This window comes from Gadus macrocephalus, chromosome 6, assembly GCF_031168955.1.
Source record: "Gadus macrocephalus chromosome 6, ASM3116895v1".
NCBI classification, from domain to species: domain Eukaryota; kingdom Metazoa; phylum Chordata; class Actinopteri; order Gadiformes; family Gadidae; genus Gadus; species Gadus macrocephalus.
Window position 1 is genome coordinate 4,734,099 of NC_082387.1, and position 141,395 is coordinate 4,875,493.

General features: G+C 43.0%; 8 protein-coding genes across 27 annotated transcripts in view; 4 read left to right on the plus strand and 4 right to left on the minus strand.

The window, feature by feature from the left end:
* nkd2b (NKD inhibitor of WNT signaling pathway 2b) overlaps positions 1–6,997 on the minus strand; it is a 31,130-nt gene extending 24,133 nt beyond the window's left edge. The window contains exons 1-3 of one of the 2 annotated variants that reach the window (XM_060053009.1): positions 6,683–6,997; positions 6,536–6,562; positions 6,335–6,426 (exon numbers count right to left, since the gene is read on the minus strand). In XM_060053009.1, coding sequence (XP_059908992.1) covers positions 6,335–6,426; positions 6,536–6,562; positions 6,683–6,707 — 144 coding nt within the window. In that variant the 5' untranslated portion in view covers positions 6,708–6,997. The remainder of the gene's footprint in view (positions 1–6,334; positions 6,427–6,535; positions 6,563–6,682) is intronic. The other variant, XM_060053010.1, reaches the window with a different exon arrangement.
* Positions 6,998–15,531: 8,534 nt separating this feature from the next.
* On the minus strand, positions 15,532–19,904 carry trip13 (thyroid hormone receptor interactor 13). Of its 4 annotated transcripts, none has more exons than XM_060053640.1 (14): positions 19,786–19,904; positions 19,416–19,494; positions 19,147–19,297; positions 18,931–19,057; positions 18,685–18,740; positions 18,507–18,597; positions 18,331–18,403; positions 18,176–18,239; positions 17,978–18,064; positions 17,639–17,745; positions 17,259–17,412; positions 17,003–17,115; positions 16,844–16,913; positions 15,532–16,755 (listed from the first exon to the last, which is right to left on the minus strand). In XM_060053640.1, exons 2-14 carry the CDS (start codon positions 19,490–19,492, stop codon positions 16,660–16,662), a joined length of 1,266 nt encoding a protein of 421 aa, XP_059909623.1. In that variant the 5' UTR covers positions 19,493–19,494; positions 19,786–19,904; the 3' UTR covers positions 15,532–16,659. The 4 variants fall into 4 exon arrangements, with proteins under 4 accessions (XP_059909623.1, XP_059909625.1, XP_059909626.1 ...); XM_060053642.1 differs by having other exon boundaries at positions 15,532–16,767; XM_060053643.1 differs by having other exon boundaries at positions 15,532–16,767; positions 19,722–19,886.
* Positions 19,888–24,989, plus strand: brd9 (bromodomain containing 9). Of its 2 annotated transcripts, XM_060053638.1 has the most exons (17): positions 19,888–20,030; positions 20,571–20,791; positions 20,888–21,019; positions 21,105–21,234; positions 21,319–21,376; positions 21,494–21,638; positions 21,739–21,849; positions 22,089–22,276; positions 22,384–22,516; positions 22,843–22,918; positions 23,022–23,117; positions 23,235–23,367; positions 23,526–23,637; positions 23,830–23,886; positions 23,971–24,076; positions 24,226–24,396; positions 24,714–24,989. In XM_060053638.1, exons 1-17 carry the CDS (start codon positions 19,982–19,984, stop codon positions 24,806–24,808), a joined length of 2,013 nt encoding a protein of 670 aa, XP_059909621.1. In that variant the 5' UTR covers positions 19,888–19,981; the 3' UTR covers positions 24,809–24,989. The 2 variants fall into 2 exon arrangements, with proteins under 2 accessions (XP_059909621.1, XP_059909622.1); XM_060053639.1 differs by lacking the exons at positions 23,971–24,076; positions 24,714–24,989 and having other exon boundaries at positions 24,226–24,388.
* Positions 24,990–50,803: 25,814 nt separating this feature from the next.
* On the plus strand, positions 50,804–61,077 carry LOC132458743 (tubulin polymerization-promoting protein). 3 transcript variants are annotated; one of them, XM_060053027.1, is made up of 5 exons: positions 50,804–50,958; positions 55,160–55,243; positions 55,969–56,304; positions 58,971–59,124; positions 59,226–61,077. In XM_060053027.1, exons 2-5 carry the CDS (start codon positions 55,230–55,232, stop codon positions 59,418–59,420), a joined length of 699 nt encoding a protein of 232 aa, XP_059909010.1. In that variant the 5' UTR covers positions 50,804–50,958; positions 55,160–55,229; the 3' UTR covers positions 59,421–61,077. The 3 variants fall into 3 exon arrangements, with proteins under 3 accessions (XP_059909010.1, XP_059909011.1, XP_059909009.1); XM_060053026.1 differs by lacking the exon at positions 50,804–50,958 and adding an exon at positions 53,714–54,605; XM_060053028.1 differs by lacking the exon at positions 55,160–55,243 and having other exon boundaries at positions 50,814–50,958.
* A 729-nt stretch (positions 61,078–61,806) lies between these two features.
* On the minus strand, positions 61,807–68,863 carry cep72 (centrosomal protein 72). 3 transcript variants are annotated; one of them, XM_060052990.1, is made up of 14 exons: positions 68,124–68,863; positions 67,785–67,912; positions 67,344–67,536; positions 67,134–67,254; positions 66,141–66,313; positions 65,947–66,002; positions 65,789–65,831; positions 65,309–65,452; positions 65,033–65,211; positions 64,795–64,888; positions 62,848–63,026; positions 62,628–62,754; positions 62,282–62,393; positions 61,807–62,057 (listed from the first exon to the last, which is right to left on the minus strand). In XM_060052990.1, the coding sequence occupies exons 1-14, from the start codon at positions 68,218–68,220 to the stop codon at positions 61,994–61,996; spliced, it is 1,710 nt and encodes a 569-aa protein (XP_059908973.1). In that variant the 5' UTR covers positions 68,221–68,863; the 3' UTR covers positions 61,807–61,993. The 3 variants fall into 3 exon arrangements, with proteins under 3 accessions (XP_059908973.1, XP_059908975.1, XP_059908974.1); XM_060052992.1 differs by lacking the exon at positions 68,124–68,863 and having other exon boundaries at positions 67,733–67,872; XM_060052991.1 differs by lacking the exon at positions 68,124–68,863 and having other exon boundaries at positions 67,679–67,804.
* An 8,127-nt stretch (positions 68,864–76,990) lies between these two features.
* Positions 76,991–99,579, plus strand: si:ch211-257p13.3 (kinesin-like protein KIFC3). 2 transcript variants are annotated; one of them, XM_060052986.1, is made up of 20 exons: positions 76,991–78,175; positions 78,285–78,450; positions 78,716–78,812; positions 78,941–79,092; positions 79,244–79,502; positions 81,331–81,503; positions 87,998–88,063; positions 88,302–88,439; positions 88,626–88,823; positions 89,100–89,273; positions 89,718–89,865; positions 95,902–96,032; positions 96,131–96,242; positions 96,351–96,529; positions 96,839–96,943; positions 97,046–97,176; positions 97,262–97,382; positions 97,708–97,837; positions 97,969–98,198; positions 98,311–99,579. In XM_060052986.1, the coding sequence occupies exons 2-20, from the start codon at positions 78,364–78,366 to the stop codon at positions 98,434–98,436; spliced, it is 2,757 nt and encodes a 918-aa protein (XP_059908969.1). In that variant the 5' UTR covers positions 76,991–78,175; positions 78,285–78,363; the 3' UTR covers positions 98,437–99,579. The 2 variants fall into 2 exon arrangements, with proteins under 2 accessions (XP_059908969.1, XP_059908970.1); XM_060052987.1 differs by having other exon boundaries at positions 78,290–78,450.
* A 1-nt stretch (position 99,580) lies between these two features.
* On the minus strand, positions 99,581–119,281 carry ccdc12 (coiled-coil domain containing 12). Its single transcript, XM_060053046.1, has 7 exons — positions 119,086–119,281; positions 113,832–113,902; positions 100,745–100,824; positions 100,572–100,633; positions 100,454–100,488; positions 100,192–100,268; positions 99,581–99,922 (listed from the first exon to the last, which is right to left on the minus strand). Exons 1-7 carry the CDS (start codon positions 119,242–119,244, stop codon positions 99,843–99,845), a joined length of 564 nt encoding a protein of 187 aa, XP_059909029.1. The 5' UTR covers positions 119,245–119,281; the 3' UTR covers positions 99,581–99,842.
* A 1,132-nt stretch (positions 119,282–120,413) lies between these two features.
* nbeal2 (neurobeachin-like 2) overlaps positions 120,414–141,395 on the plus strand; it is a 41,258-nt gene continuing 20,276 nt past the window's right edge. For 2 of the 10 annotated variants that reach the window (XM_060052955.1, XM_060052958.1), the window contains exons 1-25: positions 120,414–120,841; positions 124,292–124,416; positions 128,494–128,582; positions 128,787–128,948; positions 129,068–129,149; positions 129,606–129,718; positions 130,005–130,087; positions 130,461–130,546; positions 130,672–130,969; positions 131,140–131,246; positions 131,760–131,840; positions 133,015–133,101; positions 133,317–133,415; positions 133,681–134,318; positions 134,433–134,565; positions 134,947–135,066; positions 135,208–135,547; positions 137,660–137,742; positions 137,834–137,926; positions 138,332–138,503; positions 138,841–138,974; positions 139,337–139,496; positions 140,455–140,557; positions 140,948–141,113; positions 141,236–141,391. In XM_060052955.1, the coding sequence (XP_059908938.1) occupies positions 120,820–120,841; positions 124,292–124,416; positions 128,494–128,582; positions 128,787–128,948; positions 129,068–129,149; positions 129,606–129,718; positions 130,005–130,087; positions 130,461–130,546; positions 130,672–130,969; positions 131,140–131,246; positions 131,760–131,840; positions 133,015–133,101; positions 133,317–133,415; positions 133,681–134,318; positions 134,433–134,565; positions 134,947–135,066; positions 135,208–135,547; positions 137,660–137,742; positions 137,834–137,926; positions 138,332–138,503; positions 138,841–138,974; positions 139,337–139,496; positions 140,455–140,557; positions 140,948–141,113; positions 141,236–141,391 (3,732 nt within the window). In that variant the 5' untranslated portion in view covers positions 120,414–120,819. Of the gene's footprint in view, positions 120,842–124,291; positions 124,417–126,942; positions 127,694–128,493; positions 128,583–128,786; positions 128,949–129,067; positions 129,150–129,605; positions 129,719–130,004; positions 130,088–130,460; positions 130,547–130,671; positions 130,970–131,139; positions 131,247–131,759; positions 131,841–133,014; positions 133,102–133,316; positions 133,416–133,680; positions 134,319–134,432; positions 134,566–134,946; positions 135,067–135,207; positions 135,548–135,961; positions 135,978–137,659; positions 137,743–137,833; positions 137,927–138,331; positions 138,504–138,840; positions 138,975–139,336; positions 139,497–140,454; positions 140,558–140,947; positions 141,114–141,235; positions 141,392–141,395 lie in introns of those variants that run through there. The other 8 variants (XM_060052962.1, XM_060052965.1, XM_060052956.1 and 5 more) reach the window with 7 other exon arrangements.

The window sequence follows — 141,395 nt, forward strand, 5'->3', positions numbered from 1 at the left end:
GTGGCCTCTTTGAGAACTCCTCAAACATCTCTCCCACCCGTCTTGTCACATACAAAGAAAGCATAAAAGACATCGGGGCCAAGTATGTCCGTACGAGACCAGCGAGGACCTGACAGCCAATTCAGCAACCGCCACAACGGGAAGTATACATACGGGCTGAGACCAAGACTCCCACCGAGACATGAACAATCTGCACATCACAATCAACACACCACGACAATGAACTGATTAAACAGAGCTGTTTGCTGTTGTAATGAGGGGAGCAGGTCTGTGAACAGAGCTGGCAGCCATCTCCTGTCTGAGAGTAATGTGATGTGAAGAAAAAGAAGGCCAGTCCTAAACTGTCTGCAGAGCCCCAGCTCCAAGCTTTGAAGCTGCTAGTGTGTTTCAACAGCTAACCACTTTCAGATGGGACCGGGGCGTTTTATGAGCTGAATAACAGCGATACCTTCACATGTGCAGGCTAGGGGTCTAAAAGTGGGGGAGTCTATACCAAAGGCAGAGGGAGACGATGGCTGGGGGGTGGGGGGAGGGCACTGCTCTGAAAGTGCCCTCTATTTGTAACAGCGGTTTAGAGACTACTCAGACGAGTCAACGTGAAATGTCCTCCAGGGCGAGCCCTTCCACCATTAAGAGGACCAGACCTCAAGGCTGTCATGATTGGTCCATTTTTTTTCCTTTCATTAAGGATTCGTTACCAGAGTTTGCTGAATAAAAGTATAACATGAGTGTGGAAATGAGCTAATAAGGTAATAAAAAAGGGCAAATCCATTTCATGTTGTCTTTCAGCAGCATGCTAAATGTAACAAAAACGTCCAGTAGTTTTCTGTCTCCCTCACTTGGCTATTGGAGATGTGGTTTCTTCTGTGAGAACACAGGAAACCAGAGTTTGGTGTGTGTGTGTGTGTGTGTGTGTGTGTGTGTGTGTGTGTGTGTGTGTGTGTGTGTGTGTGTGTGTGTGTGTGTGTGTGTGTGTGTGTGTGTGTGTGTGCGTGCGTGCGTGCGTGCGTGCGTGCGTGCGTGCGTGCGTGCGTGCGTGTGTGTGTGTGTGTGCATGCGTGCAGGTGTGCATGTGTGTGTGTGTGTGTGTGTGTGTGTATGGCTCGACTTCAAACCTAGCAGGGCACCAGGGTTTGGAATGTGGAGCACGGATGAAGTTTCTGCAGCCTCCATGCTGAAGGCTGCAGACAAGACCAGCAGCATGGGGGAACCTTGCATAATGAGAGATGGACAATACTGTAGCCCAGGATATGCTGCAGTAACACTGCAACATTTACATTGAGGGGATTTTGCAGACGCTTTTATCCAAAGCGACTTACAACCAATCATGCACACATTCACCGCGATGTCAACCATGCAAGGCAACAGCCAGCTCGTCAGAAGCAGTCAGGGTGAGTCGTCTTGCTCAGGGACACCACGACACTCAAGGGGATCGAACTAGCAAAATTCTGGTTACTAATCAACTCAACCCGCCCTACCTCCTGAGCTACTGGCTTGTGTTTCAAGGGTACCACAAACCAACGAGGAGTTGTCCACACCAGTGTCAGATGAGTCGGTTTAACCTCTGACCTGCAGGAAGACAGTCTCTAGTTTCCCAAGCATTGTTATGGAAGGCAAACAAACTATTCAATAGAGTCCAAAGACAACTCCTCTGATAAACAGAATACTCCATACACTACCTAACCCTCATTTTCTTTTGAGAACAAAAATCCCATGAGTCAAGTGTGTTGTCCTTAGTTTATCGCCTGAAATCATAACAAACATTAGACACCATTTCCAATCGAACAGGGTCCTCGTCAAACATAGCTACAAAGACCCCCTTAAAATAACAATAATACCAATAACAAACCCATCATATAATATTCCCCCCTAGTTGCTATATGGCTAGCAAAATGAAGTCCACTTGGAGAGAAGAACTAAAGCCTTCTGCGAGAGAACAGGGATTTATGTGGAAACATACCTTACACTAAAATGTAATAACCTTTGAGTCTCCCAGTGTTTTACTTGGCTGAGAGAAGCATAAGATCAAACAGAGACTTGGATCCAGCATGCTTAGCCAAAAATGTCAGAGCTTAGCACTGGGCTCCAACCCCAGGTATTTTCCTTCGTCCTGCAGAGAGAGAGAGAGAGAGAAAAAGTGCGAGAGAGAGAGAGCGCTGGGAGACAGGGACGTGAACCCTCCCCAGGGTAGCCCCTTTTGTCTCTCAGCCACGAGAACCAATGCAGGCTCCAGGGTTTCTTCACAGGACCCTGCAACGAGGAAGTAAGGTCCGTCTGCTTGGAGAAGAGCGGGTCTCATGTGGGCCAGCGACAAAGAGAGAGCGAGAGAGGACAGTTTCACTTGTAAGATTGTAGCACCCGGTTTGGCGGTGCAATGGCGGCCATGCAGCCTGTCATACATCCAATGAAGCCAGTCTACATGTGAAATCTTGTATACAGAAATGACATATAGGTGTCTTTATGCAGCAGTGAGAAGTGTTACTTAAAAGAGCTGATGATAAAAGACAAATAAATCCAAAGGCAACAAAGCCTTTCTCCAAGATAAAGCCATTCAGGGTTTGATTTTCATGCCTGCGTCTCAACTCATACAAGTCTCTCCCTGGGTGCATACGCACACCGAAATAAATAGTAGAGAGACAGACGGACGGACGGATAGAGAAGTGACCTCCATAGTTGACTTCTGGGTTACACTTGGTGAAGTCTTGTAGCCACCCTGGAGCCTCCATTGGTTCTGGCAGCTGAGAGACAGTAAGGGTGTACCCTGGGGAGGGTTCACATCCGTTTCTCCCAGCAGGATGAGGAGAGAGTCGCCGGCCTTTCCCTCTCTGACAAGACTCGCACCGAAGACATTCACACTTTGAGAGGCTTTTTAGAGCCAGCATCGAGAGAGAGAGAGAGAGAGAGAGAGAGAGAGAGAGAGAGAGAGAGAGAGAGAGAGAGAGAGAGAGGGTTGGGGAGAGAGAGAGAGAGAGAGAGAGAGAGAGAGAGAGAGAGAGAGAGAGAGAGAGAGAGAGAGAGAGAGAGAGAGAGAGAGAGGAGGAGAGAGAGAGCATTACTGGCTTAATCAACCATATTGCAGAGGCTCTCCTGTGACCCATTCTACCACCTTTCCAGGATCCTCTCCTCTCCAACGCAACCTCCAGAGGAGAAGAAACACCAGCAACCCTTGTCCATCTTCCCCACCCCCTTCCTTTCCCCCCTCAGCCCCTCTCCCCTGCTCCCCTTGCTCCAGGACTCTGTTTTACAAACCAGGAACAGATGTGAGCCGGGGCCGTGCTGAAAGACCCCGCTGTTCTGGACACCAGCCACATAATTCAGAGATGAAGGCCCACAGCTCGCCTTCTTGTGAAGCCAATTTAAAGGGGGAAAAATGAAGGAAGGAGAAGGAGAAATGGCAAGGATAAAAATAAACAAACTCTCCCAATGCCTTTAAATCTGTTCAGAACCCAATCCATACAAAGCCCACCTTTTAGCAGCCACACTCTGGGCACTCAAACTACTGTGCACAAAGGTTCTCTGAGAGTTGGATGTGAGGGAAGGTCACTGTGGACTAGACAAGGAAACTACAAGGTTCTGAAACAACCTTCTGACACTTTGAGAGAAACACTTCACACACTGACCAATCCAGACTCCAAGTGGGTCTTCCTGCTGGGCTCTTCATGTAATCACAATTTTAACAATCCGAGACACAACCTCATTTACACACGAAGAGCCGAAGCGGTTCTATCTCACAAACAAATCAACATATATATTGTTAGAGAAAACAGACTACAGATGAAGAGAAGAGTCCAATTGAGTTAGTTATCTAAAAAAAATAAGATAGAGTGTATGAACCTTCACAAAGCACCTCTGAGCAGTGAAACACAAAAATGGAATTAACCTACAGGACTACACCTTTCTGTTTCAATTGATGTATTCATCATCCAAAGTAAAGCTCAACTTTTCTATTCTTACCTCCCTACTTTTCTATCGTGGTGTTTGGCAGAGAAAGTGATCTAAAGTGATCAGTGAAAGCCTCTAGTGATTCCGCAGCAGGACACCAGGTGCATGGATAGGTAATGCTTGTTCTCGCGAACGCCTGCGATTAAGTGTCAGAATCTTGCAGACTTTTGAAGTGAGGCCTGGGCATCTTTCTCCAAGACTGCAGAAGCACAGGAAAGGAATATCAACTAACAAACTGGGGGGTTTTAGGAACAGCATTTATTGAATCACGTTAAGATGTTGAATTCTAAATCTTTTACCAAGACTGTAACATTCACTAAACTATAAAATAGTCCTGTGAGCATTGGATCCATTTCCTCCTCCTCCTCTTCTTTTTCTCTTGTCAACCCATCCCCCAGGATACAGGGATGGAAGGCCGAGGGGAGGAGGGGGGTTTGGTTGTGGAGGGGTGGGAGGCTCCTCTGTTATCAGGGGCCTTTTATAACTCCCAGCTCGACTCTTTGAAGTCCCCACCAGACAGCTCAGGAATCCCACTCCCCCATTTGACAATGAGGAGGGGGTGGCTCGAGCAAAACAAAGTTTGTATGTATGTGTTAGTGTGTGTGTTTGCCAGCCCCCCCCCCCGAACCGCCAAGCCCAATATGAGATCAGTTATAAGCACATTTAAGTTCCATGGCTGAGGGGTTGGAAGAGTCTATAGGAGTCTATAGGAGAGCCACCACCAAAGTAAAGCTAAATGTCTCATTGGGTTCCCCTGTAACCTGATAGCTTCCTCTCATGTGGCCTCTTGATCGAGAGACTCTCATCATGTTGTTTAATACTTTCTCTTTGCTTTGTTCTTATCTGCCCAGCTTGGTCACATTACTTGGAAAAAACAAGCTATTATGTTTACAGCCACAGGTCTGCAGTCCTGTAGTACTTTACTCAGACCTGTCCTTCGAATTGACTAATTCTGTCAACGTTGTTATTGCAGCTGGATTAGTCAGAAACCCAACACCCAGGCTGTAGTAAAGAGATTGAATATGATTTAAAACAAATTAAGTGTCTGATTATTGCAAATTATATGGTCGTAAAACAAAGAAAGGAATCTGTTTTGGAAGTGATTATAACTCCTTTGTATCTGAGGTGCTCTGAGCTGCCAACAGACCATACCATTTATATGCCAGAGAACAACTATGACTTGTTTGTAAATCAAAAAGATAAAAACCTACGCAAATAAAACCATAATATAATGCATTTCATTACAATTTTTCCCAGCTCTAATTCAAGTAAATATAGTGTTTTTTAATTCATAGGCAGACATTACTTTCAGATTGAACAGAAAGGCGATCTTCTCCATGGTGTGACTCTGAATAGGAAGCAGACTGTAAGACTATTCCCAGTGCTCTGGTTGATACGACCAGAGAGACACACACAGTAAGCCAAGGGTTGGTGTTTGATAACTCTGAGAGAGTAAGGGACCAACACACTTGTAAAACCCCTGCTAACAACTCAGCATCAGCCCCTGGGGAGGGAACTCACCAACACCTCACAAGTAAAGGGGGGTTCTCCTTTCATTTACCACAAATTGATCATTAAAGACGAAAGGGGGCTGTGGCTCTTTGATAACCCCCCCCCACACACACACACACACACACCTCCTCATCACAACCGTGTATATGTGGCCTCAGTGTGTGAACAGGGGATGCTCTACTGTCGCCCTCTGCAGAACGACAGGCTTGGGTAGGTTGCATGCTTGGAGCAGCACTGAGAACACAATTCATTGAAAATCAGTCTGAGCCTTTAGTCAGGGCGCCAGCAGCCACAAGACCAACGTTATATCCCACAGTCTGAGACTCTCCATCAAGCCTCAAGATTTAATAAAACTTTGTGCATGTGTGTGTGTGCTTTTTGATGTTTATATACTATTCTTTAAAGAAAATAAGCCACACACTGTTGTGCTGGTGCCAGATGAGCAGACAGAACAGCAACCAACGATTTGAGACAGCAGCAGGTCATTTTACAAGCTTGTTAGAATACAATGTATTCCTGTAAGTCAAAGGCTATATCACACACACACACACACACACACACACACACACACACACACACACACACACACACACACACACACACACACACACACACACACACACACACACACACACACACACACACACACGCAGTATTTTACTATATGGTCCCAAATTAGTAGTCGTCGTTTGTAACTCGTTTGAAAACACAAACAAGTGCATAAAAGCATTGCAAATCCAAGTCGATTTGAGCAAAGATGTTTGGCAAATGTCTACTTAAAATAACCTTGCATAAAAGCAGGTTTAGTTTGATGACAGCAGTGATATTATAACGATATTTTTGCATTTTGAAAAGGGTATTGAGCGTCTTAAATAAATACCTGAATGTTTTTCAGCTTGTGATCCGATGGACTATAACTTCCACATTCCTCCATCCCTCTCCTGAGGAAAGCATTGACAACAAAACTGTCTCCTAAAAATGAAAAAAAATAATTGTGTAGATTTGAAACATCCAAATAGTACGCGGTTTTTGCCAGTCGTTGTAACAGTCTAATGTTTTTTATAGATGTGACAGATCTCACCTTCAGGATTCTCCCTCCTCTTAGACACTGTAGGTCCAGTTCCATTGACCGTCGTAGACAGAGGCCAGTCGTTAGTTTTTGATATAATTAAAACTACTTCAAATCACTGGTATCCAAAACGCTCAATCCATACTTCGCACTACTTACCATGTTTAGAATGAAGTTTCCCCATCCTTAAATCCCTTACTCAAACGAAGGTTCTTCGGCTAATCCGATCGAACAATTACTGCCTCAACATTGTCACATTGTGTTTAATTGGCAAAAACTAAATCCAACTTCAACTTAATTCAGCCAACAAAACCGGAGAATCATTCAAAAGGATCCGTTGTCATTTGCAGAGGGCAGGATACGATCCTAAACCGGGGAGACATGAGACCGGCGAAGGTTGGTGTTGCCGCTGCTTCCCCAGCTCCTCCAGCAGCCAACTGAGGGCGGAGAGCAGCGAGCAGCCTCCTCTTGAGCAGGATGCTGTTGAGATGTAGACCGCCTGATGGCGCTGTTACTCATTGGACGCCCCTGGGTGCTCGACACGGGGGCGTCCCGTCCAGACATGGGGGCGGATGGGGGCAGCCCAACAGCGCCGGCTGGCGGTCTACATCTCAAAAGGATACTTTTTGAAAATGGCTGAAACTGAATTTAACACATGATTAATGAGGTTAGAAAACTCGATTCTGTATTAACAGCCCTGGATTCATTGCACAAATTCAGTTAATATAAGGCCCAGTTTGTATACATCATGAAATTTCCCTTATCCCAATGAAGTGAATGCAAGGGGCCTAGTACTATCCCTTATGGTACTACTGTCTTTAAGTTGGTTCGAAATTGTAATAGACAATACATTGCTATCCGAAAATCAAAAAGAACATACCGACCTTTAAGCAGACAAAGAGCAACTCTTTGATGCTTAACTGTTGGTTATTTTGGCAAGGTTTTTAAGGACTAGGTGTTAGCCAAATAACTGACCAACATATTGTTCAGTGATAGAAAAGAATGGTGCCGTTTTGCTTATGGAAATATTTGAGCTTTTGTTTTGCCATAGGCCTACATGAAACATGCTTTGTTGTTTCATTGCTGGATAAAACAAGTTCTCCATTAGTAGTTTGTAACAATGTGTATGTCATGTTATATGTTCTCTACAGTGGCGGCTGGTAGTTTGTAAAGTGAGGGAGGAAGGACTGCGCGCTTGGTTGCCATTAGCCTGCTTACACTGTTAGTGGCCTATTGTGGCATAAGTATGTGACACAAAAGTTGTTTTAGGCTGTTTTGGTGAACTACAAAATAGCAGGATGGAATAATTATGTGTATTGATACAAATCCACCAGTGGCAGCATTGGACTTTGAAAGCTGGTGGGCAGCATGTCTTGGACTACAAGCGCAGAAGGAAAGGATGCAAAGCCAATTAGTCAAACTCAGGCCTATACTCTTGTTTTGTAAAACTGAATTAAAAAAATCCGGGCCTATCATTGGGCATAGTTTTGCCCTCAATGACTGAAGCTATTGGTTGTAATTTGGCTATGTTTATTTTCAGCTACAATTTTTTTGAGAAAAATAAAGAAACAATACCATAAGTGATGCCATTTAAAATGCATCATGCTCTGAACCATTCACTAACATCCTTTCCACGATATCAAACAGAACGGTCAGAGTAAGAAACAATTAAAAGAACAACAAGAACATAATTTCACAACTATTTACATGGGCTGTAAGCCTAACATTGTTTGAGGCAAATGTGGATAATGATGGATGTTTCAGAATGTTGGTCACATGGTGTTAAGCCAATTAAGATTGAGGGACTTCATTTATAGATCAAGTCAACCCTCCTCGCGGGCAGCCCGGCCGCAGGCTCCGCAGCCGGGCCGTGGGTAGCCCTGCCCGGCCGCAGGCTCCGCCGACCGGCCGCGGGCTACGGAAACGTCAATATAAGCGAACAGAGCCGCACTGTACCGCAACGAACAATAGAGCACCGCTCGGTGGAAAGATCCATTCGACAGCGCGGGTTTGTTGGTTCTCGTAACAAAGACTTGAGGGGATAAACCCTCCCTCCGGGCTGCCTGCTCCACAGCCAGGACTCCTGCTTATTGGTTTATAGCGAAACCAGGGGCCTATTCGTGAATAAACGTAGGTGGGATCCAGATACCTCAGCTTGTCACACGGTCACACCCACTCAGAGGAGGACTTTCCTCCTCTCTCCCATTGAACCCCATGTTATTCACCGGCCGCCAAAACTTTCGGGAAATGAATGCGAGTCAATCAGTGATGTGTCGGTCGCGAACGATCCGGCTCAAAGAGCCGGCTCTTTGACGTGAACGATTGGAACCGGCTCTACGATGGGAGCCGTTTTAAGATCCTATTTGGGAGCCGTTTTTTTGTTTTTCGCTCTCTCCGCCTCCCTGTCGCTGTGCTTGTGCTCTGCTTTTCGTTTTTTTTCTCCTGCGGTGCCTCGCTGTCTCCCCCCCTGCCCTCCCCCTCCCCCTCTCACTCTCACTCTCTCTTCCCCCCCCCCCCCCCCTCTCACTCTCTCTCCTTGCGCGTTCTGCCTGTGGTAAAGCAGAGTTTTTTCCTCAGTCGGTGCCTTAATGTCTCCACTGCCCTCGTGTCAAGCGTGTGCTCCACACATCTGACCAATCACACGCAACTTTTCTTTTGGAAACCGCAGGCAATTGGCCAAGCTGTATAGCGTTCGTGGGCAGGTGTCAATGCACAGTCACGCACGCAGCAGTCAAGAAGCACACAAGGCATAAAGAAGGGGAGTCAGTGTGACAATTGAATAGGCCTGTGTGATAATGAGTGGTGACAGAAAACGGAGCAAAATCTGGACTCATTTTAATGCTACGTCAGACTCCACCAGGGCAGAGTGTAGACTCTGCAAAACCAGAATATCCTATCGTGCAGGCTCCACTAACAACCTGCACAGACACATGCGGACATCGCATGCAGTGGTTTTTTGGAAGTGGTGCTATTTTGTAATAAAGGTTTTATTCATAAAGCATTGTTATGCTGCATTTTTACTCATAAGTGCTTAACAATGTCAATAATGAAACAAAATGTTATAAAATTAGGTTTAAGCTATTAATTAATTAATAATGTAAAACATGTGTATGGGGAGCCGTTTGGGAGCCGAAAGAGCCGGCTCTCCACAGTAAGAAGAGCCATTAGAGCCGCATCTCGCAAAGGAGCCGAAAATCCTAATGGGGGATTTTCACGCTGATACGTAGTACTTCCGCATTCGGTGTTCATTGTGCACTGTGACATCCGGTGAATCACTCATCACTCTGGCGAACTGATGATGGAGGACCGGCAGTTCACTTTCACGACATCCCTGGTAAATGTACCCAAAGTCACGTTTTCTGAAGTTCACAGACTTACCGAACAACACTCCATAACAGCCCGCTCCAAACTGGACAAGGGATTGTTTATTTTTCGAGAAATATATCGACTACGAATGTGAGTGTCTGCTAGCTAGCTTACGCTTGGTAGGTTGGCTTATGCTAACGTCAGTTTGGCGTCAGCTCAGTCTGGAGGGATGAGATGATAAGAGATGAAAAATAAGGTAGACTTGTACTTCTTTGGTACATATATGAATGTGTATCTTCAGCAGAAAGTGAAATGAATGTGAAATGAACTGAATGAATGAAGGAACTGAAAGAATAAAAGGATTTAATTCATTCCCTTTTTCTGAGTACATCATTTACTACATTATATATTAACATTATTTTGAATACTTTCAGGATGGACTGACTGGACTTTAAAATTTATTATAGATGAAAGACTTCTCATTCAATTACATACATGTCATTCAATATATACAATGTTTTCAGTGTACAAAATTACAGCTCCGGAAAAAATGAAGGGACCACTCCAAATGTTCAGTGCCTCTCGTTTTAAAGGCACCCAGTGCAACTTTCGAGGCTTAAAAATAAACATTCAATTTCTAGTCTTTTTTACACGTAGTAAGTTTCAATAACTCCATACCATTACATACCGACATTTAAGCAGCAAAGATGAGACGTCGTTGTGTGGTGAGAACTGATACAAAATCGATAACAACAACAATGCCGCCATTTTCTTTATTTTTTGTAACCTACAATAAATTAAGCAGGCTTCCAGTCAATGGAAAAATGGCTTCTCCCCACCGGCGATTGTTGTTGTTTACGATTTTCTATCAGTTCTCACCACACAACGACGTCTCATCTTGGCTCCTTGAATGTCGATATGTAATGGTATGGAGTTATTGAAACTTACTACGTGTAAAAAAGACTAGAAATTGAATGTTTATTTTTCATTGAATGTTTACATAAAGTTGCACTGGGTGCCTTTAATATTTATATATTATATTTAATATTTATAGGTACATGTTTGAGTAGAAACACTATTCAACAGGGATGTAGCCTTTTAAATCAAGTGGTCCCTGGAAGTTGGTCATCACACAGCAGACGGTCCACAGCTGGTTGACTGTCGCAGACAAGGTGAAAGGACAGTGCGTTCCCAGATGCGGTATTCCTTGACTCTGCCTATTGCTCTTTCTACGAGGATTCGAAGTCGAGCGATTGCTTGTGTTTTCAGAGCATCCTCTTCAGTGAACTGCGCAGTGGTTAGAGATAAATTAATTAGTAATATTATTGTGAGTGCTTCAGTCCATCTTAAACATTTTTCTACATATCTTAATGGTCACATTTGGGTCAAAGTTTTCATTTGAAATGTTCATACCTTTCATGCCTACCTGTCATCTTGAAGGGTGGTATAATCAGCGTTGCCCCACGATCAGCTAGTGGCTTCTCGATGGTAAAACCCTTGTCTGCCATGCAGCCATCTCCTGGCTCCAGTAAATCCAGCAGTCCACTTCGTTCAGTCAGCTCTGGGTCGGAGATGGAGCCGGTGAAGAGACTTGACACAAAAGTCACAGCACTACAAGGGGCAATCCCAATCAAGGCCTTAAAGGTTGTTGTGTTCTTGTAAGATGATGTTCGGGTAATCATCGACTGCACCTCGGTGCAGTCGATGATTACCCGAACATCTGGACTGTACTGCACAAATTAGCTTGGCATGGTGTTCTTGACTTGCTGTTTACTCATCCAGATTGGGAGGGAGCCAAGGAGCAGGGGAGGGAGCCAAGGAGCAGGTAACGGTAGTTGGCCCACGGTATAACAACATGGGAGACAGTGGACACAATGACCTGAAACATGTCAGCCAGCACCTTCTCTTGCAGGCCTGCAGCAGGCAGTTTTGGTAATATGGTTAACATGGGGGAGGAAGGAGAGAGTGGGGTCCAGGATAACTCCAAGGTTATGGATTTTGGTGGAGGGGGTGATGGTAGTCTGATGATGCAGCATAATGGCGGCGCTTGGCAGCTATGGCGGCGGTGACGGCGATGTCGGGCGACAGAGCGTGAAGCGAGAGTGGCGTCCACCTCACTGAGGAAGGCGTCAGTGTGTTTCCACCCCCCCCGTTGAGACTTTGTTTGTTCTACTCTTTATTGATTTATCTTTTATGTTAATAGTTTACAATCTATTTTTTGTAGTTATTTTTTAATTGTTTTGTTGAATAAAAAGACTGTTGTTAGTGCTCCTGTGATTGGTGTAACTTAATGTGCTTCACACATGTAGCTTTTCATTATGTCTATTGAGGTACATTTTTTGCCCTTAGATGTGGTCACTTCGTTATTCCTCACATTACATCTGTTAAGGTCATACCTTTGGGTCCCAGTCTTCATAGTTCCCCCAATCTTATTTTGGCTCTTACTGGGCCTGTAACTCCCACAGACAGACGGGTACAGGAGTTCGCACACGTTGCATTGTTTACAGGCAAGGGTGGATTACCGCACGGGCACACCGGGCACATGCCCAGGGGCCCAAGGGCGGTGGGGGGCCCTAAGCCAGAGCTTCTGTGTGAAGTTGCTGTTAGTAACTTTTAATGTTGCATTGTCGAAGCAATCAGTAGAGAAATACAAAAATTCAAGCGAAAACAGCAATAGTAGGCCTATTAATACTGAGTAAAAAAAATAAAAGATCACTAGGGGGCACTATTTCAGTTAGTGAATTTGAGACTGGTCACGAACAAGGGACTGTGATTTTATGGAGTCAGTTTCCTGCCATAATTCAAACCTGAAAAAAAAAGTTTCAAAGGCTTGTAAGTCTGGGTTTGAAAACTCAACACCTTGTAAAAAAGGTTTTGCAACACTGAAAAAAGAGATTATAACCTGAAAAAAAATAAAAATAAAATTCAAACATCTGTAAACATGATTTTGTGTTCTATTTTATCTTCTTCATCATTTTCACCAACACATTTTCAAAGTTCAAACAATTTCACCAGCGCATTTGCAGAGTTTCAAATCTGGCACTGTTCTAACGGTGTATTTCATTGTTGCCCGGTTTTGAAACCTTGTAAATGGGATTCTGCAAGGTGTTCATACATTGAGAAATACGTTTTGAAAGGTTGAATATTTAGTTTTAAAAACTTGTAAAGGTGTATGTTTACGACATTGCAACGTATTTTTTCAGAACTGACTTTTCAGCACTGACTGTTCAGAGATTTGAGCGCAAGCTTTGAGTCACGTGAATATTGGCAGTGTTCTGACGCCACTCGTTTTGAAACTCCTGACAGTCGAATCTGAAAACGTTCCTGGGGGCGGGACCATTTAGCTCTAAACCTATTGGTTGCTCTCGGCTGACGTACATTCCAATCACATGTGCCGTTCACCGGGCTGTTCGTGATTGACAGTGCTCTGCCGATGACACGAATAACAACGGGTTGATTTCGCGGTTGATTTTGATTTCCATTTTCTGGAACCAGAGTCTCATCTCCATAGGACGCGACTAGCAAGGACGCGTCCTAGTAAGGCTGCAGCCTTCACTTTGGGAAACAGCCATGGTTCCAGAAAATGGAAATCAAAATCAACCGTGAAAGTCGCTTGTTATTTGTGTCATCGGCAGAGCACTGTCAATCACGCACAGCCCAGTGAACGGCACATGTGATGGGAATGTACGTCAGCCGAGAGCAACCAATAGGTTTAGAGCTAAATGGTCCCGCCCCCAGGAACGTTTTCAGATTCGACTGTCAGGAGTTTCAAAACGAGTGGCGTCAGAACACTGCCAATATTCACGTGACTCAAAGCTTGCGCCTGTGTGGTCAAATCTCTGAAAAGTCAGTTCTGAAAAAATACGTTGTAATGTCGTAAACGTACACCTTTACAAGTTTTTAAAACTAAATATTCAACCTTTCAAAACGTATTTCTCAATGTATGAACACCTGTTTGCAGAATCCCATTTACAAGGTTTCAAAACCGGGCAACAATGAAATACACTGTTAGAACAGTGCCAGATTTGAAACTCTGCAAATGCGCTGGTGAAATTGTTTGAACTTTGAAAATGTGTTGGTGAAAATGATGAAGATAAAATAGAACACAAAATCATGTTTACAGATGTTTGAATTTTAGTTATATTTTTTTTCAGGTTATAATCTCTTTTTTCAGTGTTGCAAAACCTTTATTACAAGGTGTTGAGTTTTCAAACCCAGACTTACAAGCCTTTGAAACTTTTTTTTTCAAGTTTGAATTATGGCAGGAAACTGACTCCATATGATTTCAACATGGAGCAACGGCGAACGGTTGTAACGTGAACTCTTAAGTGGAACCTAAATAGGTCCATGAGTGGAACAGCTAAGCGAAAAAAAAATAAACAAGAGTAAATGTATTTGCAAGTCGTTTAGGCTATGCTTAACTTTATAATAGTTCCATGGTATGCAGCAAGAAAGATACCCAGTCACAATACTCCCGTACCATCTGTTTGTATAATTTAATTAACAGCATGGGCTCCCGCTAGCTTAACATAGTATTACCGTTTACTCTTGCATTAACAAGAGCAGCGGAAATCTGCTCAATCGTCAATGTGGTCGGAGTGCCCGCCCCCTCCATGTGGGCGGAGTGCCAGCCCCCTCCATGTGGACTGAGTGCCCGCCCCCTCCATGTGGGCTCCATCTGCGGTCTGCAGTCAGGGGCTTCTCCCTCCATGTGGACTGAGTGCCCGCCCCCTCCATGTGGGCTCCGTCTGCGGGCTGCAGTCAGGGGTACTTGATGGAGGCTGAGGGAGGGACGTCCTCCCTGAAGTAATTGTCAATAGGCAATAGGGGGTGCTAATGTCCCTTTACCCAGGGAAACGAACATAACATATACAAAGGCACTAATGTCCTATTTAAGGACATTAATTCATTAAAGTAGTCCGGACAATCTACATTTTTTATTCTCAACAATGTTAAGAAGGATCTTCCTCCCTCTCCTCACTGGAGAAGCCTCCACTGGTTCTGTAAACAGTTGTAGACCTGAAGCTCAGTTCCTGTGTCAACACAAGTCTATATTGCTGTCCCCTATTTAGCATACATAAACATACAAACTCCAAAAACACACAATCCACATAAACACAAATACACAATCCAACATATACAATACCACAGACACACACAAAAACACACTTACTGTGATTTTGATCCCTGTCTGGTTGATAGGATGAGCAGGCATTGGCATAGCTCATTGATGGATCTTCTTTGATCCTACTTGCTATGCCTGATTATCTCCATTTCACTTTGTCGTCTCTCTCCTTTCTTCAGGTTTCTGTGCCGCTACGTCTCTATCCCACACAGCTCAAACATGTCCAAACAGCCACACGTTTAGAACGGATTAACACCCATGTAGGACTCAAACATGGACAGTGAGATTCACTCAACGTTGTTAAAAAAGAGTGAAAGTAGGCAGTAGACTTTACACAAGGCTACGCCAAGATGTCCATCTCATCAATGAAAATGTATAACTTTAGACATTTGGCTTGTCATTTTTCCCAACTTGTGTTCTTTGGAAAGATGTTTTAATATGGTTTAATAATTGAATGGTACTGCAGAGGGGAATCATGTTTTCATTCTTTACATTTTCTCTTTGAACCAAATTCAATAAATCATTTTCTATTAAAAATACATCTTATTGTAATAGTGATTAATAATCAATGCTCGTCTTGATCCAAAAAACATTAATCTTCTTTACCAGACAACAATAAAAGCATTGTCAAATGTGTATAGTCATAGTCAGACATGGCCAATAGGTGACACTGATGATTCAAACAAAGCAAGCAAAAACCAAGACAAACACAGGGAAAGCTTGTAAAGTAGAGTTAACAAAGCTGTTCAAGTCAAGTTCAAACAAAGGCCACATTCTCTGAGGCCACAAGCTGACATGCAATGTGGCACACGACTTGGGGAATGCACACGACTTGGGGAATGCCAAACACCATCATACATATAGGCTGATCCGCCACGCTGGCTTTTGTTAGGCCAGATATGTCATGCCTTTTTTACATCAAAACGGATCAATCATGTTGCAAAAACAAATCATTGCGGGAGAGGAAACCCTAATTAAGTCAGAATTAAGGGTTACCATCAGAAGCACCATGAGATTTCTCCATTTGGAAATCCAACCAATTTATCAGGATGCTCCAGGACTAGTGTTTCTAGTTTCACCGTCTTGCAAGCTATCTTTCAACAGCTTCTTCAAACTTGGTCAAATCGATATAATCTATTACACAAGACTATGTACCGGCTGCTATATAATTTCCAGCATAAAAGAGATATTATATTTTCTTCAAAAAGCCAATAAATGACCAGTGTTATACAATTCTTTACAGAAAAGTGCTGTGAAAATGAACTGGTGAAGATATAATTAAGTTTATAAAATGTTGTATACACAATAACATGAGTACATGGATAAACGTTGAACAAGAGTTGAAACATACAAAAACTTGTATACGATTTTTTTGTTTTTTACAGATGTTGACATTTTGGTTAATTGAGAAAACTATGATGAACAAATTTTTATAGTAGAAATATACAACCTTGGATTTAACAAAACATCTCAATAGTGATTTAACATTGAACCAAACCTTTAATGCACAGAAGCTACTGAGAAAGTTTCATCTTCAAAGTTCATAAACCAAAAGCCATATCATCAGATTTGTAATGAACTTGTGTCATGTTCCAAACACAACATTGATTGAAATAAACAACAAATCCTGGTAAACAACAAACCAACAGAAAGCATTGGTAAAACAGCCCTAAATGGCATTAGCCTAATACAATAGTGCTACCCCTCAGACACTGTTGGCTAAGTGTGCTTTCTCCACCTTTTGTTTGGTGACGGCCTGGTCCAAAGCCTCCAGGAAGCGCTCCAAAGTTACCATCGGCGTCTACGCACAACACTGATCAATGAGTGGTGTGAATCGTGCACAATATTTATAAAAAATCATAGCTTATTATGGCCTTTAAATTACTTACCTTTACAAAGAGGGCATGGGCCAAGAAAGGCAACTTTCTGAGTGTTCTTCCACTCAGACCTTTGCTCTTTCTGACAAGGAAGGTCGCAATTATCAATCAAGGCTTGTATTGAATTGCTGACGATTATTCTGAGAGACTATGGTGGATCACAATACTTACAGAGCAATGTTTCTCAGGATCAGACTGTGATCCGACACCTCACTCTCCACAAAGCCCATGGTCTGAAGCTCAGACATGGTAAACAGCTGACGTCGAGGGTAGATTATCTGGCACTGTATAGATACATGCACACAGGGACAAAAATAAAGCAATATGAAACCAATCAGAAAAAGTGTGTGTCCAGCATAGAGTCCATTAGGACACATAGCTTCACAAAAATGCAATTGATCCATTTGTGGACGGTCGTGTGTCTGACCTTCATGAGCTCTTCAAGGCAGGACAGGTAGATGTTGTAGATGCCCTTCTCCGACGGGGGGCCGATGTACTGCTTGATGTCTGCCCGGTCCACAAACGCCAGGTCGATCTTGTCCGTCACGTTGGAGGTCGTCAGGATCACCACGTTGGGGTGTCTTCAAATGAACAGCGGAAAAGTAAGGAAGATGGACTGTATTCTTTCCCGATGGGACAGCCGAAGCTCACATCAGATATAAATAGGGTGCAGGAGCAGTGGCTCAAATAATGCGGTGAGGCATAGAAAATTAGAAAGGAGTTTTGTGATTGTGAACATTTGGCTTATGATTCATTAGGTATTAGGAATATAGATATATCTATATTACATATAGAATATATTCCAACCGCTTTATTTGGTCTAGTTGCGTAAGAACAGAGTTGACCACTCGGATGGCGTCAGAAGGCTCCGTTCCCGCTTGGCTTGCGTTCCTCGATGCAGTGAGGCTCTCCACCTGAGGGAGTTTCAAAGAGGCAGTCGGAGGAATGTATACGCTACATTGAATGACCCCGCTCTCATATGGGAGCCTAACAGATGTAACATGGCCCACACTCTGATTTATTAAATCTCATTATTAGAATAGAGAAATCTGTGAACATCTGAGGACTTTCTACAAGAAACTAAAGAAAAGTAAAGTAAAAAGAACAAAGCAATGTCATTGGATTAATAAAGGCAGATTTATTTACCTCATCAATCAGAACAAACACAAGAGCGTCTTTGTCATCGATAAGCTGCTGGATCTTCTGGAACATCTTAGTCACCAGTTTACCACTCTGCGTATTCACAAGAAACACTGTTAGCCATGACTGCCTCTTCAGCTCTAACAAGAACATGCAATTTTAGAAAACATACTTGAACTACTCAAGAGACCATTTCAGTTTTACCTCTGAGAACCACTTTGAGAAGAGGCTGTGGCTGTTTATCTCAACAAACTGCCCGTAGGAATACCTGCAGGGGAGGAGCATGTGGATGGCTTCAAAAAGCAGGGATAGAGATGGAAGCGCCTTAGAAACTTCATCTGAAAAGAGGCTTTGTTTACCGGTTTGAAAGTCTAATGGACAACTTCTGTGCAAGTGCTTTGCATAAGGATGTCTTCCCTGTGCCTGGGGGACCTGAACACGGATCATAATTATAATTTAATTATCGAACATTAATGTGACAATTATTGACATGGTAATGAGGAGTCCAAATATATTTACTGTCTATATATATTACCATGAAGCAGCACAACACGGTTCCACGATATAAGGTTGCTGTCAACATTTTTGTCTGAGAAGAAAATTGTCGTCGAGACATAATCCAAAAGCTAAAGGAAAAGAGAAAACACTTGGGAAAATTGAAGCCCATCCAATATTATCAGCTACCAATTGCATTAGGGATCAAGTTATCATACCTGTGTTTTAACTCCATCTTCATATACCAGGCTCTCCCAAATTCCATTAAATTCAGCTGTTAAAGAAATAAAACAATAAATAAAAATTGTCGGACCGCTTTATTCAAGGTTCCCTGAAATAATCTTGCCTTTACATGTCATAAAATGAAAAGATATAACGGTTTACTTTTAATGTTTAGCCTCCCATTTGGTTAAATCATTGTGTTACATTATTGATTATTACTGGTTAATATGTAATGTTCTTACCTGCCGGCAGTAGCCAGTGATTGGCTGCCGAGAGCTCCTCGTCCTCCTCCAGGTTGAGCGTGCTAGGGCCATCATCATTAAGAGTGAAGATGTGCAGGGAAACATCAGAGCTCTTCAGATCCACAGGCTTCAAGAGAGACGGGAATAACGGTATAGTAATTACTGATGTCAATAGCAGACTTGCCGTTGTGGTCTGTGAAGTGTAGACTATCTCACCATGTCCTCCTCATCTACAACAGCAACAGATTCCACATTCTTCTTTAGGAACTCTTCGTCAAAATCTCTCCACTTCTGATTTCCAAAAACAGTGCAATGACGACCCAGTAAAGCCAGGACATGTGTCTGCACATCTGACCGCTTGGCTGTGCTGAGAATATGATGACCATGGATATTACAAAGGCATCCTACATCGAAATTATCAACAGTTGTTGATAGCTTTCTACTCCAGACTTTATGCTTTGCTTACACACACAAAAACGCCCTACCTGTGAGATTTAACATGAACCTCCACATGAACACTCCGATGGCTCCGATGACTGACATCCATATTGTCACCTTCCATATCTGTAAAACGATTAGAACATACACACATTTGTCTAGACGGGGGTTGGCAATGTTCAGAATGGATCAAGAACTATCATCTCTATAATCCTAATACAGGAATATGTAGTAGGTATATGAATATATAGGAATGGTCATTCAGCCTCCACATGATGACAGCTGAGAGCTAGCAGCATCGTGTTAGCATGCCAGACTACAACCCTGTTCTACATGAAGACACATGTTCATACCATTAACGGAGTGCTAGTAGGTATATGTACACGGTCGACTCGATGAGGGAGATCGCGCTTCTACCTGGGAGTGGCTGGTGTGCAGACGGCGATTCAACCGCTACATGAAGCGTTTAAACCCGGGGTTTGATCTGCGCGCTGCTTTATCTAACAGGAACTCTGTAGCCCGTCACTTCCGGCCGTGGACCTATGTTGTAGTTAGCTCATCTGTTAGCTCATACCAAGAAAGCTACCCAATTGGATATTTATAAGTCGAAAAAATGGGAAAGAAACATAAGAAACACAAACCGGAGTGGAGAACAGTAGATGGTAACGTTACACTATTGTACCTCGATGTGTAACGTTTTTGTCCTGGTTCATGTGTTGGTTCACGGAGCTGTTCAGTGGTCCTGCCAGTATAGATATCCATATATAGATATAGATATCTATATATATGGTTAAAGCACATTATCGAGTTAGATTCGGGCTTAGATCAGTGTTGTGTATTTTATTCTGCAGGAATAGCCAGCTAAGCGTAGTCTTTGTAGTCCAATTAAAAGCTATAGCTAATAGGTTGCATTGTTAGATTGAGCAGATACTTCATCATGCCTGCGAGCTCTGGGGTTCATCCCTTCACATTTATCTGCTATGGGGTTCATACATTCACATTTAACCTGCTCTGGGGTTCGTACATTCACATTTAACCAGATGAATATATCCACTGCATTTTACTCCGAATATGCATGAGTGGGTATATATGGGATATATATATATATGTGATATATATATATATATATATATATATATATATATATATATGTATAGTTTGTATATAAAGGTATTCTTATCATCAACTGTTTTTTTTGTTAGACTACGAGGACAAGCCTCACGAAAAACCTCTGAAGCTCGTCCTCAAAGTGGGTGGCAGCGAGGTGACAGAACTCTCTGGGTCAGGACATGACTCCAGCTATTACGACGACAGGTCCGACCACGACCGAGAACGACATAAGGAGAAGAAGAAGAAGAAGAAGAAGAAATCTGACAAGGACAAAGACAAACATGTCAATGATGAGGAGAGGAGACGACGCAAGGTGGGCTTTTTAAAACATTACATAGTGCTCAACTTGTATAGACTTGAGTTGTCCCTATACCTGTGTTAGGAGTCACAACTTTAATTTCCCTCCCAGGAGGAAAAGAGGAAGAAGAGGGAGCGTGAACAGAATGAATCTCAGGCAGCAGCCTCAGCATCCTCTGCTCCTAATGTTGGCGTGGCTGTTGAACCCTTCACTTTGCCAAAGAGTATAAGCATTTCAATAGAGGTGAGCAATACTTCCTGTAACAAGCCTAAATCCTTTCTCACGGTCACTAATATGACTAATAGTATTGCACTATATTTTACAACAGCCGGAAGAGAAAAAAAGGAAGAAGTTTGATCTTGAGCCTGAGTTGGAAGACTTTCACCCCAATATCAGCATCAAGATGGAGATGGATCCATTGGGGGACAGGCCGGTCCGGGCCTGCAGGACACAGCAAGGTAACAAGGACTCTGTACTCTGGACTGACTCACAAACAGACCTCTCCATGCCTCTGACTGTATTTCTAATATTTAATATTTCAGAGAATGAGTGTACTCCTCGTCAACAACTCCTGGAGCACTTCCAGCGCCAGCTCCAGAGGTTAGGAACGCTTTATTCACACATTAATTCTATAACAGTTATTTTAGTATTGGTCTTATGTTGTGCGCAAAATTATCGGGGTCTTCATAGAGATCTTGTTATGGTTCTGTTTCACAGAAAAGACCAGCACGGGTTCTTCGCCTTTCCAGTGACTGATGCCATTGCCCCAGGCTACTCGACAATCATCAAACATCCCATGGACTTCAGCACCATGAAAGACAAGATTTTTGCCAATGAATACACTACTATGACAGAATTCAAGGTCAGGCAACTATTTTGCCTATTTTGTTATTATTTAGGGTTTGGTAGATGGTGATCAATACATGGACATATTCAATTATTTTTCTTCGTCTCCCCAATAGGCTGACTTTAAGCTGATGTGTGACAACGCCATGGTGTACAATAGACCAGAGACTGTCTATTACAAAGCTGCCAAGAAGCTGCTCCACACAGGCTTCAAGATGATGAGCAAGGTAAAGTCATTAATAAAGACCCTCGGCATCTAGAAGACTGCTGTGAATCGGATCATTATTCTAAGTTTGCTGTTAAAACTGACTTTGGCTTTTTGTATGGAACTTCCTATTATTATATTGACATCATATACAGCACTGTTATACACGATAATGCTATGCTAATATTCGCTACATTTTATATATTTCAAGTGTGGTTATTATACACAAAGTGAAATGTCTTATATGTGATGTGTCCCTAGGAGCGTCTGTTGGCGCTGAAGCGCAGCATGTCTTTTATGCAGGACATGGACTACTCCCAACAAGCCGCCATCCTGGGAGACGAAGACCTGGTGGAGGAAACCCCTCCCCTGGAGATAATCCCCCTCCCTGTGGAGTTCGCCAAGAAGTCTAAAAAGCAGCCAGTCAAAGACCTGAAAGAGGCTATAAAGTACGCAAAGTAACCGTTTTAGTTTCTACGCTATGTTAAAAAGATGAGGTGTGATTAATCAATAAATCCTCTATAATTGTGCAAAAATGATCACCTTTGGACTACAGCTACCTGTTCGAGCCAGAAGGAAACGCCTGCAGTCTAACTGACAGCACAGCGGAGGAGCATGTGCTGGCCTTGGTGGAGCACGCTGCAGATGAGGCCCGGGACCGCATCAACCGCTACATGCCCAACTCTAAGGTGCTCCACTATGAGGGGGACCCATGAGGGGGACCAAAGTTAGAACATTGACCACTGCTGACTGTGGCCTTGTTTCAGTGTGGTGATCCGCTAGTGCAATGAATGTAGGTAGTTGCCTAGTAGAAGGGCAGTATTAAGACAGCACATCAAATGTTACATTTGAGATCTAATCCATCTGGCCTAACAACATTTAATCAATACTAATTTGAGGACATGTTAGTGGTGTGCATCATTTCTAAGATTAAGCAAAAAACTGTAAACGTAGTGATCCTTTCTGTTCTATAATTTGCTGATGTTTGTAACGTACCATCCGTCTTTCTTTTTAGATGGGCTACTTGCGTAAAGAAGCAGAGAGCGCTATCGTTTATGCTGTCGTGAATAAGCTTGACCCTGATAAAGGAGGTTTGCCATCACAATTCCAACTCTCTATTCTACTATGCAATACATATAAAATTGATTGGGTTGGTTCCACCACATTTCCTAAATGATGTGTCCTATTTCTCAGATGAGGAGACCCACCCGGTGGACTTAAATTCCCTATCGAATAAACTGTTGCCTGGATTAACGACCCTGGGATTTAAAGACGACCGGAGACACAAAGGTATGGCATTGTATTTTCACATTGTCGTTGCTGTTGTGATTTTTTTTTAACATATTTATTTAAATAAACAATAATCACTGCATGTTGCTTGATATGTTTTGTCGAACCCCAATACAGTGACCTTCCTCAGTAGTGCCTACAACACACAGAGCCTGCAGAAGAACTCCATCTACCCAGACCTGCTCCCAGATGAGATGGACATGCTCTACTCAGCCTATGGCGATGACACCGGGGTACAGTGTGCTCTGAGGTAAGGTCTTCATGGTTGGATGTTACATGGTAGAGGATTGGTCTCAGCCTGTTTGCTTATAGCTTTGATGTCCTTACTGCAACCCATCCCTGTTTTATAGTGAGGTATATCCACTGTCCTTCATGCATTCACTAACTCCTTGTGAACCTTGGTCTCAGTGTCCAGGAGTTTGTCAAAGGCTGTGGAAGTGTCACAAAGCGCTTGGTGGATGGCCTCCTGGATAAGATGACTGCAGGGGATCACACAAAAGCTGTCCATCAAATCAGACAGGTACCGTAACCACTTTCTCTCCTCTTACGCAGTGGTTCCCAATGTTTGTTTATATGCATACGTATCTGACCTTTCTATTTGTATTGTGTTGGATGATAACTAATAACTTTTTTCCTTCTCTTGGGTCTGTTCCCATGCTCCTTGATTTATCAGCTAACCTACCGTAATCTTGTACTGATTTTTATTCCACAGAAAAGAAACATGAGCCCGAAATCTGACGAGACCAAAGCAGATATTTGTGCTATGCAGGTATTTAAAAAGAACAGAATATTGAATACTTTTAATTGTTTTTACCATCCAGAGTGATGTTATTGACGCTTTGCATATGCTCAGATCACAGATGGAGGTGGTCTGGGAGAGAGCAGCTCAGTGCTGGAATTCATGTCGCTGAAGGGCTACCCTGACATGTCTCTAGATATTTCCATGCTCAATTCCTTAGGTAATCTTTTTTGTTCTGTTTGCTTCAACTCAATAAATCGGAATGATTTATTGGCACGTTGTTCTTTGGTGTGAAAAAAGATATTTAAATGTCAGGTTAAATAACGTTTTTTTTTATATATATGGTGTTACCTGATTCTCCCTTATCAGGTAAAAGTGTGAAGAAGGAGGCGGGACATGAGGAGGGCCAGCAGCACTTTGAGGAGGCAGACAAACTGCTGCAGGAGTTCCAGGAGGGCCAGGGGGAGCGGGTGGGCTCCAGGCCCTCCTCCAACCTGTCCTCACTGTCCAATGCCTCCGAAAGGGACCAGCAGCACCTGGGTACCACGTCCCAACATACATTTGATATTAGAAGGATGGAAACAAAGATGTATCCATGATGTTTGCATGTTGATGTATGTTTTGCACCGCCATGCTTGTTCAGGCTATACTAGATATTCTTAGTTAAGACGCACACTATTTACCAGTTGTAACTATTCTGTGTACTTTATGAAAGTTGAGTTGAAAGGACCCTACAAGAATATTTATGACCTATACTCCATTATCAATTTACTGCAAACCTATTAAGTACTGGATCAATTAAAAGCATTTTATATCTAAGAGTTGTGGCTCAAACGTATATATTTTCTTGTCCTAAGGGAGTCCGTCCCACCTGGGGGGCGCTTCGGAGATGGTGCATGACCCCTACGAGTTTCTGCAGTCACCAGAGCACGGGTCAACAGCCAACAGCTAATTACACGCACACTGCTTTAGAACAGTGTTGTTGGCCATAGGTGCATCAAGGAAAACCCTAGAGCTGTTATGACAGCTAATAGTAATTGTACAAACTGTATTTCATGTTTTTTTAATGTTTTTTTTATTGATTGTAACTTCGGAAAAATAAATAATTATATTCCTTGTGTGTAAAAACTGAACCCTTGCATTCCCGGTACTGCCCATCAAGCAATGTAGGCTAATGATGAATCGATCAGTCAGTATGTTGTCTGTGTATGGTATGGATCTTTGCATAAAGGCCAGTCCTTGGTTATTTTTCAATAAATGCTTGGATGTATCATTTGATAATCGAGAAGAATCCAGGCGCTGTAAAACAGTAGCTATCAGGCTCCACCAGTAAGGCTTCAACCCCACATAAGAGGCTTAAGACCTGCAGTGAATTTCACTCAATTTGGACCCTTACTGAATCATGCATTGACTCGTATTATGCATTGACTCATGCATTACTCTAATATAAATATATTCATTAATATTTGTGTATGTACATTTATATACATTGATAGTTTTTTATAAACCTTTACATATTCAGATGTATTGACAGAGTGGACATATTTGACTCATCCCTCAGAGATCCAGTGTGCAGATATCTATTGCCAGCTCTTGGTTTTGAAAAAAAAAATCGTATCTGCGCAGATGGTTCTGTAGGCTACTCAATCTAAGACCTCTCCTGTTTTCCATTGTCCTTGCTGTACAATGGCACCTGCCTTTTTCTCTGTGCAGATTGTTCTTATCTTATTACATACAGCCTGTGTTTATGTGTGTGCTTGTAAAAGCAAAGCACACTTTAAATTTTTTTTAAACTCGGGTTGATTTGAGATCCGTTTGGACAAGTTTGGTACGGTGGCGCGTCTGGAGACAATCGGAGTTGAGCCTATCAGGGGGCACGTTTTGTCCTATTATAGGAAGGCTACCAGGCATGTGCCTGGTTGTCCGTATTGCGTTGCCTAGTTTCCATAGCTCTGATGGTGACAGGGTCTGGCTTCTGGTTTCCTCTCTTATCTGGTGGGATTATGGTTCCATTCTGGTGGGCAGTTTCTCTACCAAGCAGTGGCGGACTCAGGGGGGGGGGCAGGCTTAATGGTTGAAAAAGCGCGCTAAAGTGCCCTTCAAGAGTGTTGAAAACGAGAGGAAATGCCTTGTTGGCTGCCCTTTTCACGTGCAAAACATGATTAGGTGCCCTCTAGGGTGCTCCTTCATACAATCAATTATGATGATGTGCCCTCTAGAACAAGAAAATTCAATGACGTGTAGTCCCCTTATAGTCCCCTTCTGCCCGTCTGGTGCCCTTTTAGTGCCCCCTTTAATAATAATAAACGAAATTTATATAGCGCTTAATATGGTACTCTAAGACGCTTTACATATTGCCCTATCAAAACTATGTAAAACAGACTAGGAATAAAAGAAAAACAGAGGTTAAACATGAAGAATAAGGTGGGAGTTAGGTAGGGAAGGCTAGTGTGAAAAGGTGTGTTTTGAGGGCAGATTTGAAAGAAGAGAGGGTTGGAGAGACTTTGATGTGGGAGGGGAGTGAATTCCAAAGGGTTGGGGCAGCAACTGAGAAGGCCCGATCACCCCAAGTCCGTCGCTCAGTCCGTGGAACTTGTAGCAGGTTGGCAGAGATGGACCTGAGGAATCGGGAGGGGGCTTGGTGATGGAGGAGGTCGGCAAGGTAGGGGGGGGGCTAGGCTGTTGAGGGCCTTGTAGGTGGTGAGTAAGATTTTGTATTTGATTCTGTGTTTAATTGGAAGCCAATGGAGTTCACGGAGGACAGGTGTGATGTGTTCTCTGGAGCGGGTACCAGTGAGGAGGCGTGCAGCTGAGTTCTGGACATATTGAAGTTTTTTGAGGACTTTGTCGGTGGTGCCGTAGAGAAGACCATTGCAGTAGTCAAGCCTGGATGAAATGAAAGCGTGGATGAGTGTCGCAGCAGCGGTAGTTGACAGGTTGGGGCAGAGGCGGGCGATGTTTCGGAGGTGGAAAAAGGCAGTTTTGGTAATATGGTTAACATGGGGGAGGAAGGAGAGAGTGGGGTCCAGGATAACTCCAAGGTTACGGATTTTGGTGGAGGGGGTGATGGTGGAGCCGTCAATGTTAAGGGTGAAGTTCAGAGTGGAGTGAGTGAGGGTGTCAGGACCAATGATGAGGATTTCGGATTTGTTGGAGTTGAGTTTGAGAAAGATGTTTTGCATCCAGGTCTTGATGTCAGTCAAACAGTTGGAGAGGGTTGAGAGGGTGGAAGGACTGATGGTTTTGGAGGGGAGGTAAAGCTGTGTGTCATCGGCGTAACAATGGAACCGGAGTCCATGGTGACGGAGGATCTGACCCAGAGGAAGCATGTACAGAATGAAGAGGAGTGGACCAAGCACAGAACCCTGGGGGACACCGTGGATGAGAGGAGTAGTGGCTGATTGACAGTTGTTGATGTTGATGAATTGATGTCTGTCGGAGAGATAGAATCCGAGCCAGGAGAGGGCGGTGCCAGTGATGCCAAGGGTGGATTGGAGACGGGAGAGGAGAATGGAGTGATTGATCGTGTCAAAGGCAGCACTGAGGTCAAGGAGGATGAGGATATTTAGGGAGCCAGTGTCAGAGGATAGCAGAAGGTCATTGGTCACTTTGAGGAGGGCAGTTTCTGTACTGTGTTTGGAGCGGAAACCGGATTGGAAGAGTTGAAAGAGGTCGTTGGTGTCAAGGTAGGTGATGAGTTGTTTGGCAACAACACGTTCCAGGATTTTAGACAGAAAAGGTAGATTGGAGATGGGGCAGTAGTTGTTAGGGGAATCAGGATCCAGGCCGGGTTTCTTTAGTACGGGGGTGAATGATGCAAGCTTTAGGGAGGAGGGGACATGGCCGGAGGATAGAGAGGAGTTTACAGTGTTAGTGATGAGGGTGGAGAGAATGGGGAGACAGGCCTTTAGAAGTGTGGTGGGGAGCGGGTCCAGGTTGCAGGTTGTTGATTTCATGGTTGAGACTATGGAGGAAAGATCAGAGGAGGTGATGGTAGCAAATGTGGAGAAGGATTGACCGGTGGTTAGGGGGGGATCCGGTTTGGGACGTAGGGCGGGGTCGATGGTCAACTGGCTGTGGATTGTGCTGATTTTATCATTGAAGAAGGATAGGAAGTTATTGCATTTTTCAACTGAGAAGGAGTGAGAGATGGTATCCAATGGCTTGAGGAGTGTGGTAATGGTGTTAGTACCCTGATAGTGCCCTTCTGCCCGTCTGGTGCCCTTCTAGTGCCCTGATAGTCCCCTTCTGCCCGTCTGGTCCTTCTAGTGCCCTGATAGTCCTCTTCTGCCCGTCTGGTCCTTCAAGTGCCCTTCTGCCCATCTGGTGCCGTTCTAGTACCCTGATAGTGCCCTTCTGGTCCTTCTAGTGCCCTTCCAGTGCCCTTCTAGTGCCCTTCTAGTACCCTGATGGTGCCCTTCTGCCCGTCTGGTCCTTCTAGTGCCTTTCTAGTGCCCTTCTAGTACCCTGATAGTGCCCTTCTGGTCCTTCTAGTGCCCTTCCAGTGCCCTTCCAGTGCCCTTCCAGTGCCCTTCTAGTGCCCTGATAGTGCCCTTCTGCTCGTCTCGTCCTTATAGTGCCCTTCTGCCCGTCTGGTGCCCCCATGGTTGAAAAAGTGTGCTAAAGTGCCCTCTATGGTAGTGAAAATGAGAGAAAGTGCCTTATTGGCTGCCCTTTACACGTGAACAAAAATTAATGAGTGCCCTAGGTTGCCCCTGATGATGATGATGATGTGCCCTCTGGAGCAAGAATATGGCAAACCGAAAAAAACATGTTGTGGTTAGCTATAGAGGTGCAGACGTTCCTCTCTTTGGTAGCTGACGAACGGGGAATGCGAGGCGTTGCTTTCATGTGGCGTCGCCTGACAAACAGCTACATCGAGTGGTACCTAAATCTCCACTGGATAACGAAGCAAAAAGCAGATTAAGAGTATGTCAGTACCCATAGTGGAAAAGCGCAATTAGATGCCAAGTTAGAAAAACTTAATATTTTCAGTTTGCATAATCCGTTTAAAATGTATATACATTTTTTGAGCGTTCAAGATCATTCAAGTGTAGGTCATTTCATGCAAGAGAGACGATAATGGTCAGCTATCACCTCAACATGAAGGAAAACTTCCTTAAATGTTTCCGTAGCTGGCTGTCAGCGGTCAAAGACTGTATGGTAGCGGCACATTACATTTTCTCCAGTCAAATGTTTACTTAAAGGTCCCATGACATGCTATTTTATGTATTCTTTAATATAGGTATTAGTGGGCAACACAGTATTCAAAGACGTTCCCGAAATTCAGCCGTGGTGCAGAGTTACAGCCACTCCGAGCCAGTCGCACATTGAGCTTCCCCCAAATGCGCTGTTTTGGTGTCTCTAGCTATAATGCAAATGAGGAGGAGCGAGGCGGGTCAAGGAGGAGGGTGGGGGTGTGGCCCTGAGCAGCTTGCAGCCACGGTACCATGCGCTCTGTTTACAGTGGATGTATCGCAATGGCGAGGCGCACATAGCCTTTAGCCGTGTTCTGTAAATATTCTAGAACACACGGGAGTCCTGGAGCTCTATATCTAAATATTATCATATAGCCTACACAGATATCTATATCATATAATATATATATATATAATATATTATCACGGCCAAAAGCTGTGTGAGCCGATATTATGAATCTCAAACGACCGCGTTGGGTTCTCCGACGTTCCTGGTTCTTCAACGTCCACATCATTGTGAACTAGACACTGTAACGCAAGTGTTTCTTGTCGGTTCTTTGACGTGTCTTGTATTTCCACAACGAGACTGTTGTGGGGGTTATCTGAGCCATGGTTGAGAAGGAATTGGGGGAAAGGAACTTTGGCATTGACTCGCTGAAGTACATGAACTGCGACATGCCGCCGGTTGCCGCGAGGCACCATCGCCCGGCAGCGGGCAGCCGGCAGCGTGCTGTTCAGTCGACTTCAGGTTGATGTGAAAGTGGAAGAACCAGAGACGTCGCAGAACCCGACAAAGTCGTTTGTGATTCATAATATCGTCTGGAGGCGCACACAGCTTTTGGCCGTGATAATATGTATTATATGATATAGATATCTATGTATTATATGATATTATTTAGATAGGCCTATAGAGCTCCAGGACTGTAATGCAAGTGTTGTACACTTCCTTGTTATTTGGATAACCGTTCTGCTTTTGGTGTTATGGCGCATAACACGTCGGACTCTCGTCTCTGGTATTTCTACAACGAGACTCGTATTGGGGGTTATCTCAGCCAAGGTTGAGAATGAATTGGGGGGAAGGAACTTTGGCTTTGACTCCCTCAAGAACATTAACCACGACATGGAGGAGAAAGGGATTGTTGGCGGCGAATGTCTCCCGCTTGAGCCCCGCTGAGGGACCACCGCCGGAGGCGGAGGTGCCTAAGCGCTGCCCGGCAACGATCCCTTTCTCCTCCTTGTCGTGGTTCATGTTCTTGAGGGAGTCAAAGCCAAAGTTCCTTTCCCCCAATTCCTTCTCAACCATGGCTCAGATAACCCCCACAACAGTCTCGTTGTGGAAATACAAGACACGTCAAAGAACCGACAAGAAACACTTGCGTTACAGTGTGTGTATTCACACACACACATGTGGCGCTCGCACGGTCGAGTCTCATTGGCGGGCCAACGTCTCTGGGCGGGCCAGGCAGAGTAAGGGGAGGAGCTGAGATTCTTGGTGACGTCCTAAATACAGACATTCCTTATCAGCGCACTTTACGCCTCGTTTCCACATACGTACATTCTCGTATGCGATCCAACCGTCTGCGACCGAAAGTCCATTCATTCCTATGTGATTCTCCGTAATGTCCGTTTTTCCTCCGAGACTCCTCCCCTCCGTAAAATTTCTGTCCGGTATGTCCGTAATATACGTTCAAAAAATTTAACTTTCGCCGTCGTTTTACGGAGATACCGTATGAAAGTTTTTATGTTTTTCACAAAACATGTAAGTACCTGGCAGGCCAAACTCCTCGCAGATCTCTTTCCAAGCCTGGTTGGTTTTGTTTTTATCTCTATGTCGATCCTCATGTTCGAAAGTACCGGTCTCCTAAAAACGGCCGGGACAACGTCGCGTCTGAGTCCGAAATGGGTCCCGTAATCGGACTGAGCGGTGAGGTTGGTTGCCAACGGTCTGGAGGTCCTGAGAATCATCCAGGGGAGCGGGACCACTTTGCTTCCGAGTCCGAGATGAGTCCCCAAATCGGACTGAATGGTGCAGTTGGTGGCCCCAGGTCTGGAGGTCTTCCTGAGGCTCCAGAGGAGGGTAACTCTGTGAGTCTGAGTCCGAGATGAGTCCCCAAATCGGACATCTTTTGTCCGTAAATAAATTCATGTCCGTACGTAAAACACTAGCGACTCCTTCCGTAAAGTTACGGAAGCACGGATACGAAAAACATACGTATGTGGAAACGAGGCGTTAGCCTCCGTTTTTTCAAAGGCGAGCAGAACAGCTAGTGCTCGTTTTACACCAAACGCAAGTTTTAGCCACTGGGGGACCATAGGCAGGCTAGGGGAACTCATATTTATGTTAAAAAAAAACTCATAAAGTGAGATTTTCTTGTCATGGGACCTTTAAATGTTAGTAAAGATGAAAGCAGTAAGGCATCCTCCTTTCTTTGGCTAAAATGTGCAAGTGCACAATGATGTGAACAACTCATTTTGGTGTTTATAAAGTCGCTAGAATAAGGGGAAACAGTGTCTTTGAAGCAAAATAAATTCTGGGGGATGACCCCCAGATCCCCCGTTTAAATAATGAGCCCAACTATTCTTTTAGGTGATACATGGAGATGTAACAAGTGCCCCGAATGGGACCTTCAAGGCAGCGCTTGCTAAGGTTAGGGGATAGGACCTTCCAGGCAGCGCTGCCTTTAAGGCTCCGTTGGGGGAACAAAACACCATCAAGTTAGAAAAGCCACTGTGTCCGCTGGTGGGGCCCCATGTTGTCCAGAATGTGCCCTTTTAATTTTTTCGCCCCTGCCCTTCAAACAGTCTGAGTCCGCCACTGCTACCAAGCAACTATTGAGGGATTTCGATTTGAAACCCAATCTGTTTTTGAGGAAGCTGCAAGAGATAGAATGCAAGCAAGTGGATTTAACTTTATTGTGAAATTCAACGGCAACGCTCCTCTGGGGCTCCTCCTGGGATCTCGCTCCTCTGGGGCTCCTGGGATCCCACTCCCCTGGGACCACGCTCCTCTTGGGCTCCTGGGACCCCAAGAGTATAAGTGTATATGCTATATTACAGCATATACAGCTCAACATATAGGCCTATTTCTCGAATCACAATGGAGACAATTCACCGTATATATTTTTTATATTCAAGAAAGCTGAGGACTCATAAGAATACCATTCCCATTTGACTTTTTTCCTTTTTTTCTAGTTTCTAGCTTATCCCTACTCATTGGTTTCCTAAGCAAAGTAGGGCTTTAACAGTCTCGTGCAGGCCGCCTATCACTATCTTTAAGTATGACTGTTTGTGAATATATGGCTTTTTACAATCCTCATTTCAGATGATCAGCTGTGACAACGGGGCGAGTCGCATCGCTCCTATGGTCAGCAGCCACGAACTCGCTCCCCACAAAGCCACTCGTGTAACAGATGGACGTGCCCCCCTCACGTCAACCAGGTGATAGGCTGGCTGCTGCTCAGCTACCTGGCCTCCGTCTATGGCAAGCCAACCCCGCCATAAAACGCCACCATTTAGTATCACCTTCATTACGCCGTAAAAAACGCCGTAAAATTGAGAAAAACAGCGTATTTTACGCCGTCATGCGCAAAAAAGCGTCGCTTTTTACGTCGCAATTAAGCCTTTCAAGAGCGCGCGTAAAAAGCACAGTTTTGAACATCAAAACGCGCGTAAAATACGCCGCGTTATATAAAGACGTTATTGTGGCATCCAACGCGATTTCGCATGGATCCACTTTGACGAGGGTAGATAGACGTTCAGTACGCGAGTTCAGTATTTCGAGTTTCAGCTTTTATTGTACACAACTTAGGGTTTGCAACAAACACGATATAGACCACGGTCAAAAACTGTGTCCTTCTACACCCGCCAACTCATTCAAACAACCCACCACCTGTTACCTGCAAGTAAAGGTGAATCACAAAAAGGGCGGGGCTTAGACACCCAAACGGTGCCCAACACTAAGCACCCTGTGACACAGGCTACACCAAACATCACATCAGAGTCTAGATCGCGATACTTACAATATTCCAAAATAACAGAAATTACCAAACAATATAAATATCACAAATAAATCATAAACAGCAGAAATGGCTCCAACATCCCGGCCCCTAATTGTCCATAATATCCAATTGACAATTATACAATAATAAACATGGAGCATTTTGCAATTCTTAAATGTTAAGAGTCCACACATTTTGCATAATAAAGTCCAATGAAAAATGATTAATTCTTCTTCGAAAAAAGGCTTTCAAAATCCAAAAATAATGTTCATTTCCTGTAAAGTGCAAAGAAAAGATTAATTAAGTGTCTGTGTCTACGTAAGGGTCAGTCAGAGTCAAATCAACTCAGGCCTCCAGGAGAAGGCATAGTTTAGTGATGGGCCTCTCCAAGATGTTGCTCTTTGTTTTGACCTTCACTCGTCTGACATGTCCTCTGCTGTCCGGGATTGTCTCTGTCACTCTCCCCATAGGCCATGAATTGCGTGGTGATGTTTCATCCACAATCAGGACCAAATCATCTGGCTTGAGATTCTTTCTGGCTACGTTCCACTTCTGTCTTTCCTGCATGAGAGGGAGGTACTCTTTGACAAAGCGTTTCCAGAACAGATCAGCGATGTACTGTCTCCATCTCCGTCTGGAATAGCAGTCATCCTTCTGAGACACTCTGGGAGGCAGCAGGGGTTTTCCTTTCAGCAGGAGCAGATGATTGGGTGTGAGGGCCTCTGGATCACGTGCACAATCATAAACCGCAGTGAGAGGTCTATCGTTTAGGATGGTTTCTACCTCACACAGAACAGTATGCAGGCTCTCGTCATCCAACGTCTGCTGTCTGACGACAGAGTAGAGGACCTTTTTGACAGTACGGATGAGTCTCTCCCATGCGCCTCCATGGTGTGGGCCGAAAGGCGGATTGAAACTCCACTTTATTCCTCTTGCTGACAAGCGCTGCTGGATCGTGTCATTATTCAAAAGAGCAAGTGACTCTCTCAGCTCACGTTCTGCTCCTACAAAGTTTGTGCCATTGTCAGAGAACATTTCTTTGACCTGACCCCTTCTGCACGTGAATCTTCGGAGAGCACAGATACAAGAGTCAGTGTCCAAAGAATGTGCCAGCTCTAGATGGACGGCTCTACTGACAAGGCAGGTGAATATGACGCCGTACCTTTTCACCACACTCCGGCCCCTCTTTGCTTCTATTGGGCCAAAGTAATCAACGCCCACGTAGGTGAAGGGAGGGTGGTCCGGCTGTGTGCGGCTGAGAGGCAAGTCTGACATTTTCTGCACACTAGGGGGAGTGTGCCAACGTCTGCAGAATATGCAGTTTTTCATGATTGTTCTGGTGGCAGAATTGGCTTTTATGACCCAGTATTTCTGGCGAAGTTTTGAAAGCATCTGGTTTCTGCCACCATGGCCTACCGAAATATGGATGTGATGGAGGAGCAGTCTGGTCAGATGGCTGTCTTTGGGTAGAATGGCCGGATGCTTGAACTCTTCCGGCATTGCCATCCTACTCAGTCTTCCGCCTACTCTCAGTACTCCATCACAGAGGTAAGGGTCAAGTTTGAAAAGCTTGCTGCTAGCTTTAACAGTAATCTTTCCTGCTTCCAGTGCTGAGATCTCCTCCCGGAAGTGTAGTTGTTGAACACGGCACAAGAGAGTCTCTTCAGCACGTGCAAGATCTTCAACAGACAGATGTTCCTGTGTCTGTACCTTTGGATCTTTTCCAGATACCTCAGACTGTTGGTGAGCGAGTGCTGCAGCCTTTCTCTTTCTGCTCAAATGCATGAGCAGATCCCTGAATTGCAGGAGCCTTGCTGTTGCTCTTTTGAGGTGATCCCATGAAGAGAAGTGCTGTATGAATTCAATGACCGGATCTCGTGTTTCTGTTGCAGCTGTGCCAAAGACTGCAACAGTCTTTTTGATCTCCGGGTCATCAGCAGCAAGAGAGATGGAATTCTCTGGGTATTTGGGCCAGGTTTCCTCTGGCTGTTTCAGAAAGGCTGGACCATGTAGCCATTGTTCAGACTTCAGAAATGTTTCAGCCGTCAGGCCCCGAGAGGCGTCATCCGCCGGGTTGAGGACACTGCTCACGTATCGCCACTGAGACTTCTCTGACAGATCCCTGATGGTGGATACTCTGTTCGCCACATATGTCTGAAAGCGGATGGTGTCGCTGAAGATGTATTTCATGACAGTGGTGCTGTCAGTCCAGTAGACTGGTGGCTGAAGAGAGTATTCAAGCTCCTTTTCCAGCATTCTGTTAATTCGAACGGCCAGGACTGCGGCTGCTAGTTCCAGTCTGGGAATGGTGATCGGTTTCAGCGGGGCTACTCTTCCTTTGCCCATCACAAAGGCAATGTGAATGAGACCTCTGGTGTTGGTGAGTCTCAAGTAGCTCGCTGTGCCATATCCCACCTCACTGGCATCACAGAAATGATGTAGCTGGGCATCAGAAACTTCTCCGAAGTCCTGTGGCCGGTAACATCTTCTGATGTTATGAGTTGTCAACTGGCTCAGACCACCGATCCATGTCTCCCATCTCTTGGCAACGGCGGGCGGAATCTCTGAGTCCCATCAATAGCTTCCTCTGCAGAGTTCTTGCATTATCCTCTTTGCTGGAAGGACCATAGGTGCAAGAAATCCAAGAGGATCGAAAACAGAGTTGGCCACTGAGAGAATGCCCCGCCGTGTGTAAGGCTGTTGTTTTAGAGAGAGATTAAAGCCAAGGGTGTCTGACGCAACGTTCCACTGCACACCAAGAGCGCGCTCTAATGGTAGCTCACTCTTCTCCAGGTTGACATCTGCAATTTCCTTCAAAGCTCGGTCTTCTTCTGGGATTGAGGCTAACACATGTCTGCTGTTGCTCACCCACTTAGTTAGTTTAAAGCCTCCTGTTGCACATGCCGCTCTGAGTTCACTGACCATACGTATGGCTTGTCGGTCAGAGGAAACAGATTTAAGACATCGTTAAGTCGTCGACATAAAAGTTGTTTCTGATGGTATTTAGAACGTCTCTGTCCACCTGGCCCTCATTATCAATGGCAGTTCTCTTCAAGGCGTAGTTGGCGCAGCTTGGTGAGGAGACAGCACCAAAAAGATGTACTACCATTCTGTACTCAACTAGGGGTTGGTCGACATTGCCGTGAGGCCACCATAGGAACCTCAAGAAGTCAGCATCATTTTCAGGGACTCGGACTTGATGAAACATCCCCTCAATATCTGCCATAATGGCCACTGGTTCCTGTCTGAATCTGAGTATGCCGCCCAGGAGTGTGTTTGTCAGATCAGGTCCTTGCAGTAACTGAAGATTGAGTGAGGTGCCCTGAAATGATGCAGCGCAGTCGAATACTACACCGATTTTGTTTTTCTTCTTGTGGTATACTCCATGGTGGGGTATGTACCACACCCTACCATTGCTTCTTGACAATTGGTCATCTGGTACCTGCTCAGCATGGCCTTTGTCAAACATTGCATTCATGAACTTATTGTAGTCTGAACGAAATGACTCATTCTTCATGAGCTTCCTCCGCAGCGCCAGGGCTCTGAGCTCTGCTACAGTCTTGTTGTTTGGCATGGTCAAGTTCTCATCCCGGAAGGGCAGTCGCATCATATAATGGCCATCTTTCTTCACAGTTGACTCATCAGCAATTTTCAAGAATTTCTTGTCTTCAAAAGACAGTTCAGGTTGCTCCTCACAAGCCCTTTCCGGGAAGTCCAGGTTGTACTGCTTGACCAGCAGTTCCTCTAATCTTGTCACAGAGATTCTGTTGGAAGAGACACACGGTCGGCCACGTTCATCAGTAAGTGCACCACCACTCAATGGTCCATTGATGATCCATCCTAAGTGGGTCTTGACAGCATAATGCCCGTCTCCTTGGCTGTGAATGATTCTCCAAGGCTCCAGTGCCCATGGGGCATTGGCACCGATAAGCAGACCTATATCTGCTTTAATGGCTGCAAGTTGAACGTCTTTTAAGTACGGCCACTTCTGCAAGTCCTTCTGTGCAACAATGTTCTCATGGCTCACTGGGATTCTGGATTGCGTGAATACTTCAGGTAAGTGCATAAAGTCTGTTCCATCAATGCTGCTCACCTCTAATCCATTCACATGTTAAGTATTCACGACTCTTTCTTGTCCCATTGTTCGTAGTAGGATTTCAGTTCTTCTGCCCTCAACATGCAGATCTTCCATCAGCTTCTCTGTGCAGAAACATGCATTGCTTCCAGGATCGAGGAATGCGTAGGTTTGTATGAATTGGTTGCTTTTCACACTCTTTACCTTCACAGGCACAATGGCAAGCTTACAGTCAGACACACCGGCCCCAGTATGCTTCGTAGCCAATGCAACAGCAACTGAATTACTTCTGGTTTTGGTGATGGTGGACTGCTCCACTTGGCCACTATGGCTAGTGTGGCCCTGATATGCAGAAGGCCTTTGGATTGAGGCTTGTTGTATATGGATATTCAGAATCGTCGGGTGTTTTTTCTGACATGTTTGGCAGGTCAGACGTTTCTTGCATGCGCTACTTGTGTGACCTTTAATAAGACAAGCGAAGCACATTCCATTTTCTTTTAAGAACTGAACCTTTTCTGTATGTTGCTTTGCTGCCATCTGGTGGCAGGATTCCATGAAGTGGTTTCCTTTGCAGAAGATGCATGGCTTTGTGAACGCCACTCTTGAGAGGTTCTCTGGTTCTCTGGTTCCCTCCTCGCTCAGCGGTGCATGAGTTACTACTGGAGTGATTGTGGTAGCAAAACTTTTCCTGCTCACAGTCCTCTGTTCAGGTGTTTTTATGCTTCTAGCAGGTGACTGTTGGAGAGAGCCGAACACTGGGTCTAACAACATTCTTGACTGCCTTTCAACAAATTCCACAACAAGATAAAATCTTGCTCTTCTCTGCGTGTCTTCCTGTATGTTCCATGCTTTGACTCTCCATCTTTCCTGTAGCTTGAATGGTAATTTTGACAGGATCAGCTTTAAGTTGGATGGGGTGTCAAGCTCAGACATCTCCGACAAGTCTCTGGCTACGTTACAACAGCTTCTTAAATACAGGGCATAGCTGTGCAGCTCTTTTCCGTCCTCAGCTCTAATGACATTCCATGCCAGGGCCTTCTCAATGTAGGCATTTGTGAGGCGATACGGATCTCCAAAGTGAGCATTCAGCATACGCTTAGCTTCTACGTACCCATAATTTGCATCCATATGTAGACAGCTACGAACAAGCTCTCTTGGCTGACCAGATGTGTATTGCTCCAGGAAATAAAGACGGTCGAGGTCACTGTCTGTCTTTCTTTCCACACAATGTTCAAAAGCCTGAATAAATGGACGGTAGCTTAAAAGATCACCATTAAAAACAGGTATTTCTCTTGTTGGCAGAGAGGCTTGTCTTTGTTGTTGAATGATTAAATTTGCAAGATAATTCTGTGTGTTTAGTGGACTGTGTGGCAGTCCAGGTTGCAGATCGAGAGGGGGGGTCACATGTTCATGTTCTATCCGATTACGAATCCTTGCTGGCTGGTCCACATTAACGGTGGTTGAAGTCTGTGCTTGTGCTTCTGTTTGAACCGTTAATCCAGTATTGAGATACATTGTTTTTGGTGCCTCTTCAATCATTCTCTGGAGAGGTGTTTTAGGAACAGCACCCAGTCCTGTGAATTCAGCTGGAGATTTCTCCTCATAGCTTTCCAAATATGCATTCATTCCGTCACCTGGAATGTGTGATGTAAAGTTACTAGTGGATTGAAGGTGAACACTTGAATCGTAACTTTCTAAAGCTTTCAATTTGGCATCAGCTGCAGCCATTTTAGTTTGAATATCGATCATCTCCATTCTGGTTTGGAGTTGTGCTTGCTCAAGTTCGAGAGCGTGCTTTTGCTGCAGCCCTGCTGCAGTGGCCGCAAGGGCTGCTTTCTCCGCAGCTGCTTGTGCGCGCATGGATGAGAGAGAGGAGGAGGAGGCCTTTGATCCAATCCTAGACGCACTGTCTCCGGGAGTAATTTCACTCTGTAGAGCGGTTTCTGTTTGTAAATCCAATCGTTGTGGTTCTACTTTAGAATGTGTCCACTCATCCATATGATTTAGGTAGCTTTCAAAGTCATTTCTCTTAGGTTCATACCATTCAGTATGATCCGTCTCCTTCTCTTCCTCGGACATCAAAGCTTGAACGGATGCGTGCGCCTCCTTAAATCCACTCATTGCACATTTTAACGCAGCAATGCTCTCGCTTATTATTTCAACACCTGAGTGTCCATCAAAAAGAACCTTAGTTTCCTTCATTTTTCTCGTGCATATTCCCAGTTTTGCACGTCGGGACGCAATTAAATCCTTTAGTTGCTTCATTTTTCAATCCACGTCTTTTTCCAGGTTAAAGTTCCACAGTTAGATTTAACTCCGTTTTAGTTATTATTTGTCGCTACTTTCAGCGATCTCCATTTGCAGTCAGTTTGTTAGGACAATATTTACAATCTCCTTCGGAATAGTTGGTTTGAATAAGGTATTTCATTTCTCTGTAACAAACGTTTTACTCACGGACTGCTGTAGGATGCGTCAAACAATCCTTCTAATGCGTTGTCTTTGTATCGGCAATCCAAAACAGGCAAAGTCCTTTGTTTGCGAAAGTTTGTTTCCTTGGCTCAAATCCACAGACTGACACGGAGGCTTGTTGATTGATTCTGAGAGTTTTTGACTTATATTGTGGCATCCAACGCGATTTCGCATGGATCCACTTTGACGAGGGTAGATAGATGTTCAGTACGCGAGTTCAGTATTTCGAGTTTCAGCTTTTATTGTACACAACTTAGGGTTTGCAACAAACACGATATAGACCACGGTCAAAAACTGTGTCCTTCTACACCCGCCAACTCATTCAAACAACCCACCACCTGTTACCTGCAAGTAAAGGTGAATCACAAAAAGGGCGGGGCTTAGACACCCAAACGGTGCCCAACACTAAGCACCCTGTGACACAGGCTACACCAAACATCACATCAGAGTCTAGATCGCGATACTTACAATATTCCAAAATAACAGAAATTACCAAACAATATAAATATCACAAATAAATCATAAACAGCAGAAATGGCTCCAACATCCCGGCCCCTAATTGTCCATAATATCCAATTGACAATTATACAATAATAAACATGGAGCATTTCGCAATTCTTAAATGTTAAGAGTCCACACATTTTGCATAATAAAGTCCAATGAAAAATGATTAATTCTTCTTCGAAAAAAGGCTTTCAAAATCCAAAAATAATGTTCATTTCCTGTAAAGTGCAAAGAAAAGATTAATTAAGTGTCGGTGTCTACGTAAGGGTCAGTCAGAGTCAAATCAACTCAGGCCTCCAGGAGAAGGCATAGTTTAGTGATGGGCCTCTCCAAGATGTTGCTCTTTGTTTTGACCTTCACTCGTCTGACATGTCCTCTGCTGTCCGGGATTGTCTCTGTCACTCTCCCCATAGGCCATGAATTGCGTGGTGATGTTTCATCCACAATCACAAATAAATCATAAACAGCAGAAATGGCTCCAACAGACGTTTCAAACGTTCCATCGAGTCTCTCGCATTCTACAATGGCCAGCTTTATTGTTTCCCATGGGAGACGGCGACTTAGTCTGCGAATGGACGATCTGAAACTAAATCGGACACTCGATTTCTTCCTTGAAGAAACAGAACCTCCTCCCCGTCATAACGGAGCACTTCGGGGCACCAGATTGCTTTAGAGCGGTACTGATCGCGTCGTGTGTCTTTCCAGTGTCAAATAGTTCACGAATAAAATCACCATAAGGTTCAAGTGCGGCCATACCTAAGGCTAAATATAATTAGACAGTCTATTGCTGGTTTAGGTGGTTGGCTCTTTTTTCTTCGCTGCGTTCTGCCTTCTGGTGTAGCCTATAACTATAGGCCTACATAATCCGTGTATGGTTCGTTCTTTGAATATTCAGATTTAAAACAAAATCAGAAAAAACAATTAACAGAGTCGTTTTTTGGTTTTTCTGATTTGGTTTTGAAGCCGAAAAAGGGCAAAAGGAATATACAAATAAACGGTATTTTTCTGTTTTTTAAATCAAAACAGGAAAACTGAATAATCCAGTTGCTTGTTTTGTTTGCGTGATAATTAGATAAAACCGCAATGAATGCCGGGAAAAGGACACGCGGATTTAAAGAAAATACATATAAAGACGTTTCAAACGTTCCATCGAGTCTCTCGCATTCTACAATGGCCAGCTTTATTGTTTTCCGTGGGAGCCGGCGACTTAGTCTGCGAGTGGACGATCTGAAACTAAATCGGAAACTAGATTTCTTCTTCGAAGGTTGTGCTCCACACAGAACCTCCACACCGTCATAACGAAGCACCAGATTGCTTTAGAGCGGTCTGATCGCGTCGTGTGTCTTTCCAGTGTCAAATAGTTCACGAATAAAATCACGCACTTGATAAGGTTCAAGTGCGGCCATAACTAAGGCTAAATATAATTAGACAGTCTATTGCTGGTTTAGGTGGTTGGCTCTTTTTTCTTCGCTGCGTTCTGCCTTCTGGTGTGTAGCCTATAACTATAAATGTATCTATTTTTGTTTTTCTGTTTCGGGTTTAAAAAACCAACACACAAATCAAATGCCGTTTATTTGTTTATTCCTTTTGCCCTTTTTCAGTTTCAAAACCAAATCAGAAAAACCAAAAAACAATCCTGTTAATTGTTTTTTCTGATTTTGTTTTAAATTGGAATATTCAAAGAACGAACCCTACGCGGATTCTCCTACCTTCTCTATTCCATCACTTTACTGACACACACAATGTGTGGCAGTAAAGTGACAGGATCATTCCATAGACAAAAATCTTTCCATATAACTAATTTAATTTAGGATAGTCATTGCACAGCTGTAACCAAGTATTCTCATTATACCCTAGTTATATCCTAGTTTTGTGTTTGTGTAAGAGTTATTTGTATTGTGTAACCTGCTGGATTATGAAAGTTAGTTTGGGGCAAATAAAGTGTCTGTCTGTCTGTCTGGGGGAAAATGCCGTGAAAAATGTACGCACGGTGCGTTCAGGATTAGGACTGATATATGTCGGCCTATAGGCCTAATCAATCGTGTTTTAATATTTGAAGCATTCATATTAGTCTATTCTTTTCGTAGGATACTCTGCTGTTGGCCTTGATGGGGAGATATTTTTTTGCTGCCATGCACAAATAGTTGAATCCAACAACATTCCTGCGACTCCCCCTCCTACAGAGCCCATTTAAGCACCGTGTCAGTAGACACGGTGCTTAACGTTGTTAGAGCAGTGCACGCGCGTTCATGTTAAAAGGAGTTTTGGGAAAAACTGACATTTTTTTACGAAGGTCCAAAAGAATGATGGGCTGATGGGCCTCTTAAGCCTATCAGTTAGGCTACTTGCCCCCCCCCCCCCCCCCCCCCGGGTAATGTAGTTCATAAAGTTATCCACACGTTTTACCATTTAAAGATGAAACATGAGGAGGAAGTCAGGAACCGAGCACAGCAAAAATCACAGTGTATATTGTACTCTATGGGTGTACATTTAACACCCATTTCGGGGTATATATAGGTCCAAGAGTTCAGTGTTCACTGAACACTGCACTAATAGAAATGTACTCTATTAGTGGTACTTTTGGGCACTCATTCAGTGCTTCCTTACACCTGCAGTGTAAACCTAGAACCCCAGAGAGAAAAAAGATGTACTCCAAGTCAGTGCTTTGTAGCACTTCGCAGAGCTGATTATTTAATACTTCTAGAGTGAGAATGTACTCTGACTGGTGTACAACCAACACCTTTGAGGTGAATTATCAACACTTCATGAATGAATAGTCTACACATTAGATTCTTGAAAACATTATATTTTTATTGATGCTGCTGTTGTTACAGTGCATACATATATAATATAGTTAACATTATAATTAAACTTAAATTATTTTACATCAAGAACCATATTTAGTTTTACATTTATATGATGTAACCAACAACTTGAAAATAAATAAATAAATGTGTCCCTGTCAACCAATTAAAGGGGAATTCCGGTGTATGTTTTGTATGATAACGAGTTGAAACGTTTGTTTTGGAGCACAAAAAACGCATATAGACGCTTTCTTCAGTTGGCTGTTATTAGCCGATTCTATCAAAACGCTATAAACTTGGAACAATGGGGGCAGTGGTTATGGTAAAAACTAAATCGCTATTTTAAACCATTTAAAAGGCTAGAAGTAGCCCGACACTTCTATGGTAGTACAATAAGGGTATAAACATATAAAACGAGGCATTGAGAACTTTGTAAGTGTACAGATTGTTTATTAAAAAGTACATTTTATACACACAATACCATCAGTAGATCACCCGTCGACTCCATTTTGTTTTCAAGACTCGATAAGTAGATTGACAAACACAGAGATTGTGACATCCATCAGCAACACACAAGCTCTGGCGGCATGCCATGGGACCTTTAAAAAAAAAAAAACAATTATCAGGATACAATTACCTTGTGAAACTTCACTACAAGATCCACAGCTTCCCGGATACTGATTTTGACAGCTCCCTTCTTTCCACTTGGAGGTGGTGGCAGGAGGTAGACCAGCAGGAGAAGTGAGGCCATGTCACTATCCCAACCTGAAAAGGGAGAGCACATACTTTGAGCATGAAATACACCTGATGAAAGCACATGACACAACATAAAAGGTTCAAAAAGTTCTTGTCAATAAATAGTCAGCATCTAAAAAGGTGGCCAAATACAAACAGGTTATTATCATAGGACCTTTTTTTTTTTTAAAAAAAAAGGGTCCTATGTTCCCCAGTCTCATACAAAGAGGGGAACATAGGACCCAGGGAACATAGGACCCGGGGAACATAGGACCCGGGGAACATAGGACCCGGGGGAACATAGACACGCTCCCACTAAATTGAAGCCACGTGCCTCGTTAGCATTAGCTAAAAAATGGTAAAGAGGCGTTAGCTAAATTGAAGACATGTGCCTCATTAGCATTGGCCATTAAGTTTGACATTAGCTAAAATCGCTAGCATTTATAAGTTGGTTATCAGATCTAAAAGACGAAGAAATGCTGAATATTCTGCATTCAGGGTTTCTGCAGGTTTGAACAAGTAAAATGTAAGACTTTAATACCTTCTTAAGACCCATTATGAATACAATTTCTGACCTATATGAAGTACACACGCACAACTAACTATGAAACATAGGAACCCTGTGCATTATTCACTTGGTACTTTTCTTACCTGTTTACATTCCCGTGAAGTTCAAAAATGTCTTCGCTCACTCGGAGCGGCGATATTGATTCGATCCTCTCTAGTCAACCGTCTCTGCCGAAACAGTTTGCCGCGTAGTGTGGAAGAGAACAAACGGTCACATGTCTCTAGATTCAACCAATGAGAAGGCGCAGCGACCCAATGACGAATCGAAACCTAAACCGACGTGCGACCGGGAAAGTTTCAATCAACCGTTGGACGCTCAGGGAGTCCATCATCCTAAAATAAACACTTAAATTACTCTACACCAGCATTATACTTAGAGACAACACCCAAGAGTGTTTCTGGTACACCCCAAAAAATGTACTTAGCGCCTATTCAACACCAAAGTGTATAAAATCTACTCTGGTCATGAATACTCTGGGATTTTAACACTTTGGCATTTGCTGTGAGACATCGAAGCAGGAAGCGCCCAAACAAACGACACACAGGTGAGGTCGACTGATTAAATTCCCATGAGTGTAGTGTAGGCCTACCCGTACAATATTGTACTCATCAATTAAGATTTTAATTCAATTTGTAAGTTAACAGACTCAAGGTCTGCTGCCTGCGACACACTGGTCATGGTAAGGTAGACCAGATTCAAAAAATGTATAGATATCATTTGCATTGGTCTGAGATAAGTGAATGGCACCCTCTGTTGATTTGACAGTTCTTGCAAATGTCGACAACGTTCTGTCTCTCTTTCAGAGTTTATCTGCAAAAAAGTTGGGAATTCTTATTTCATCACATGTATTTTCCTTATCCTTTACCAAAACAATTTATCTTGGATATATAAAAAATGTGATCCAGCAGAGCCCTTCAAAAAAGCCTGGTGGTTCACACAATGAAATGGAAATGGCCCAAAAGATAGATATAGGTATGTTGGTGATGTTTATTTAAATTAATAAATCCTGTGTGACTTGATGTAGGAGAAAAACTTGCTGCAAACATTCGATAATTCTGTGGTGTTCAGTTGATAAGTATGGAAGTAAATCTGTGCCATCGGGTTTTGAAAATAAAAACACATTGAATTATAAGCACTGAATATATATGCATTGAAATAACCTATCTGAATTTTTTGCCTATGAATTTAACTCTTTACATTTTCAATATATCATGTTCACCTTTATTTTTCAATGTTAAAAAATTCAACGTTAAAAAATTCAACGTTAAAATATTAAACTCAAATATTTTCAACGTCCAAAAATTCAGTCCGCCAAAGTCACCATCAAAATTCAGTGTACGAAATTCAGTGTTAACATCCGGGGACCCAAGAAAGAGCAATCGATCCTAGATGCTAGATCGCGGTCAAATGAGTGTGCACTGCGCGTCGTTGGATACCTGACTCTCTCACGCGGGAAGGCAAAACAGATTTTTGCCATGTCCAACGGCAACAGCAGCAGTAATAGTGCTTCGGTGAGTACATTTTTCTATATATATATGCCATTCGTATGGGTTGTTTCTGTAAGATTCAGCAATGGACAATACTAACGGACACTTATACATAAGAAGGACGTCGAATTGAAAAATAGGGGTAGTTCGGAATTTTGGACATAGAGCCTGATTCCCAAGTTAGCCTTGGTGTTCTTTATCATTGGAGACTAGGCTAGCTAGGCTAGCCACAAGTCAACGGGCATATTTTGATGCTGGTTTATAACGTCTTTATTGAAGATTTCAGGGGTACAGTTGTAACAGTCAGGTTTATAATATGTAGCGCCACTAGGTGGCGCCTCCCTCTTCTTCACGTACAGTAAAGAAGTGCGTGCTCTTTCGCTCGGCTAGAATAAACAGCTGTATACGATCGAAGTCTCCCTTTCTAATATGAGTTATTTAGTTACTGATTTGTTGTAGGCAGGAATCCCGGACTTTCCATCTGTGTGTTAAATATAGTGCCGTGGAGACCTGGTGTGGTATGGTCAAAAGCTTATAGTATACTAAAAGTACCGTGAGGAGAATCTCGCATGTTGTCTCCTTCATGCTAACCCTGACCTACTGTACCATCGCACGTTACACAGTATGTGGATAGACCAATTGGCTCTATCAAATAATGCTCCCACTGCAGAATCACGTTATTTTACACCACTACTCACCCCATGTACATTGTTTTATAACGTATATATTGAATATTTCAGGGGTGCAGTATGTGCAATGTATGTAATGAAAAAAAATAGCACTTCAAGAAAAAACATAAATAATCAATTAAACTAAATAAATAACATCAACTACAAAAGTGTAGCAAGTATTGTTAAAACTTGTATATATTTGTGAATGGGATTATGCATGGGTTTATATATGCAATAGCTAATAATTATTCAAAATATCCAATAATACAAACATTTTATTTTGAGTTACGTTATTTCAATGCATAGATATTCAGTGCTTAGAATTCAATGGGTTTTTATTTTCAAAATCCGATGGCACAGATTTACTTCCATAAGTGATGCACAACACTGCTTAGAGGGCTCAAAATTAACACTCGCCAAACTGGGTAAAATTAAGTTATTGAGTCCACCCACCACTTTGGCTGGACACATCTTGTCCTTCAGCTGCAGAGAGCTGAGAGCAGTCAACAGTAGCCTATATAGACACATTTTGAAATAAGCCATGGAAGAACTACTCCAAAAACATTCACAACAATCTATTTAATTTATCCTAGATTGTAGAAATATGTATAGTAATTAATTGAATAGGCTGTGTTCAATGTATAAAGTTTGGTTTTAATTAATAGGAAATGTTCTAAAATTTTTTATCATTATTATGATAATTATGTGTATAGATAAACAATATACAGATATAGATATTAATATTATTGTTCTATGGGCCAATGGACCAAGATGACATGCTCAAAGGTAATTAGAGTGAAATGCAAGGGTTATGGTTATGCAAGTTCACACTGTGCTACAAAATTTATTTTTATGCTACTGAATTTTTGTGCTTGCTGGCACCAGTGCTACCACTTAAAAAAAATAAGCGAACAGCCCTGGATATGCATTTATAGTTCTTCCTTAATGTATTTACTGTTTTTATATTCTTGCTTTTAACAGGATGAGTTGGATGACACTGCACAGGTCTGGAACACACACACCATCAGGCCATCGAAAAACCTTAACGTCCCCAGCGGTCGGCCGAACGTGATGTTTGCATTACCTGAACTCTATGGGACAAGAGACTTCCTTTCCCCAATTGAAGATTATGATTTTCAACTGTGCAAAAATGAATGTATCTTTCGCCAGACCAAACCGTGTGATCCAGATCTATATGAACTATGCAACATCTTTATGGCTGAGTCCAATCTCACTCTAGCAACAGATTCATATCAGGCAGTGAATTTGTACATGCACCTCAGAGAGGCCATCAGGGCATGAGTGTAGGTCAGACGTGTTTAGTTGTGTCGAGCTTGGAAGTGGCAGGATTTTTTGGTCACATAAGTAATTCACCTTGCTGTCCTTTTCCTTTATAAGTTTCCTTTAAAGTCATAGCTCAACATCTCTAGCTTTTGGCAAATGTTATATTCCTTTAAACGATAGTTTAGAAACACAGAAATGAGGGGGGGCTTTATAGACAAAGCCTGTAAAAAGTAAATCAAATGTGTATCAATTTCAGAACTTTACTTTAACAAATGTATCACTTTTTTCAGTTAGAATTGTATTTAACAAAAAAGGGAACTGGCTTCAGTAACTAAATGTGAATACTTATTCTGAGACTTTCATGATAGAATATCATTGGATTTCAAATGATGGGACCAAAAAAATGTATGTATCTATCAAACTCTGAACTTCTGATGGCCAATCAGTACAAATATTGACATGTTACCGACAGAAAAGCATTTTGAAATTATCTGCATTTACAACCTGTCGTTTCAAATACTGAGAGAACGACAACACACGCTATTCATGTTTTTGTTGAGAATGGAAGATTTTTTATTACTGTAACTATATTGCTATCCCGTATGTGGAACTCTGAATAAACAAAAAATTGCCAAACAAGTTTAGTGCTGTTTCCTGATTTTTTTCTCCATATTTTTCACTGGCCACATGAGCTAGATGAAAAACGTAATGAATTAATAATTGTACTTGTTCAAGAACAATTGACTTAATTATTCTTGTAATCAAACTAGTATTACTTTTCATACCATGACAAGTTCCTGCAGTCTTCTTAATGTCACATGATGTTGCTGTGGTGTCAAGACAGCTGATTGTATACAGCAGGGGGTGCGGTCGTCCTGCCGGTTCAAGTAGGATAACCTGAAACCTGTATAAAATCAGCTGTCTTGACACCACAGCAACATCATGTGACATTTAGAAGAAGACTGCAGGAACATTTACAATCAAAACATGTCAGGGTATGAAAAGTAATACTAGTTGTATTATTATGTACACTATATTATTATCTACACTAGTAGTTAGTTTCGTCGTCTGAGACGTCTCGCCCTTCGTGACACTCCTCTGGGATCGAGCTCTTTCAACAACAACCGCACATCCTCTTTCCTCACACGCAGTCGATGCTCCCTGCATTTAGCGTACATCCATCGGTATCCGTGAAGCTGTCCAGAGTAGGCTACTGCAGTTGGTCGCTAATAAAATCCACCAGGACCGACAGGTCAGAGTAGCCTACGCCTTGCGGCGAGAGTGTCCCCTATCTCACAGTATCCTCTTCAGATGTCTCTCACTTATGTGGAAGGCGTGCCTACTGGCAAGTATTGATTTGATGTCCGAATATTTGAGGCCAAGCTCAAAATAAACATTGATAAATCCCCCAAACTCCATCGTTGTGGTTGTTAGTTTTTTCCTCTGACCCGAATGACGCGACCACTCGTTTGACCGCGATCTAGCATCTAGGATCGATTGCTCTTTCTTGGGTCCCCGGATGTTAACACTGAATTTCGTACATTGAATTTTGATAGTGACTTTGGCGGACTGAATTTTTGGACACTGAAAATATTTGAGTTCAATATTTTAACGTTGAATTTTTTAACGTTGAATTTTTTAACATTGAAAAATGAAGGTGAATATGATATATTGAAAATGTAAAGAGTTAAATTCAGAGGCAAAAAATTCAGATCGGTTATTTCAATGCATAAATATTCAGTGCTTATAATTCAATGTGTTTTTATTTTCAAAACCCGATGGCACAGATTTACTTCCATAGATAAGTCATTTAATTTTTTTTAATAATTAATGTTTTTCCGATTTTTTTTTAAAGACTGACTCAGAATTGTCTTACGCCGATACTATAATGAAACTCCTGATATTTATTGTGTTAAAGCACATACCTAAATGATATGCACTAGCATAATAGGGATTTCATTAGCACTCAGTAAAAGTGCCCCCTGTGCCTTCTTTTCTCTATATTTTTCTTTTAGCCACTGACTTTCGGACTGAAGGTGGAACCTCTCTGAGCCACTCCGAGGACTACAGCTTTGAACTCCATGGAGACGACCAGACTGTGGGAAGGGCGAGCAGCGAGTCCGTCGTCGGCAGCCCGGGGTTACAGAACCCCCTGGGGAGCTCCAGTTTGAGGACCACATCCCCACAGCAGGGCCCTCCACCATGCCCAACCTGAGGCCAGTGGATGGCCATGAACTCTGTAGTCATCCACACTTGAGGGCCCAACCTGAGCCCAGTGGATGGCCATGAACTCTGTTATCATCCCCACTGGAGGGCCCAACCTGAGCCCAGTGGACAGCCATGATCTCTGCAGTCATTCTCATTATTCAATTGTTCCTTTCTTTAGAGTTCGCTGGTGTATGTAATACGTCATGAAGCGATGCATTCAAAATGTATTAAAATCTTGTACATACACATTTTGATTGCACTATTGAAGTATTTGAATTTCTTGTTTCATAATCATGGAGTGATTATGCTACCATTTCAATATGTATGTTTTTTTCCCCAGAGGCTATGCATGACCACACGGTGGCACTATTGTGGAAAAGTAGTTAAACCTACATGGTTTGGTGACATCCCCTTTTAAGGATAAGGTAATAGGTTATTTCCTAAACATACAATGAAGGCATAAACTCTCTTTTGGTGTCTACCAGGCCCTTATGAACTCAAGGGCTACATCATTGGTTCTAAGTTTTGTCGACAGCCTACCTTCGGATGTTTAATGGACATACACTGATCATCAAAATACTCAACAACCACTTGGAAAAATAACTCTGCAAAGATTCAACATAGCCTTAAAGATCTGACAATAAGATATTGTATGTCTGAAACTGCCCGGATGAACTTCCTGAAAAATATTTAAATCATTAATTAGATAACAATATATTATGAACATGCACGGACACCTCATAAATCGTTATCTTTATTGGCAATTATTCTACGTAATAGTGGGGACCTGAAAAGTCTTCAACTCTGATACAACCCGTTTTATTTTGAATATCTTTTGGTTGGGTTTGTATACTGTATAGACATTGTAGGCAGCAGGACAAATGATCCACGGTCCAAAAGAGGGAATATATTTCAGAAGCTTTTTCTCTGCCATGGACATCAGACCTCAGATGGCAGCCAATCAGCGCTCTAGTTTTGCTTCAGCATCTCCCCCTCTCTCCGTTCCGAGGCAGATGGAGCAAAGAGCTGGAGAACAGAGAACTGATGGCTCTGTAGAACCGACAACCCTCACCTAGAGAAGGTGGATCATTAACCTGACAGGTAAATGCATTTCATTTTACATTTTATATCAGGGGATCCTTGTATAACGAGAAGCAATTTTGTTTTGAAAACAACCCCCTTAAATGACAGGATACATAAGACAACAAACTATGTAAACACGTTGCGCTAAGATAGGTACTCCTAACATCATCATTGCAAACTCACATTCGTCCAGTAGGCCTATCAACAATCCTTTATGTAGGCCAATGTCAATTTTAGGCTTTGCTGTAGGTTAAATTGCACCGATTGATATTATACATACTCCATGCAGAAATGTTAGTAACAAATGAATAAATAATATATATTCCATATATATATTCCACCGCTTTTTTCGGTTTTTGCATGAGACAATGTGCGGTTAAACGTGGGTAGTGTGCTTGTTGGAGAGCGCTTATGGAGGCGCGCCTGTAAGCTGAATTCTGAACAATAACAATGATCACGTGTATTCCTCTGCCACTGCTCCTGCTGTATGAATCTCGCATTTGCAAGTTTATGTAACATGATCCATCACGCCACAAAAACATGCTCCCACTGGCCATTGCTATTACTTGTTCATTTCCCATTCCATTAAGGTCAATGTTTTTTTATGTAGTTAAAAAACGACAATGATTAACCTCACTAGTAACATAATTATATATGACTTAGCGTTGCTTTGTAGTAGGCCCTTATTAGCCCCTGAAACAAATAGATTAGTAGCCTCAATTGCAGAGGCATCTTAATGCAGTATAACACCCTTGGACTAAATGTACTCGTGTATGCCACTCTTTCGACATCCAGTTACGACAATGAATACTTTGCATGAGCTATTCGGCCCATATGTAGGGTTAGTCATGCATGAGGAGAAAACAGATTCATCTTTCCCTTTGTCCCAGATTCCTCTGCTCCTGCGCTTGAGCCTCATAGCTTCTGTCCTCCAGAGTTAACCTCAATGTGTAAACCAGTGGACCTAATTAGTCAAAACATAATTCATATTCATGTGTGGTTGGAAAACTGAAAGGTTGGAAATGCATCCATGTACAAACTAGTTTTTAATAGAATAATTGCACTGGCATATTTTGCGATATTTAATTATTCGACCATCTTGGTTATGGGATGGGATTTTGTAAATTAATGTCTCAAGACACTAAGCTTCCACTGACTTATGTGGGTGATTTGATTACCGCAGTTAACCTAGGCATAGCCTCACGTTATACGTTGTCTAATGCTCCCAAAAGTATGGACTGGGAGAGAAGAAGGTGGGGAAGCTAGAGGACCAACATCATCAGAATGCCAGGATGTTTACTAATGTAATAATGAGGGTCTTTAACCGGCTCTCATTATTTTCTTATCCTCCATCTTTGTTTCTTTGTCTCTGTATGTCAGGGTCATTCTGGTAATGGATGATGGACAGTTGGGTTGCTGTTAGGTCCTTTTGGATCATCTGGTTGCACAGTTGTGAAATGCTTTGAGTGGAAGTGCTGCGATGTGACCAATGCCTTTCTGTGGATTCCATCTGCCTCCCTCTCAGTGAGACAAAGTCTTCTATTAGCAGAAAGGGGTTGATTGTCAGATTGAAGACAGTTGTAAGTAAACAGAGGTGGTTGTGGAGCGTGGATCTGATTGGCTGTTGGTGCAAGAGTATATGGGCCTACTTGCCTAGGGCAGTGATCCAGATAGAAGCCAGATGCTTCATGCCCAGCCACCATGAGGGCTCGATGGGTTAGTACGGTTCAGTGCGGTTCTTACACAGACTTGGCATACCGCTAATGCCGCGGTCATCTTGTGTGGTTAACACTGATCTGCAAAACCAACAAGTTGAAGATGTATTAATTCTTCTTCTGAGTGGGTTCAAGGTTTGCGGAGGTTCTTCTTGCTTGAGAATGTATGAAATGTTCTATCCGGAGTGTCTTTCTGCTATTAATAGATCTAGTTAAAAATGGTTAAATTTGTAGTCAAAGCATTCAGCTGTACAGTGTAAGTCCCAGCCTTCTGTCATCCAGTCAGATTTCTTTCTATGTGTCTTTTGATATCCCACAGGATTTATAGGTGCATCTCTGTTGGGAGAGAGAAGGGTGAGGATAGAACTAATGTGAATCCTTGGCTTCAGACCTTTAATGAAATACCATGGTAATGTAACGTGTAGTACCTTGTTTACTAAATGTCCAATATTTTTAATAGGGCCTTGTGATAGCAATCAGAAAGTATCATAGATCAATTATACAAACAGTGAATAAAACATAACAACCTCGAAAGATGTTGTTTAGGTAAATCTCTCAGTATGTGTTTTAGTCCAATCAAGAACAACACACTTAATGTATTTTGAGCTCTTCATAAGTCTTAAGAGACAATTTGAAGGCAGAGAAGTCTCTTTGTACAGGAGAGGATCGCACTTGAGACAGAGGGCTATGAAGTCCAATCTCAGTGTGAAAAGATTCCTTTGTTTTGTATAGATATGGCTTCCGTGAATGGAGCCTCCCTAAACAACAATACAAAGCTACAACTCTGTTGAGGATGACAAAAGACCACCACAGCACTCACAGGACATCATTATGCTGCTATCAGGAGCGTGTGTATGTTTGTGTATGGGTTATTTATGTTACATTTTAGTGAATTAGTGTGACATAGTTATCGCTAATGTCTGTTTATTTAGAGAGTATGATGGTCCCCTTACCTCTCTGACCTTCCTTATGATATAAAAATAATATCAAACAAATAAAGTATACAATTCAATGCAATATAATGCTAATACCTTCAATAGTATTATCTAATATAATTGTCATAGAAATTAAAAGTAAGTATGGACACCTTACTTTCCATTTGGAATGACATTTTACCATGTGCCAAGTTCTGCAACTATGAATATAATAAGAGTAACAATTCGTTTTTTTAATGTGTAATAATGAATTTGTGGTCAGATGAAGTGGGGAAGGTCACTGCATGTCATGGCATGTTTGTGGAAAGTTTACCATTTTCCTTGGCTATACTACAAAGGGGATCAAAATGTATATAATTAACTCAGAATATACTTTTATCCTGGATTACGACAGACTGAGTTTAAGCTGCAAGAGATGCGTCTCACTTTTACAAACTAAAATCTACCGTCATGTCGGTTTTGGCTGGAGCTCTCGATGACGTATGCTTGTCACACAGTGAGTGGTACTCCGAGATGTCACCATGTGGGTGATGGAGATGGGCATGGGACCTCGTCACACACACACACATACATACACATACACACACAAACACACAAGCCACTTGCTGATTGGACAATGGTCTCCCAGTCCCCATATCTCTCAATGACATTATTCACTAATTATCTCTCCCTTTTCTGTTGTATGAATAGACATGGCAAATGGCAATGGCTTTGGGCACTTTATTGTGCACATGAGCAGGTCAGTCGCATTCAAACAGGTTATAGTTGTGATTGCTGGGGTCTGTCCCTTCTACACAAAACTCTTTGCTTTACACAGTGCCATCCAAGTTAGTGAAAGGCGTTTGTTGAGTGGGAGTCATGTGGGAGTAAGCTCCTTTTTTACCAGTTGGACCTGACAGGAACTCAGCTTTCACACATACCTTTTAATGAGAAGTGAGTACGACCACCACAAGGCTATTCTGGGCAGTTAAAAAAGGTCATTCAAGGATGCCCTAACTATGGGAACAGCTGAGAGGTGAGATGAGTTAAGAAGATAAGTGACATTTCTATTTTATTTCATGCTGTCGATTTTTTTTTTTTTAAATGTGGATATTTTGAGTAAACATTTCCTATCCTCTGAAGAGTAGGTTCAATGCTTTCTCAGGTGGTTCAAATGAGAGCCACTTAATGGATGGAGAATGCTACTGGTTTGAGTGTATAAAGATGAGTGTGATGATGCGTCTCGGAGGGAGCCCTGTGTTTGTGCTGTATGTGGGAATCACTTAAAAACACACAGCGACAGTTAGTTTAGAGAATAACTCTAATCAATTCATTATTTTTTGCTGTTTAAATTGGGGCTCTTTGTGGGTATTCAGTTATTAATAGTAGTAGTTTAATAGGAGACATGTGTCCTCCTGCTCATTGCCATGCATTTGTCATTATTTTGGGTGGATTTACATATTGATGTCATTTCAATGGTTTTATTCATGTTGGGAGTAATAGAATATTAGCAGGTTTGGTTATTTTTAAATGATGTTTAAACCTTAAACGCTAAAAATAATAACTTTCACCTCTTCACACTTTTTACAGCAAAAAAAGGAAACACAATTCAGCTAATCCAAACAGTATACACAAGGAAATACATTCCCACAAAAACAACATGGCAGATCAGAAGTAAGTCTGTTTATCCATGTGTGAGTGTATGTGTGCATGCCTACAAAGCGTCTATATATATTTCTATAGATCTATGTCTATAGATCTATAGACATCTATGTCTATAGATTAATCTATGTCTATAGATTACATTTCTGAATGACCAATGTAATGTTTTCTGTGTTCCGGGCACTCAGTTTGCAATGCCCTTTCGTTTCACATGATCCTATGAACAACTTGCACCTCTGTGCCAGTACACCATTCACAGCACCTCTTGAATGACTGTCTAAACTTGCCCCGAGCAAAGAGCTACCTAACAAGAGGGCAGCCAGAGTAAACAGAAAAAAACACAAGATTACGTCTTGACATTAGGCAACAAGCCTTGTGTTCTTTGCATGTATGGAGCTAAGCCAGAAACAGGTCAGAAACTGGTCAGCTTAGGGGGATCTAGAGAAGACCATAAGAACGATCAGGGATGTTGTCTTCAGTCCTCAATATCAGACCGGGTGCAGAAAGTAGAACTCCATTTGTGTTGTTAAAACCATCTGGATTTGTTAATGAGCACAGCCCAGCAGTAATAATTAATGAGCGCACTCTTATGTGTCAGGACATGGGCAGAAGAGAGACAACTCATTCACATTTAGTTGGTCCCCTTGTTTAATAGAGGCCTGATAATGACTAATAAGTCAAATTCGACATATGACCTGACCTGTATGCTTAAACGAAGTCTGGTTCCTCTATCTCAGAGATAACGCGCATGACTTCAAGGTTCAGACGGCCAAGCACTCCAACATGAGCACAGCATCCATGCGACCGCCCAGTGAACAGTCCAGGGACAGAGCGTCCAAGAGGCTCTCGTCTGAGTCCAATGGGAACAATGAAGGTGGTGTTGGAGCGTCTACTCCAGTGGAACTGACTGCACTGGAAGAGTCCTTCCGCCGCTTCGCCATACACGGGGACACGCGGGCCACAGGCAAGGAGATGCATGGCAAAAACTGGTCAAAACTGTGCAAGGACTGCAATGTAATCGACGGAAAATCCATCACCCTCACTGATGTCGACATCGTCTTCACTAAAGTCAAGTAAGAGGAGACAGTTATTTACTACCTTCTAGTGAGCAACTTTCAATTCATGCTATTTTTTCACTAATTATTGCATCATTTGTTTGCTATAGCTACATACTTTTTGCTATTTTAATGTTCTTATTTGCCGATTTGCATGACAAACTGTTAGTCATGTCTTACTATCCTTGTCATGGTGTACTATCAGAAACAACCAGAGGTCAGGGTGTGACCCTGGGGGGTCACGGCGTGTCCTTCCTGATCTTCCTCAGCCTTATAGCGTCATCCGTCTCTATGGTGATTGAGACTTCCATAAAACCAGTGACCCCACAAAAAAGGATTCAAACATATTAAATTATAGCTGGCTGGAAGAATGGAATTTGCTGAATGTCGTTGATGTAAACAGAAGACACCCTGTATGACAGAGGCGAATGTCTATTCCATTATTTATTATGATAAATGGCACAGAACCAAATAATGTATTGGTGTATTGAGGGCATTCAGCTTTCTTATGGTTGACAATATTGTGCATTTTTTTTGTGCACGGTCATTTTGAAGTTTTATTTTCATGCATGAATCAGCTTCCTCATTGTGGCTGAACGCAGAGAATAACGATTATTCTGCTAGACAGCTCCAGGACTGTGGCTAGAAACCAATCATCAACTGTCCTCTACTGGAGGAGCAGACAGTGTAAGAATGCTCTGGAATCTCTCATTGATTTAGTGGCCTTTCAATCTTTGTTTTTGTATTCCACACATAATGAAATGTATGGAACAGACGTGGTCCAAGCACGGTCTTTAAACAATGTTTACAGGTATTCAAACAACTGTTAGTGAGGTGAAACCTTTCAGTCAAAGTATGATGTATAAATATCATAGGCCTAAAACATACTCCAAATTAAGAATGCATCTACAGTATAATGGTTTTGATGACATTATAGTCAAACTACGTTATGGTTCCAAAACAAAGCCTACCTTCATTCAGTTTGCTTGTTTGTGGCTACCTCATGCATAGCTATTATGTTTAATAAAGCTATGACCTGTAAATTGGATGTGCTTAATAGCATCTGCTGACTAAATAATATAGTAAATAGTAAATGTGGAATATCTTATCTCCATTGAGGATTTCATTGGGATCTTCTCACATGCAGAGTGCAGCTCTGATACCCGTTGGAGTGGTGTGTTCAGTCTAACGGAATCGTTAACAAAGCGTGTGGCATGTGTGTATATTTCAGAAGCAGCTGAGAGGACTAGAGGAAGAGGAGGAAGGGGGATGGGTCCATGTTCTAAGCTGGGTCTGACCCCCAGGCTCATGTGTGGGTTTGTGTGCTATGGAAGGGCAATCATGCCAGAGATGTGGATCTCTCCACTTTCTTTCTAATAACAGTTAAAGGTCTTGAATGATTACTGTTGTAGCAGTTCAACAGATGCACTTTCACTCGGCGGAAATTACTACTTTATTCTACCTTGTGTGAGTCTCTACTGAGTGTGGTCTCTTCCCTTGTTCCGTAGACCCAGTACCAAAAACACAGATCCCAAACACAGATCCCAACTGTATCGGAAACAATTCTGTTGTCGATACAGTTGGATTCAGCGTTTGCTAGACTTCAGCTCCACAGCAGTGCCGCTTAGATAGATAACCATGGTATGCCTCTGCTCGCCTCGCTATCATTCATTTACGTCGTTCTGGCGCATAGTTGGACCAAACGCACCAGACACAGATGCGCTACATCTATACACTTTTACAAACATTAAATTTCATCATTTTCTGTAAACTATTGTTATTCTACAGTACATCATCATTTGTCTCCTCAGAATAGTAGAATAATGCATTGACATGACGAAAACCATCTACACACTTCACCGAGTCCAGTATTTTATTGTGATGGATTTACAAAAGAAACATGGTTGTATAGCGGACTATCTGCAAAACGCCAACTTGAAATCCAATTTCCCGCTTGACATAAGACAGCATGGAACCGACAAGGAGGAATGCGGCCCTCCAATGTTAAACACGCAGCGCCCAAACTATCCCTGTCGCTGAAGCAGCCAAATGAATAATAAACCCAACAGCCCTGTTTACTGTAGCTGGTTGCTATGACGGCAGGTTGCTCCGGGAGACGGTAGGCTTTACAGGCCGTTGTTTAGGTGATTTATCACCACGGCAATAGCTTGTTTGTGTTTGTGTTACTATGCTCTTTTAACATGGAAGTGAAATGGGCAGGCCGCCAGACTTTGGCCCAGCTCGGGCAGCCCAGCAGGAGTGACTGTTGAGGCCGCTGTGACACACGACTCAAGATAGGGAACAGCGATATGCTTTAGTTATGAGCAACAATAAGTGTTGAGTATACGTCTCATAAACATAGTGGTATATGGCAAGAGCGATGTTGTTAGCCACAGGTTTGAGCCTGTGAAGCGACTTGAAGGACTATGAGCAATGAGTCCCACTGGGAGACATAGAATCTAAACAGTTCATCTGCTTTCACACTTCATTTTACAAGGTGGACACAATCTGTTCCCTGTCTGACCCATAAACCTGCCACAATGAAGCCATCACGCATGGCTTTGTATTGGTAATAAATTACGTGATTGCCTGCGACCAACGACACACGGCATATGGTGGCTGGATCAGCCTTCAAGGGCTGGGTCAGCCTTCAAGCGCTGACATGTTTGTCTTTCACATTTCAGGAAGAAATCCTGCCGTAACATCACGTTTGACGAGTTCAAGGCGGCACTGGGAGAACTGGCCAAGAAGAAATATAAAGAGAAGCCCGCAGAGGAGGCCGAGGCTGAGGTCTTTAAGCTGATAGAGGGGAAAGCGCCGGTTATCTCCGGAGTCACGGTAAGGCCACCATAATTTACTTATGTAGAATGATCAAAGAATGATGAATACAACTGTATGAATGACTTCAGAAGTGAAGGTGTTTTTGTAAAACCCCACAGAGAGCGGTGGCGTCCCCCACGGTGAGCCGCCTCACAGACACCAGCAAATTCACCGGCTCGCACAAGGAGCGCTTCGACAACAGCGGCCGCGGGAAGGGGAAGGCCGGGCGTGTGGACGTGGTGGACACGTCCGGGTACGTCTCCGGATACAAACACGCCGGCTCCTACGAGAAGAAGCTTGCCAAGCCCATGTAAGGGGGAAGGGAGATAAACACTAGATTGATATGGATAATTTTCTATAACAACAGCACACACACACACGCACACACACAATCTGAAAGCGCAAAAAAAAAATCATGTAATCTCCCACTGGCCATTTTCTGTTTGTCTGCCATTTTGTTTTAGTTTTTTTATTGTGTAATTTCCTTTTGAAAGGTCAGAAAAACTGGAAAACTGTTTACATCTTTTCATCACCAGCTGGTACATTCCTATGTGAAAGTAAGGTACTGCCAAACCCTGAACAAAGATAACAATGAGAGAATCTTCTGTACTAGCCATAATGACTACGTTATTATTATAGGGCCGTATAGTATTTCAAAGTACAGTGAACTATTCACCAAGAAACAAAAGCAATAAACCTTGCACTTTTCATGGAAATAGCAAGTTTCCCCCGTATTGAGCATTACACTTTCAATTTCCTCTCTGTATATTTTCATAGTAGATTCCGTTATTGAAACCATTAAAAACTTGAATTGATTATACTTAAATTGATACCTCCCTCCTTATTTATATGTGTGTCTGCCTTATCTATAGTGAAATAATAATCAGTTAATTATTATTTAATCTTAATATTTTAATATTAATCTTAATATTTTCAGATTTCCAAGATCCTTTACGTTAGGTCTAATAGAACAATCTTTTCCTTATTTTAAACCACTTATCGAAAACGATAACGGACTGAATCTGTCTAGGCATCCCACTTACTTAATTAAATGATGTTTAATTTTATAAAAAGGTTCTACTGTAGCAATTAAAGAAGAAACAAGTATAAGAGTAAAAGCATATATATTTCTGAACATTTTAAAATATAGATCATATGAAGTATATTTTACGTCCTGAATTATCCACATTTGGATTGAGAAGTTTTTAACAAGAACGTAATATTAAACGTCCCTGTATCCGTACTTGTAAACTGCATACAGAAACCATTTTGGTGATAAACATTTAACAGAAACTCACACAGAACTAATGAGCTGGGTTGGTGAAGATTGTATTTTTAACATTGTACTTACATTATCTCTCTGTCAGAGTAGCATACTGTGGTTCTAATATATTGGTGGTAAGATTTTGTATATTTCTTTTGAATTGATAGAGATGTGTCTTTATTTAAAACACGGGTTTCCTATATTCCTCTTTAAGCGCTGGAACATGTATACTGCATCTAGTTCCGAAGCGCATAGATTCATGAAAAATATGTATGTTTCTGTCATTTAACGTTTAAATTCTGTAACCAATGTGAAGACATTACCTTCATTAGAAAAAAAAAAGTGTAGAATAAATGGTGGACATTGAACTATATTAAACAAAATCAGATGATAGTGTTTATTCAAAATGGAAAGGGAAAAAGAAAAAAATACTTTTTTTCCTAGCCTTTTCTCTATTTTTTCAACATAGTGGTGTACCATTGTTGTTGAAGTGTTTGCTGTAAGTATTAGCTTTAGTATCTCTGGTCCAATCTGTGATGTATGCTTCATGCCAAATACAGTGCACCTTTTACACAAACGACCAACAATAATGTCTTATATTAATGTTAACTATTGTGTCCTGGTGCATGCTACACGTCTGTCTCTCTCTTTACAACTTGTTGATATGATTTGTAGTGAATTATTGGAAAATAAAAAAACAAAACATGTGGTGGTGGATGTTTGTTGATTCAACTTCACCTTAAAATGCAACAACATTCCATGAGTGCGTTTCAGCCATTCTCACCTGAATATTCATCAAGTTACTATATGGAACAGATAGGGAACGGATTGCAGAAAAAGATAAATATCACCCCCATAAATCACTCTCTAACATCAAGGAGCGCTGGTTTGTGTTACTTGGTGTTACTTTCCAACTCCGGCAGCAAGCTAAACATAGAGCTGTAGGTGCAGTCTGACCGACCCAAACTCTATTTGGCAGGCGGGCACACATCTCTCCAGTTATCTGAAATACACCCCAGCCTACCCAGTCTCTCCTATCCAGTACCGCCTCTACACATTTAACACGCTTGACACACACATAAGTAAACATGCAAATTACTGTGTGAATACATTGCTCTAAATCTTACAGCTGTTTAAACGACTAGAAAATCAGGGAAGATCTGAACGATGTTGAATTCATATTTTACAAATCATACATTGGCCAAGGAACCAGACCAATCTGCGAGCTCGTAGTTTTTGCTCTGACATATGCCTCTGGCAACCCTTCTATTCAGACTGATTCCCAGCAGACCTGATCCGGTTCGGGCCAATCACAACCTTTTAAACCCATGGAAATCAAAATAAACTGAGAGCTTCCAGAAAACACACATTTGTGATTTGGTCTGGCGATGCAAGACCAGTTTCATAATATAGTTTGAATAAAATACGTAAAACAATTACATTGTGAACTTTATTAAAGATAACAGTTATTGGTGTAAATTAATACTATACAGCAATATTAAATATCATGAACGCTTCAATATGGATCCACATGGATCTATCATACATTCAATAATCACGTTGTCTTGTTTTCCTTTCTAACTAGTCCTCACTACTGCCAGACATTTTGATTCGTCCATCACATCATCCATGTTGCAAACTGCTGTTCAGTTCCCCCAGTAACCTCTGGTTGGTGACCACCAGCGACCTGTGGGGTATGGAACATGACAAAGTGAGAGATTCTGTCCAGTGAGTACATGTGAGTCAGCTCTTTGGCAGAAGAGGTGGCACCGTTAACAGCGTTAAACAGCATTATCGATCAAGGTTCTTAATGCAAGTACGGTGCTGCCTCTGTGTTCTAGTTGTTTATAATCTAATTTGATCTCATCTAATATCTGAGATAAAGGTTGTGGCGTCGTGTCCCTCTCTCACCTGTGGCTCTCCTGCAGCATGTTGGTCAACTCGTTGACTCGCTCCGTCTCTCGGACCTTCTCCCTCAGCCCCTCGATCTCCCTCCTCAGCTCCTCCACTTCCGTCTGAGCCTCTGTGCACAGACAGACAGACCAGGACAGAAACAAGAAGGAAAGAGTTGCAGATGGAAGTCAGTTTGAGAAACACTCAATGATTTTGGGGTATGGGATTTATTTCCTGTAAACAAACCAATCGCTATAGTTGTGCAACAATAGGCCCAAAATGATGGACCTCTTGGGTGGATTCAATAAAGCAAAATTACTTCATCATAGAAATCATCTTATAATGTCTTTTTTCCCCCCCATACCTTTTATCTGATCGATTGGTGAAATCTTCATCAGAGACTTGAGGTACTGCTGCTCCAGTCTGATCAGCTGCTTCTGTAAGCCCACGTTCTCCTCCAGAACCAGCCTCAGCTGCTCCTGGAGCCCGGCCTACACTCCATCAGACCAGCAGATCCTCAACATGAAAGCCAAGCAGAGGGTGTGTTGTTGTCAAGTATGACCTAGAGAGGCCATGTTTCTTACCACGGCCCCCTGAGTCTCCTCCACTTGAGACGAAAGCCCCAGGACTTCCAGCCGATGCTCTTCCTCTCGTAACTCCGCCCCATGGCGCAGTGTGGCCACATCCCACCTCAAGGTCGTGACCTCTGCTTCCTGGACCGAGAGGTCATCCTCCATCATGGAGAGGATCTGGACTGCCTGTGCTGGAATGAAAAGTCGTTTGTTTGATTTATTAGGGGTCCGAGCAGCGAAGCTGCTTGGTCCCCTATTGTTTCTGTAACGTTTTTTTCCCCCCCTCAAAATCTGTAAATGTCATACTGCAGCCTATACCGTAAGTCGAAAACTCTTGAAATGTTCAGGTATGGTTGCCAATAACCCCCACTACACATAAACCCAAATTTGTTGTACTGCACCCAAAGGTGGCGCTATTGTAAAAAATCAGGAATTTGGCTTATTTCTCCTCACCAGATTGACTTGGACTCAAAATTCTTTCATAATATTAATCTCTAGAATCAGATGCATCTATGAAAACCCCCGTATAAAATTACTCTTCCCACAATTTCATATTAAATCCAAACATGATAAAAGGATTCACAGGCAACAAAAATAATCAAATATTCACAAAAATCGGCACATAAAATCTTTACACCAAGCCTCACAAAAATCATCAAACAGAATTTGATTTATTGAGTTCCATTTGAGAGATATTGGCCAATAAATTTGGAGCAGTTAGCCCATTATTATTATGGATACCAATACCCCCCACTACCCATAAACCCAAATTGTGGTACTGCACCCAAAGGTGGCACTATTTAAAAGAATTATGAACTAGCCTTATTACTCCTTACCAGATTGACCTGGACTCAAATTCCTTTATTTATATTAATCCCTAAAATCAGATGCATCTTTTTCACCCTGGTCTTCTGCTCTAAAAATGTTTACTTCCCACAATTTCATCGAAAAGCCAAACTTCCAGTCTCAACCCATTTTGCCTATATGACCATTTTGTTATTGTATAACTACCATACGGCTATCATTAGGTGGATATCATTAACAGTGCAAATATTCAGATCTAAACTCTTTTAAGAAAGCCCTTAATTCTCTTGTGAAATGTGTGCTTGGAGTTTTCTTGATGTTGTGTGATTATCAATAGACATTTTCACAATGTGAATGAGGCTTCATGCAGTTCAAGAGTGTCAGTGGCTCAATGGGATAATGCCATGTACTGATGACCCTTAGGTTGAGTGTTCGAACCCCGATTAGAGCATTATGAACAAGCTGAACATGACATTCTGTCGTTGCCACTAATTTAAGATACACAACATTGAACAGCACCTGAAATTTAACAGGCATTCAACAGTCCGGCTCATTAGTTTCCAAGAATCTGACTGCCAAGACACAGTATGGCATTAAGGGGAACTTCTTTGTTAACAATTTTTCCTTCATAATGAACTCTGTCATATTAATCTTTCTTCCGGTAGTGTTCTTGACAACAAATGTTTAATTTCCCCAGAATTAAAAAAGATTTTTCAGGTATTTGCTTTTAAGAAAGCCCTTAATTCATTTGAGAAATGTTTGCTTGGAGTTTTCTGGATGTTGTGTGCTTATGAATAGACATTTTAATCATGTGAATGAGGCTACATTTCAGGTTTGTCAGTGGCTCAATGGGATAATGCCTTGTACTGGTGATCCTTAGTTTGAGAGTTCGAATCCCGATTAGACAGTTATGAACAAGCAGAACATGATATTTGGCCATTGCTCTGCAGGCCAGTCACCTGAAAACCGAGGTATAGTATGGCATGAAGGGGAACATCAACATCTTTCCTTCATAATTATATGTCATATTTATATATCTTCCATTTGTGTGTTCTTGACTTTTCATTTTGCTTGGACCACGTTAATCACCGCTTGCGGTTATATTTATGTTTGAAACTGAAGATGGTAGAGGGATACGCCATGGTTCTCACTCACACAGGAAGTTGCTGTTTTGATGAAGCGACCTCTCCCCCGCCCAGTGCTTGTCCACAAGGTTAAGAAGCATTTCCAGTGGCTTCCTGTAGCTACCCTAGGAGAAAGAGTTGTATGTTTAATACAAATTAACAAATGGCCAAAAACAATAACATATTTTCTAATTGAATATCCAGTTGGCGGAATTACTATTCATGTATGACCATTAACTGATATACTGTATATCAAGAAGGAAACATACTCTTTTGTGCTGGTTAGCTTTCTGTGGAGAGGCAGCGGCGCCCCCTGCTGTTCTGTTGAGGCCACAGTAGGATCTTCTTGCCGGGTGCAGGATGGGGTTTGATTGGTCAGAGAGATGGAATCCTGACCTCGGCGGGCTAGGAGGCTGAAGGTTGTGTAATGGAGAACTACAGCGCTGAGCTAGATCGTAGACACAACGGAGGAGATAGAAAACCAAGCGTCATCAAAATGAAATGATTGCTGATTGTTGTATGATAACATGAAGAGAATGGCGTACGCTTCTGGCTGGGGTTCGGGGTGAAATGGCCTTTGGCTTGGAGTCTCATTTGTCTGGTGTTCTCCTTGTGCTTTGCTCTTCCAGTGAGAGATCTGCACATCTTCTCTACGATGGGGCCAAACGACACCCTCGGTTTTTCTGTTACTTTGAAAATAAGGAGGACATTTTCCATGAGTTTTATTTTTTCAATATCAATGTAGAACAATTCGATTTTACTTAAAACAATCAGACAGGAAAAAGCAAAATGATCACTGATCTTTGTCTTCATCATGTGGGCATAAGGTTTATTTCTACAACTAACTGCTTGTTGGTTAAGGATTTTTTTTAGGACATACCAAGAAGGGAGCAACAATTCCTGAAATATGAAAGAGAAATAACAAAAACCTACAAGCTAATATCTGATTGTCAGCCTCATGACTGACAATGAGAGATTACCATAAAAGATATATTAAGGAATCCATGTTTGGTTTGCAGGCTTACCAAATTTGGTCTTGTTGAATCTCAGGATGGATTTACCCATTTCCTAGAAACAAATGTTAAGTTAATAAAATAATAATATTTCACCTTGACTCTTGTCTTAATTTCTAAGATTTATATATGAAAGCTTTATCTATGAAAGCATTATATAGGAGGTTCACCTGAGGGGATGTCTTAATAGAGTCAGAAATGTTTATTACTCTTCCTTCCTCAGTTTCTGGAACGGAAAACAAAAATAAATGCCCAATTAATCTCAACTAGGGCTCCCCCCAGTAAGGCTCCATTCAAACAACATTTGATTTAATAAGAATAATATTATAATAGCATTTGTTATATGTATACTTTTTATTTTTACCTTGTTTTAGATAAGGAAGAGACTCCAAATTCTCGTGGGAAGAGCAAGACGGAGATTGTGTGTTACTTTGACCAACATTACTCTTCGCAACAAAGTTCATCACAATATCTTCAGGGACATCAAAAAGCCTCTTTGTTAAGCGTTCAACAGACGACACTCTTTGGTTTCTGCTTCTGCAATCAACAAACACAACAACATGCAGCGCTTTACAACTAGAGCAGAAAGCTGTAATGAATTAAAGGGAGAAATCCGGTGTAAAATGGATCTGGGATATTTTTAGTTTGATAACGAGTGGAATGTTCGTTTGGGAGCAAAAAAGCGCATATAGACGTATCCTTATGTAGGTTGTTTTTAGCTGATTCTACCAAAACGCTATAAACTTGGAACGATAGGGGCATGTCTCATGGTAAAAACTAAATCGCTATTTTAAACCACTTACAAGTCTAGAAGTAGCCCGACACTTCTTTGGTAGTATAATAAGGGTCTTAACATATAAAACGAGGAATTGATAACTTTGTAAGTGTACAGATTGTTTATTAAAAAGGACATTTTATACACACAATACCTTCAGTAGTTCACCCCATCTTGTCTTTAAGACTCGATAAGTAGATTGGCGAAACCAGAGCTTGTGTGTTGTTCACGGATGTCACAAGCTCTGTGTTCTCTGTGTCACCTACTTACAAAGTTATCGATGCCTCGTTTTATGTAAAAATGTTTTGTGCCGTATTCAGCTGAAAATATATCTTAGATGGGGTACACTAGTAGAAAAGGTCTCGCCTACAATGCTGTGTCTAATATGTAATTGGCCTCTTTATAGATATATTGCACCACTATAGAGAGTGGTGCTGCTGATTGTCTCCCGGGCAGATAGACACCGCTAGACACATGGAATCCGAATACTGCCCAAGCCTACTATGTATGCATCTTTTTTATATCAATACCTTTTTCAGGCTATATGTCGTTGATAAGGAACTGATAAAGAAACAGTCTTACCTCTGCTCAGTGTCCAGATGAGGACACTCATCTGGACAGTGTGGGCCCTGTGGAGGCCCACAGCCAGAAGGGAACTGCATGATGGCCACTTTACGCTCAGTATCTCTGACTGGACAATCGTCTAAAATAGAGGAAAAGCGTAATGACCCAGGTCAGTTGGAGATATGACAAGAGGATACAAACTCTTTGGGGGAGAAAACTGTCACTTACCCAGTTTCCGCAAGCTGGACATGGCATGGATCAGAGAAAGGCGATAATTTGGATCCCTCCTGGTCAAAGGGTTGAGTCTGAGGTCCAACTCCTTTAATGCTGGCAGCTTACAGAGGACTTGGACCTCCTCCTTGGTGGGTATGCGGTTGTAGTAGAGATTCAGCCTTTCTAGCATCTTCAAGTGTTGCAACCCCTAGGAGGATAAATATAGCAACTGCTGATGAATGTGCAGTGGCTCTCGAATAAAGCTCACACTAGACACTTTGTCGAAAATTGATTTAGTTCCACTCCACCAGAGCGTTGTAGGAGAGGTCGAGGCAGACGGACAGACGTACCTCCACTGACACCAGAGCGTAGTAGGAGAGGTCGAGGCAGACGGACAGACGTACCTCCAATGACACCAGAGCGTAGTAGGAGGTCGAGGCAGACGGACAGACGTACCTCCACTGACACAAGAGCGTTGTAGGAGAGGTCGAGGCTCTTCAGACGGATAAAGTTGGTCAATGCATCCCCCAGATGTCGGATCTTTTCTTCGTATGTTCCTGGAAGCCTCAGTGATCTGACGTCCCCTTTTAACACAGGACACCGGCTAGTTGTGAATCATTTAACCATGTTTAGTTTGGAATCATATATATATATATATTATCCGATAGCGACACTTTAAGAGATACCTAAATGAGTGACACAGATGTGACTTTAAACATCGCTATTTAAATGTCAATGCAAGTAGTACATATGTATTTTGAAACACTAGCCATTATTAATTCGTTGACTTATTACCCAGATAAGGATGTTTTAAGTATAGTTTATGTCGTATCCATTGCTCTGTTATTGTTGTCAAGCAGTCCGCCGCCATGCTGTTTGAACTCCCGAGCATGCGCACTGTACTCAGTGAGCGTGCGCACTGTGCTCTCCAGATCACAACAAACCGCAGGTCTGCAGGCTGAAGTTCACCACATTACTCAAATTCTGGCATAAGAGGAAATATTCCAAATCTAAGTTAGTACATACACAAGTGTATGGTTTGCAACAACTGAATAAACCTCAAACAGTTTGAATTGGTATGCTAACGTTAGTTCTTCCGTCCATGCTGTTATTAGTAGCCTACTAGTACTCATCCCTGCTGTTATCCTCAATGGCCACCTCTGTAGATGCGTGGTCTGTCTGTTCAAACATCGTTCTGTGTGCCATTGCCTTGTTCTCCTCTCATCAGCTCTTCAAGGTAGGAGTCCATCTACATTGTGTGTGTATATATATATATATATATTAAAGATCCCATGGCATGAAAATGTCACTTTCTGAGGTTTTCTAACATTAATGAGTTCCCCTAGCCTACCTATTACTCCCTGAAGTACATGAACCACGACATGGAGGAGAAAGGGGTTGTTGCCGGCGAACGTCTCCAGCTTGAGCCCTCCTTCCCGCTGCTGAGCGATCACCGCCTCGGCGCTGCACACTGCAGGAGGCGGTGGTGCCTAAGCGCTCGGCAGCGAGGCTCCGGCGGGAGACAACCGCGGTCAACAATCCCTTTCTCCTCCATCTTGTGGTTCAGTCTACTTCAGATTGATGTGGACGTGGAAGAACTACAGACGTCGGCGAACCCGACGCAGTCGTTTGAGATTCATAATATAGTCTGGAGGCTCACACAGCTTTTGGCCGTAATAATATAATTATTTGACATAGATATTTATTATTACTTACTTACATTCCAGTAAGTAATAATATATTATATTATTTAGATATAGAGCTCCAGGGCCCCGTTTCCCGAAAGCATCGTTAGCCTAAATGGGACGTGAAGTGCGTCGTACGAGCATCGTACAGTTTTCACACCGTTTCCCGAAAGCATCGTTGGTAACGAACGTCGCGCTCGTAGCTAACGAGGACTCCAGTATGGCGACACATTAGTGCCATGCTATGGAGTTTGTACTTGGAGGATTATTTTTGTAATTGAAGAAATATGTTTCTTTGTATGTGTAAAACATACTGTATTTGTTTCTGAAGCAAAATGCATTAGTTTGTGAATGATGTTCTGTATTTGCAAACCACACTGAGCGTGTGTGTGAATCGTTGTGTGTGAGTAAAACACGTTTTGTGTGTGTGTGTGTGTGTGTGTGTGTGTGTGTGTGTGTGTGTGTGTGTGTGTGTGTGTGTGTGTGTGTGTGTGTGTGTGTGTGTGTGTGTGTGTGTGTGTGTGTGTGTGTGTGTGAATCGTTGTGCGTGAGTAAAACACGTTTTGCGCGTGTGTGGGGTTTTGGCATGATTCTAACTCCATAGTTTTTTGTTGCGATTTTTTGCATTAAGCACTGTAGGTTCTTCGGTGAGGCTGTGATGAAGTTCACTATTTATTGGACCGTGTCTAGAGAGTTACAAACATCCCTGACCATAGTTAATCGCGTTTGTAGTCTACACTCAGACGTGAACTCATTATTGCATGAGGCTGTCTTCATTCATAAAAAAATTAAAACATTCGGGAGTATACAATATTACAAATAATTCGAAAGAGGTCTAGGCTCCGTGCGCAGCCCCGCATTCTCCAGTGGACGACCGGGGGTTGACCCCCTCGGTTTTAGGAGTGCCGAATCTCGACATATTATTTACAACCCCCCTTCGCGTGAACGCGCATTCGCTTATTGTCAACGCCCCATACTTTCATTTAGTTCGAGGCGCTCTTACTTCTGACAATATTAGTCAAAATTAGTGTTTAGATTATATCAGAACATCACAAGTTGAGCAACTTATCACAGAATGCGATGGCATATTTTAGGTTGTAAGTTTTAAGACGAACACATCCTTGGAACCTCCGAGGACCCATGTATGCTACAACATTCACGATAATGAACTACGAGAGCACTTAATTACGTAATAGTTAAAAGTAATACATTTATGCATTATGTTATTTACTCATATTAATTTTGACAACCTCTTGGTAGCCTACCCTAGAAAGCACATTTAACTGTGACTGATCCAAACTAAGGAAATCTAGACTCAGTGAGCACAGCCTCGCCATCGAGGTGGGCACCACAGGCCTGTGGTGGCCTGTGAAGGATATTGAATATATTCAATATACATTCAATACATCCAATATATATTTTGGATGCATTCAATATATATTGAATATATATCTATACTGGATATATTCAATATCCAGCCAATTTAGCCTGCCATATTCATCACCCCTCTCCTATTTCTTGTTTGCAAAGTCTGAGACACTTCAAATTTATTGGGGTTACATCGTTAGGTCACTGGATGTGACTGTAGAAATGTCAGACGTGTAGTCACAACAGGCAATTTAGCCTGCCAGAATACAACCCCCCCCCCCCCTCCCCTGTTGTGACTACACGTCTGAAATTTCTACAGTCACATCCAGTGACCTAACGATGTAACCCCAATAAATTAAGTGTCTCCGACTTTGCAAACAAGAAATAGAAGGGGGGTGATGAATATGGCAGGCTAAATTGGCTGGATTTTGAATATATCCAGTATATATATATATTCAATATATATTCAATGTATCCAAAATATATATTGGATACACTCAATTAATCTATATTGAATATATCGAATATCCTTCACAGGCCACCACAGGCCTGTGGTGGCCTCTCTCGATGGCGAGGCTGTGCTCACTGAGTCTGTACATAGTAAAGGATTTCCTTAGTTTTGGATCAGTCACAGTTAAATGTGCTTTCTAGGGTAGGCTACCAAGATGTTGTCAAAATTAATATGAGTAAATAACATAATGCATAAATGTATTACATTTAACTATTTAACTATTACGTAAGTGCTCTCGTAGTTCATTATCGTGAATGTTGTTGCGTACATGGGTCGTCTGAGGTTCCATTGCGATGTGTTCGTCTTAAAACGTACAACCTAAAATATGCCATCGCTTTCTGTGATAAGTTGCTCAACTTGTGATGTTTTGGGGCCGTATTCACAAAGCATTTTATCTTACCGCTAGGAGTGGTCCTAACTCGCGCTAAAACATTTTACGTAGGAGTTTTTTCTTAAAAGTTATTCACAAAGCCGCTAAGACCTACTCTTACGCGCCGTTGCTATGGATTATGTCAATTCTCGTGCACGAGTTTAGAAGCGGTCAGTTCGGTGATTGGTTGTTCAGACGAGCCCACTAAATCACCGAAAAACAAGGAAATAGCCTAGGCTAGAAATGAATTCCTATTAAGTAGTTATAGTGCAGTTAGCAGAATACACGCATGATGACAATTTTGTGCACACCACGATAATGACGTTGTAGTCTGCACGTTCGAGAGAGAGAGAGAGAGAGAGAGAAAGCAAACAAAAAAAAAAGGTACAATTGAAAAATTGAAAGAAAATAAATGTTATGAACTACACAAATGTGTGTTCACTGATTTGTGCCAGGGTGTTTACTTAAAATGTGTATTCACAAAGTGATCCCTAAATCCCAGTCCACTCGGTTCCACACGGCCAAATTCATTGTCATGTTAATCGCCATCATCATCATCGTGGTCATCGTCCTCTTCATCGTCGTCATCATCATCATTATCGTCTGGCTGTAGAATGTCCCTCCGCTTGCAGAGGTTGTGTAGAATGCACATACAGTGATGACTGTGCTTGCCCTCTCTGGGGTGAGCGTATTTAGCCGTGGAGGACATGAAACCGACGTTTCATCCCAATTCCTCTCTCCACAACATTTCGTGTATGTTTGTGTGCTCTAACATATATGGAGGAAAACAGTAAACAATAATAGATATGGATTCAACAAATAAAAGGCGTCAAAGAGCCAATACGATGTGTTATACGCATAGGACTAAGCGTAATCTGCGTAATCACTTACATGTTATACTTTAACTGTGCTCCCGGTTGTGGATTGAGGTAGGGTGTCAAGAGCCACGTCTTGCAGGGATAGCCACTGTCACCCAGCAAGTGACACCCAACTCCTACATGGTGCCTCTCAAAAAGCTGCCTCAGACCGCTCTCCATTAAAATGCGCGAATCATGGGTAGCTCCAGGCCACTTTGCAACAACATCCTGTAGGCTATGTTAAAATTTGCATCAAAAACAACCTGCGTGTTGATGGAATGCACTTTCTACCTATTGACAAACACTATTTTTATGTGTGTCTCGTCAATAGCACCGACCACACCGTGCATACCTGCAATTGCCATGAAGTTGGCTTTGATCCTCCTGTGTAATTGTTGAATGTCCAAAGGAAACCGGATAAACTGTTGGATCAGTGGTTCTCAAACTTTTTACCATGAGTACCACCTTAGAAAAGATTTGGCTCTCCAAGTACCACCGGAATTAAAATAAAGTGCGTAGGCCTATAACTACATAGTTTACACAGAAGGCATTAATATTAATAATATGATTTATTATTCACATAACTTTACTTGACTGAAGCAACCAACTGTCTATAACTCATGTATTGTATTTAAACACTTGCAACGGGATAATACTAACAATTGAACAACTGCTTCAATAATGCTACCCAGCAAATGGGGATATCATCTGGCATATAACATACCAGTCAATCTAGTGAGGTTATTAACAAGTATACTGCATTAAAGCATTCACAGCACTGAATATTAATTTTAACAACTGCAGTCAACCAATCATGTGAGGTAAATTGTACTGCATCAAAACATTCAAAGAATTGAACATGAATATTTAAATACTGGAGTCAAACAATCCTGTTATAATAAGCAATCATGCACAGCAAAGAGAGAAATCATGTGTACTGCGAAAACACTGTAATCAAACTATCATGAGTAAGAACAAGCGTATCATAGAAAAAAAACGTATTCAGTATTAAAAAATACTGCAGTAAGTGCCATAAGGTCAGAATATAAACTATGTTTAGGTTTGAAGGAGAATGTACTCAGGCACACATTTTTAGGCCTATCATGCTTAGTGAGAGGGGTGTGATGTCTGGGTCGATTGAGGTAAGCTTTAGCCTCAGACTTGGTTCAGTATCCAACCTGCTCAGCACTTGAGTTGAGGGGTGATGAGGGGGGATGGCATCCCCCTTTGGAATTAAAATGATCAAAATCATCCCCCTTCTGAAACAGCCATCCCCCCTTCCCATCCCCTGTTATTTTATCAATTAATGTGGAAATATTACCGCTATTTCATTATAGCGGTTTCCTTTTTCAATTCGGCGCAAGCAACGTTACTTTTCCCAGGGACAGATTTGACAGCGATACTGCCTTCTCGGGCAGTATGCTATTGTGCAAGCACGCAGGCGTACTTGCGCAATAGTGCCTTCACAAGCTCTCATTCCACACCGTACGAAACTGACACTGGTAGCGTGAAGCAGTCTCTGCATCTCAGACATCGCTTCCGCAGGCAACTCTGTCCCCTTTTCTCCCTTTCATTCCAACCCGTGAGCAACGCTAGTCTCCCTTCTCTTCCGAATGCATTTCTGAAAAAAAAAGTATCAGAATCAGTTTTTAAAATCCTTAAATGTGATGCATGCCTCCGAATCGTGTGATGCGTCCGATCAGCTGCGTTTTTTGGGATAAATTAAGAGCGATGACATGACAGTAGTCATCGCTCTTATTTGCGACCATTTGCGACCAAGAGAAGCCTGGTCGCGAGTGGAATGAGAAAGCGCACAGCCTTGTCTGAAAGCGCCGGATATTCGCTGCGTCGCTGCATCCAAAAGTCCAGAAATGTCCGGCCTCTGAAGGCAGACTTCAACGTCTCGTCACAGGACGATTTTGCTAAATTTTTGCTTCCCCTACTCGTCGTCACAGCAGTTAGTCAATGCACGTTTAAGATCATTGCATATGATGGGTACATGCACATTTTTTTTTTTAACGGTTGCTTCAACTTCAAAAAATTGCTTCAAAAAATCGTTCATGCTCCGCGTACCACTAGAGGGCGCTCGCGTACCACCAGTGGTACGCGTACCACAGATTGAGAACGTCTGTGTTGGATGATATGTGGTCTAGAGAGCGCGTTGATAGTTTGGTTTATGGCACGGCTGACTGATGGTTGCGATATTCCTAAATCGTCGGCATTGCAAAGTTGCATTCTCCCTGTTGCTAAATAGTGTAGTGTTGCCAAACATTTTATTTCGGGACTAATCGGATTATTCCTGTTTGTTGGGGATGTTATTGCAACCCGCACTAACTCCACAACAAGTTTAATACCCTCACGATTTAGCCTATATCTCTTCATTAACACAGTCTTCCATTGTCTCCAGCCATTTTACGATGCTTTGTGGTCTTACTGAGTGAGGAGTCCTCTTGAGGACTGTTAAGCTCTCCTAGACTTAGGTGCTACTTTTAGGCCTAAAATACTTTGTGAATTGCTCTTAGTGAAAAAAGTTAGGAGTCCTAAATTTAAGAGTGACACGCCCATTATTTTTAGGAGTTACTCCTAAATTCGCCAGTTAGGACCTACTTTTATCCCTACAATCCTTTGTGAATACGGCCCCTGATATAATATAAACACTAATTTAGTCTAATATTGTCAGAAGGAAGAGCGCCTCGAACTAAATGAAAGTATGGGGCGTTGACAATAAGCGAATGCGCGTTCACGCGAAGGGGGGTTGTAATATGCGGGGGGTCGAGATTCAGCAACACCGGCTTGGCAGCGTAAAAAGACCTATAGCCTACATCATCCTGCCCAACAATATGGGCTAGACCAAGCTCTCCTAATCGGGTCAGCAATAGCCGTGTGTCAATGCCTAGCCTCTGCGTTTGAATGATAATGAATGAATGGAACGTTGCATTTTTAATGTCTACAAATATTCTAGACTAGAGAATGCGCGCCAATCAATGAAACATGCGCAATCAGAAAAGTCTGCTCTCTTTGCTGCGCAAAGCATGTTTCAGAAATCAGCACCTTTTGATTTTGTAATATGGAAGGGGGGAAAATGCCGTGAAAAAATGTACGCACAGTGGATTCAGGATTAGGATCAATAAAATGTCGGCCTGGGCCTAATCAATTGTGTTTTAATATCTTTAGCATTCAAATTAATCTATATTGAATATATCGAATATCCTTCACAGGCCACCACAGGCCTGTGCTGGCCTCTCTCGATGGCGAGGCTGTGCTCACTGAGTCTGTACATAGTAAAGGATTTCCTTAGTTTTGGATCAGTCACAGTTAAATGTGCTTTCTAGGGTAGGCTACCAAGATGTTGTCAAAATTAATATGAGTAAATAACATTGTTTTTGTTATTGCAGTCTATTCTTTTCATAGGCTACTCTGCTGTTGGCCTTGATGGGGAGATATTTTAACCATTTCAGCACCTACGAACGTCGTGAGTGCGCGTTCATGTTAAGAGGAGTTTCGGGAAACGCTCCAAAGAAATTCACGATGGTTCGCAAGATCCATCGTGATACGAGCGAAGATCCATCGTTATCGGGAAACAAGGCCCAGGTCTCCCGCCGGAGCACCCAGAGTTTTCTAGAATATTTACAGAACACGGCCAAAGGCTGTGTGCGCCTCGCCATTGCGATACATCCACTGTAAACAGAGCGCATTGTGACAGCAAGCTGCTCAGGGTGACGCCCCCCCTCCTCCTTGACCCGCCTCTCTCCTCCTCATTTGCATTAAAGCTACAGACACCGAAACGGCGCGTTTGGGGAAAGCTCAATGCGCGACTGCCTCGTAGTGGCTGTAATTCTGCACCACGGCTGAATTTCAGGAACGTCTTCAAATACTGTGTTTGGGGCCCACTAATATCTATATTAAAGCATCCATAAAGTAGCATGCCATGGGACATTTAACCATCCACTGACATTCCAGTAAGTAATAATGCCTATTATCTCTTCCTTCAGGACCACAGAGCGCCATCCGTAGCTTTCTTTCTCCTTGGGTTCTCTGCAATACAATGTACCCTGAGTCCATTCTGCGTGCATCTGGCCTACCTCCAACACGAGATGGAGTGGGCCAGTGAGATTCTGGTGTCCTCCCTGATTGCTTTTGACTTCTTATGGCTCAGCGAAGACTGCAACACGGCTCACATTCTGTTGTGTGGCTCCTGTCTTTTCCTCGGACTCAGTGATTGTCTGTCAGCAGATACACTCAATTTGATGACTCACTGCCTGGGCCTCTCGTCGCTTTCCTGCAGTATGACTGTGTGTCTGTTTTCTAGTAATGGGTGGGGGACCATTGGCAGTTTGGCCCTCAGCCTCCCCTCGCTGGTGGGCCTCAGGGTTGGAGTCCAGTTTCTGAGTCCTCTCCTCTCCCCAGTGGCCAGTGAGGGACTGGTTAAGTTGATTTTAAAAGGATCATTATCGTTAGGGTGCTGGGCCACCAGGCGAGGCCTAGACCATTTCCTGCTGGAGGTGAGGATCTGGGACTGACTGGGAATCATCTGATAAATCCACACAATCTATCATCACTGTTACCTGGAGATGACATGCTTACATGTTTAGAGCTCCAAGGAAACAAAGTTAACATTTCTGATTTGTCTAACTTTTATGTAACTAACTTGTAAGTATCTCAGGGTCGGAAAGCTCACATATTATTATTATTATTATTATTTTTTTTTTCTCTTCTCTTATCTAATTATTATTATTTTTTTCTCTTTTTTAGATATTAACAATAGGTTAAATGTTGTGTGTTGTGTAGGTTAAGTGTTGTACATAGAGAGCTAAGGGACCAAAGTCAAATTCCTCGTTTGTTCGCAAACCTGGCCAATAAAGCTGAATCTGAATCTGAATCTGAATCTGAATTTCCCCCCAAAACCAAATATCCCCAGTACAGTAGGACTGGATGTCAGCTATTCTGTCACCAGAGGAGTTTATGAAAAGAAGTGTTGCATCTCGAAGAAGTACAATACACTTTATGCCATTTACGTTTACATTACACTTTAACAACTTCACAACTGTTGCAGATAACTTTATGCCAAAATAGGATTCTGGTCACATACTACATACTCCTTTATGTATACGTGTTCTGTTTGACTTGGTATGTTTGCCATGGTATGATTTGAGAAGTCACTTTAGCGGCAGATGACCACTGACAAACTCAATAAAGCTGTTTCTCTTGATGTTGGTTTCTTTCCCAATGTCAATACAGTCAGAATGACTCCACAGCGGCTGTAACTAATTTGGTAACTCTCAGGTTCAAATACAATATATATTTATATTCATCCTTGCATTTCAGTTGAGAAAACAGATCTTTGGGATCAGTTCTATTATGTACCTGCCTCCCTCACTACACTCCAGTATACAAGCGCCCATATCTCAATGCCCATCTCTGAACAGCAACATACACAAACCTAAGCACTTGGCTAACTCTCCGTAATGTAAGTTTTGCAGTTATTCATTCAATAAAACAAAAAATGTAATGCTATTTTGTTAACAAAATAGATGAAACCTGTCTGTGTCTGTTGAAGCACGAATGATGATCTTTTAATAAATGAATGTCATTCTTGCATACATCTTTGCAGCTTGTGTAATCAACGCTACGTATGTGTCTATGGCATTCAAATGATCTTGGCCTAAATCCATCTTGCTCTTTTGTGTTTCTCCTTATAATCATCTGATAAATAAATATATAGCCTTCTGGCTCTATGTAATCTGAAGCAGGTTCACCCTCTGACCACACCTGCTGCTGTTGCTGGGGTTCACTGTTCATTGAGGCTTCACCGCCACTGCAGAGGAACAGGGATCTGCCACTGAGCATGCCCAGTGCAATCTGGAGCCTGTAGATCCAGTGCACGTGCAGGGGAGGAGGAGGAGAATAGACAGTGGGGATCTCTGTTGGAGCTCTGAGGTGGAAGGATGCACGTTGGAGGCAACATAGACACACAGGGATATGAAGGACACATTGACGGACTGGTTGATGTATTCCTCGGATATATTTGAAGGGTAACCTTTGTTCGTAGAGAGACGGTGAGATCAGAAAAAAAAATCTGATGGTATTAGTCACACCATACCTTCTAGTTCTTATTTCAGTGCAGTAACTATCGCAGAAATGATTGTCCTGCCTCTATCTGTGCAGTGCAGGTAGTGGTGAGACTGTCATTGTTCTGGTTCAGGAGTTTGGTCATCGACAGCGACACCGGGACAGCTTGGAGAGAATGTATGCCTTCTACTCCCTGTTAGTGTACATCTTCTACACGGTATTCAAGAAGGAGGATGAGGAGGAGGAGGAAGGTGCCTTAGAGGTAAGTGTAGACACATTTAACATGTCTTGTGTCTGGGGTTCCAATTCCATTCAATTTTATTTCTATGTACCTGTAACTGTTAAAAACAAAATGGTCTTTAAAGAGGCAGCCTGTCTTTATCATGCATTCATACAATATTGGATTGGGTATTGCTAAGGTATTGCTGCATGTGTGTGCTGCGTGTTTCTGCTGTGTTGTGGGATTTTCAGTGTGAAGGTAAATATTTTCATCATGTATCACTGTCTCGCGCTCATGCCATGAGCAGGAGCCAGCACATGTTTCCATGGAAACAGTCAGTAGGAGGAGAGATGGCCACGCCCCCAAGAAGAAGAAACAGGCTTGTGCTAGGCTTAGCGATTCCAGTGAGTGCTCCACTACTGTTGTATTTACTCTCCGAATTAGTATGGTAAATTTGTCTGGTAAAATATAACTTATACACTTTCAAATTCAAATTCCTCGCATAGATTATGAATTATGATTTTCTGCTCAGGCAGCGACAGCGATCGGCTGTCTCCAAGTGAAGACGATGAGGAAGCTGCTCTAGACATCCCAGCATGCACTCCTCTTGCTGCCTTTATGTCTTTCAAGCAAGAGTCTGAGAAGAGGAGGGTGTCACAAGTGCAAGTAGACACAACAGCAAAGGTGTCAAGCCAGTAGAAACAATCAATGTCACTGTGACTCCCAACACAACAATAGTCATGCATGAATAAACAAAACCCACAAAAAATCTGGTTGAGCTTCACAGCCGAGGGAATGTGTATTTATTAAACATGGTCTCCCCTCCCCCGCCCAGATGGCAGAGTCTCCCCTTGTGGCGGTCATGTCCCACCTGATGAGCTTCCTGGAGCAGTACTCCCACTTCCAGCAGCTCCAGCAGCAGGTGGACCAGTACCGGGTTCAGCTGAAGAGGCACCGGGTCCATCACCGCCGGCAGATGAAGGTTCTGCGCGCCTCCTACCGCGAGCGCCTCAACGACAAGAACAGCATCATCTGTAGCCTGGAGGAGGCCGTCAGCCAGCCGCACACACTAAGCCCCCTGACCCCCTCGGAGGGTGAGTGGAGAAAGGAGGGAGGAAGAAGAGAGATAAGAGCTTGAGGTTATGTGTGTGACAATTAAGGAAGAAGGTGGGGGAGGAAGGGTGTGTGTAGCGAAATGGGGGACGGCTACAGAATAGTAAAGGCTCACGGAGAGTTTATTTACCATGAAGCTGTTGGTGATATTTCGTTGAGGATAAGAGAAAACACACTATGAGTAGTAAAAGAGGACATTAAGGGGGAGCCAGAGGAAAAATATGTGCTTCTGTTCAGGAAATCCATGCAGATAAAGCACTGTATTTTTTGCATATGTTATAGCGTTTTAAATCTATAGAAACTAGCCTACATTCAGAATCCAAACCAAAGCTTGTAGTTTCTAACTGGTTTGATTTGTTGTTTCTGCATTGGGTTTGGAAAGAGAGAAGCAAATCATTTAAGGGTCATCACAGCCCTGGAATTAATCTGCCTGAACCAGACTGATTCATGGGGCTGCTGGTTTAAATCAACTCACCTTTTCCATTGACCACACCAATCTATTGAACGCTTTTGTAGTCCTCTGAAGCCTTAGATGTTGAGGGACTTGCCCATTTTACGCCTTTTGAATGGATACAGTGACATGACATCCATTAGCCAATATAAATGCTGCATGCTTTCCAGGTAAGCAGACAGTTGATTGTTTGCTGGTCCATCAAGTGAAGGCCATACTGTTTCTCATTCATGTGAGTAAGATAAAGATAGTTGAGAGGCGCTCGGTTGACCATAAATAAAACATCCACCAGTAGGTTGCTTTGTTCCCCTAGCTTTGCACTTACAAGCTCTGGCACAGCGGCCATGACACGTGCACTAATGTCGCACTATTAATAGCCCTAGTTGCACGTCCTGGTGTTACGGAGGTAAGAGTATGGAATGCTGTGGTTGTTTACTGCGATATGTCTTTGGGATTTAGACAAGATGCAGGGAGTTTCTGGTCAGCATTGAGAACATTTAGCTGCCTTGGATCTATTTTTTGCTTTGTTGAGTAGAATTATCTCAATATATCTTCTAGATTCTATCAATAACATTGTTTTACTTTTACCTTGTGCAATAAGTCGTGATTTGTACGATTATGCATACTGATTTCCCTACCACTTTCTCCTGCAAACATGTTTTTCATCTCTGGCCATGACACAGAAAAAGAAGCATCCTCCCCTCCTCCAGCTCACAAGCCATTTAGCATCTCCTTCTATTCCCTGTCTGCTTCCCTCCTGCACCGCATAGACAATGCAAACCTGACATTTGCTGTGGATGAGATTAACATAAAGCCTTTTGTAGACAATCCAATGTGACAGAGCCCAATAAATCAGAGGAGAGGAAACTGATTCCGATTAAATTGAGAGGGTTGCCAAGTCATCTTAAGATTCATATGCAACATGAATGGTAGGGTAGCAAATCATTTCCTCTCCTAAATATAAATTGTGGCCAACCACTTCCATCCTGAAGAATGGGTGAAGCTACACCTCCCCACATTTAGGGGGGAGGTTTCCTTACCCCCTAAGGGAACATGTTTACTTCAGAGGCTTTGAGCAGAGACCATGCCCACTAGGTCTAGTTCTAGGTGGATCTAGGTTGATACAATGCCCACTATGTCTAGAAGGATCTAGGTTGATACCATGCCCAATATGTCTAGGTGGATCTAGGTAGAAACCATGCCCACCATGCTGTCATGATATCCCTGCTGACTGATGAGGGCCAGCAGTATAGATCGGGGTTGCCAGGGTAAGGATGAAGGTGGCGATGATGTTGATGATAACGAGGATGATGGTGGTGATGATACAAACTAGGATGTTGTGATGGATTCCTCCCCAGATGAGAGCAGCATTTCTTCAGGTGGTCTTGTGGGGGTCCAAAGCCTGGTGGAGTCTCTGTATGGGCTCCAGGGGGAGAGGAGCAGGCTGAGGGGAGAGCTGCGTCTGATGCACTCCCAGCTGGAGGACAAGGAGCAGGACAGGAACTCACGCATCCTGGCCTTCCAGCAGCAGGTGGGTGACATGTTGTCAATATCCTCATTAGGTGAGTGCTGCATGCAGCGCTCAACTATTGTTCTTTATAAGTTTTATTTTTTCTTTCTTCGTTTCCTCTTTATTATTCTCTACAAACTTGGGGACCTATTTCCTTCTTCAATTCTTCACGTAGAGACACCATTCAAATTTTAAAATGTTCAGATAGCTGGGAATCGCGCGCTTCTTTTCCTTATCTTACCTTCTTAACCACTGCTAGAGTACGATCAGAAAGTAAGAATGAGGGAAACTTTTGATTCAGATCCTTAGTTTTAGCAATCATAATAACGCTCTTCTTAGGATTGAACTTAATGTCATATTGAACTTCGTAGCTAGAGCAAACTTTAAGCAGTTACTGTAGCCCAGCACTATATGGAGACATGATGACCAAATCATCAGCGTATATGAGGTGGTTGATAAGACTCTCTCCCACCATACATCCAGTCTTACACTCTTTAAGCTTCTTAGAAAGATCATCCATATAGACATTGTAGAAGACAGGTGACAAGATGCCACCCTGTCTCAATCCATTATTGGCTTGAAAGGGTGCAGATAAACTACTGCCCCATCTAATTTGCATGGTTTGTTGTGTGTACCAGAACTGCAAAGTCCTTATCAGGTAAGGTGGAACCCCTCGCTCTTGGAGTTTGACAAACAATTTACCATGGTTAATCCTATCAAATGCTTTTGATGCATCTAAGAAGCACATAAAAATAGTAGAGTTCTGTCATCTGTATTTACTTATGACTTCTTTAAGTGCATATATACAATGATCTGTTCCAAGTTTACTTTTAAAACCAAACTGGTTGTCAGTGGTTTCCACATGCTCACTAAGCCTTTCTAAATAATTATTTCTAAAACTTTAGACAGTATGCTAGCCAGAGCAATTGGCCTGCAGTTTTCTATACTGGAGATTTTCCCAGTTTTGACTTTGACCACTGGCACTGACAATACAACATTGCGTCAAGAAGTATGCCATGCATTATCAAACCAGTAAAACATAGCAAGCAAGACAGGTATTCTACCACAAGCATGTTTTAGATATTCTGCTGTTATCTGGTCCAGACCACATGCTTTGTTCATAGTCAGTTTCTCAATGGCATAGCACACCTCATCAGGTCTAATAATCACCCTATCATTAATAATAACTTTTCCAGCATTCAATTCCTCACTCTTAATACAATTAAAAATGTCACTATAATGTTTGCCCCCAAGTTCTGCAATATTTTCAGATCCAGTGATCCCAGCAATACTAGACGGCAAGGGCAACTTACTGTTATTTATAACCTTAATTTCTTTCCAGAAATCATTGGCATTATTCTGCTGAAGCTTTTTGGCCATGGAGTTAGCCCTCATAGCCTGCTCGTTTCTTTTAATAAAGCGTACAGCATATCATTGAATCTTGCATTTGCCTGTTTCTCACGCTCACATTCAGGCCCATGTCTTGCTTTCCCTGATAACACCCAGGTTTTAAAAGCTTCTTTGGCCTCTGCATGGAGTTCAGACACATATTCATTCCATCCTGGTCTGACATTATGTTGTTTACCACTCTTATTGCAGAAAAGCTTACCACTACGAATAAGACAGTTGACAATCTTCTCATATGTTATACACAGATCTTTACTATGATTCTTGTTCTTACAGTTAATGTTATCACATAGGAAAACATCAGAAGCAGGGCTTGAAAACAAAATTATTTTTCAATCGTTCCGCTCCGAACGGAACCGGTATATTTAACGTTTTCGTTCTTGCGTTCCGCCACCAACATATCGTTCCTGAACCGGTTCGGAACGTAAAATAACGTTCGTTCTTAACGTTCCGGCAGTGTTATTGTGCCTAGTCTATTTTTGTGGTCGATAAAAGGGTGACCAGATGTGTCGCTTTGTGCGGGACAGTCCCGCATTTCCATTACTTTGTACACGTCACGCAAATTGAGACGTTGTCCCGCATTGTTATTAGGGCTGGCCCGAATTATTCGAATATTCAAATACTCGTTGGGAAAATTAGTATTCAAAGCTTAAATCAGTATTCGGAGCTTCGTTGTTTCACGTAGGGCATACGTGACGTTACCAGAGCGACAATTATATTATATTATATACTATCATATAAAGAGCTATGGGAGTCGCAAACGGCAACAATCACTTTATCCTCCATGCTGCAGTTCACCCCTGACTGCACTGCACTGAGTTGGCCGGTTGAACGCTGATTGGCTGTTTCGTTACACATGTCACTCAGTGGCCACGCTGTTGAACGCCGATTGGCTGTCATCACGCGAATGTCGCGTCAAAGTTTAAATATTTTTAAAGATTGATAGATTGCGGGGAACATAGGCCCCACTTTTCCGAAAAAGGGTCCTATGCTCCCCGGTATGTATGGCTACAGGGGAACATAGGACCCTTTTTGGGAAAAACGGGGAACATAGGACCCGGGGAACATAGGACCCGGGGAACATAGGGATGACCCCGTGAAATGCTAACCTTAGCTTAGTTGTTTGTTTACGTTCGCTGTACAGAGCCGCGCAAATCAACTGTGACTGGCTTGCTGCAGAGCGTGAGCGTCTTGCGAATACCCGGTCAATATAATGGATATAATTTGGACATATAAGACAATCAATATTCGGTATTTGTTATGGATTTATTGTACAAATTCCCTGAAAAGATGCACGTTCCAGAATTAATTGAAAAGCTCCCGTAAGGGCTGAGATGGCAGAGGACAGCTGATTTGGTACGGAACAACAGCTGTTTGCTACCACGGGGAAAAACTAAGTAATGGTGTGTTCGAGTATTCTCTGCGAACCGACTCGGATCTCGGATCTGATGCCACGCCCACACTTCAAGCGTTTTATTATTTCGCTCGGTCGTTGGAGGAAAACATGGACGCCACCCGGAAAGCTGTTGTCGCGGTAGCATTGGCAGAGGACCAGGCGATCCAATATAAGTAGGCTATAGGCCATAGTCAAGTCAAGTCAAGTTTATTTATATAGCACATTTAAAACAACAGTAGTTGACCAAAGTGCTGTACACAAATACAATATATTTGTGTACATAGGCAGAGATACGGACGCAGTAAGGTATTGCAGTAATACGAGTGATTGAAATTACCATTTAAACCACCAAAGTGGTCCAAGCACAATGAAAACAGTTCATACTTCAAGTCACAATGGGCGCAGCCATCTTGAATTCTGTCTCGGAATTTCGCTCGGTCACCACTGAGTTCAACCGAGATGGCGAGATCGCCGTCCGAGGAAAAGGGGCGTGTTTGTGCGTGTCGCTAGGCAACGTCCTCGGACCTCCGAGACGGATGGATATTAAACGCACCATAACTCCAACTTACTTAGGCCTACTAATTAACGTTCAAAAGCTATTACATCTTCAACAAAATATGCAGATACTGTAAAAATCGGTTCCAGGGATTATATAGGGTTTATTAATGTGGTTTTTGATGGTGTGTTTTTCTGGAATGAGTATTCGAATATTCGCTCGGAAAAACCAACGAGTATTCGAAGGCTGAAAAATGGCATTCGGGCCAGCCCTAATTGTTATTGACAGTCAGACTCGATTTTTGAAATAAGTGTTTTATACTCTGGCATTTATCAAATAGCTGTGGGTAGACAGCAGTGAGGGCTGTCATCAGGGAGCGGGCGGGCTGACTGATCATGTCAATGAAACTTGGACGCGGACGCAGGTTAAGGGTAAGCCCACCAACAAGAAACAATGCAAAGGCGATATAATGGACTGGGTTCATTTATCTCACGTTACCTTTGTCGAAGATAGAGCTCAGTGCAACTGTTGCTTCCAAATCGCCTCTCGCCAGGGTGGTGGTGGGAATTTGTGACAACTGAGATAGCGGGCGGCGAAGTTAACGCGGCAACCGGAAATATTTTTATTTTTTCATGAAATAGGCTATTCTTTTGTGAAATTTTATAGGCATGAGAGAACGAAAAAAAACGTTATTAACCGGTTTGGGGGATTTCAGAATAACGTTTCTGTTCCGGAACAGTTGAAGACCATTTGGTTTTCGTTATTATGGATTATTGATTATAATTATTATGGATTATTTTGGACAATGAATGAGGTATTAATACCAATACTCTTTGGCTGGGACGATGTCAACATTGGGTATATGGAGCAGAACATAGTGGGTCATATGTCAACGTTTTTTGTATGCATTTTATTCATTAGTAAGCTACATGGATATGCCATCTTTCAGAACCTTTCATTACCTGCACTAAAGAGAATAAAAGAGCGCATCCTCATTGTTTCATTGTGGTCGTAGGTGTTGTTGTTGGTGCTGAGTTACCACTGAAATCAGTGGGTCAGTGGGTGGGATCGGTCGTCAAGATGGCGGCGCAAAGCTACTGTGACGTCACGTGAACCTTATGAATTGTTCTTCATAAGTTGTGTTTGTTTGTTTGAACTCTGTCCAAATCCCTTCACTAGATTTAAGCCATTTAACATTTATTGTTAAATGTATTTAACAGTCTTAATCTACAGTCAGGTCCATAAATGTTGGGACATCGACACAATTCTAATCTTTTTGGCTCTATACACCACCACAATGGATTTGAAATTAAACGAACAAGATTTGCTTTAACTGCAGACTTTCAGCTTTAATTTGGGGGTATTTACATCCAAATCAGGTGAATACAACAGTTTGTATATGTGCCTCCCACTTTTTAAGGGACCAAGAGTAATGGGACAATTGGCTGCTCAGCTGTTCCATTGCTTGGTGTGTGTTATTCCCTCGTTATCCCATTTACAAGGAGCAGATAAAAGGTCTAAGAGTTCATTTCAAGTGTGCTATTTGCATTTGGAATCTGTTGCTGTCAACTCTCAATATGAGATCCAAAGAGCTGTCACCATCAGTGAAGCAAGCCATCATTAGGCTGAAAAATCTAAACAAACCCATCAGAGAGATATCTAAAACATTAGATGTTGCCAAATCAACTGTTTGGAACATTCTTAAAAAGAAAGAACGCACCGGTGAGCTCAGCAACACCAAAAGACCCGGAAGACCACGGATAACAACTGTGGTGGATGACCGAAGAACAGTTGGCCAGATCAAGAACATTCTCCAGGAGGTAGGTGTCTGTGTGTCAAAGTCAACAATCAAGAGAAGACTTCACCAGAGTGAATACAGAGGGTTCACCACAAGATGTAAACCATTGGTGAGCCTCAAAATCAGGAAGGCCAGATTAGAGTTTGCCAAACAACGTCTAAAAAAGCCTTCACAGTTCTGGAACAACATCCTATGGACAGATGAGACAAAGGAAAGGAACTGCTCATGATCGAAAGTATACCACATCATCAGTGAAGCATGGTGGTGGTAGTTACATGGCGTGGGCATGTATGGCTGCCAATGGAACTGGTTCCCTTGTATTTATTGATGATGTGACTGCTGACAAAAGCAGCAGGATGAATTCTGAAGTGTTTCGGGCAATATTATCTGCTCATATTCAGCCAAATGTTTCAGAACTCATTGGACGGCACTTCACAATGCAGATGGACAATGACCCGAAGCATACTGCAAAAGCAACCAAAGAGTTTTTTAAGGGAAAGAAGTGAAATGTTATGCAATGGCCAAGTCAATCACTTGACCTGAATCCGATTGAGCATGCATTTCACTTGCTGAAGACCAAACTGAAGGGAAAATGCCCCAAGAACAAGCAGGAACTGAAGACAGTTGCAGTCGTGGCCTGGCAGTGCATCACCAGGGATGAAACCCAGCGTCTGGTGATGTCTGCATTCCAGACTTCAGGCTGTAATTGACTGCAAATGATTTGCAACCAAGTATTAAAAAGTGAAAGTTTGATTTATGATTGTTAATTTGTCCCATTACTTTTGGTCCCTTAAAAAGTGGGAGGCATGTATACAAACTGTTGTTATTCCTACACCATTCACCTGATTTGGATGTTAATATCCTCAAATTAAAGCTGAAAGTCTGCAGTTAAAGCACATCTTGTTCGTTTCATTTCAAATCCATTGTGGTGGTGTATAGAGCCAAAAAGATGTCCCAATACTTATGGACCCGACTGTATGTGGCTTTATTAAAAAATATTTTCAACCTCTTTGTAGTACAGCACTCGCCCCAATTTCTGCAGGAAATGCATTTTCTAGTTCTCAATGACCTACAATAACACCCACCTTTCCAAAATCGGATGTTATAATATTGAAAATACATATTCTAATCATATTTTTATGGCGTAACAAAAACATATTTTAATTCTGTGATTTGCTTTATTTTCAATGCCTGAAAGGATGGTGGATAGTTTGTATTTTTATATAAAGTAGAGAATATAATAACCTGTTATATTTGCTCATTGTTATCAGATTATTATATTAACCCTAACCCTAATATCATATGCATTGAGCTATAAAACACAGATTCAAAGTGTGAAAGTAAGACTTAAATATTTTCATTAATTAATATGAACATATTAATGTGTCAACATTGTTCGTACCTCTGATTTCTCCCAGATTGACGATCTGAAGGGTGGTATTGAGGAGCGTGAAGAAGAGCTGTCCAGGCTGAGAGCTGCCTCAGTGAGTCCTCAACACTATTGTCCCTCTTCAGCACCATCAGTATTGGATGGGCTCCCCCCCTCTGCTAGTCATCAATAAACCTGCCACAATGCATTTTCTTTTTCTGAGTCCACAGTACTCTGGTAAAGTCTCCAAACGCCAGAGTAGATGAATCAAAGCTTTCTGTTTGTTTATAAATGGGCTTTGCATTAACATTGCATATGCATCTGTACACATTCTCCTTGTTTGACGTCTTCAGGGGGCCACCGACTCTGAGAAGAGAGTGCTGTGTCTCTCGGTGGAAAACGACAGTCTGAAGCAGAGCCTGAGTGTGACTCAAGGCCTCCTGCAGCAGCTGTCTGCCATCCCCTCCCAGTCCAGCAACATGCTCCTGAAGGTGATAACACACACTCAGGAGGTGAACACACTAGCACCACCTGAGTTTACAGATGTGATGTATCCATGTTTTATTATAATTTATGGTATAGCAGCATCACAGTGTTCTTATGATTTTTGTGTTACAAAGTACTATGTATTATCGATACAAAAACCCACACTAAAACAAATGTTTATCCGCTCCCAGGAGAACGAGAGCCTGCGCGGCCGCATCCAGCAGCTGGAGACCAGCCTGCAGGAGCGGGCAGAGCAGCTCTCCCACCTGGAGAGGCAGAGCGAGAAGGGCGAGTGGAGGAGAGGAGAGGAGCTGAGGAAGCGCGAAGATAGAGTGAGGGAGCTTCAGCTGGAGCTGGACAGAGAGCGAGGCAAGGAGCCTTTGGTTAAGGTTAGTCATGATCTGTGCGAACTTTCCAGAGCTTTTTGTGTCTCTATGTTATCCATGAATCCTTGGATGTGTCCCTCTGGCCAGAAAAAACACCTGCAATAATCCCAGTTCCATTAGCATCCTCAATATCAAAATAATCAAACATTATCAGTGTTGCACGCATGCCACTTTTTTCCTATACTGGTTGATCTATATATCATTGTTTTGTTTTGTTTGTTTTATGTGAGTCAGTGTTGATGGACAATAAAGTAATCAAACCTAAACGTTGAAATGTAGTACGTAACCCAGACGGTTGAGGTGGAGTCCCCCTCCTCGGTGAAGCAGCTGTCGAAGGCCAAGCAGAAGAACAAGCTCCTGTCTGAGAAGCTGTCCATTCAGGATCAACGATGCAAACACTTGGAGGAGCAGATCCGAAAGTCTGACGAATACAGCTGTAATCTGCAGCACAAGGTACCAGGAGAGGCCTGAATGTTGTTGTTGTTAACGGGTTTTAACAGAGAACACTGTCATGGTGATTATGCATAGGATTAATGAGCCGGCAGTGGAACTGTTGATGACAAAAAGATTCCCAATATTGAGATTTGTTTTACTTAAATTATATTTCCAGTTCTGGAAACATCTTATATAACTGTATACTGTAACTGTTCAATCATTTTTCCTTATGTTTTAGAATGATTAAATTAGTGCTCAATTAATGTATTTTAGCCTTTAGCTCTTACAAGTCATAATTTCATTACCTTTATAAAAAAAAAGACGATCAACAAAAAGCCCAAAAGGTAGAATTGATCACAAGCATCAATATCATATTAATTGATACCAGGAATGGGTCCATTTATGCATGCATGAAATTAGATATAAATGACTGATGAAGGATTGCCTCCTGGATATTCCCAGATCGCTGCGTACGAGAGGGAGATCAGTGCGCTGAGGCAGGAGCTGCTGACAGAGATCGGCCACCTGGAGGAGAAGAAGGAGGAGGCTGTGAAAGCCGCCTCCTCCTGCTCAACAGAGCACTTCCACAGCCTGCAGGAGCAGTTCTTCAGTGAGTTACTGTGGAATCAGAATAAAAAGGGAAATGGATCATCTTTATTGGTTCATCTTTGTATCTAACGTTAACAGATTAACCTGTAGTATTTAACCACTTACCCATTTTGATAATGTAACAAATCTCTGAGCACATAAAATAATAACATTTTGACTATAATTTTACAACGTATGACATTCGTTCACCACAAATGACTCTTAAAAGCAGTGCCAACATTTAAATATTTTTTAATCATTCAGCAAACAAAAGGCAACAGGCTGATTATTATTTAGGGGGCCACTCAATGACATGCAGAAGCGTCATCAACACGCCCACTGAAATGGTGTGAGAAACACAGACTACTCCTCATTCACATGTAAGGTAATTTACATTTCCTACGGAGAAAATACTACCTCAGGGGTAGTATTATTCAGGAGATTTTCAGGGTACAAATGTCAGGATATGTTGTTAACACACACGGCCCATCTGGGGCCGTATTCACAAAGCGTTTTATCTTACCGCTAGGAGTGCTCCTAACTCGCGCTAAAACATTTTACGTAGGAGTTTTTTCTTAAAAGTTATTCACAAAGCCGCTGAGACCTAGGCTGTTTCCCAAAGTGAAGGCTGCAGCCTTGCTAGGACGCGTCCTTGCTAGTCGCGTCCTATGGAGATGAGACTAGAGTGCTAGCTCGAGTGCTTCCTAGCGTTTGTAACGTCGGACTTTGGGAACGACTTGGTAGTGTGGAAGCGCTTCCGCTTCCGCTTTTTAATGCTGCGTGTCCGCTTGTAAACACATGTGTGCTTATGAATAAAACATGGCAGCAATCAAGCTGGTCGATATTTATTTGACTTTTGTCTGTTATGAATGCGGTCATGTCTCCTTCGCATAGAGCCTCTTTGGGGAAGTCACAAAAGCTTTGTTGTGGTTGATCGAATTGTCTTTATTAAAAGGAAAATCCATTCAATTTTTATAAAACTAAGTGAAATTGTAGAGAACTTAATTCATGCATCATATTTACAGTACGGTTGATTACTATTATGCAGGCAAAAAAAGACAAAAGACAAAGAAAGAGATGATAAACGTTTATTTATTTGGATATATTATTTAACTGATCTGATTCATTCATTCATATATGCCTACAATCTACCAGTGCTTTGAACACATAAGTATATCATATAAAATACAATTATATACGTTCATTAAAAATTACAAACATTGCAAATGATCGGTTGTGCATTAATTTTAATTAATCATTAAGTTGCAAAAACGTTTGAAAAGTGGCACAGGTCTTTAGGCTTGATTATTTGCATTAACATGATGAATCTATAAAAAGCAATACGGCACAAAATATTTCTGAAAACTAATATAACTTCACTTCGTTTGAACGTGTACTGCTCTGCCATTTTCAAGAACCCGCCCAGTGAACGCAGAGGATTGTGGGTAGTTTTGGCTCGTCTAGGATGCAGCGATGCATCCTTGAAAAATCTCGGAATTCTCAAAAACAAAGGACGCAAAAATGGCGCGGCTTTCGAGTGTCCTCAACATTGGAACAGTGCTTGTCGGCGTTCTATGACGTAGCGTCCTTAAAAGGGCGGCCGTTGAGCATGCTTCCTTGACATTGGGAAACAGCCCTACTCTTACTAAGGATGAATCACAAACTAAGAGTGACGCGCCGTTGCTATGGATTACGTCAATTCTCGTGCACGAGTTTAGAAGCGGTCAGTTCGGTGATTGGTTGTTCAGACGAGCCCACTAAATCACCGAAAAACAAGGAAATAGCCTAGGCTAGAAATGAATTCCTATTTAGTAGTTATAGTGCAGTTAGCAGAATACACGCATGATGACAATTTTGTGCACACCACGATACTGACGTTGTAGCCTGCACGTTCAAGAGAGAGAGAAAGCAAACAATAAAAATACGTAAAATTGAAAAGAAAATAAATGTTATGAACTACACAAGTGTTGACTGATTCGTGCCAAGGTGTTTACCTAAAATGTGTATTCAAAGTGATCCCTAAATGCCAGTCCACTCGGTTCCACACGGCCAAATTCATTGTCATGTCATCATCATCATCATCATCATCATCGTCTGGCTGTGGAATGTTCCTCCGCTTGCAGAGGTTGTGTAGAATGGCACATACAGTGATTTCTGTGCTTGCCCTCTCTGGGGTGAGGCGTATTTCGCCGTGGAGGACATGAAACCGACGTTTCATCTGCCCAATTTCTCTCTCCACAACATTTCGTGTATGTTTGTGTGCTCTAGCATATATGGAGGAAAACAGTAAACAATAATAAATATGGATTCAACAAATAAAAGGCGTCAAAGAGCCAATACGATGTGTTTTACGCATATATGACTAAGCGTAATCTGCGTAATCACTTATATGTTATACAACTGTGCTCCCGGTTGTGGATTGAGGTAGGGTGTCAAGAGCCACGTCTTGCAGGGATAGCCACTGTCACCCAGCAAGTGACACCCAACTGGTACTACATCTCAAAAACCTGCCTCAGACCGCTCCCCATTAAAATGCGCGAATCATGGGTAGCTCCAGGCCACTTTGCAACAACATCCAGTAGGCTTTGTTAAAATTTGCATCAAAAACAACCTGCGTGTTGATGGAATGCACTTTCTTCCTATTGAAGAACACGTCCTCATCATTTGATGGCGCAATTATTTTTATGTGCGTCCCGTCAATAGCACCGACCACACCGGGCATACCTGCAATTGCCATGAAGTTGGCTTTGATCCTGTGTAATTGTTGAATGTCCAAAGGAAACCGGATAAACTGTGGTCTAGAGAGCGCGTTGATTGTTTGATTTATGGCACGGCTGACTGATGGTTGCGATATTTTTAAATCGTCGGCATTGCAAAGTTGCATTTCCCCTGTTGCTAAATAACGTAGTGTGGCCGAACATTTTATTTCGGATCTAATGTGATTATTCCTGTTAGTCGGGGATGTTATTGCATGCCGCACTAACTCCACAACAAGTTTAATACCCTCACGATTTAGCCTAGGCCTATATCTCTTCATCAACTCAGTCTTCCATTGTCTCCAAAACATTTCGTCTCGCAGCCATTTTACGATTCTTTGTGAATAGGTCTTACTGAGTTAGGAGTCCCCTTGAGGACTTTTAAGCTCTCCTAGACTTAGGTGCTACTTTTAGGCCTAAAATACTTTGTGAATTGCTCTTAGTGCAAAAAGTTAGGAGTCCTAAATTTAAGAGTGACACGCCCATTATTTTTAGGAGTTAGGCCTACTCCTAAATTCGCCAGTTACTTTTAGCCCTAAGATCCTTTGTGAATACGGCCCCTGATCTTTTTTTTTATAAAAAAATAAATTGTATTTATTGAAATAATATAGGAAAATAAAAAGGCATAGAATAAAACACTGCATTGCCACTAAACATTAGTGCAAATAGGCCAAACTGATGTGTCCACCATAGACTATTCAATCCTCACACTCGTCTGCCCGCTGCGTTTGCTCTGGTCACTCCGCACTGTTTCGGCCCGTGGCAAAGCGGGTCATCCTCGCTGCTGTCCAAGGCATTTTGAGACGCAGCATTTATTTAATGCTCATATGACTGAAAAAAATGGTTATCTGAAAAAGTGTGAGGGGGAGCGGTGGTGCACTAAACTTGTTCTATGAGCAGCTGGATGTGAACAATGGTGTGAATACAACGATCGAGTTTCGACTGTGCGCGCATGCACAATATTGCATTGGTGTAATCGAGCTGCACTGCTATATAGTTTTTTTTATCAATGTAGCGAGTCAAGTGCAGGCTGAGTTTTTTTTTTCCAGCATCCCCTGCTGAGAATACGTTCCCGCGGCTATGCTCACACATACATACAAAACATAAGAAAAACAAAAACAATTAAAACAGTCCACAGGGGGGATATCAATATCACAAGACATTTGGGGAGGCTCAAGGAGAGGAGTAATATTAAGTTTGAGCAACAAAGTGTAGTCCTGTTATGGACTCTAGACGTATGCCTAAGTCACCATACTGTGTTATTTACATGATTTCGTTCCACGTTATAGGGACACTGTCTCTTTAAGATTTAGTGACTTCTGTGTTGATATGCCTGTCGGTGCGATGTTTGAATTAAACGGTTTTTATATGACAAAATGAACGACCCGCCGTTGCTTGTCGAGGTGAGAAATTGTCTCTTCTTCTTTCATCGCAATTTCTACAGTCTATAGACAGAACATGTTACCTGGGAGTTTGTCAACGGCAGAGCCGTTATGTTTAAAAACATAATGCGTTACCTGGGCGAGTGTGTCGCTGCGGTGTGTGCGTGTGTTCTTCCCTGGGCGTGTCTGTCGATGGCGGAGCAGTTATGTTTAAAAACATAACGTCTTACCCAGGGACGCGGGAAGTCAGTCCGAGTGGGGGGTGCTGAGAGAGAGTTTATATAATGACGTCATAATAAATGCTGCGCAACATCCAATGTTTACAGAGACGAGATGAAGGGTGAAGTCACATTCAGGGCTCCGCTCTGATAAACACTCTTCTGGTGTGTAAAAAGACTAACTCTGCCAACTAGCCACTGTTATTCACAAACGTTAGCAAGTAAACAATGTGGAAATTAGAGACAACTCGGCTGATACTGTGCTGAATTTCACACACTAACAACATGCCGACAAGCTGTTGCGGTCCGGGATTATACACAGCTTTATAACAAGGATTCGGGAGGTTATTTCTAAAGGTTTACAAAGGAAAGTAAAAGAAAGCCTTCATTTTCATCCAGACTTACGAGTTGTCTGATATGAGGAAAGTGACGATTTCTCCGTCAAGTCTGTCTTTTGCTATTTTTTTGGCAACCAGTTTACGTGCGGGATTCCAGAATCAAAACGATAACATTCAACCCGTCTATTAATATGGCCAGCAACATTTTACACCAGTTTTAGAATGTTTTGCACTACAACAGATGTTGAACACCAACATGCTTATGTAAAATCAGCATAGTTAGGCCCTAGTACCATATTCAGCTATGGACAGATTACATACGGAATGCAGGGAATTGGATGTCCGGCTGGTGTTTTGATCGCAAAGTTTTGCCTTCTTGGGGCCAAAAAAATTGGAAAATGCTTATTTTCTGTGACACATTGCACTTGTAACAAGCTTGACATTTCGAATTTTCCCGTCGCGCACATAGCATTGTTCTGCGTTCTGCGTCAGGCCTACGTCAACCTACACAGACAATGTCCTAAATAAAATGAAATGCTAATATGATAAATATAACAAAAAGGGTGGATGTCAATAATTTCATGAAAAATCATGTTGCATGATAAAATTATACTCTAAAAAAAATAATATTGATTTGTTCAGAAAACGTTCTCACTTGCAGTTACAGCCAGGGACCGCCAGGGGGGTGCTGTAGCACCCTAAGCACCCCCACTTCCCGCGTCCCTGGTCTTACCTGGGCAAGTGTCGTTGCGGTATGTGCGCGTGCGTGTGTGTTCTTACCTGCGAGTGTGTCGATGGCGGAGCAGTTATGTTTAAAAACATAACGTCTTACCTAGGCGAGTGTTGCTGTGGTGTGTGCGTGTGTGTTCTTACCTGCGCGTGTGTCGATGGCGGCGAGTGTCGCTGCTTTTGTCTTGACGTACGGTGTGTGCGCGTGCGTGTGTGTGCATTGCTGCGTGTGTGTTCGCTTTCGGGTATGTGTCGCTGCTTATGTCTTGACGTGTGGTGTATTTGCGTGCTTGTGCGGTGTGTATATGCATTGTGTTTGTGCGTGCTTGCGGTGTATGTATGCGTTAGCGCGTGCTGTGTGTGTGAGCTGCAGGCTGCTTGGCACATGAGTAACTTGAGTAACTGGTGCGATAGGCCTGGTATTATAGTAGTTAGATTAGAAGACACTGTGTTATCCACTCTGTGTATAGCTCGTATCTTCAACAAAGTCAATGCTGACTGAAATTACAACCCACAGCATCAAAAACCATACCTCATGAATCATACTGGCACCTGTTCTGTGTCTACGAGGTAGGACCCTGTAAAAGAATGTAATACTAAATGGGTTTCTTTGGGGCCGGTGTTGTTGGGTGCAGGCCTGCAGAAGCGACTGACCGCCCTCCCCCCAGCCCTGGGCTCCATGAAGACCGACTACGCGAGCCTCAGGAGCCAGGTCCGCAACTTCTCAGACTTTTATGGAGCGGCGATCAGCGATGCCAAGAAACAGGTCAGCAGGCCTGACATGAATGGCTAATGACATACTGACAGCTCTCATGGATTCTGTTTTGAGACAGCAATAAGAGTCATCTGTGCCCTTGATCGCAGATCAATGCAGCGATCCATGAGATGTCCGAAGCCAACAAAGACCTTATGGAGAAATACAGGAAGGAAGTGGCGCTGCGTAGGAAGTACCACGAACAACTGGTCGAGCTCAAAGGTAATGGCAGCAGACGGAGAGGACAAAGGGAAAACGGTTATTAGTGGGATTCTGCTTGGTTGGGTTCAGACCTGTTGTGGACAGAACGCTCACTAACCCTACTTCCAGGTAACATCCGCGTTCTGTGTCGTGTGAAGCCCGTGCTGAAGGAGGACCAGCAGGAGGGCCAGGCGGTGGTGGTCACCACAGACCCCAACAACGAGTCAGCCCTCTCGGTGATCAACAAGGGAAAGGCTCGCGCCTTTGAACTGGACAAGGTCTTCCACCCCCAGGCCACGCAAGAAGAGGTACCCATGTTGGAATGTCTGCAGAGATAATGGTGAAACTTCAGTCTCATTAGCTGCGTTTCCATCACCGTTTACTGATTCGATACTTCAAAGTTCACATCAAATCAGGGGGATGAAAACGCACCTATTGTTGGGTGGGGAGAATCACACACCCTGAGAGTTATCACCTGGAATGTATATCCTAATCTTGCCAAATTGTTTATTTATTTTTAACTTTAATTTACTTTTAATTTAATCATCTAGAAGTAGATGTATATAATCCTCACATAACTCTTGTTTTCCTCTCTGTCACTATCTTTTTCAATTAAGGTTTTCCAAGAGATTGGGCTTCTTGTGACCTCCTGCATCGATGGCTATCACGTGTGCATATTCGCCTATGGACAGACAGGCTCTGGGAAGACTTACACCATGGAGGTACTCTGCAGACATCAAGCTACCTCTCCATGTATTCAGTAGTTTAAAGCAATTCATGAATGAATGGCTGAACCCTCTCTTTTGGGGGGGCTTGATTTTCAGGGCTCAGTTGAGAATCCTGGCATCAACCAGCGGGCTCTGAAGCACCTCTTCAATGAAATAGAAGAGCGCAAGGACATGTGGTCTTACACCGTGAACGTCAGCTCTGTGGAGATCTACAACGAGCTGCTGAGGTAAAGGCACCCTCCTGTGAATAATGCCTTTCGTTTGGTTGGAACACAAGCCTACAGTGGTCGCATGTGTTGTTTTGGTCCACAGAGATCTGCTGAGCAAGGATGGAGAGAAATTGGACATCAAGATCAATCCTGATGGAACGGGGCAGCTGCATGTGCCAGGTCTCAGGGTCACGGAAGTCAAAGGCTTTCAACACATCAAGAAGGTGACAGACGTTTCTCCACTTTGATTGAATTCATCATTGGCTCAGTGACGTTAAGATGTTCATCAAACAGCAGCACAGGCCCAGTCATCCTGGGAATGCACTGTTCTCTCTGCTGCAGTCTGCACGCCGGGACAGCAAGATCAACAGACTAGAACATCATTTTTTATTTCAGATCATCTATTCTTCAATTTCTTTATTCACTTTTATTTTGTTGTGGCAATACATACAAATGGAGAATTATACTGCACTATGTTGCATCCGCAAACAATGTGATTTTTAAATTTCAAGTGAGCAGCCCAATACATTTTCTCTGGTGGTTCTCCAGGTCTTGGCCAAAGCCCGTCGGAACAGAATCACCTTTGGAACCAAGATGAACCAGCACAGCTCGCGCTCCCACGCCCTGCTCTGCATCACCGTGCACGGCACCGACCTGGCCAACGGCTCCAAAACCACAGGCGAGACCCCTGCTGCACGCGTGGCTTCTTACTAATCAGCGAACCATTAATTTTAACAAATTCTTGCATTAAATATTTTCATCCAGGATTTCCTTACCTTCCTTAACCTTCACACTCCCCTTTGTCTATAGGCAAGTTAAACCTTGTGGACCTGGCTGGATCGGAGAGGGTGTGGAAGTCTGGTGCAGAGGGGGAGAGGCTGAAAGAGGCCCAGAATATAAACCGCTCCCTGCTGGCACTTGGGGATGTGATCCAGGCTCTGAGAGGCAACCAAACCCACATCCCTTTCAGGAACTCCCGTCTCACTTATCTTCTGCAGGACTCCCTTGGGAAAGGCAACAAGACAGCCATGGTCGTCCAGGTTTGTGTTGAACCTCCAACCACCTTCCTGTATAGCATATTAACATCCATAATTTTCTTATGCATTATAATCAGTATTTCAATAATTTGATATTTTTCATCTTCTGTTAAAGGTGTCTGCTCTTGAGAGCAATGTGGGCGAGACCTTGTGCTCGCTCAAGTTTGCCCAGAAGGTGTGTAGGGTGGAACTTGGTCCTGCAGCCAGGAAGATTGAATCGGGTGCAGCCCAATGCGACTAGCATGTCACCATTTCCTTCAGGATGACAAGGGATGCAATGCCTTACAAAACAAGCCAGAGATGAAACATCAACCCACAGCCAGGCGCTAACAGCTGTGATGCTGAAAGAACGATTCAGCTAAAGGGCTATAACTGTGGAACTGTGCATGACACCAGAATCACACCTTGAGATTGGTAGTTTTTGTGTACTAGCTCTATATAATGATCGAATCAGCATGTAGTATTATTTCTTCAACTGCGGTGCCAAAACAATGTTTCTCTCTCTTTGAATAAGCTTTTCTTAAACCAAGCTGTGGTTTGGTGCAATTGAATCACAAGCAGTGAGAGGTTGCAAAAGTATTCCTCATTAACCAGTTAAGTGCTTATACAGGGATTCAGATTGGGAGAAAATACTCAATGAGTTAGTAAGGTGCAAACCATGAATCATTCAAATATACAGTATTAGGCTGGCTGTGGATTTTTTTATGTTGATCATTAATAGATCAGTGGGACATCGTTTCATAAGACTTGGATTTGGCCCATACCCCAGGGCAGACCTCAGCCTGGAGTCCACCAGACACCACCATAGTAACATTTAGTTATCGTTAAACACATCTTGCGTATGTGTTTTGTGAGCTTAACTTATACCACTGTTTTAGAGTATAGGTGCATAGAAGGAATATGGTTTTCCATCAACTGAATTATGGAATATTCTTCATTGACGCTTTCTTCTATGTACAGTGTAATTTTAGGTCTGGAAGGGCAGACACTCAATATGACCTCTGTTAAGTTAACATTTCGAAAGGAGTAGAATATATAGAGACGGGAAATTGCTGTATCTTCAATTACTATTGGTGCAATATTTATTTTATGGATGAGCAATGTAATTCAGAGTAGATATTGACTGCACTTTATGGTGAAATATTAATGTGATTTCTTTTTGCAACATAGGTGCTTACTGATACACTAGCGATAATCATACCAAAACATGTTATTTTAATCCCTTATAAGTATCCCAACATATCAGCTATAGCAAAGTCACTCGATTCATTTGAGTAGGGAGTAAGATGTGTTCCTTATTTCCTTCAACTACTGCGGAGTTGGAGGAAATAAAAAGGTCAAGAATTTAACCTATTACAATCTCAGGCAATAAAAAATGTGCAGACTTTCCTGGAAAATATAAAACATTTAGTTTATCACATTGACGGTTTACAAACCAAGGGTAGGCGTGCTAGTTCAACATCCTGCAAACACTACATGTTGGACCATCTTCATCAGCAACCACACGTCATGACATTTTATAGGACGTAGGACAATAGGACATAGAAAAGGGTTGTTCCAGTGACCACAGTGAGTCCCTAACACAAGGTGAATGTGGCTGTATGGAGGCCGGGTCCCTGCTGTGGCACTAGGTGTCATGAGTCCAGGTCAGTCTGAATCTCCTTGTGTCACGCATACTGCTCCAACGGCATCCGCCAGTTCTTCCTCACTACCTCGAAGGCGGTCCCCTGTAAAACACACTCTGTCAATAAGATTCCTTCCTAGCCAGATGGGCAGCAAGGCCGACTGCTGCAGCTAAGCATGCGTTCTGCAGTGAACCTTAGTTCACGTTTTGGACAGCCAGCAGAAAATGGCAGACATTTTAGATTTATCAACATTATCATACAGCTTCCGGCCCCGTCAGGTTTTATAATCACAAAGCAATTGGCCTGAAACAATCAACACCCCCAGACAGGTCTGAGTTCAGATCCTACCACAAGAGGCTGAAGGTACTCACTGATGAGCTCTGCGATGGCCCTCTGTGTTCTCCGCTCCAGTTTCTCCAGCTTCTTCGCCACATCTCGCTTCAGATCCCTAAGAAACAGGATGTATTATTTTGTTGATCCTAAAGGTTTAAATTGAATCACTATAAAAGAGGTATAGTGAATACATATTGTGAAGCACAAGAATTATATAGAAGAAAAAAAGTATAAATACATCCTAGAATAAATTGGAATACAATCAAAGCCATGTTTAAAGGTCAGACCCGCAGCTCTCACCAGTCAGGTTTCCTCGGGGCCAGGTTGGCCAAATCCTGTATGAAGACCAAAGAGCAGCAATAAGTAACAAACTAAGGAAACTGAATCAAAGAAACAGACTTCACCAGAGAGTACCTACCACTTCTTCGATTATGGGCTCTGGGTTAGCGGCCTCAAGTTGTTCTTTTACTTTATCTTCCACTGAAAAACATAAAAAAAATATATTTTAATGCAAGTCGACAAAACTTTACCAAAAGTTTTTTATTTTTTTTTTAACAGTTTTTACCAGCTCTGGGTGAAGGAGGTTCTCACCTGAAGCAGGCTTGGCCTTGGGTACCTGTCTGTCTTTCAGTTCTACATCCTCTGGGGTATAGTTCCTCAACTTGATCTCCCTGCGGTGGTGCAGAAAGACAGACCGGGTCTCAGGAGGTAATGACTACTAGTGGGGGCAGTACTATGAATACATCGCAACTGCAGCCCTTTAGCAGTACTTGGACTATGTATATCTTAATTGGCTCCACTATGATATTAAACATCTCTTGTGGACATATAAAACACTCCCAATAGGTGGCAGTGCTGCCTAGTGGTGAAAACTTTTTTTTTATTCTGTTCAATATCAGATTATTATTATTATTAGGGTGCCAAGGCAACCTATTGTAATTGTTAGTTTCATTAGGGTGCAATGCACAAAGTGCGAAGGCAACCTATTGTAATCGTTAGTGTTTTCATTATTATTAGGGTGCCGAACAATCAATTCCCTAAGAATCCTAGGTTTTTTCACTCAGACAAAAATCCTTTAGCACACGTCATCTATGGACCATTCTCTTCAATCTGACATAAAGCGAAGTCTGTATAATAAAGTTTAAAGTACCCAGGAACCATTGACTTCTAATAAGGGCAGTGTTTCCCATACATAGACCATTGTGTGGCGCGGCGCCACAGAATCAACATCGAGCGCCACGAATTGATTGTCTTTTTTTTATTTTTTATATATATATTTTTTTAATAACGCGATTTGAAAATCTAAAAATCGTTCCGTCCATTCATCTCTGCATAGCACTCGTTCTCCCTGTCATTCTCACACACACACACACACACGGAGCGAGAACGACGATGCTAACACATGAACCCACCGATGGCGTATATATATATATATATGATACTACGGGCCCCCCCCGCACCACCACACATTGGTCCTTGGTCTGTGGGAAACACTGAAGGGTGTGGTTTAAAACGCTTAAAGACTTAAATGCTGCTATTTGAGTCCAATAGAAAACTGAATAAGATAAATTCAACATATTTTCAATTACGGCGTGGCATCGAAATGGGCGTGGCCTGTGACTAAAATCATCACAGTTCATAGACGGAAAGTTTGATTTGAGCGGGACCAACTTAATGGCTGTTGAGGACCAAAGTTCCAACTGCTCAAGTAAAATGAATTTGAATGATAAAACAACATGGCCACCAGAGGCTCAATTGTACAAAATCAACTTAATGCCGAAAGGCAAGGTTAACTTAAACCTTAGCTATAGGGAGCAGTAAAACAATTAACTGAAAATGCAACCTCTCCAAATTGTACCCAGATCGGGCGATAGGGGAGGCTATATCAATTAAAATAGCTGCAGATTTTGGACGGACATATTATCGGACCTTTTCCTTCTACAGTCATGAAATCCTGTAGACATTTGTATCTCCTGATGTTGAGCAAATGTGCCTAGCAAGCCCAGAACCTGTAACAAAATGGCGGCTGGACATCCACATTAGCCCAATCAATGATAGGTGACTAAAGGCGGGGTTAATTTGAGTCAATCATCACCAAACTTGTTGCATTTAAAGAAGCATAGGTCAAGGTTAACCAGGCTAAAGTTCATCAAAATAGGACCATAAAGCGATCAATTGCGATCAAGTCTTCATGGTCTGCGTCTGGGTCTTAATGGTCTGACAGGGTCTTATTGGTCGGCTTTAGGCTTGGCACCCGTAAATTGCTGCTTGCAGCTTTAATTAGGATGCCAAGCACAAAGTGCGAAGGCAACCTATTGTAATTGTTAGTTTTTTAGGGTGCCAAGCACAAAGTGCGAAGGCAACCTATTGTAATTGTTAGTTATATTATTATTATTCCGCCACGTTTGACTTACACAGCCTAAACCGCTCGTACGCTTTTTATGAAACTTACTACAGCTGTAGAGGCTGACTCAAGATTAACAGAGAGCAAATATTACACTGATTGGCCCAAAGCTGGCACTATAGCAACAGTCCAAAAATGCAAACTTTGAGCAAACATATCTCATAACCGCTTTGACTTAGTGTCATGACACTTTGTCAACACAATAATGCATATCCTCATGCTGAACAAATATGCTTCAAGAACCTATTTGGATAGATATACGACTATGTCGAACTTTATTAGAAACACTTAATTCCTTACGGATCCTAGGTTTTTTCACTTGGACAAAAAACCTTTAGCATCTATCAGCTTTGGACCAAAGTCCTCAATCTGACATAAAGCAAAGTCTGTACATTGAAAACTAAAGCGCCCGGGAGCCATTAACGTCTAAAAGGGTGTGGTTTAAAACGTGTAAAGACTCGTGAGAGTAATGCTTATATCAACATCTAAATGGACTCCTCTGATCTTGAGTCCAATACAGAAGTTGTTCAGAATCAAATTCTGAACAAGAGAGACTCAACATACTTCCAATTAGGGTGTGGCATCGAAATGGGCGTGACCTGTGACTAAAATCACAACAGTTCATAGACGGAATGTTTGATTCGAGTGGGACCAAATTAGTGGATGTTGAGCACCAAAGGTCCAACTGCTCAAGTAAAATTAAATGACAAAACAACCTGGCGGCCAGAGGCTCAAAATCATTCAAAATTAACTTAAACCAATCATCATAAAACTTGGTGTGGGTCAAGACGAACCTCTCCAAATTTCATCCATATCGGGCTATAGGGAGCGGCAGGGGCGGATGATGTATAGGGGTGATTTGGGCGACGCACTACCAGTGCAGGGAGAAAGGATTTTTTTGTTTTCAGTGTTCTAGACATATTATCTGTCATTGTCCAATCAGAATTGTCAGATTCAAGTCGCGTTTCAATGGTCCCGCCTCTCTGGGCGAATTCATTGACGTGGAAAATTTGGTTTACAAACTTTCAGCCCCCCCTAAAATAAAATTCACCAGCCACCACTGGGGAGCGGTACAACAATTAACTGAAAATGCAACCTCTCCAAATTGTACCCAGATCAGGCGATAGAGGGAGCTATATCAATTACCGTAATTTTTGGACTATAAGCCGCACATTTTTTCCCATTTTTCGATTCTGCGGCTTATATAGCGGTGCGGCTAATCTATGGATTTTTACATCTAACGGCCACTCGGAAAATTAGTATTCGTAGCTTAAATCAGTATTCGGTAGGGGTGTAACGGTACACGTATTTGAACCGAACCGTCACGGTACAGGCACTTCGGTGCGGTTACAGAGGTGTACCGCGGTCCGTAAATGTGGCGTACATAGCGTTAATATGGCGAATGTAAAGGCTTGTTTTGCGGTGCGGAACTTAAAACTTGAAGTCGGAGTTCCCCCCGGACCGTTTAGCCTTATTAGGCTCGGCTCGCACGTGCGCGAACTCCGCGTAGTAGCAGTAGCAGAGGGCGATCGCGACTGTGTGTGGATTGATGTCTACTAGCGAACTGAGAGCGAACTGCATGGCGAGCGACAACAGAAAACCGGAGCTTGAAGATGCCCCCCTGTCATTTAAATCCCAAGTGTGGGAGAACTTTGGATTCCAGGTTAATTATCACAATGGGGAAAGACGAGTGGACAAGTCGAAAGCTGTGTGCAGACATTGTTCAACAGCGATCGTCTATGCAAATGGAAACACATCGAACTTGCACAAATTTTCGCCCCCGGTACAATTTTAACGTGACGGCACCATCCAGGTGTTACTGTCACCGCTGCAAAATGAAAAAAAGTTGTTCAAATCGTTCAAACCCAGCTCCCTACACTATTTAATCAACCCCTACACCTGTCTGGGAATTCAGAACGGGCAAATGCCATCACCAGGTCTATTGGTGTTTTCATTGCCTCTGACCTACGAGAGGCAATGAAAACACCAATAGATTATAAAATACATAAGCTGTAATTTAAGTTAAGGCTGCAGTTGCACTTTTATTTAATGATTGATTATATTTATGAGAACTTCAGAGCTTTAGAGAGCTGCAGGAATATGTTACAAACTCTTTGTTTACATACCAGCTTAAAGAGCCTAGACTGAGCATTAAAACTGGATTTTTCATTAATTTTATGTTAGGGTTATTGGAGAATTGCATCATTTTATTTGTATGTTTCATACTGACAGCTAAAACTGTTGTGTTTAATTCGTTACTAATTAAACTTATGTTCGTTCTGTCAAGCAATCCGTTTTTTCACCATAACTATGAACCGAACCGTCCTGTACCGTACCGTGACTTCAAAACCGAGGTACGTACCGAACCGTGACTGTTGTGTACCGTTACACCCCTAGTATTCGGAGCTTCGTTGTTTTTTTCCCACGTACGTGACGTTACCGGGTACAAGCGGCCGAGATGAGTTTTCTCAGAAGGGTGGCTGGCGTCTCCCTTAGGGATAGGGTGAGAAGCTCAGCCATCCGTGAGGAACTCGGATTAGAGCCGCTGCTCCTTTACTTAGAAAGGAGTCAGCTGAGGTGGTTTCGGGCATCTGGTAAGGATGCCCACTGGGCGCCTTCCTTGGGAGGTGTTTCAGGCGCGTCCAGTGGGGAGGAGACCTCGGGGAAGACCCAGGACTAGGTGGAGAGATTATATCTCAACACTGGCCTGGGAACGCCTCGGGATCCCCCCGTCAGAGCTGGTCAATGTGGCCCGGGAAAGGGAAGTCTGGGGCCCCCTGCTTGAGCTGCTCCCCCCGCGACCCGACCCCGGATAAGCGGATGACGATGAGGACGTGACGTTACCATAGCGAGGGAGGCAAACTATAAGCGTCAGCGACACCAAGCAGAGAAGCGAGAGGTGGAGGAAGAATAGATATCTTGTTTCCCTTTACTTTATAACACAACATTAGCGGGATCTCAGGAGGAAAAGTAATACTTTCCCAAATGGGGGTCATCCCTATGTTCCCCGGGTCCTATGTTCCCCTGTAGCCATACATACCGGGGAGCATAGGACCCTTTTCGGGAAAAGCGGGGAACATAGGACCCTTTTCTGGGAAAAGGGTCCTATGTTCCCCGCAATCTATCAATCTTTAAAAATATTTAAACTTTGACGCGACATTCGCGTGATGACAGCCAATCGGCGTTCAACAGCGTGGCCACTGAGTGACATGTGTAACGTAACAGCCAATCAGCGTTCAACCGGCCAACTCAGTGCAGTGCAGTCCGGGGTGAACTGCAGCATGGAGGAGAAAGTGATTGTTGCCGTTTGCGACTCCCGGAGCTCTTTATATAATAGTAGGCCTATATAATATAATATAATTGTATAATAATATCACAGCCAAAAGCTGTGCGCCTCCGGATGGCCGTAGCGCGGGGGGCTCTCGTAGGGATTGGGCTTCTCGGGGTTGGTTTACCGGCGTATGAATAGACTGCGTCAGGTTCTCCGACGTCTCTCCCTCTTCCACAAAAGGTAAAGACATGCAATGGTAGTTATCTCGGCCGGAATTTGGCAGTAATGGTGGAAAAAGTAACAGACCGGGGAACATAGAACCCTTTTTTTAAAAAGGGTCCTATGTTCCCCGGTCACATACATATCAGGGAACTATATAGGACCCTTTTTGGGAAAAGCGGGGAACATTGGACCCTTTTTTTAAAAAAGGGACCCGGGGAACATAGACACGCTCCCACGAAATGCTAACCTTAGCTTAGTTGTTTGTTTACGTTCGCTGTACAGCGCCGCGCCAATCAACTGTGACTGGCTTGCTGTAGAGCGTGAGCGCCTTGGGAATACCCGGGACAATATAATGGATATAATATGGACACATAAGACAATCAATATTCGGTATTTGTTTTGGATTTATTGTACAAATTCCCTGAGAAGATGCACGTTCCAGGATGAATTGAAAAGCTCCCGTAAGGGCTGAGGTGGCAGAGGACAGCTGATTTGGAACGGAACAACAGCTGTTCGCTTTCACGGGGGAAAACGAAGGAACTTCAACCTACTTATGCCGCTTTTCCACTGCATGGTACCAGCTCGACACCAGTGTTGTTTTCGTCAGGCAAGACGAAAACGAAAATGACGTCGTCAGACCCCTTTTTTCCATGACGAAAATGAGACTAAGACGAACGTCACCAAAGCCATATAAAGACTAAAATGTGACGAAAAATGTAGACATTTTCGTCAGACGAGAACTAGACGAGACTAAATTGTTAGTGAGTGGACGAACAAAGTTTCAAAACATGCTTTTTTCCCGCCAACTATAATATGCGGAAAAGAAATGGAGAAATGGAGCCAGCTGCTTGTCCTAACAGTCACGCCCCCATCACACACTAAAAGCCTCGCTCGCGCGCAGCTGCGCCTGCACGCACACGGCACACACGAGTGTGCCGTGTGCGACGAGTGCGACAGTCCGACGAGTTTTCGTCGGACTAAAACTAGACTAAAACCTTTTGAGTTTTCGTCAGACTAAAACTAGACTAAAACTTTCAAAGATAGAAATGACTAAAATGGGACTAAAACTAAGAAGCATTTCGTCAAAAAGACTAAGACTAAAACTAAATCTAAAATGCCTGCCAAAAACAACACTGCTCGACACGACTCGACACGACTCGACTCAGCTCGCATTTTTTGCGTTTCCACCGCGGTACCATGGTATCTGGTACCTGAAGTGGCTGCTTTTTCTAGTACCTACTCGCTCTAGGTTCCAAGCGAGCTGAGCCGATGCTAAAAGGTGACGTCGGCAGACGGCCGGCGACTGATTGGCCAGAGAGTGTGACGAAGTCACGAGAGCGACATGGCAACCATGCTGGTAACATCCATAGCAGCGCCGCAGCCAACATGTTCCACTTCTCCAACTTCTTCAACATGCCAGCTAATAATAGTAATGCGATCGATGTCCTCCATTGTTGTTATGTGGGTTCTGTCCATGTGTGGGTTGCGTATGTGTTGTTTGCGTCGCGTACACAAATACGTCACGGCCCTTTCGCGCAGCCGACCCCGCCCACGTCCAGGAGGTACTATTTGCGGTGGAAAAGCACCCGTGCTGCTACCGTGTCGAGTCGTGTCGAGTCGAGTCGAGCTACATGTGCGGTGGAAAAGCGGCATTAGGCCTACTAATTATCGTTCAAAAGCTATTAAATATTCAACAAATATGCAGATACTGTCAAAATCGGTTCCGGGGAGTATATAGGGATTATTAATGTTGTTTTTGATGGTGTTTTTTTCTGGAACGAGTATTCGAATATTCGCTTGGAAAAACCGAGTATTCGAAGCCAGAAAAATGCGGCTTATAGTCCAGTGCGGCTTATGTACACATCATTCAATTTAGCTGCTGCGGCTTATACTCCGCTGCGCCTTATAGTGCGAAAAATACGGTAACTGAAAATGCAGACTTTGGATGGACATGTTTGCTGAGCCCTTTCTAGGGCTGGGCGATATGGACCAAAAGTCATATCTCGATATCTTCAAGCAGAATATCGATATTTGTTGAGGGCGCAATAACATAGTTGCCGTTGCCGCGCTCCAACTCGTCATTCTACATCGGTGGCCTGCCTTGCTGATGGGGGGGAGGGGGGAGTTACCGTGGAGCTACAGTTATTAGTCTACTATAGCCTACCTACCTACCGTTTGGATTTACTGTTACTATTCCTACTGTTCGAAATTGAATACAGTTCGATGGGTGAATAAACCGTGGACTAGACACTGCCGAACATTACAATATAATATATAATATCACGGCCAAAAGCGGTGTGCGCCTCCGGAATATTAAACGCGTTATTAACGGCGTTAACGCAAACCAAAATTAACGGCGTTAATTCTTTTTTGCAGTTTTATTTTTTTAATTTATTTTTCTGTTTTGCCTTGAAATCCAAAGATTCGATTGAAATCCACGATTCGATTCAGTAACTTTTGAACCAAAATTCTATATCCGTGAAATAAACATGCAATAATGTGACACCCCTTGTAAATTTTACCATTATTCTTTGCGAAGCCAAAATGCTTCCACACTTTGGATTTCAAGTTTGCTGGTGCATTAACAATCTCGCTGCCGCTCTCTGCCATGTTTGAAATGCACCAGTAGAGGGTGAGGGAGAAAAAAAAACGTAAACAAACAACTAAGCTAAGGTTAGCATTTCGTGGGAGCGTGTCTATGTTCCCCGGGTCCTATGTTCCCGGGTCCCATGTTCCCCTCTTCGTATGAGACTGGGGAACATAGGACCCTTTTTAAAAAAAAGGGTCCTATGTTCCTCGATATGTACTGTATGTGACCAGGGAACATAGGACCCTTATTCAAAAAAAGGGTTCTATGTTCCCCGGTCCGTTACTTTTTCCACCATTACTGCCAAATTCCGGCCGAGATAACTACCATTGCATGTCTTTACCTTTTGTGGAAGAGGGAGAGACGTCGGAGAACCTGACGCAATCCCTACGAGAGCTCCCCGCGCTACGGCCATCCGGAGGCGCACAGAGCTTATGGCCGTGATATTATTATACAATTATATTATATTACATAGGCCAACTATTATATAAAGAGCTCCGGGAGTCGCAAACGGCAACAATCACTTTCTCCTCCATGCTGCAGTTCACCCCGGAATGCACTGCACTGAGTTGGCCGGTTGAACGCTGATTAGGGGTGTAAATCTCTGGTTTCATCACGATACGATATTATATCGATTCATTGGACAACGATACGATATTTGCCGATATCAAAAGTCTGCCGCGATACGATTTCGATTCAGGGGCATGCGATCGATATGAGACGATATCATATGCCCATTTAACACAACCTCTTACAATCACATCAACTCACATCAACTTAATTATAATTTCATCATTTTATTTCTTTGCTCTTCCGGATATTTAAAACAAAAAAATCAATTTTTAATACAAATAATAAAGTGCCACAATTGCATTTAAGTGCCAAAGGTTTTTTATGGCTTAAATTAAAGAGCCTGTAATGATCTTTCATTTTGAACGTAGACCATTCCCAACCTATCTGTGGATATTTTTCTTCTAAAAACAAAACATCCCTCGGAATCATCTTGGCTGTTAAGATAAGCCGTCCGTGTTGCCAGATTGGGCACATTTTTCAGCCCGATTTGGCTACTTTTAAAGTTAGGCTGGAAAAACCGAAACTAGACATCCTCGCGCTCACACATGTGCTCGCTGTTGCCTCGTTTAACCGGTGAATGGATACGAGCGGCTTGGCGCTGTGCGCAGAAATAGTTTCACAAACACCCGCGAAAGGAGATATATAATAATAAAAGGGTGTAATACTGCGATATGCATCGATGTTTGGCCGTTGCATCGATGCAGTTGGATCGTTCGCCAATCAATCGATGTATCGATCTACATCGATGTATCGTTACACCCCTAACGCTGATTGGCTGTTACGTTACACATGTCACTCAGTGGCCACGCTGTTGAACGCCGATTGGCTGTCATCACTCGAATGTCGCGTCAAAGTTTAAATATTTTTAAAGATCGAAAAATTGGGAGAAAAGGCGCGGCTTATAGTCCGAAAATTACAGTAATCATAATCGATTCATACGATTTAAAGCATTTAAATCGATTATTGGTGAAGCCAAAGCGATTCATTCTATTTATTTATTTTAGCAGATCGATTTAGTTGAATCGTTAGGACTGACAATCGATTCATCGATGCATCGCATGAATTGTTACACCCCTAGTAATCATATATGTAATCGAATAGTAACATAAATATCGAATTTGGTGCCTTCTTGACCGAGAAACAGTGACTTTTTGGCGCTTGTGGATTGAAGACGACAACTCCCACAATGCCAACCAGTGTTCACTCCCTGAGGGACGTAACATAACAGCTAATCAGCGTTCACTCCCTGCAGTCCAGAGTGAATCGCAGCAGGAGGAGAAATTGATTGTTGCCATTTTATATATTGGTATCTAATATATATAATATCACGGCCAAAAGCTGTGTGTGCCCCCGGATGATATTATGAATTAAAGACTGCGTTTGGTTCTTTGATGTCTCCGTTACCTCCTCAACAACCAGACTCGTAGTGGGGGTTATCTCCGCCAGAGTGCTGCGCGGGTACCCAACGGGTGACCCAAACAATTTGGATGAAACAGGGAAATCAGCTCGGTGTCACCAGCCATGCGTGTGCGGTGTCTGTCTCTTATTTAGAAGTGTCATGCTCGGCTTAATGAAGCATAACATCCAGCGTTAGAGTGTTAATTCAATGCCAATGAAAAGCCCATGGTAAATGGACTGCGCTTTTCTAACCAGTGGCCACTCAAAGCGCTTTACAATGCTGTCACATTCACGCACTCATTCATACAGACATTCATGCACACATCCAGCTCGTCAGGAGCAGTGAAGATTTGGCATCTTTCTCATGGACACCTCGATATTCAGCTAGGAGGAACTAGGGATCGAACTAGCAACTTTCCGGTTACCAGCCTACCCGCTTTACCTCCTGAGCCACGGATTTTGCGTTCTCGAGCGAGACATCTCCGGTGCAGGATATGTTATTCAGGATCGGAGGAGTCAACTAAAACAGTTCACAGTAGATGATGTGCTTTTTTTGCCCAGCAATCGAAAGCACCATGCCACACACCAGATAGTGTAATTCCCCGGCGTTCCAAATGTGTCTAATTTTCCTTCAGGTGTGGGTCGGTCAATTTATAGCGGGTCTTGTCGGGTGCGGATTGTAATTAGCGGGTACGGGTTTGCAAAATAAGACCTGTGTATTGATTCTCGGCCATGGTGGAGAAGGAATTGGGAGAAGAAACATTGGCTTTGACTCACTGAACTCCAGATTGAACCGCGACTTCAGATTGATGTGGAAGGACCAGAGACGTCGGAGAACCCAACGCAGTTGTTTATTCATAATATCATCCGGAGGCGCACACAGCTTTTGGCTGTCATATTATATATTACATTATAGATGTCTATATATTATATTATATTATTTAGATATAGAGCTCCAGGTCTCCCGCCGGAGCTCCCGGAGTGTTCTAGAATATCTTATAGAACACGGCCAAAAGCTGTGTACGCCCCTAAGTTCCACCCACTGGCACTGATCTGTAATAGGTCTGTAGCATCAGTGGGTCGCACGCCCTATAGGCGGGTTTGAAAATGAGGAACTAGTGCTTGTAGCTTTTTAGAGCCCTCTTACACTTCCTGCTTTAAATTACGCAAAAATACTAATTTTGCTTTAAAAGTTGCTTTTAAAGAGAAAGAATTTAACCCAGGGTCTTTTTCGAGACCCATAAAATAAGCCCTCCAGTCCAGACCCTTTTTTTCGTTGATTATCGAGAATAGAGCTTGCCCTGTAGCTCTGTGCCTTACCGGTAGGTCAATGTTTCCAGGAAGTCCACACAAGTCGATTACCGGCTACCGTGAATAATATAATAGAGGCACCAAAAAATGTAAAACAGCCAAATATCAAGAGGGTGTTAAAGGTCCCATGACAAGAAAATCTCACTTTATGAGGTTTTCTAACATAAATATGAGTTCCCCTAGCCTGCCTATGGTCCCCCAGTGGCTAAAACTTGCGATTGGTGTAAAACGAGCACTAGCTGATCTGCTCGCCTTTGAAAAAACAGAGGCTCAAGTGCGCTGATTTGGAATGTCTGTGTTTAGGACGTCATCAAGCATCTAAGCTCCTCCCCTTACTCTGCCTGGCCCGCCCAGAGACGTTGGCCCGCCAATGAGACTCGACCGTGCGAGCGCCACATGTGTGTGTGTGTGAATACACACACTGTAACCCAAGTGTTTCTTGTCGGTTCTTTGACGTGTCTTGTATTTCCACAACGAGACTGTTGTGGGGGTTATCTGAGCCAGGGTTGAGAAGGAATTGGGGGAAAGAAACTTTGGCTTTGACTCGCTGAAGTACATGAACTGCGACATGCCGCCGGTTGCCGCGAGGCACCATCGCCCGGCAGCGGGCAGCCGGCAGCAGGCAGCGCGCGGTTCAGTCGACTTCAGGTTGATGTGAAAGTGGAAGAACCAGAGACGTTGCAGAACCCGACAAAGACGTTTGTGATTCATAATATCGTCTGGAGGCGCACACAGCTTTTGGCCGTGATAATATGTATTATATGATATAGATATCTATGTATTATATGATATTATTTAGATATAGAGCTCCAGGACTGTAACGTAAGTGATGTACACTTCCTTGTTATTGGATAACCGTTCTGCTTTTGGTGTTATGGTGCATAACACGTCGGAATCTCGTCTCTGGTATTTCTACAACGAGACTCGTATTGGGGGTTATCTCAGCCAAGGTTGAGAATGAATTGGGGAAGGAACTTTGGCTTTGACTCCCTCAAGAACATGAACCACGACATGGAGGAGAAAGGGATTGTTGGCGGCGAATGTCTCCCACTTGAGCCCTGCTGAGGGACCACCGCCGGAGGCGGAGGTGCCTAAGCGCTGCCCGGTAACGATCCCTTTCTCCTCCTTGTTGCGGTTCAGTCTACTTCACATTGATGTGGACGTTGAAGAACCAGGAACGTCAGAGAACCCAACGCGGTCGTTTGAGATTCATAATATCGGCTCACACAGCTTTTGGCCGTGATAATATATATTATATGATATAGATATCTATGTAGGCTATATGATCATATTTAGATATAGAGCTCCAGGACTCCCGTGTGTTCTAGAATATTTACAGAACACGGCTAAAGGCTGTGTGCGCCTCGCCATTGCGATACATCCACTGTAAACAGAGCGCATGGTACCGTGGCTGCAAGCTGCTCAGGGCCACACCCCCACCCTCCTCCTTGACCCGCCTCGCTCCTCATTTGCATTATAGCTACTGACACCAAAACAGCGCATTTGGGGGAAGCTCAATGTGCGACTGGCTCGGAGTGGCTGTAACTCTGCACCACGTCTGAATTTCGGGAACGTCTTTGAATGCTGTGTTAGTTGCCCACTAATACCTACATTAAAGAATACATAAAATAGCATGTCATAGGACCTTTAAGTTAAAAAATCCTGCAGGACAGAGGGGCAAGCTGCTCCTTTCCGGCCAACATTCACGTACACTGCAGGATATTCCATTAGCCAGATGAACCCTAGGACGTTATACTTTGAGAACATGTCCCATTAGATAGGAGATTAAACTGTGCTTCAATAACGCATGCAAACACCTAGAGATCCTGTTTTGTAACAATAGCCTTCCTCGTCTCCCCTGCATGCGTGTATCACAGTCCATTTAATAAATAAAGTGAGAAAGGTCCTTCACCTGTGCTTCTCCTCTGCCTCTTCTGCCAGGGCCCTCTTCCTCTCAGGTTCTCCTTCCTCATCGTCACGGCCCTGCAAGATCATTGCCACAAAGTCAATCAACACTGTGTGCGCATCATTTACATGCAAGATAAGAATTCATCAAATCATCAAGTGACTTTTTTTTGCAGTCCATTGCCTCCATTCTATAGGAATCAATCACAAAACCATTGATAAAATAAATAAGAGGCAGAGTGGCCTTACAATGCAATTGCACTTAAAGGAGATAGTACGTTTTTTTGTCAACAAGTAAACATAGTATACGAGTTCCAGAAAACATGTATTTTAAGCTGTTTGCTGAAAAAAAAAAATTGCCTAGTCCTTTCAGAATGTGCTGTTTCTGGTGTCTGTAGCTTTAATGCAAATGAGAACAGAAATGATGTCATTAGGGATGTAACGGTATGAAAATTTAACCTCATGGTTATTGTGACCAAAATTATCCCGGTTTTCGGTATTATCGCGGTATTTTTAAATACCCAAAATATGCCCATACTTCAGACTTAGTCCTCTTAGAAGGTAGGGATGGGCAACGATAGACTATCAAATAATGAATGTGACTATCATTATTTATTACACGGCTCTTCTCAATGCTGTTGAACGCTCCGTTCACTTGCATTGGCCTTCACAACTCCCGGTTGTGAATAATCTTTTGATAATTCACCGTTGCTAAGCATATAATGACCGCTGTCAAGGAAAGTTGATTTTTTTTATATCGTACCACTACGCAAGTAGTCCGGTAAAGTAGTCTGGTAACTTATCAACCCCAGCGTCCTCGGTTGCTAAGCGACGTCAATGTCTTTGGCAGACTATTTCTCTGCTGACCAACACTAGGGCCCGACCGATTCATCGGCCTGCCGATTTAATCGGCCGATTATAGCCTTTTTGAAAATATTCAACATCTGCCAAAAAGACAACCGAATTTTTTTTTTAAATGTTATTGCGCTTAGTATCCTGCAGATTGCGCTCCTACTCGCCTTGCTAACTAACAACTTTAGCTGGAGTAAAAAAGAGGAGATTGAATTTTACCGTACAACATGAAAGCACGCTCGCTCAGGCAGCTGCGCGCACACCTCACCAATGTACACAAGACGCGTTTGAGCATGTTGTGCCTGTTTTTCTTTAGGTCCCAGGCCATGTTAATTTGTTATACTGTAGACTCTAACGGTGAGACCATACTGCTCAGCACGCACGCGTTAGTCACTGCTCACGAGCGCAGCACATTGGGAGTTAGTTATTTATTTTACATTTTACATTACACTCATTTTTTACTGTAAATGTATTCTAAAACACTCAAAGGTTCTGCATTCAATTCACATATTCGTCAAGTGTTTAAAGTATATTTAAGGTATCAAAAACTACGTTTTATAGGCTTTTTTTTGTTTTGTTTTTAATCGGCCGATTAAATCGCAATCGTAATCTTTATCTGAAAATAATCGGCATCGGCACTCAAAAATCAATATCGGTCGGGCCCTAATCAACACTACAAATGCTGGTAAAAAATAAATTGTAAAAAGACACACCGTGTGAAGTTATTTTTTGACTCGTCTATTTCACCGTCATGCAGGCTGTGTTCAGTAAAATAAATAAATAACAATCTGTTTTCGGTGCATGTAGGCCTATCTGCCTAAGCCCACGTTATATAATTATATAATATATAATTTTGATGTTGATTGCGACGTTGGTGAAATAAACAGATGGATTTCATACAAATCATAAAAGCCTCTCCCTGTGTCATTATGCATGCGTGTATGCGAGGTGCGTTTGTGCGTGCCTGGGGGGTTCTTGATTGACCGAATACTTTTTTATCGTGCGTTTAACGCTCGTTTGGCTTGGCAAACGTCGTTTTTTCACCTGCTGTCTAGCAACAACTAGTGACGTTAGAAAAACTACAACACCATACCGGATCTAGCTACACCGGGAACACAAGCACGCCCCACAAACTGTAGCTGTAACGTCTTTCTGACCAATCGCAGTTCAAGGCCCACCTGGGCTGTACCACTTCGGGAGGGGCCGCTCAGTTACTCCGCTCTAGACAAAATTGACTTGGTTGCGACGTTGACAGTTTGTGAGTGTTGCGTCTGTTGAGTAAGTGAGAGGTTGCGGGTGCACAGCTCCGGCTGCCGGACGGCGCTGCAAGGAACTTTTATAAACGCAATATTGTTATTAGGGATCGACCGATATATCGATCGGCCGATGTTATCGGCCGATATTCGCGTTTTTTACGTGTATCGGTATCGGCCGATACGCGGCTGATTTTCGCCAATTTTTTATTTTATTTTTTTACTTGTTCTACCTCACCTGTTTTTAATATTTGTTAAATATTGTTCATCTACTTGTTCTTACTTGTTCTACCTCACCTGTTTTTACTATTTGTTAAATATTGTTCATCTACTTGTTCTTACTTGTTCTACTTCACCTGTTTTTACTATTTGTTAAATATTGTTTTTTATATTGAAGTTCAATAAATGTTTCTTTAAAAAAAAATAAAAAAAAAATCGGCTCAAGAAAATCGGTATCGGCGTATCGGCTAAGGCTGATGAAAAAATATCGGTATCGGTATCGGCCCTAAAAAAAAAATCGGTATCGGTCGATCCCTAATTGTTATCCCACAGTAATCAGCCCGAAAGCCCCGAAACGTTAACGGCCCACCAGGGAATACTCCCGACTCTCCCGATTACCACCCCGCCACCGTGTGTGTGAGCGCGTGTGCGTAGGCGTTATCCGATAGCCTGGTAATGTGTATAGGCCTACGTACGATAGGAATATTCATACTGGTTTAAATAATAAATGTTGTAGTATTTCCCATCTTTGCTGAGCAAGAGTTTTGTTCAAAAGTTCAATGATTGAAACAAAATAAAAGCCTGGGCTATTGAAGTTTTACTGTAGGCCTACCACTGTCATGCACCTACCCGATGTCAAGTGGAACGGGTTGAATTCACTCTGGGTCTTTCTTCTTATATCCATCTTACCAAATATATTTTATTACTGTCCTTCTCAACACTCTCTGAACTCACTAAAAGGCTAGCAGCACGAAATCAATTAATTGAATTGAATAGAATTAATTGCGAGTTAACTATGACATTAATGTGATTAATCGCGATAAAATATTTTAATCGCTTGACAGTAGAGCCCGACCGATATATCGGCAGGCCGATATTATCGGCCGATATTAGGCATTTTTCAAACTATTCGGTATCGGCATTATAATGGCCGATAAATGAATATTAAAAAAACAAAAAGCTTGTCCACCAGAGGGCGCTCTAACGCCCCAAACCCGCTGATTCAGGCAGAGTGAATGACGGAGATCGACGGAGATCATCGGTGTTGTTCATAGCTGTGTTCGAAATCATTCCCTATCACGGATATAGTGCACTATATAGGGTGCTCGCCATTTTGCAGTGGTGTTCGAATTCTCAGTGGTTAATTTCATGCACTAAAATTTGAGTGTACATACGATGTTCCCTACTTGTTACTCCGTATACCACAATGCAATGCGGTAGTGTTCTTCCGGAGAAGAAGAAGCTGAATAACCGCGAAAACTAATACATTTAATGATGGAGTCTCCGGCTTTCGTTTAGAGATGTCAACAATTTAATTGGGAGTTAACATAGAAAATGTAATATTCAAAATTAATAAAAAAAACTTGATCAAGGAAATGTTGCATTCAACATCAATACAAGCTCCAGCTTTCCTCGGGATGGCCCGGTTTGTTAACATGATGTGGGAGCATCTGTCTGCGTCACACAAATACCCGGCGCATTTACTGACGCAAATGACGCTTAGAAATGTTCAGCGTAGTGTCCGAATTCTCGTTTGTTTGTTCCCTATATAGTGCACTATATCATAAACACTATATAGGGAATAGTGAGGGAGTGAATAGGGAATGATTTCCAATACAGCTCATGTGTGCAAGTGTGTTCATGGTAAGTTGGCAACTGTCACAAGACATACATTGCTTGAATAACAATTAAAAGAACATCCCCATCAATTCTCTAAAGTCGATAAGCATGACTTAATTCATGACTACCATGTCCAGTTTTGCTGTTGTTACGTGTTAGTTGAGAGTGAAAAGGATTTAAAGGATAACTACAAATAACCAATGTTAGGGAAATCTGTTTGTTTTGTTGCGCGTTTCTGGATTTTTTCTTTTTTTATATATATCGGCCGATATATCGGCATATCGGATTTTTTAATCACAAAATATTCGTATCGTATCGGCCTTAAAAATCCTATATCGGTCGGGCTCTACTTGACAGCACTAGTAAAAACTTTAAGTGAGAAGCTCCTTCCAGCTTCAACTTTCGTGAAGAGGCTTCCTGTTCACCTGCTTAAACAATTGAGGGGACAGACTGACTGAAGATGTAGGAATGTCAAACACTTTTGCAACACTACAGCCAGGCCAAGATGATTAAGTTTAACATAACAGTCAAACATGGCAGAGTAAGAATCATGTTGGTCCCTGAACAGAGAAAGGGGCTCTCTTGAAGATGTTTTCCAATTATTATTTTTATCAGAATTTGGAGCAGTTCTGAACTATAGAGAATAATAACCAAGAGTTATGGAAATGAACAGTAAACATTTGATAAGTAAGCCTAGATTCTGGTAAAAGTCCTACTGAATATCAACTTGAAGGTCTCTCGACAATATCTCTGAATGAATACTGTTAGCAATTACACAGGTACAGAGTTCAAATGTAACCAAACTATATCGCAATAATCAAAATCCATGTAGGAGAATACAAAAATGACAAAGGCATTGGACATTCTTAATAACATCGAGATAGATAGATAGATAGATAGATAGATAGATAGATAGATAGATAGATAGATAGATAGATAGATAGATAGATAGATAGATAGATAGATAGATAGATAGATAGATAGATAGATAGATAGATAGATAGATAGATAGATAGATAGATAGATAGATAGCAATCTGATCTTTTACAGAGAATGGTCGATGTTAGAATAGCTAGCAAACTGACTACAATGTTTATTTGACCATGGCCGATACACTTGTTGAAATCATTTAAAGTATGTAGTTTAACAACCTTGAAACAAGCGCCAGTATAATGTCAGTTACTACCAAACGTGCCATGGTAGTAGGTAGCTAAGAGCTAGCTAGCTTGTGTAAAAGTGAGCTGGTAGATCCATTAGCTGACCAAATCAGGCCTTCTTCCCATCGTGTTACACAGGACTATGATACCAATAGTTCACCTGAAGTTTTCTGCTCTTTAATGCTTTTAACCGCTCCTTTCTTTTCAAAGCCTGCTCCTGCAGCGACCCGATGCTCTGCTCCATTTTGGTTAAAGTTATCCGTCCTCGCAGGCATCGATTGGTTGTCCTGTCGGACTGATCCACGAGGCTCGAACACATCGATTGGTTGTCCTGTCAGACTGAACAGCGAGCGACGAACGCATCGATTGGTTGTCCTGTCGTTACATCCCACCTGTGGATTTTCTTAATCTGCAAGGAATAAAAAAGCACAAATTAAAATTCCGTTGTACGATAATTATTATTGGATGTTTTATTTACTTTAGGCGCGTTTACTTTTTCCTCAATTAAAGGTATGGCCATCACTGGATGTGATGGGCATAACTTTGTGCCCGTTTTCTTTAATCCATTCACATTGGTTGCAAAACACATGTGCCCTTTCTTTTATATAATGTCGGGATTATTGTTGTTATGATGTGATGATGATGGTATTAAGGCTCTATACTATCCAATGCAAGCCTAACTGATGAATTGTTAGAAAGATAAGTTACACAATGAGAGTTTAGCCTATCATAACGATTCAAGAATAGAAGTGTGAAGCCAATTATAATGAATAAATGTGTGAAGATGCCACTCTTGCCTACCCAATTGACCCCTTCAGCCGGACATTGACCCACTGTTAGGATCTAATCTGAATGTAGGACATTATCATGGTAATACAACTGAGTGGTATCCTGTGGTCAATCCTATTTTTGAACACCGTTTTCCTGTGAGTAGAACTATTGGGTAGGAAACGCAATCCTACATAATGTTATAGGTGGGATTATGCATATACCATGTGTAATGTATTAGGCCTATGTACATCTGAATTTACCTTAATAGTATCAAGATTTATATGTGGTAATGTAGGCCTACATTTAAATATAGCATAGAGACCTATAGCCATGTATACATTATTTAAAGGCCATTGAATAGTTGACTATAGCCAGCCTAATGTCATATTGAGCCCGTTTTGAGTCAACGATTAAAGGAAAGTGGATTCAAAGGAAGACATCACATTACTGTTCACAGAGATGCACATTGACACATTGTTACTTACAAGCCATTACAAAACAGCTTTCAGATGGAATGCGTTTTGTAACTTATCTCTATCCACCGCACTGTGTTGTGTGTGTGTGTGTGTGTGTGTGTGTGTGTGTGTGTGTGTGTGTGTGTGTGTGTGTGTGTGTGTGTGTGTGTGTGTGTGTGTGTGTGTGTGTGTGTGTGTGTGTGTGTGTGTGTCTTTAAGAACATGAGCCTAGTAGGCCTACCTGTAAATGCAATGTTCAGTTCACTCGCCTCGGCTGTTCAAACGGTGGTTCTCAACATGTTGTAGAGCGTGTCTGATGCGCGTCTTTCGCTTCCTCCTCTCCTCAGGACAGCAGCTCCAGTAGGCTCGAGGCCAATGCGGACATGGCTGTTAAGACTTCTTTTTTTTAACATCAATTTCGTTTTGAACTCGATTTAATTAATCGAACCGATCGTGACCGATCGTCGTTTTTATCTTTACTGTACGACTTCAGGCTTCATCGAAAATGCACTTTGAATTGTATTGGAATTTTCCAAAACATTTTGCGTCCTATGTTTTGGAGCCGACTTCTCCTCCATCTGCTACCCGGACACGCGTAAAAGTTTAATGTTTTTTTTAAAGAGAAAGAAGGGAAGAAGAATGGCATCCAATGATCGGCTATTCGAGCTATGGATGTTGTACCACACGAAGGTGAGTAACAGTGCGGAAGAGCTGACGGTGACACCTGTTGTGGCGCTGGGGTTGTTATCCTGAAGTTGGAGAGATACGATGTATGGTTTGTTTGTACACCAAACCATCATCGTTGTGTCAGTGTAGCCTACTTAAGTCATGAACTCTGTCTGTCTGTCTGCAGGCCGACCAGCAGATAGACAGACAGACAGTCCCATGCTGCTCCTGTGGTCGGTCTGTCTGTCTGTCTGTCTGTCTGAAGGCTGACCAGCAGACAGACAGTCCCCATGCTGCTTCTGCTGACCGACAGACAGACAGACCCCAGAAGCAGCTTGGGGACTGTCTGTCTGTATGTCTCTCTCTCAGCAGCAGGCTCTCGTTACCTGCAGGGCAGGTGTTGTTACTATAGCTGCCATTACTTCCTGGATGTGAGATTCCGCATTTTAAACATATTGCCTGCTCCCACCAGTCGATATTTATTGCTACTATTGTCATATAGTAATGTGTAAAGACCATTGACGTAAGTCTTTTGGGGAGTTATTCGTGTATATATTTTTAAACTCTGTAGCCTATTTATTTGTATTCGACATGTGTCCACCGATCTGTGTGGGACCGAGACATTCGGGGTCTCATCATTATCATGATGATACCCGGGTTTTCTGATTGGGCTTGTGTCGACGATACAAATTCCTCTTTATAACGACAAAACGTAAGCTGAAGATACGTAGCCTAATTGTTCTGTCTCTTTCGAAGACGAAAGCTGATCATAAGTGATTAGCTGTGTGGGTGTCAGAGTTGGTAACTCCTTGGTCCAAATCTAATGATGAGAGAAGGGATGGCCCGATTTCCGAGTCACAGAATGATAAATAACTAAGCATATTTTTCGAGGTCGCAATATGCTTCCAACCCCTCGGGTCAAAGGAAATTGCTTGGTGTGCTCTGCCTATGAAGTTATTTGTTCAGTTGCATCGGGTTATGGGTTTTTGCAATTTTGATTTTCTTTACCTCAGCGGAACACACACATCTAAAAAGGTCTTCATAAACCTGTTCTCCCGAATCTCTCACTTTAAAACCAAAGGCCCTTCTGACTGTTTTGTAGGGTGTGGAATAATTGCAAAACCTTTAAAGAAGTTGTAAAGCAGTCTACATTGTTCCATTGTGGGTGTGTGTACATGTGGTGCATCAGATGGGCGAGGTGGACCTCCTCGCCCATTGGGCTTTATGAAGTTGTCTATACAACCATTTGTTTTTCTCTTCATCCATCAACTCCAACATGGGCTTGCCCTAAATATTGTGACATGGGCAAGAGATTTCTCACTATACAGGGTATACTGGCTTTAATATTTTGTTTTGAAGCTGCATTTATTTTTGTAGTTACCTTTTTTCAAACATAAATACAATTAACAGAGTGAATCATTCTGAAGTAATTATGCCATTTTGGCAAGAAGAAATATGTTATTTTTTACCTAATGTGATCAAGGGTACAGAATACCATCGATATATTGCATTATAGCCATTTCACATTTAGAGTACCACATTATAAGTCTTGATGTGGACTCATCTTCTACTACAGAGTGCTGTACAGTCATCACATGCCTTCAGGTTAGTCATGCAAACATTGACTATTCCTTGGCTGCAAATCAATGAACCCAAATAATCCCGAATGGGTTAATAATAGCCACACGTTGTTACGTTTTGCTCTCAATAATCCCTTCGTATTGGCAACGGTCTGGAACAGGCATCTTGTTTTGAGTCATAAACAAACACATCTGAGACTAAATGCGTGATCTGCAAGACCTCTGCTACTTCTAATATGTCATTTTGTGTCTCATATGATCTCTCACTTTGAATGCAAACCATCACACTGTGCAGTATTGATTAATTTGTATTATCATGTATTAAAAAAAAAATTCTGTCACATATCTTCCAATACTGATGGGGCTGCAAGTTATTACATGCCTACATACACAGCATGGGGTATCCTACATGAGATAGTACAGTATCTTACATCCGATGGTACATAAGGTAGCCTACATCAGATGGTACATAGGGTAGCCTACATCAGATAGTACATAGGGTAGATAGCCGACATCAGATAGTACAGTATCCTACATCTGATGGTACATAAGGTAGCCTACATCAGATATTACAGAGGGTGGCCTACATCAGAAAGTACATAGGATGGCCTACATCAGATAGTACATAGGGTGGCCTACATCAGATATTACATAGGGTAGATGGCCTGCATCGGATGTTACATAGGGTAGATGGCCTACACTAGATAGTACATAGGATAGATTGCCTATATCAGATAGTAAATGGGGCAGATAACCGACATCAGATAGTGCATAGGGTAGATCGCCTACATCAGATAGTACAGTATCCTACATCAGATGGTACATAAGGTAGCCTACATCAGATGGTACATAGGGTAGCCTACATCAGATAGTACATAGAGTATCCTACATCAGAGAGTAAATGACAACATGGATACGGAATTGGACCTAATTTCATTGATTTCTTTGTGTTCCAGTTGGTGCTGCATCTTGCAATCGTTCAGATGTTTTGCAACCAAAAAAAAGCCAAACTTGCACAGGCTTGACACTGATAAAGGAGCTCTGTCTCCCCTGATTGTGCAATAAATCACACACCCTTTACATGATTTTGGATGAGTATTTTCTCATAAACACAATGAAGACTAAGAAGGAGAACATATTTTACATTACATCATAATATAGAAAGAATCACTTAATATGGAAATCCATGCAACAATCTTGTACACACTGAGCTGAGTTGTGCTATTTTGCAGTCAAGTGTGAAACTAATGCTGAAAATAGTAGACACAGTACGGCCAACACCAGCCTCAAGCAGATTATTTTAAGGCAAGGCTTTTGGAAGAGACAGCTACAGCTATACAACATATAGGTTTCATGGGATATTCAGTTCAAATGAAATTGATCCAAATACTTGTACTTATTATTTGCAAAGGGGCCGGAATAACATGAATTTCCACCGCCCCAAGCCCCTCCCTGTAACCCAAACTCAAACTACTGTCTCTGTTGCGTGAAGCATGAGTGAAGTAAAATAAATAAATATACAAAAGAATAAAACAAATAAACCCCCTTTCCTGTTAATGAAGGGTCAGGAGTGTCATCCTGCCACAGTGGGGCTGCTATTATTGTGTAGTAAGATGCTGACAATTGCTGTAATTTAGGCTTATAGTACAGAGATGGACACAGGGACAATTGCGCTGCAACGTGATCAACGCAGATGTGAAACCTCCTTCCACAGCAGTGCCATTGCTTTGAAATCCTTTCATGCTACCATCATGACACATGCTTCTAAACTGAACTCATGCAATATTATTCCTGGTTCTTCTGCTGCAGAAATTCAAAATATTGATTATTTGAAATAAACAAACAGTGAACAGAGCAATTCTACATAGCCCTAATCTCCCCTGTCTACCAACAGAGCGGCCGACCAGGAAGCTGAAAGTGCTCTTTGTGTTCACTGGTACAGGAAGCTGGAGTGAAGCAGAATGCCAAGCAGTAGAGAACAGCACAGCTGCACGGCTCATCACGGCATGGCTGGAGAGTGTAGGGATTACCAAACTAGACAAACCTATTGATTAAAAGAAACAACGTAACAGATTTACATTTGTGTGAACTATTTTGTTTTGGTTTTTTATACAATCCAATTATGATTTTTTTGTATTATCCTAGTGAAAAGCTGATTTAAAACGTTCAGTCTGCAGTATTTATAATAGGCAAGGATATGTTGGGGAATGAGAAGGGTCAGGTCTGACCTTGTTATAGCTCATAGTATACCGTATCATAGTACACAGTATCGAAGTATACCGTATCGTAGTACACAGTATCGAAGTGTACCGTATCATTGTATACCGTATCGTCGTATACCTCATAGTATTATTGTATCGTAGTATACTTATCGTAGTATACCGTATATGCATCGTAGTATACCGTATCATACTGTATCGTGGTATACGCATCATAGTATACCTCATAGTGTATCATACTATGCCGTTTCGTAGTACACGTATCATAGTATACCATATCATAGAATGCCGTAAAAGTATCATAGCATACGGTATAGTAGTATACAGTATCATAGTATACGGTATCGTAGTAAACCGTAACAAATTATACTGTATCATAGTATACCGTATCGTAGTATATCGTATCATTGTGTATTGTAGTATACCGTATCATAGTATACCTCTTATTATACTACATCATAGTATACCTCATAGTAGACCATATCATAGTATACCATATCGTAGTATACAGTATCATAGTATACCTCATAGTATACGTCTTATAGTATACGTATCATGGTATACCGTATTAGAAAATACCTTGTAGTATACCGTATCGTAGTATACGTGATGCGTATCATAGTATGCCTCATAGTATACCGTATCATAGCATACCTCATTATATACCGTATTGTAGTATATGTATAATAGTATATGGTATCGTAGTATACAGTATCATACAATACCTTATAGTATACGCATCATGGTATACGTATCATATTATTACGTATCAGAAAATACCTCATAGTATAACTTATCATAGTATACCTCATAGTATACCGTATCATAGTATACCTCATAGTATACGTCTTATAGTATACGTATCATAGTATACCGTATCAGAAAATACCTCATAGTATACCGTATCGTAGTATACGTACATAGTATACCTCAGGCTCATAGTATGCATTATCATAGTATACCATATCATAGTTTACCTCGTAGTATACGTATCGTAGTATATGGTATTGTAGCATACCGTATTAAAGAACACCTCATAGTATACGTATCATAGTATACCATATCATAGTATACCGTATCAGAAAATACCTCATAGTATACCTTATCATAGTATACCGTATCATAGTATACCTCATAGTATACCGTTTCGTAGTATATACGTATGATAGTATACCTCATAGCATACCGTTTCATAGTATACCTCATAGTATACGTATCATAGTATACCGTATCAGAAAATACCTCATAGTATACCATATCGTAGTATACCATATAGTAGTATATGTAGGATAGTATGCCTCATAGTATACCTTATCATAGTATACCTTATCATAGTATCCCTCATAGTATACGGTATCGTAGTATACAGTATTGTCACGATCCTACTGTTGGGTAATGTTAAGCTGATGGGTAACTGGTTGTCGTGCTAAATGTGGGAGTGGCTCCCTTGATTGGCCTTGATTATGGTCACCTGAGGGATCCAAGATGGCGGACAGAAGCAAGATGGTGTCTGGATAGACAGCATGGTGCCCAGACGTTACATTCATAAACCATAAGAATATGCAAAGCCTATTCACCCATTAAGGATTCCTAAGAGGAACGTGACCGCCCCTTTATCGTCTATGTTTGTCAAGTGTTCGTGTATGTTATATGTCAAACAATAACTGAACGGGATAGCTACCGTTTACCCCAACGCTTGGGCTATCCCCCAACAAGAGAGAGAAGGACCAGAGCTCGTCAGGAACCCAGGTGAGTCACTACTCACGTGGCCGGAAGCTAGTTGCCTGCCAGCTGTGGTTTTCTACCATTTATGTGTCTCGACTCCTGCCTACACAGAGAGCCGTTTTCAATATTCCAGTGGGGTCATGACAGTATCATATCATTGTATACTGTATCCTACTATACAGTATCATAGTATACCTTATCATAGTATACCGTATCATAGTATACAGTTTCATAGTATACAGTTTCATAGTATACCGAATCGTAGTAAACTGCATAATAGTATACGTATCATAGTAGGCTATACCTCATACTATACAGTATTGTAGTATATCGCATCATAGTATAGCGTATCTTAGTATAGCGTATCGTAGTATAGCGTATCATAGTATAGCGCATCATAGTACATCGTATCATAGTATACCTTCAGCCTTCAGTCTCTTTGGTGTTTCCCTGGATTGCCCTCCTGGTTTGTGGGTTAACCAGAAGATTTATTTTTAAGTGAGGTAATCCAACCGTTCATGTCCTTGTACCAAAGCTTCTTCAATTCTGTTCTGTATTATATATTTAAAGCAGCATGCCCAAACAAGACCATTCCCAAATGAACAAGAGACGTTTCCTGTCACTGAAAATTTGACATTTTCACATTATTTGTTTTCTGTTGGCCCTATATATGTGCTGATTGTCAAATAATAATTATTTCAAACTCACACTCATCGTTCATGATGAAGAAACTACGCAAAAGAGAGATTTTCCAACGTCTTCTAGCTCTGCATCTTCCCCTATGGATTTGTCCACACCAAGGTAACATTAAGCAACACAATGTTAAGCAATTTCCTATTTTACATTTCACACTTTTTGTCCTTCTGGATATGCATGTGTAGAATTTGAGTCAAAGCATAACCTTAACCCAATTCTAGTGTTATTTGGTACAATACCAAATGCAATGTGAATAACTTTTTATATTTAACTAATGTTATTTCGGTAGCAAAAAAAAGTAGATGTGCACTTTTCTTGGCAGTTCAATATAAAATTATTCCATTTTGAGTATATGTACATTTTAAATTAGAAATTGATGTCCTCTGTCACAGTTAGTATCAGACCAATGAAGAGGAAGGGTGTTTCAGGGGGATGGGTTAAAGTATAGGAAATAGGCTTCAGTTTAAGTGACTTTGTATTTCCTGGTCTGTAGCTTGTGTCAGATGCGTTGTTCTGGGTGCAGGAAACGCAGTATTGCTGAAGAGATGTGCTGAGTTTGTACGTAGCGCTCATCGTGACCTGGTTGCAATGACCCTGGCTCTCTGCTCTGGTTTAAACAATGAAACATGGACTTATCTCCAAGTGAACAGCAGCTGGTAATGTACACTAAACAAGGACTAACGCTTCTCGAATAATGCGGGTGGTTTTTGTATTGGTGTTTTATGTATGTGACCAGCTCTGTTCGACTGCAACATCTGCCCAGTTGCAAAGTAGTTGCTGTGTAGCTTTTGGGAAGTGTGATGACTTGTTGTCATTTGTGCACTACGGATTAATTGTCTTTGTTCCGGATCACACTTGCTGGCTCTTGGGAAACAAGAGCATCAATCTTTTTGAAACTTTAAACTTTAATTTTTTGCAGCATTTTACAGCATCCAGATACACGTTTTGAAATGAAAGATGCACCCCAACCCAATGCCTTGAGTGGTTATTCGCTCTTCATCATGTCTGGGTCTTTAAAAGTGTTTAAGTTGAATAGGATCAGCTCTTTGAAGTTGAACTTTTTCCCTGGTGCACTGAAATATGTAAGTCTACTGCTTTTTTGCTAGTGTAGTGTAAGCCTTCTGTTAGAGGAGAGGAGGCAGGATATGCTGCAATTTTGACACTGATAAGTGTGGTGATAACTCTTCACCCAAAAATGGAAATAACAGATTCTCTTCACAGCATCTGATTTTAAAGCAAACTTTGTTTGTGCTACGACATAATATTTTAGGTAAAAGATGATGTACTAGAGCCAGTTTTGGTCGAACTGTGCTGAGGTAATTGCCATGCCAGCCTTTGTGCAGAAAGAGTGGAAAGTTACTTGACTGAGGCCTTTCTCCTCACTCCATACCAAACATTGCCATAATCAGCCGTTTTTGGACTCAGGAATCTGATATCTTCTCTTGCCCTCCTGCAGAAAGATGTGGGCTCTCTGCAAAAGTGGCTGGAGGCGTTTGTGGCGTCCTTCGAGAGGCTTATAGATGTGCATTCCCTGGAGCCCCGGAGGTGAGTGGGGCTGACATCCATTATGTTACACTCAATCAACTCCAACCTCTTTCTCAAACGTTTTGCTAGTGACCAATATCTGCTAGATGAACCCTGGCATCAGCTGGAGATATTGACACATTTTTGACTGATATTCATAGACAGCAGCAAGTGTTTGAAGCCAGCTCCCCCTTGAACATCCATCTCCTTGCCTCTCTCTCCCAGGCTAGAGGAGGACAGCTCCGAGGTCCCCTTGCTGCCCAGAGAGGTCCTGGTGTTCCTCAGCACCCAGCTATGGCACAGTGCCCTGCACCTCTCTGGGGCTGAGCAGGACAGCAGCATCCCCCATCCACTGCTGCTCATCAAGTTCTTCCTCATTGTATGCAGGTATTACTGGGGTCATCTTCCTCCTTTTTATCATCAACATAAACAACGAGGATGACGTTCAGTTTTGTTGGAGCTTCTCACCAACCAATGTTTTCCGTTGCATTCCTGCACTTCTACAGGAATATGGAAAACATTGATGCTGAAAAGACTCCTGGCTTTGTTTTTGAAACTATCAAGCTTTTGAATTACTGTTTAAACCAGGTAAGGGCCAACAGTATAAACACCGGCCAACATTGTAAACACAGGGGGAGATAACATATCTTCCTTTGTGATTTATAACATGGCCTGGATCTCCCAAGCCACCCAATATTTCATGCACTTTCGATCATTTGCTGCAGGTTCAAACAAACTGTACGCAGATATGATGATATACAGTCTGACACACACACACACACACACACACACACACACACACACACACACACACACACACACACACACACACACACACACACACACACACACACACACACACACACACACACACACACACACACACACACACACACACCCCTTAGCGAGTAAAAAAAACTAGTTTACAGTGAATAGAGAAGTGGGTGTGTGGTTGTCCTTCATTGTCTTTGGAATGTCCCGGCTGCCTCGTAAGCCATGAGGTGGATATCTGCTAAGATTGGTTTGTGTTCGTGTGTCCATCAGCTGAAGAAGGGCGTGGGGGAGCAGGAGCCTCTGCAGGCGGTGATGCAGTATGGGCTGCTGCTCTGCGAGGGCCTTTTCGATCCTTATCAGCTGTGGAGGAGATGCCTGGCCGGGTATGTGTGTGGCCCGGGTCCGCCTGATGGTGGAGGGATCGCCTGGAAGAATGTCTCTGGGAGAGGAATGTTGTGGAGTTGCACCCTACACAACCGCCAAAAGAGACACTCCTCGGCTCATGCGGACACATATATGCACACACACACGCATGCCAACACGCACAATGCATAGTTACGCATGCCAAACATATTGGCACACAGACACTCCTCCAGGGTAAGGAGCCAACATTCATTGACTCAGTAGTGTAAGCAGTAGTGCAGTAACTTCTGCTTTCTCTCTCTGTAGGGAGGAGGTGAGTCTGCTGGAGAGGAACAAGTACAAGTTCCGCCCTCTGGCCCTGCCCGACGAGCTGCCCACCCTGTTCCACGGTGAGACCCACGCCTCCGCTCCTCTGCCCCTTAACCCCTCCACTCTCAAACTCCTCCAACCCTTAGCTCCTCCACTCTCATACTCCTCCACCTCCTTAATTATCAGGTTTCTATTATCACTATGAACCGCTCTAACTACGGCAATCTGTTTAACCATCTGGGAAATCTTCCCATGGCAAGTTTTAGTCTGTCCCAGGTTTACATCCCCCTACTGAACAAGCTGAGGAATGTTTCGGCTCATTATTGAATACCTGGCGACAGAGCAGGAGTTATTACACCCATACTTTGACCCAGGTGCTATTGCTGTTGTTCACAATTCCATTTGTAACTAAAGTGAGTTTGAGTTTGTTTTTGACTTCTACATTGTCCACAGAAAGCCTACAGGACAGCGAGAAGATTCCAGAGTTCCTCACAATCCAATTGGTCCATCTCCGAGGGGCTGTCCTATGTGGGGCAAAGGTATGTATAATCTTAGGAGTCCATTTGATATGTGTTGTCCGTTTTTTAACAGTGTTTGACTCAGAAAACACGGTACTCAACACAAATGCAAGCAGCCTTTTGCATAGTTGTTATGGATGTTTCAGAGGAACGGCCTGCTCTCCATAACGCCTCACTCCGTGGAGGATCTGTTCTGCCTGCTGCGGGCGTGGTGCTGCTTACCTGAACCCAAGGACCCCCGGGTCGTAAGGCTGACCCTGCAGTGCCTGACAGTGGTGATCCACATTCTCCACTCCAGCAGCCCTGCACAGCGGCAGGTGGAGATCAGGAGCATTCTGGAGGGCTACTTCACGCTGCTCAACTGGAACCGTGCGCCCGGCACCGGCCAGCAGGACGGGTCGAGCTGGGAGGACAGTCTGATCATCCTCCAGAGCCACATGCTGAGTACGGGCCTCATACAGGGAGCATGTTTCAGAAGCAGATTCAAAACTTCCCCTTTTTTTTCTGAGTGTTTCTAGCTGGAGGCGTGAGGATGGGGCTTATTCTCTTGGTATCAGATATATATTAGACAATACCAGCTCCCAAGTGTCTCATAGTTATCCTGTGTTATGCAGCGGCGGTGCCTGAGATTCTGCAGTGCTCTGACCGGCCCGCGCTGCAGGCCGTCTTCCTGAACAACAACTGCTTCGAACACATCCTCAGGCTGGTTCAGAACAGCAAGGTCAGACCCCCCCCACTCCCCACATATACATTGTTATTTTTGTACAGCCTGTGGTCTGTCAGCCTGTCTGTCAGCCTTCCTGTCAGCCTTCCTGTCAGCCTCTCTGTCAGCCTTTCTATCAGCCTCACTGTGAGCCTGTCCATGGTCCAGTCGATCAGTCACTCCTAATTATGTGCATTTTCTTATCGCCAAGCTCCCTGACGCCCTCCTCATGGTCAGGTGAACTGTGTCTGCGTGGTCCATGTAGAAGAGTGCATCATGTGGCTAGGCCCATGCATAACCATGCTGAAGTGTGATGCCGTTTATGTGCATAAGAATAAGTGTGAAAAGACAGTGAACCGTCTCAATGGCTGCTCTGAATCCCTCACACACTTCAAGTGACCTGTGTGTGTGTGTGTGTGTGTGTGTGTGTGTGTGTGTGTGTGTGTGTGTGTGTGTGTGTGTGTGTGTGTGTGTGTGTGTGTGTGTGTGTGTGTGTGTGTGTGTGTGTGTGTGTGTGTGTGTGTCCTGTAGCTCTATCAGACTAGCAGGCCGGAAAGTGAGCGTGTGTCTGACCTCGCCACACATTTGCTTACAGAGGTGGAAATGGACCAGGTACTGCCCCGCCCTGCTGCCTCCCCCCCCCCCCTCGCTCCCATGGTGTTGGTATTGCTCTGTGAGCAGGAAACTTGGCCTTCTCCCCCTCCCCTTCCGTGACACACTGTTCAGAGGTCTTACAGCAGGAAACCGAGGACAGGAAATCTGATTTCATACACTCGAATCAGGCTCACACGAACAGCAAACCATGACGCGCACAGCGACTGTGTGGATACATAGGACGTGCATAGCTGGCAGTCTCTCATCTGACCATCTCTATTTGCCCTCGATATAAAAGTCTAATGAAGATTGATATAATATATGAATGGATATAAAAAGACTGAGAAACACCCTCAGAAAAGTTTAAAATAGATTTGATTTAACATAAAAAATTTGTACCATTTTTGTACATTAGTTCCCATTACAGAGCAGAAAAGTATAAAGCATTAATCAGGCATTGGTTATATACATACTTGCAGCATTATTATTATTATCATGACTATGTGAATGCATCCTGAGGGATGCATTCACATACCTTGAAATGTGGAGATTCATTTTAATCTACGTTAATTCGTCTAGAATTAGCAACTGTTGATTTACATCCAATTCGTCAAGTTTCCTGCAGGCCCAGCAGGTCCCAGAAGGCATGTTGTTCCTGCATGAGGACGACTGTTGTCTGTGCATGTTGGGTGGATAATGCGTGTTCTAATGAGTAACGGTTGGTGGTCCTGGTGGTTTGTCTGTGTTTCTCCAGGTTGTTGGCCTACTCGTGTGTAGCTTTGTATGGTTTTCATTATGACTTTGTTTCTTTTGGGCTGATGTTTGGTGCAGAATTTCTGTATTCTCTCTCTCTCTCTCTCTCTCTCTTTCCCTCTCTGCCTCAGTGTTCTGTCATTATTTCTCTGCACGCTGGGACCTTCCACATGGCTGATGTGTCCTCTGCTTTACCCCGCTGATAATCTTTATGTTGTGGGGAAAGATCCTGCTGGGAAACACTCACTCGTATTCACAAGTTTATAGAAACTCAATTTGAATTCCGTTCTGTATTCCGTGATACCTCCATCTGGTATGGATCACCCCTGCTAATGTAATGTTGGTCTGTATGGTTCAGGTTGTCACACCTTATCACAGTATCATGTAGCAGTTCTGGCAGTTTGTCTCTACAGCATGTTTCCCTCCCTCTCCCTCTAAGCAGGTGTGGGAGAGAGGATCGGACCGCATCACGGTCCATGCCTTAAGTGTCCTCACAGCCATAATGAGTAACTCTCCCTCCGCTAAGGTAAGCGTCCATGTCCATTAGACTTGGCCCTGATCTCTACTCTCTGAAGGTGCTAACACACTGCTCCACCAAACCCCAACATCAGGCCTTCGTTACACTCATGTTCTTGTTGCAAATCATGGGGTGAAAGTGTGTCAAGTGTTTATCCCCAGCAGAGTAGCTCTTCTGCAGCCTATTTCTGTCTCCTCTCCTCACCATCCCCGACCCACCCTCAGGAGGTCTTCAAGGAGCGCATCGGCTACTCTCAGCTGTTTGATGTGCTGAAGAGCCAAGGTCAGCCCACCAAGAGGCTGCTGCAGGAGCTGATGGACATGGTGACTAGGATACGCCTCCTCATTAGCACTACTGACGGAATCGTCTTCTCATGCACACAGACAAACAGTTTCCCCTTACAGTCTGCCCTGCTCTAATAAGCATTACTTTAAATCTGTTTGTTTTCCCTCCAATCAAACGCACAGTGGGCCATTACCAAATACCATGTATTGATTCACCAACTCTGTCATCTCTGGTTGGGCTCAAACCTGCTGCCCTTCTTACATCCTCTCTGTGTCTGTCTATCTCTCCGTCTCTCCCTCCCAGGCCGTGGAAGGCGAGCATGCACACGCCCATCTCCTGGGCATCAGCAACGACCAGCCCCTGCTGCTGCTGCTGCAGTGGCTGCCAGACCTCCAGGCCCAGCGCGACCTCCAGCTGCTGGTGGCCCAGTGGCTGGCAGCCGTGTGCGGGGGCCCCCTGTCCTGCCGCACCGTGGCCGTGGAGGCCGGTATGGTGGGCACCCTGCTGAGGGTGCTGTCCCGGCCCCAGCGCCTGGACCCGCAGTGTGCCGATGCCCTGCTGGGGCTGCTGCAGGACCTGGGCTCCCTGTGTCTGCGGCCGGAGGAGCTGAAGAGCCTGCTGCGGCTGCTGAGGCCGGCGCGGGACCAGGAGAACGGCCCGACGGAGACGCACCCGTACTGCGGCCGCGTTATCAGGGTGCTGGCGGCCATGGCGGCCCGCGAGGGCTGCAGCAATGCGCTGCAGTACTTTGATCTCACGCCCCCTATGGCGGGCATCATGGTGCCCTCCGTCCTCCGCTGGCCGGGCAGTGGCTTTGCCTTTCACGCTTGGCTGCGCCTCAATATGGAGTTCCCGCCGCATCACGCCTCTAGTAACCCTCCACCTGGCACTACAGCACAGAACCACATGGGCAAAGGACCCCGCCGGAAACAGCTCTACAGGTACCACAGGGCAAGGCATGCACAAAGATGGAGGGATGAGAAAACATGGTCTGATGTCTGCTTGAAGAAATGGCGCATGAGACGAGCACATCGTAACCCGTTTGTCATGTCAAGTTTCTTCACAGCCAGTGGGACGGGGCTGGAGGCCTTCTTCACCATGGAGGGCATTCTGGTGGTGGCTGTTTGTACAAAGAAAGACTACATGGCCGTGCCTTTACCAGAGAACCCCTTAACAGACTGCTGCTGGGTACAGTTACATCATAATAATACACAGTATAATCATAAGAATCTTTTATTTCTACAGTTCTTTGCATTTTGTCTCCTGACACCTTGCTTGGTTGTAATAGCCATACAGTATATAAGGATGTCACACTTGTCAGAACGTAAATTTTATTATTTTACATAGATAGGTTAGGATATTAAAATCATACGTACCTTAAAGTTTTCCTTTGTCTTCATTTCTTAATGTAAGCAATGCAGCATTTAATATTTCCTAACATCCTTTTACAAGTTGATCAAACTGATTATTCTGTGAACTGTTAGTATGCGAAATGCCATATGCTTGTTGTCTGTTAGCTATGGAGGTGTTTCGTCTCTAACAGGAACACTGTACCTTTGGTATCCCCAGCATGCGGTGGCTATAGTCCACATCCCCGGGCGCCGTCCTTTCGGCCAGAACTTGGTGAACATCTACATCGACGGCGAACTACGCAAGACCGCACCACTTCGCCTCCCCTCTCTAAACGAAGTAACCAGTTCATACTATTAGGAGGATTATTACTGTTGCTGTTATAGATTAATGTATTCAATATATTATTCAACACACACCAAACCCACACACTTCATCTCCTCCTTCCTCCTCCTCCTCCTCCTCCTCCTCCTCCTCCAGCCCTTCACCTCCTGCTGCATCGGCTCCGCTGGGCACCGGACCACAACCACCACCACCTCCACGTCCCCCACCTTGCCGACGCCCTCCTCCCATCCCCCAAGCGACTTTCCCTTCCCAGCCCACGCCCCGGCCATCACCCGCTCCCAGTCCTTCCCGGCCACCTTCGCTGGGGGCGGGGGTCAGTGGGGGTCTCCGCGGGACTACCCGGTTTACACCATTCCTGCGGGGCTGCAAGACACAGAGTGGGGCAGCCCCACTTCTCTGGACGGTCTGCTGGGCACCGCCTTCATCTGCCATGAAGCGCTGCTGGCCGGCCCAACTAAAGCCCTCTATGCTGCAGGTAGCTCCACTAAGGCCCTCTACAGGTAGCCCCACTAAGGCCCTCTACAGGTAGCCCCACTAAGGCCCTCTACAGGTAGCCCCACTAAGGCCCTCTACAGGTAGCCCCACTAAGGCCCTCTACAGGTAGCCCCACTAAGGCCCTCTACAGGTAGCCCCACTAAGGCCCTCTACAGGTAGCCCCACTAAGGCCCTCTACAGGTAGCCCCACTAAGGCCCTCTACAGGTAGCCCCACTAAGGCCCTCTACAGGTAGCCCCACTAAGGCCCTCTACAGGTAGCTCCACTAAGGCCCTCTACAGGTAGCTCCACTAAGGCCCTCTACAGGTAGCTCCACTAAGGCCCTCTACAGGTAGCCCCACTAAGGCCCTCTACAGGTAGCTCCACTAAGGCCCTCTACAGGTAGCTCCACTAAGGCCCTCTACACTGCAGGTAGCCCCACTAAGGCCCTCTACACTGCAGGTAGCCCCACTAAGGCCCTCTACACTGCAGGTAGCCCCACTAAGGCCCTCTACACTGCAGGTAGCCCCACTAAGGCCCTCTACACTGCAGGTAGCCCCACTAAGGCCCTCTACAGCAGTGCCGATTTCTCCAAGACTATAAGGGAAGCTTGGCTTCCCCTAAAATTTAAAAAAATGAATTGTGAAATATATACTGTTGAGTTAACATTTCATTGATTAAAAAAGTGTTAGTACACGTCCATCTCGAAGACGAGTTCGTTCAGAATCAGCTGCTTATCGCAGGTCGACTGGCTCGATTTCTTTCTCATACATTCCCGTAGCGTCACAGTGCGTTTGCCTGTTGAAGCTCAGCGTCCATTGACTTCAATAGGGCTGCATAGAGTAGAAACCGACGGTCATTGGATAATGCTTTAATTATGTCCCTCCCACGGACGCTCAGCGTCTCTGGGGGAGGAGTGGGCTGGCCTGGACGCTGGGCTTCTCTGTGATGATTGGAGGGTCTGTGAAAGACTGAGATGCCGTTAGTCCTCAGTTCCATTGAGTATTTTGCAAGCGAGTTGAAAGACAAACTGCAACCTATTTCTTTATTTCTTTATTTGCTTGGCGAAATTGCTAGACAATATTCTTCGTACATTTCATACACTTATACACACAATTCATTGTTTCAGTTTAATAGAATTTCCACATTTCCTTGTTCGAGTTTAATATTGTTTTGGTAGTTGGCCATCAATTTGATTCAGGGAGACTGAGGTCTGAACTTCAAGTCCTGTATTCAGATCAGGACTTGCAGAGTGACGGGGGAAAACTGTGGGATTTCTTGGTGTTCCTTATAAACATGGAGTTGGACAGACACCTCGCTAAGCCTCTCTATGCTGAGAGTGTTTAAATACACTTATCAAGTTCAGTAGAACAGGAATCACACCAGGCCTATTGTTAGTGTGGTTGTTACTAAAAGCACATCTACGGTTCTTCAAGAGTTTTCTTTATTCAGTTTGCCTGTTTTTTTTTAAGGATATTACTACTCCTGCATACTTTCAGCTACAGAAACCATTAAACTATCAAAACGTCCATCTCTCTAACGACATGATGGCCATCTCTGTGTTTTTCAACTCTTTCAACAATTACAATGTGAGTCAATGTAACTTCTCTGACACTTCGACTACTTCAGACATTATTTCAACGATAACCTTTGATCAAACCATTTAACAAATGAAGACACTTATTTCTTCAATTATCTGAAAAACGAATTTCGATTACTTTTTCTTTTCCATATCAAAGTCGATTTCAGTTGTTCTGATTGATTTACGCTGAGGTTAGAGCGTGGACGACGTGCAGGCTGTGTTGCCAGATTGGGTGGGTTTTTTCCGCCGAATTCGACAAATTTTTACGACGTTCAGGTAGCGGTGATGCTAGCGTTGACGTTAGCATTTTAGCAACCACACAGTTTGTTAGGACGAAACGCATTCTAGTTATTAATGTACTTATTATTATTTTTATTATTATTAAGAACTTATATACTTAGAAATATGCAAAGATAAAGTACATACAAATCCACAACTGCACAGTGGGAGTTGAGTTATATGATGACACATATTCCACTGTCAATATCCAAACATGTTTAAGATGATCATTCGTTTTCGTTTGTTCTCCCAGGGCCAAACCATGTGCCTTTATTCAGAGAGGATGGAGAAATGTCTGAGCTGAACAGCAAGCTGCTGCTCTACTACACGCCCCAGGTAGACCCATCAATCTGTCATTAGCCTACTGCAGCCCCAAACACTGTTGTTGGCAACCAGCATCCACAGCACGGCTGTCCTCTGTCCTCAGGCCTTCAAGAGCCAGATGTGTCTGGACCTGTCCCCCCACCATGCCTACGACGGCCGCCTGACGGGCCACAGGGTGGTGAACTGGGACATCAAGGTGCTTATGTTTAGATCAGGGTGTAGCTGGTCATTAATCCAGGGATTATCTTCCTGAATTGGAGCATTGCATCATATCAACAGATCCTTCATCAGGGCCTCTATACCTATATAGTTATAGTTAGAACCCTCTTTAAATATGACTAGATGACGATGACTATATTGCTAGAATTCCATTCTGGTAGCGTCTATAAAATCGATCTATTTCTGCTTCTTAAGTAACTTTTCTAATGCAGCTATTTACTCCATTCAAAGACATCTCAACTCCAACGTTTTTCAGAGAAAATACCATTCCAGAGTCGTTCCATCCAGGGGATTATCCGCCCAAAATCCTTTTACAAGACTTTAAAGCATGACTGCTTTGTGTTTACTTCTGGTGTGTGTGTACACGTCTCCTCCCTTGCAGGATGTCCTGAATGTGGTGGGGGGCATGGGGGTGATACTGCCCCTGCTGGAGCAGGTGTGTGAGGCGGAGCAGGCGGACTCCGGGGCCCAGGAGACTTCTGACCTGCTGGGGCCGGAGCTCACCTCGTCCAGGGGCCGCGTCGCCATGCTGCTCCCCCTGAGCAGGTCGTCCGGTCCGTTCCTCAGCCGCCGTTCAATAGTCTGCTTGATGCTGCTGCTGTTGTGTGTGATGTTATACTCTGTGCAGTGTAGCAGGAGGCTGGTGCAATAGCTAGGGTCCTCCCAGAGGATAGGTGGTGGGTCAATACCATGTGGCCTCACCTGCTCTTTAAGAACCCTGTAATATAATTAGCTTTTACGATGAGGTCAATGAAACAGACATAGACATAGTGAATGAGATTGTAATTTGCGAAAGATAGACTTTGAGATCTAAAATAGGGCTTTGTTGTATTGGTGCTACATCTCAGATACTGTGTGGAGGTGACATCATTATCTTATGTGTGTTGACAGAGAGCAGGCTCGAGAAAAACAGCGTCGCCGCCTTCCTTCTGATGGTGAAGAATCTGATTCGTCACCATCCTGTCAATCAAGAGAGCCTGCTGCACTGCCATGGGCCCAGCACCATCGGAGCCATGTTGGCCAAGGTACAGCTCGGAGGAGAAGCTCTTCTGAACAAAACTTTACTTCTGCATTCCAACATGTTTCCAAGTTACACAATCATGGTGAAGCAAACCCTACTTGATCCTATTTGATCCTTTTGGATGGGATTGAATCAATCCGACTGTGTCGCTGCGGGAGGGGAGACATGAAGAAATTAATGGTTATGTCAAGCAAGTAACCCCCCCCCCCCCCCCCCCCCCCCCCGTGATCCGTTGCACCACTAAATTTGAAGCTAAGGTTGACCAATTGATGCACCGATATTGTTTCATTGTTTCATGTCTTACTGTGGTACAGACCACTTTAGGGAGTGTACTTATGTTTCGGGGCCTTCCGTCCTGTTCTTTAGGTCCCTGGGAGTGTGATGGATATGAACGTCCTGCTGGCGTGTCAGCTACTGGTGGAGCAGGCCTTCAGCGAGGGCAACAGCCCCCTGCTGCACCAGTTGTACCAGTACCTGCTCTTTGACTTCAACCTCTGGTCCAGGAGCCACTTCTCTGTCTGTCTGGGTAAGGTACACAGTCTTGTTATCATAAGACAAAGGATCCTTTTTTTTTTGGAAAAAGCTGCCGTGTGTGTGTGTGTGTGTGTGTGTGTGTGTGTGTGTGTGTGTGTGTGTGTGTGTGTGTGTGTGTGTGTGTGTGTGTGTGTGTGTGTGTGTGTGTGTGTGTGTGTCCTCCAACTTCCATCCATTCACCCCTCTGCATGCTGCATGAACCCCCTCAACACCTTGAGTCAGTAGCCCACATCATGAATAGTCGCCCATCACTTAAAGGTCTCTAAATTGTCAGACTTGTGGACCTCATTGCTGCTCAGATTCCCTGTGTGGCAGATGAAAAGTTCTTCAAACACACAACTGTACAGTACAAATGGTTTAACTCATCTGCAAACACTTTTTTAGGAATTCCAAACACACCAGATTTCCAGGAACAGTTGGGGTATTTGAGGTGTCGTGCCCATTTGACCAGTTTATGGAGGAGACTCTAAAATATCAATCATTGATACCAACCATTGACAATCTTGGTTACAACTGCCAATATATTGTGTTAGTGTTAGGTAGTCTAGGGGCATGTTCATAGGCTGGCGACCCGTGGACTTTGCATTAGGGGGCTTTCAAAAACAAGAGCGAAACAGCTAGTAAATGACTTTCTTCAATAATAAGAAACATATTTACCTAGAATAGGAGAAGTTTCTTGTACTCCCATGTGCTGACCTGTATTAATGTGTTCTGAATCGTAGAAACTGAAAATTTGACTTGTAATGTGTAATCAAATAAGGCTGAGAGCACTCTGCATCGGAAAGATGGAATACGTTATATTGTTTGCAGTTCAGGCCGTGGCTCTGATGACAAGCAAAGGTCTGCTGGTTTAGTTGGTGTTACCAATTAAATTACGTTTCCTCAGTTTGACTTCTATGAATCACTTCTTAAATGTCAAACCTTGCAAATGTTGTGGTGTTCTCCTGAAGCCCATGTGCAGTACCTGTCCTCGGTGATCAAGAACGGCAAGCAGCGCATGCAGCGCAAGTACGGCGTGCAGTACATCCTGGACACCGTCCGGACACACTACAGGTAAACACTGTCTTCATCATCAGAGGTTTACAGTGTCTACACACTGAAATGCATGTCGGAAGAATCTATTATACATGTTTTACATGATCGAGCTGCATGTGTGCATGTATCAGTGGAACCGTGAGGCATCTGGTTTGAACGCATGTGATTTGGGCGGCATGTGGCTCAGGAGGTAGAGCAGGTTGACTGGCAACCGGAAGGTTGCTATTTCGATCCCTGGCTCGATCCCTGATCCCTGGAGTGTCAAAGTGTCCCTTAGAAAGACGCCTCCACCGTAACTGCGCCCGACGAGCTGGCTGTCGCCCTACATGGTAGACTCCGCCGCCGGCGTGTGAATGTGTGCGTGAATGGTTACTTTGGCTAAAAGTGTCAGCTAAATCCCCTCCACAGCGTGGAGAAGGACGGAAGTCCTCTTGAGGAGGAGAAGCAGAGCATCGGGACCTCCCTGATGGCCCTGCTGACAGAGCTCCTTGGGCGTGGGGGCCCTGAGGAGCTTCGTCAGCAGGGCCTGCACAGCCTGCTGGCCTATGTCCTCTCCGCCGCGGAGGAGCATCAGGTAGGTCTGCTCCACCACAGCCTGCTGGCCTATGTCCTTGGGTCTGATTTAGTCTGCCCAGCCCGACAGGTGTCAGGTCTCCCCCCTCGGTGTCCTGGGAATAACCTGTGGTTCTGCTCCAGGTGGTGAGTGCGTTGGATGTGCTGTATGAGCTGATCAGGGGCAGCTCGCTGCAGGAGCAGACGCAGGCGGTGCTGCTGGAGTGGGGTGTGGAGCAGCTCTACTGTCTGCTGCTCAACCCTGCCTTCGGGGACGGTGCCCGGGAGAGGGTGTTCAAGGTGC

Bases quoted from the DNA above. Each gene is read 5' to 3' on its own strand.
- brd9 (XM_060053638.1), top strand. From the start codon at position 19,982: ATGGGAAAGAAACATAAGAAACACAAACCGGAGTGGAGAACAGTAGAT. The intron at 22,277-22,383 runs GTACGCAAAGTA...TTTGGACTACAG, and splicing joins GACCTGAAAGAGGCTATAAA to CTACCTGTTCGAGCCAGAAG. The intron at 24,077-24,225 runs GTAATCTTTTTT...CTCCCTTATCAG, and splicing joins TTCCATGCTCAATTCCTTAG to GTAAAAGTGTGAAGAAGGAG.
- si:ch211-257p13.3 (XM_060052986.1), top strand. From the start codon at position 78,364: ATGTATGCCTTCTACTCCCTGTTAGTGTACATCTTCTACACGGTATTC. The intron at 97,177-97,261 runs GTAAAGGCACCC...TTTGGTCCACAG, and splicing joins ATCTACAACGAGCTGCTGAG to AGATCTGCTGAGCAAGGATG. The intron at 97,383-97,707 runs GTGACAGACGTT...GTGGTTCTCCAG, and splicing joins GCTTTCAACACATCAAGAAG to GTCTTGGCCAAAGCCCGTCG.
- trip13 (XM_060053640.1), bottom strand. From the start codon at position 19,492: ATGGAAGGTGACAATATGGATGTCAGTCATCGGAGCCATCGGAGTGTT. The intron at 19,298-19,415 runs GTAGGGCGTTTT...TCATATTCTCAG, and splicing joins GTTCATGTTAAATCTCACAG to CACAGCCAAGCGGTCAGATG. The intron at 19,058-19,146 runs GTGAGATAGTCT...TCTCTCTTGAAG, and splicing joins TTGTAGATGAGGAGGACATG to CCTGTGGATCTGAAGAGCTC.
- cep72 (XM_060052990.1), bottom strand. From the start codon at position 68,220: ATGCTCGGGAGTTCAAACAGCATGGCGGCGGACTGCTTGACAACAATA. The intron at 66,314-67,133 runs GTAAGACTGTTT...TGTTGATTGCAG, and splicing joins CATCTGGACACTGAGCAGAG to AAGCAGAAACCAAAGAGTGT. The intron at 66,003-66,140 runs GTAAAAATAAAA...TTTCCGTTCCAG, and splicing joins TCTTCCTTATCTAAAACAAG to AAACTGAGGAAGGAAGAGTA.
- LOC132458743 (XM_060053026.1), top strand. The intron at 56,305-58,970 runs GTAAGAGGAGAC...TTCACATTTCAG, and splicing joins ATCGTCTTCACTAAAGTCAA to GAAGAAATCCTGCCGTAACA. The intron at 59,125-59,225 runs GTAAGGCCACCA...AAAACCCCACAG, and splicing joins CGGTTATCTCCGGAGTCACG to AGAGCGGTGGCGTCCCCCAC.
- ccdc12 (XM_060053046.1), bottom strand. From the start codon at position 119,244: ATGTGTTCGAGCCTCGTGGATCAGTCCGACAGGACAACCAATCGATGC. The intron at 113,903-119,085 runs GTGAACTATTGG...ATGATCTTGCAG, and splicing joins TAAAGAGCAGAAAACTTCAG to GGCCGTGACGATGAGGAAGG. The intron at 100,489-100,571 runs GTAGGTACTCTC...GTCTTCATACAG, and splicing joins AGCCCATAATCGAAGAAGTG to GATTTGGCCAACCTGGCCCC.